This window comes from Crotalus tigris, unplaced genomic scaffold (genome assembly GCF_016545835.1).
Source record: "Crotalus tigris isolate CLP2741 ecotype Arizona unplaced genomic scaffold, ASM1654583v1 scf7180000017987.690289119674:8195010, whole genome shotgun sequence".
NCBI classification, from domain to species: domain Eukaryota; kingdom Metazoa; phylum Chordata; class Lepidosauria; order Squamata; family Viperidae; genus Crotalus; species Crotalus tigris.
In genome coordinates, this window is record NW_024096758.1 from 7469615 (window position 1) to 7578953 (window position 109339).

The 109339-nt window shown below is 40.6% G+C and overlaps 1 protein-coding gene across 9 annotated transcripts; it reads left to right on the forward strand.

Annotated features, from left to right (window-relative positions):
• Positions 1 to 7290: 7290 nt before the first annotated feature.
• TSPOAP1 (TSPO associated protein 1) lies at positions 7291 to 92663 on the forward strand. 9 transcript variants are annotated; one of them, XM_039346283.1, is made up of 32 exons: positions 7292 to 8453; positions 21430 to 21537; positions 24316 to 24444; positions 25850 to 26026; positions 28704 to 28976; positions 34489 to 34581; positions 36748 to 36831; positions 37432 to 37521; positions 37945 to 38067; positions 39236 to 39340; positions 41247 to 41297; positions 41798 to 41818; positions 44168 to 44375; positions 52270 to 52511; positions 55577 to 55686; positions 57732 to 57841; positions 58349 to 59164; positions 62012 to 62163; positions 63281 to 63817; positions 67975 to 68289; positions 70253 to 70456; positions 74754 to 75884; positions 76591 to 76705; positions 76951 to 77102; positions 79003 to 79171; positions 80062 to 80133; positions 81113 to 81148; positions 83145 to 83248; positions 83776 to 83847; positions 84674 to 84772; positions 84946 to 85019; positions 89485 to 92663. In XM_039346283.1, the coding sequence occupies exons 1-31, from the start codon at positions 8175 to 8177 to the stop codon at positions 84970 to 84972; spliced, it is 6204 nt and encodes a 2067-aa protein (XP_039202217.1). In that variant the 5' UTR covers positions 7292 to 8174; the 3' UTR covers positions 84973 to 85019; positions 89485 to 92663. The 9 variants fall into 9 exon arrangements, with proteins under 9 accessions (XP_039202216.1, XP_039202223.1, XP_039202217.1 ...); XM_039346285.1 differs by having other exon boundaries at positions 84674 to 84745; XM_039346282.1 differs by lacking the exons at positions 84946 to 85019; positions 89485 to 92663 and having other exon boundaries at positions 7291 to 8453; positions 81116 to 81148; positions 84674 to 84930.
• The last annotated feature ends 16676 nt before the right edge of the window (positions 92664 to 109339 follow it).

The following is a 109339-nucleotide window of genomic DNA, read 5'->3' on the forward strand; positions in this document are numbered from 1 at the left end:
TGCAGCATCCAGTCTGGGTCATTTACTGGGACCAGAGGTTTTAGTCTTCCGAGCTTTTGGACTTGTGCTGGAGCCCATTTTCAGGGAACCTCTCTCTTAGCAGAATGAACCAGCCCAACCTGGTCCTTCACGTTCTCCAATGCTGCACTCATGACCATTATAACCGAGTCCATCCACACATTTATTTCACTTGGTATTTGGGGGGCTTCATTCTGCCTCTGAGCTGCCTTCCATATCTTAGAATGCATGACGTCAGAGGGCCTATTTTGCTGCAGAAATTGGTTATAAAAGGGAGGCAAATAATGTTAAGTCTTATTAATACTGTCAGGCATGTGGTAGGAGTTTGACAGACCCAAATTAAGTCCTAGATATTTTTTTTCTCTTGTGCAGTCCAGCCTTTCTCATCTTCTTTCAAATTTGCTGGCACTCCTTTGTATGCTGAATTTTACAGGCATGATTCATCTTGTCTGATGGCTGTTGCTCTGTTGTCAAAATAATGTGCATGTTGTCCTCTTTTTATTAATGCAATCTTTGTATTGAGGATATGAGTGCTCTCCTTTTGACAGCAACAATACTAAATCCATAGCATGTCGCATTTGGGATTAAAATGTGTCTTCCCCCCTCCTCTGAAGTTGCAATAGGACTGAGGTAAGGAAGTGTGACATTTTAAATGCGCCTCTTCTGCCTGTGCATTTGGAAATAGTACTGACCTATTTTAAGTGCAATGTTGAACCACAGGCATTTCTGCTTAGCCTAGTAATATTTGCAGCTTAACTCTTAAGCATTCCCAAGTTGTTGGCTTAAGATCTGAATATTGTCCCTCTGAACATGTGCAAGCCGTTTCCCCTTCCATTGTGGCAAATCTTCATGCATGCTTAAGGGGCTGTGGGAAGGGGAAAGCAGTCCAATATCCAAATAGACAACCAACTGTCTCACCATTTAGCAGATAAAATTTCCATCACTCATCTCCATGTTAAAAGGAAATAAAAAAGGGGCATGCCTGGGGAGGGGGGGGAGTCAAAACAGTCAAGATGGCCACTACACAATTGAAGCCATATCCCCTTTTAATGGCATGTAAAAAGGGATAAGGCTTTAATTATTGGCTTGTGGCTGCCATTTTGAGAGTTTTATTCTATCATCCTTCTGCTCCATGGACATCCTTGAAATATTAAGTTATACCAGTCAGCTGTTAAAAGTTTGTTTATTATTTCCAGCCATTATTACTTTTACAAATAATTCAAGGCAGCAAACATATCCAACACACTTTCCTCCGCCTATGTTCCCCACAACAACTACCACTCTGTTGTTGGGTTGAGAGAACCAGCCCAAAGTCACCCAGTCAGCTTTCATGGCTAAGGCGGGTCTTACAGTCTTCTGGTTTCTAGTCTGATGTCTTAATGTATCGGAGTGGACCTAGGGAAAAAAGTTGATAGGGCATTATTGAAAACTTGGGCATGAGCTATAGCTGATCTCATTTATGCCTGCTTATCCTTTGTGCTTCCTGTTGTTAAGTAGGGAAGAATGATTATCATTCTTCAGGCATCTCCAGAAGTTGCTTCTAAATGGATGGATACGGATATGGCTTTTTAATGTGCATGTATGTTACTGCAAGCACCCTGCATTGTGCAGCCTTTCAATTCATAAATGGTGTGTAGATTTCAATCTGTTGTTAACCAAGCAGGAGGACAATTAGCATTCAAAATTAGGCAGGAGCTGTTGCTGCAAAGCCAAGTCACACATCTGGCAGAGGAGAATCTTCTGTCAGCTTATTGTGGGGAAGACTTGAGCGCTGCCCTCTTAAGAGGAAACATGCTGTTATGGGCATATCACTATTTTTCATCTGAGAGATGTTGGGTCATTATGATTTAGAGGCTGAACGTTCAGATCTCCCATTTAATGTTTTAGTCTTTGGAAATACAGAAATTGCAATGCAAAAAGCAAATCTATTGCTCACAGCTAGAATTTTTAGATGATGCCATCCAAAGCTTCTATAAAAGGCTAAACATACCGTAAGTGAATATTTCAGTTCTCTGGCAATGACCTCAAGTTGGCCTTAAGAAGGAATAAAGGAACTGCAGACAAAGACTGATTTTTATCATTTAACAGGTGAGTTGGAACTTACAATTGTATAGAATAGGTTAGACAAAGCTAAATATTTTTAATGTCACAATCGATAGTGGCCTGGCCTCCTGGTTTTATGAGAGATCCTTCAAGATAGCCTTATAGTTATAAATCCAGTTCAAGTGTAGAATGCAAAACCAAGCTGCTGGAGGATCAGCATGTGAATGAGTAAGGAAATTGGGAAATCACAAGTTGGGCTGAAGTCAAATGCAAGGGATATTTTTGCAACAAGGATGACCTTCACAGATCAGTTTTGCTCCAGCTGCTTTGTCATGCCCAAGTTGCTCCCCTATTATCAGATGTATCTGATCTCACTGCTAGCCTTGATCAAGTCTAGTTATACTTGGCAGGTTAATATGGAGGGCCATTATTTGATTCAACTGATCATCAGTAAAGATGAGGATTCTACAGCTTTCCGTCTTGTGCTTTATGTCTTTAGAAGATGAAGGTGCTTTCAGAACAGGGTAGAAAAGACTCTGCATGATCTAGATCAGATGCTTGGTCCAAGCAAAGATGGTGGGATCTTTTGCTGACTCAGCATAGTTGCTAAAGCTTGCAAGTACTGTATAGTATCTGGCTGTTGAGATGTCTTCTCTTGGTGGTCTTCTTCATTGAAGAATGACTCCTAAGACAGGACCATGAGAGGTTGATAGTCAAGTGAAGTAAGTTAGCCTGAGAAAAAAAGAGAGGTGGGCCAAACTCACTTTGTGAATTCTGTGTCCATTGAAGATTTGAATCTGAATATCACCAGTCCAAATTCAATACCTTACATTAATTACAACACTACATGTGTTGTGTGTAGTGCTGTTAATGCTGTTAACTCATTCAACAATGCCTAATTGGTTCATCAATTAATATGACATTCAGCAACTGTTTTGTTAATAGCCACAATTTAAAGGAAGTAATTTTTTACTATGAGCACCCCCAGGACACCACCTCCTTCAGATCTTCAGCACTTGGCCTCATCTTTTCAACAGCAGAATTCCTCGGTTTGGAGAAATAGCAGCCGTAAGAGACTGGTCAATACACTGGTGAATCACACTATGAGCACCATATAAGGCACAATAAGATCTACTCCCAGTTTCTGGTTACCAGTTTTGAGCCATATTCCTCCAGCCACACCCATGAAGGGAAAACACTATTGTAAGAGTATAAGAAAATAATTAGTAATATTCAGCTGCCAATCAAAGCAGATATCACTGATGCTATAAACAACAGGCTTTGCTCCAGGCAGGACTGCCAGAAACTGATTGGATAACAACTTCAGTCTGCTTCAGGCCTGGATGCAAGAACGATTCTCTATTGCTCCTCCAAAGTGTCACAACATTCCCTGCTTTACAGCTGAACCAAAAGGATTCAATCTATTGGTAAAATTTGGTTAATCCTCAGTAGGATTAGGACTCAACATGGCAGGTGCACTAGCCTCCTCCATAAATGGAGAAAGCTCTCATCGTCGGAATGTAGTTGCGGTGTGGAGTAGTGCCCTCTGAGTACATATCAGAGAAACCCCAGAGACTTTCTGTATGCAATTCCATCATGTATTGACTGTATAAATAGTCTGCCTTTGAATTTGTAAGTAAATAGTTTCATATTTGCTCATTGAGAATGTGATGTGCTTATTAACATTTTTGCCATATGCCAAATAAATAATCCTTCAGACTGCTTCTTGCTCTAGAACAGGGGTTTTAACTTTTTTTGTGTGTGCCCTGGATGCCCCTGAAAGCTTGGTGTAACCATCTCAGAAAAAATGAATTTAAATGGGTAATATGCCATCCCAAAATGCATAGATATAAGCTGTATTAGAAAGGAAACCATACTGATCAAATATGGTTATCAAAATGTTAAAAAACAACAAATATATAGTAATATGTGTATTTTTTTACTCATTTCTTAAATCAATAACAAGACTATACACATTCTTTTAAGGGCATAAGAATTTTAGATAGTGAGATTGATTAAAATTAACAAACATTTTTGGAGTCTGCAGACCATAATCATTTTGCCAACATACATTATTGTATTAAAAGCTAAAGTTCAGTTAGAGGTTAGGAAAAATAAATTGTAATATTTTCAGATCCGTGTTCGCAGATCCCCTAAAAACGATTCACAGACCCCAAGGGGTCCATGGACCCACGATTAAAGTCTTTCACTTTAATTCATCCCCCTTCCAATGGTATGAACTCAGGGTAAACAAAATGTACTGTTTGGAGAGTAGAACTTCCCTTTGATCCTGCTGCTCTAGGGTGGTCTGGCAGTTTTCCAGGAGTTAATCTTCTGAACGGGAAACAATTTGTGGTATACAGGGAGTGGTGCCATTCTGAAACAAACAGGCTTAGGTCTGTAATTTCCTGGATCCATTTTTTTTCCTTTTTTGAGGATGGGAACTACATCAGCTCTTTTCCAGTCCTCTGGTAGTTCCCCTGTGCTCCAGGATCTTTGAAAAATATAGTTCAGTGGTTCCGAGATCACATCTGCCAGTTCCTTGAGAACCTTGGGGTGTAATCCATCTGGTTCTGGCGATTTGAACTCATCTAGGCTCATCATAGGGCAACAGCTTTGAACCAAGGTACTCAAATGGGCTACCTTGCAAAATGCATCCAAAATCTGGGACCCATAATTTCTGTAGAATTGAAATTTGGCAAATTTTATAAAACATTTTGACATAAAATTATCATATAACAGTTTATGACATAACACAGAACACCCTTAAACATTTCCTTTGCTGATGTTTCACTGTGCTATACAGTTCAACATGGCATATTTTCAAGGAGATACTTCTCTGAAGGTATTCCAACTTTTCAAGTGCTTTGAAAACTCTGCCATTATTAAAGGCATTGAGGAATCTGATAAAGAAATATCTCTGAAACAATGACCCAAGGGGTTATGGAGATCCAGTTCTGTCTCTGTCTCTCTCCCTCTCCCTCTCCCTCTCCCTCCCTCCCTCTCTCCCCCCCCTCTCTAACCTATACACCTGATGGACTGTGATCAATAAATATTATAGGCAATATATGTGTGAGTTCTTAAGGTGCTACACTTCTGCCTGGGATATCCTGTAGTTAAGACACATAACCTGAAATGCTCACAATTTTCCCCCAAATGACTCTGAAAATTCTTTCATTCTCAAGGGCTGGGTACACACAACATCCTAAATATTAAACTTGGGTTATCAAAATATAATTGTGTTCTGATCATATTCTATGCCGAAACTATATATATCTTATGATAATGGCCTGGTTCATATCACGTACCACAATAATGACTGTATTCTTATGACACATATATGGAGTTCAATTTCAAATCTAGTGGCTGAATTCACAGAGCGTGTTTTAGGAGACAGCAACTTTCCAGTTTATTGATCAACTGCTACTGGCTGTTCGTACATGACATGGTGTCATGGTTTACTTGAGTAACAAATGGTTAGATTTGCACATTGTAATACATGATAAATTACTGTTTATTAACTATGGTAGCTGGACTCAAACAACCCACTAAGCTAAATCAAAACCCCATTATGGTTTAGCATATATGAATCAAATCAGTATCAAATTTGTACTGTTGTTGAACCCAACTGGAGGACAACAGTATTTTTTTATTTTCCTAGAATTTTCTCGTAAGTGTGGGGTCCACTTAAAAAAAAGGTGGGTTTGGGTTTTTTTTTTTTTTTTTGGATCCACTGAATATGTATCCATTGGTTGCAACAGGAAACGACTGAAGGGCTTTTCACCCAAGTCTGACACCATCATGGGTGAGCCAGAATGACTGGCCCAAAGTCACCCAGCCAGCCTTCATATCTAAGGCATGACTAGAACTCACACTCTCCTAACTTCTAGCCTGGTGCCTTAACCATTTAACCAAACTTGACAACAGATTGGGAAAGGTGAATGCTAAGCAGTGACCTGAATGCTCAATTTAGAAAGGGGCTGTTCATAGGAGAAATCCCAAGGTTCAAATCCTCAAACCTCCAATAAAAAGAAAACAAAGAAACAAAACGCAACCATATTATAGGGGATGGGAGATACCCTCTTGAAAGTTGCCAACAGAGTCAACAATATTATCCAAAATGGATTTGCAGTGTATTTCAGTTTTATTAGATATATATCCTGAAGTTCATATTGATCAAGGCAATGTACATAATCCTCTATTACAGTGGTTCTCTACCTGTGGGTCGGGACCCCATTTGAGGTCGAATGACCATTTCACGAGGGTTGCCAAACAACGCAGTCTGCCATTTTTTTCCCCCTTTTCCTTAGCTGTGCTACTCACTTTTATTCTATTGGCTTTTGAAAGCCAATAGAATAGACTCTCTTGAATAGAGTCTAATTCTATTGGCTTTCAAAAGCCAATAGGAATTGTCCAGACTGTCTCTGCCCTGCTGAACCCGCCAAAAGTCCCATTCTGCAAACGGTGCTGCACCAGTTGAGTAGTCCTCGACTTACGACCAGTTGAGTAGACCCCCGGTTGGGGGTCGCGGCATTAAAAAGGTTGAGAACCACTGCTCTATTATTTTCCTCACAACAGAGCCTGGCCCTAAGAACCTTAAGATATGGCAGCTTATTTTGCTTGTAGGATGAAAACTGTCCTTTTATGGGTTGTGGTTATACTATAGTGTGTGTGTGTGTGTATGTGTGTGTGTGTGTGTGTGTGTGATACTTTCATAACATCCCTTTGTCAAGGGCAGCCAATTGCCTGAGCCAATATTCCGGAGTCGTGAAAACAAATATCTTATAATCAGCTGGTTATACTTGAGATAAAAAATAATTATTGTCTATTAAATTTGTTTGCTGCCCTTCCCCCCCCCCCCCAAGGCAACTCTGGACAGTTTACAATATTAAGCTAATGATTTGCCCCGAAGCTTGTGCCCATCCTGGCCTGCTTTCTCCAATGAATTAAACTGCAGCTGGGTTCATCCGCGGTAGAAAGCTACGTTTTTGTTAATCACGATTCTTGAGTAAAAACTCCAGTTGACTAGGTTCACACTTCCTGCAGATGCAAGATCAAAGCCAACTACATCAGAGGCTACCTTGTGGTGTAAACCACCATCCTCAGAGCTGCATTCACTTCGCTTCACTTTAGCCAAGACCAAAGACCAAGGGCTTAACAAGGGATAAGAGCCCAGCGAAGCGACAGTGGTCTGGGTTGCAAAGGGCTCTCCGAGACCCTGAGATTGGGCAGGGCCGGTCTGGGTAGCAGCCTCCCGCTTGGTCCCCGCCACCAGGCTCCTTCCTCGCCCGGTGGCGGCGCTTTGCTGCAGTCCCGGAACCTGGAATCAATAACCAGCCCGCTCGCCCCCATTCTGCCACCATTTCCATGGAAACCGCCTGAGCCACTTCTTATTGGAGGGCTCGCAAGAACCCGGGCCGGGCGCTCCTGCTCGGCTGCGGCTTCTTGTTCCAAGCCCGAGGAATTTTGCTCCAGCCAGCTGGGAAGCCAAGGCGCCCGGTTTGGCCCCGAAGCCGGCCACGCGGGCGACTGAGCATGAGGCAGCCGTCCGGCCGGACAAAATCTCCGTAGTCCGACAGCACACACGGGAGAACTAAGAGACGGCGGCGACGGCCTGGAGCTCAAGGAGCGAGCGCCGTGGCTGCGCGCAGTGAGCAGCCGAGAGGTGCCGGCAAAAGGCGTCTGGCCGCCGAGGAGCCGCCGCCGGCCAGGGCATAAGCGGGCTGGAGAACTGGACCTTTTGTACAGCTGAACGCCAGGGACGCCGCCGCCGGCGGCGGTGGCGGCGGCTCCTCCTCCTCCTGCTGCCAGACCAGTGACAGCTCAGCAGGCGAAGGACGCGCGAGCCGAGCCCCTCGCGCCGAGGAGCCGCCGCCGCTCCAGGTCCTTCCACTCAGGCGGGGAAGCAGCTGCAGCTCCGCTCTTTCCCCACACGCTGCCTGGGCTGGCGCTGGGATGCCAGCGCGGGTCCCGGAGTCCCGTGGCAGCGACAGCCCGTGCGCCCCCAGCCCCGCCAGCCTCGCTGCGGTAACCGCGCCAGCCGCCGCCGTCGCCGCCGCCTCCTCCAAGCCGAGTCCGAAGGGAACGTCGCCCCCGCTGCTCCGCGCCGAAAGATGAAGAGGCAGGGCTGGGGGAAGCCCAACGCGCAGCTCCTCCAGGATTGGGCGCGGAGCAAGACCGGCGACGGCGCAGCTGAGCGCGGAGGGCACCTCTTGGTGGGAGCTATGCCGGAAAGTGCCGGGAGCCCTGGCGGGGCCGAAGGAACCCAGACAGCCCTGGAGTTGGAAGTCCCGTCTCGGGGAAGCTCTCCGTGCTCGGAGCAAGTGCCCGGGAGCACTGAAGTGTATCCCGCAGAAGGATTAGAAGGCTGTCCGGGGGAGGCACCGGTGCAGGTAAGGAGGTGGGTCGTCTAGTATGTGTTCCGTACAGGAAAGGAACGGTTGGATGTGATTCCCTGAGGAAGAACTTCCATGTTTGAAGACAGTCTATCTCTGAAAGTGTAGGAGGATGCCAGACTTGTGACATTTCAAAAGCAGTTGGTTGTCTGCAGATAGGAACAGGCAGGTTTGTTTCTGCCTGCAGAGTTTCCCTGCCTTCCTGTCTATCTGTGCCAGATAGTCCAGCTGGAGAGAGTCCAGCTCCAGCTGATGGATGACAATGTCTTACAACGTTAAAGGCTGATGGTGGCAGGTAATTTGGACCATCTTTTGAGATGTATGAGATGCAAAAGTTCATTATTTTTTAGATCATAAAGGGTCAGTTCCTTGACTGCCTCCCTATCTCTCAAGAGAATTTATTTTAATTGCAATTACTGAAGCCAAAAATAGGACCTGGAAGCTTTTGGATCTTACTAAGGGTAGGAGGCAAAGGATTGCTGTTGGTTGCTGCTGGAAACAGAATTCTGAGGATGGAGTAGATGGACCTTCCTCTGATCCTGCATAGCTCCTCCTAGGTTGCTCCCACTTTACTCTGGATTTTCTGCCCTTGGTAACCAATGCAAAATTATAACTCTCTTCTTTTTCATGGGGGTAGGGTAGGATGAGGTGTCTTCTTATTACAAATCTGTGACTGCAAGGAAGGATGTGGTAAACCTTATAGGCAGACATTAAGGAGGAACCATATTTCCCACATGGCATACAAGCTGCAGCACCCTTGCCATTTAAAAATCCGATTGGAAGGACCTTCTAAAGCTAGAAGAAACCCCCTTATTTTCTGGAGAAGCTAAAGTATAGCAAAAACGCAGCAGTGTCCATTAACTATTATGGCTACATGCAGCTGATATGTTCAAAAGCAATGTACCAATGGATGGGAAGCAACTGAAGGAAGGAGAATCTGCCTTGATGCCTTGCTGGCAGACCTTTTTGCAAGCACCTAGTGGCTACACTTGGTTGGCTTTGCTAATTTATTTATTAATAATTCCAGCTAGCACATTATCCTTAGGATGGGGTAGGATACAATCCATAAAATAAGGGGGGTAAAACACAGCAATTACCTTACTAACATAATCAAGAGACACAGATGTTGACAAGAATCAACATGGCATTACCAGACTGAGGTTATTAAGTTCCAAATGATAGAGCGAAAAGTCTTTACTTGTCAGAGAAATGTAAGCAAAGTGGCTGTTAGTCCGGTCTCCAAGAAGGGACATTTATTCTGGGGTTCCACAACAGAAGAGGTCCTTTTCTCTGCCCCCACATAATGCACTTTTCCTAACCTTGAGATGCCAAAGAGGAACCACCCTGCAGGTCTTAATTTTCAGCCAGGCATATACTGGGACAGATTCTCCCTCTTAATGTTGGGTTCCTAAACTGTTTAGGGTTTTAAATGTCACTGGGAAAATGTTGGACATCTGTCCGGTAGCATGTGAACCATCAGGGCAGTTGGCTTTGAACTGCTAGTATTATTCAACATGCTAAACCCAAAAGCCAGGCTAATAAAATGCAATTTTTCTGCATTTTCTCTGCTATACTCAAATAAATAAACACATCACATTATGGATTAATGTAATGAATTGAATTCATTCAAAATGCTGAACCCCAATCTATAAGCCCCTCTCCCCGATTTTAGTCTAATTTGTGCAGACTCAGCTATTGAGAAACAAGGAGCTGGATCAGATGAAGAAAGAAACCTTTTGATCTGATGCAGCCAAATTCCTCTTATATTCTTCCTGTGCTAATCATATTTTGCATTTATGTGCTTTTATGTGCTCCACCAGCACAGAAACACCTATGAGTGATCCATTTTAAATGAATGAGATTAGTAAAATGGATAGGGGTGTTTCCATCTACTGCTATCCTCTACTTGCTGAAATGAAGGTGTGTATGTGTGTGGGGGGGATGCCTCAGCTCAACCCACCTCACAGGATTGTTGTTCTGGAGAAAAATAGAAAATATACTATATATTCCACTTTGACTCCTGGAAGAAAGGGAGGATATAAATACAATACTCATTTGATGTGTAGTGTTTGAATATATGTGTATATTGTGAGGACTACTAGATTTTGTTAGACATATATGCAAATCTACCTTCAAAACATGTTCTTTTATTGATTTAGTAAGCTGTTGTTGCTATACCCATATTACAGAAGGTATGTAGAAGCATCAAGGCTGGGGGAAGAATGGCTAGATGAAATCAGGGCTTCTCTTTAGTCATTATGTCATCCCACTTTTTGGGGTTGTCCCAAGGGGGAGAGGGGGAGGGGGCAGGGGGGATATGTTTGCTTTAAGGTCACTGGAGAAGGAAGAGTGAATTTCAGATTCCCAAATCAGATTTACTGCTTGTCTCCCCAATCAGAAACCACAAAGCAAAACTCAACAGACCCAATGGATCTAAAACAAATTGCACACATCTGTTCTTATACTGCCTTCTTTTGGGAGTGGCTCTACTTCAGGGTCTCAGATACAGGAAGAACTTTCTAAATCCAAGCATCCTGGATTTAGCTCCAATCCTTTTGTAAAAATGAGCATCTGTATCCACCCAAAAATGCAAGATGTTTTGCTATTTATGTGATTTGGGCTGTTCTCGGGAGAGCAAAAGCAACTTTTACATTCCCAAGAAGCTTACTGCATTGGACACTGCTTAATGGGGGAAATAGTCTGGATTCCTTGCAGTTAAAATGTCACACAAAAGAGGCGGGGCCCTTAAGGGATCCCTGCATTGGATCAAAGCACCCTGGTTTTTCATGAGCTCCTTGCCCCTTGATTGTAATCTAGCTCCATGCTTTTGTGTAAATGAAGGCACTTTTTCTAACTGCTGAGAATGCATCCTTGGTCTTCGAGAATGTGGTTACATGCTGGGAGTATCTATGCCAGTTGGGTGTAATTTCTTGATAGGATTTGAGCCCCCAACATGCTCAGTTTTAGAAATCTAGCACAATGAAAAATCTGGGACAAATAAAGCATTTTACTTTGGATTTCTGAAATGACACTTTCTGATCTGTGTTACAATTCATGTCTCTTTCAACATCTAGTTCCTTAGATTTTAGATCAAGTAACATGTTGCATGGTGCTTACCAATTGATCAAGCTGATACCCGACCCATCTCTCACACATGAGAAGCTGTCTGAGAGTTGATCTGGTGAGACCTGGGAAACTGACTTTCTTGGTTACTGTTCCTACCCTGTGGAGCAACATCCCCACCCTCACCCTCAAGACCTATATGGTCCTGAGCCAGCTGACCTTTAAAAAGGCCTTGATGACCTAGTGCAGTGTTTCCCAAACTTGACAATTTTAAGGCATGTGGACTTCAACTCCCAGAATTCCACAGCCAGCGTTGCTGGCTGTGGAATTCTGGGAGTTGAAGTCCTCATGCCTTAAAATTGTCAAGTTTGGGAAACACTGACCTAGTGGTTCATGAAGCACTGTGCCAGGATATTGTGTGAGCCAGTAATTTATTAATATTTATGTGAATTTTGATCATGTGCTACAGCAGGGGTAGGCAACCTTGGCTCTTTTATGATTTGTGGAATTCAACTCCCAGAATTCCTGAGCCAGCTATGCTCAGCTATTCTGGGAGCTGAATTCCACGAGTCATAAAAGAGCCAAGGTTGCCTACCCCTGTGCTATAGGGTCTGTTCTTTTGGGAGGGGGTGGGGGTGTTCTGGATTTTTTTTTTTAAAAAAAATCTTTGCCACTTTTAATGCTGTTAACTACCTTTAGGCATTTGTGAGTGAGTGGGAAGCCATAGCAATAAAATAAAATAAAATAAAATAAAATAAAATCGGATTTCGGTTTTTCACTATATTGTATATTCAAGCTTCAATGAGAGAGGAAAATATTTTCCCAAACTAAGAAGCCATCAGATACTTTTTTTAGCAGCCCGGGAAGAGAGAAGGAATGAAAGAGATACTTAGTGGTGCTTGAGGGCAACAGAAACCCTGTTCTTACAGATGCATTCTAGTCTCTCTTTAAACAAGAGAAGCTCCCTTTGAAGCCATAGACGCTACAATGGAAGATGTTTCTGCAATGGAAAACTGTTCATTGGGATTAGAGAACTGGATGCTAAAGGGGATGGTGGCATTGTGGCTGCATCCATGGGTGTGGGTCAGATCAACTTACTTTGCATTTGGTTTCTCAACTCTGCGCCTGGAAGGTCCAACTCTACAAATTAGAATGCTTTTAGATAGTGAGTAATTTTAATTGCTTCTCTTGATATTTGTTTTTTTTAAAAAAATGTTTACTTATTTGAATCCCACCTTTATTATCTTTACAAATAACTCCAGGCGGCGAACATACCCAACATCCCTTCCTCCTAATTTCCCTAAAACAATAACCCTGAGGTGGGTTGGGCTGAGAGGGTGACTGGTCTAAGCCTACTTGGCTTTCGTTGCTAAGATGGGGCTTGAACTCTTTCGCTTTCTAACCTGATGCCTTAACCTCTAGACCACGGGTGTCAAACTGCTGGCCCGCAGGCTGGTTGCATCATGCAGAGGCCGCACCCACCCCAGCTCCGGCAATGCGAAAAAAGTGATATGTCACGACGCAGTGAGTTTGACACCCGTGCTCTAGATCAAACTGGCTCACCACCTTAATTCTACCTTTATTAATGTTATAGTAACTTGGGGTGACGAACATATTAAATGCTTCTTCCTCCTCCCATTTTTCCCAAAACAACAACCCTGTGACATGGGTTGGGCTGGGAGAATTTTGCTTTCTCCTCTTAAATGCTTTATTTTCTGTTTAAAACATTCTTTTTATTCCCTTTATTCTAAGAGGGAAAAAGTGATGGGAAAATATGGAAGGATTATAAATCCAAGGCAACTTCTGCATTGAAGTTATGGCTTGATTTGTGCAATCTAAGTGGCTACGTTAAAATGTAATTTGTAGTTCTGTGTGTTATGGAAGTCCAGCCACTGTGTTAGCATGTTGTGTGAACCACATGGGAGAATATGGCAAGTTGATTAAGGCTGTTTAGGGTTCTTTATACAACATGCTTAAGTTGGATACTGAAGTATAACATTTTCTACATTTGTACATACCACCAAGCCACAAAACCAAACCAAGAAAACCACAAAGAAGAGGGAGTCAAGCTATTCTCCAAAGCACCTGAAGGCAGGACAAGAAGCAACGGATGGAAACTAATCAAGGAGAGAAGCAATCTAGAATTAAGGAGAAACTTCCTGAGAGTTAGAACAATTAACCAGTGGAACAATCTGCTTCCCGAAGCGGTGAATGCTCCAACACTGGAAGTTTTTAAGAAGAGACTGGACAGCCATCTGTCTGAAATGGTATAGGGTTTCCTGCCTGAGCAGGGGGTTGGACTAGATGACTTCCAAGATCCCTTCCAACTTTATCATCATCATCATCATCATCATCATCATCATCATCATCATCATCATCACTATTACTACTATTATTATTAGTTCAAAAGTAACTGAGTTTAGCATTTTGATGGATGATGTTGCTGGGTGTTTATCTGATATGGTTCAGAGTGTGCCCACTTATGCATGCACATATGTGCCATAGACAAAGGCAGGGTTTGAGAGCTGGAACATAACTCAGGTTGCTGCAGTCAAGTCATTGGATGGACTAAACTGAACAGAACATTTTGATCATGGATCGGCTTTGATGGAGTGGCCCCATCATGAGAAAAACATGATGGGACAAGGCCTTAGCCCCCCCCCCTTCTTCCTGTGTAGGTTCAAAAAGAGACCAGGACAAATGCTAGCTTGGATAAAATTTAAGCTTAATTAGAAAAATGAAATGCTCTGCACGTGTTTACTAATTTTCCTTGTCAAAGTATGAATCCTTGGTAATTTTGGGAGGAGTTATCAGAGTCATACTGAGCCTTTGGAGAAGCCCAGGCTGTGAATATGTGCTGTGTATCACTTTGCCCTTAAAAAATTAAGAAATTTTTTATTCCACCTTTATTATTTTTATAAATAACTTAAGGTGGAAAACATATCTAATATACTCTTTCCTCCTCCTATTTTCCCCACAACACCAATCCTGTGAGGTGGGTTGGCCTGAGAGAAAGGGACTAGCCCAAAGTCACCCAGTTGGCTTTCATGCCTAAGGCAGGACTAGAACTCACAGTCTCACAGGTTTCTAGCCTGGTGCCTTCACCTGAGATCAAACTGGGTCTCTTAATTATTTTCTGTGAGAGAAGGAGGATTAAAGGAGTACTGAAAAACTAAACAGTAAAATAGTAACTTCTTTTTAACTTGCCTTAAGAGGGGCCAGTTTTGAATATAGAGAATCTATTTTCAACTATCATTGGGTATGCAGTAAAGTTGAAGATGGTCCAGCTACCTCTTCTTGTGATCAATCAGGTGGCTTTGAAAAGTTCACAAAGAGTGGTTGAGGGACATATTTTTTTCATATTAATTGCTCATCTTGTTTATGTTTTTACTATTTAAACTGTATTCAGTTCTGGTTGCTGACAGGACCTCCTGGTAAACCTTGTGCTACAAACTCTCTATTGACTTGGCAGCAGGAGAGGCACCTCCAAGAATGGAGCAGTGTCACAGAATAACACCCACAGTTATAACAATGATCTTCTAGCACCCCCATTGTGCTTAATTCTGTGCTTCCACACTGGGATTACATTGCCACCTCCATGTCAAAGATGAACAGCAAAACAGTGTTCTTGAAACCGAAAAAATTATCTATATTAGGTCAAACCAGAAAAAAACACTGTTCCAATAACCAAATTAATTGTATTATGTGAATGCCACCTGCGTATTCAATATGATCTTAGGCAACGAGACAAAAGGAAGTTGAGCTTAATAATTTCACTAATGAGATGTTCAGATACTTAATGACTACATTGTTGATGATCTCAATAATGAAAAAAAGTGAGTTAGCCTTTCAGACTTTGGAAGAACAGTCTATGGACACGGGTTCACCCCTGGAGTTTTAAACCAGTGAGTTTCTCAACCTTAGCTTAAAGCTGCTGAGGTTGAGAAACACTGGCTTAAATAGAGGTTGGATTGTCATCTGTAGGAATGCAATAGTAGTGAATTCCTGCCCTGCTGGGTAAGACGGTGTACGGCTGGTCTCCAAAGTCCTGTCCAAACTGATGTTTGATTATTCTATGATTTCAATAGATGTACGTATCCCTCCCCCCAAAAAATCCAGTATTGCTTGGAGTATGAGCAACCAGTGCTGCAGAGAGAAAAACAATGAACATTGCTCTTACAAAATATGTATTGAAACTAAACTCCCATACACATCAGTTAGTTAGTATGGCCAAACCTTGACTGGGAATTACACACCTGGAAGGATGTGAGAGGCCCATTTGTTGCTTTCTCAGTAACTTCTGTTTACTTGCTTTGGGGCAGTGCCAGATTCCAAACCGGCAGAACTTTGGAACAGATCCAATAAGACTTTTCATATGAGTAAATGTTATTGAACTATAGCCTCTCCTTAATATTATGACTCTGATTTTGATTTATGTAGAAGAGAGGAACTTACAGATCTTTAATATAGGAGTGAGCCTGTGGTCCAACTCAATATCCATTGATATATTTCTTCTCTTACAGTATTTAATAATCTTTTTACAATATAGTATCATTTGATCAGTACAGCAATTTGTGATTATTGATTCCACAGATTGATACAGGACTAGACAATCTCTTTTTCCCCACATTTTCCCAGACATATATATGCATGCCAATAGTGAGGGATGGTCCCAGCTCAACAGCAAAGGGGAGATGAGATTGAAGGTTCGGGAAAGGAGTTGCAGGATCGAATCTGGGTTAGTCACTGGGACCAAAAGTTTAGTCTTCCGAGTTTTCGGACGCGTGCTGGAGCCCATCCTCAGGGGACTTCTCTGTATGCTTTGGGCTGTTCTGTATTTATGTGGTGCATGTTGTATGTAATTGTTCCCTATGCTGCCAAGCCTTTGCCTCCTGAGTACTTGATAAGCTGGTGGTAAATCAGCACTCCTGTTGATTGACCAGGCTATTTCCAAGCTTCAATCACTTCCCTGGCTGTTTTTATGCTTGCTTGTCCAACAATCTTAGTAGCTGCAAAATTGAAGGTATGTCCTTGTTTATTTCAATATGAGGCTACCAATGAGTTTGGGTCTCCTTGTCTGACTGCTAGCTTGTCTTCTTGCAATCTGGTGGTTACTTCCTCCCTGTCTGTCCTACATAGTCACAGGGGCAATACAAGTGGGGGATCTGGTGGATTACATTGGAAGTATCTCCCACCTCCAAGCAATCTTTACAGTGCACAATTTGGCCTCTTATGATAGCCTCTGGCCACAGAACAGCCCAAAGCACACAAGAAATTTCCTGAGGATGGACTCTAGCATGACCTTTGCATATCGGTGAAGAGATGAAAAAAAGGAAAGACTTGGGGAAATGTTTTAGACTCCCAGGTCCCAGGTGAGGAGCTAGATGGGGAGACCTCAGGGAGCAGATAGAGAAATCTTGTGGGTCAGGCTTACCTCAACCCTCCATAAATCTGAAGGTAAGGGTGAAGGATTTATAATTCATCATTTGCATCTGCCACAGACCCGTCATACGGTAAAGAAGGCTGCTCCGTTATGTGCACCAGATTTTTTAGTCTTAATATGTCAGCTTGAATCATTCTCTTTGGGATGTCACCACTTTCCAGAATCAAATGACCTGTCCTCTCAGAGAAGCCAATTACTTTTCATTCTGTGAGATTCAACCTTGAATGCATAGCAGTTTTTTAAAGTCCTGGTTGATTTGAAAGGAACATTCGTTGCTCATTCAAAAAGAATTCAAACAGACGGGTGGCTAAGGGAGGATTGAAAGTGCAACTGGCTGCTTTAAATGCACCAGGCTTTGCTGGAACAGCATAGATTTAATTATATCTGAGTTCTCCAAAGATCTTGCAAGGGGTAATTCCTGCTAGGCTGCAAAATGATAGTATTTGGTATGCTGCTGAATCATGGAGAGATTGCCTAGGGCAGAGGAGCACAAGCCAGAGCCTGAGGGCTGTATATGACCTCCAAGAAGCTTATGTATACCTTTTGCCCCACATGTATCCCTAGCCTAGATCCTCCTTTTCTTTATTCATTCTATGCCTCCTAGTGATAGGATAAAAATCATACATGTCAATGAATATTATAGATCTATTTAAATAACAAGCATAAACTGGCCATTGAATTAATTAATGCATTCTCATAATATAAGGAATCATAACTTAATATGTTGGCTGGACTTCCATAAGATGCTAAGCTATAAATAAAACTAGCTGATTAGCAGCAAGCAAGCTTAGAATGCTCTGAGAATACACTTGCTCAGTCTTGATCTGACCTGGTTTTTATTTATTTAGCATATGGCATATCATACATGGATTAGCAGTATAAATGAACATTTCAACTAGATTAGCAGAACCCAATAAAATATAAATGTCAAAATGATCTATGTTCAAATATCAACGTCTAGGCCAATGATGGCGAACCTTTTAGAGACCAAGTGCCCAAACTGCAATCCCAAACCCATTTATGCATCGTCGAGTGCCGGATGGGTGTGGCCCATTGGGTGGGCATGTCCCATTGGGTGGGCGTGGCTTGGGTGGGCGTGGCTGCAGTGGTAACGGCAGACTGGGTGGGACTAAAAAGTTCAATCAATTCCAACTTTGCAAGATCTTTTTTTTCCCCGCAAGAAGTTGAAATTGCTGATTGAATCTTTTTTTTTTTTTTTTGCACACGGTGGTGGATGCCTAAAGCGAAAAGGTTTTATAAAACCCAGCTGAAGGCCTAGGACTGGGGCGATGGTGCGCGTGCCCAGAGAGAAGGCTCTGAGTGCCGCCTCTGGCACCCATGCCATAGGTTCACCACCACTGGTCTAGGCCATCTAACCATTGAAGCGCAGCACTGTTTATATTAAAAATGTCAGATTCTGGACCAGTATATGCCCTCAGCTTACAGCCAGTCATGATGTGATTTACAGGTTGACTTGGGACTCTGCAATCACACTGTAGGGAGGATACTATGCCCCATTTATATAGAGAGTCCCAGCAGACACCATGGGACATGTGAATCCTATTCAGTATTGTCCATTGCTGATGTGATAGTTCAAAGCCTGCCACCTTTTTTGTGGGGTCAATTTATAGGTTTTCCTATGACTGGGCATCCAGCGACCCATTTGGCTTTCCATTGGGAATTGATGTTAAAGTTGTTGGGCAGATGTTGTGCAAGTGCCAGTCGGGGTTTCCTGAATTTGAATCTTCTTGCTGATAAATGAGGAATGTCAACATGCACCAGTAGGAGGGACCTGGTAAAATCCCATGTGTAAGGATGGTGGTGCAACATCCCATTTAAGAGCTAGCTGCTCTACAGCTGTCAATCTCCTTAACCTGCTTGCTGGGACATTATAAGAGATAAAGTCCTACATCCCCGCAGGCAACAGACTGAGAAAATGTTGCTTCATTTATACTTCCAAAAATGAAGGGAAAATGCTGTTACTCTGAGTTTTTGAATATTTCACACATACTTTGTGCTCAAACATGGGAATAGGATTTAATGAATTCAGTATGGGGATGACTGCTGCTTTCTTCTAAAAGGCTGACATGAGGTTGCTATTTCTCAGGGAAAGATACTCAGCACATGCCCCAAAGGGTTGCTTTATATAACAGCAAAAGAAAAAATTAAAATATGATTCTTCCACATTGGGGAGACTTATCACCCTTTACAGTATTAGGAAGAACACATCTCAGATTTTTTTAAAATTTCTCTTTTGATTTTTATATTTATTTTATTTACTGAGCCCGGCAGCTGTAAGACTGGGAAGGAAGGACAAAAAGCTCTTTGGGAATATATTTTGTAGATGCCTGGAAGTTATTGCATAGCTTCAATGAGTCTGACATCATCAGTGAAGGCTCAGAGGTGTGGAGACACAGCTAAATTAACTACTGTCGCTTTGGGTGTGAGCCAAAAGTTCCCAAATCCCTCTTTCCTTAAACAAACAGTCAGGGAAAAAAGCCACAGGATGTTTGAATTTGAATTTGAAAAAGGATTTGTCTATTACTCAAAAGACATGGTAACCAGTAATATAATGATGCGGAAAATCAAGAGCAAGGGAGACAGCATTTGTAAGAATTGCATTTTCCATTGCATGTGGCTGATATTGAGAGTGTATATGTATACGTATATGTATATGTATATGTATATGTATATGTATATGTATATGTATATGTAGGTCTTTGGTTATTTGGGTTTTCTCCTGCGTCAAATTGGAAGTGTCTTGGCGACTTTTCGACGAAGTCCCATTTGTCATCTTCAGGCTGGTGTTTTCAGCTTCATGCTTCTAGGAGCAATGTGTGATCGTAGCTGTTTCTTCCTTTTAACTGCCAGTGGGGGTATGAACTGATTGGATGGGAGCTTGGCTGTGTTCTGATTGGGTGGAGGTGTATTCTGATTGGTTAGGGGCTTGGCTGTGCTCTGATTGGATGGGGGGTTGGATATGCTCTGATTGGATGGGGGAGTGTTCTGCTTGGGTGGGGGCTTTGTTGTGCTCGGGTTAGTCTGAGTTGCAGGGGGATTTAAGATGGTGAGCTGCATTGCTGTTGTTTGGCTTCGCGTTCGTGGTCGTGCCTCATCTTCATGGCGGGTATCAGTTTGCTTCATGTATGGATTGGAGGGGTTTAAAGTGGCTAATGATGCAGCTGTGGTCTGGCTTCTGGTTTGTGGTCGTGCATCATCATCGGTGTGGGTTTGGGTTTGCTTTTTGCGTGGATGTATGGTGGTGACATCCTGTGTGGTTTTCCTGAGTGTGGGTCTGGTGTCATTCTTTGTGTTAGGGACTCATTTGTCAATAAGGGCGGGTTTCCAAATGGCTGGTAGGTGGGAGGTATCATCTCGTTTATTCATGCTGTGTGGGCGTTTTTCTATCTCAATGGCTTCCCTGATTATTCTGTTATTAAAGTGTTCAATTTTGGCGATAGTTCTGGTCTTTTTAAAGTCAATATCATGTCCTGTGGCTTTAAGGTGTCGGACCAGGGAAGAAGTTGGTTCCTCTTTTTTGACTGAGTTCTTATGTTCTTCAATGTGTGCATTTATTGTTCTGTTGGTTTGTCCGATGTATGTGATGGAACAAGTGGTGCATGGGATTTCATAAACTCCTTGATTTTCTAACTCAGCTAAGACTAACCCAAGCACAACAAAGCCCTCACCCAAACAGAACATTCCCCCATCCAATCAGAGCACAGCCAACCCCCCATCCAATCAGAGCACAGCCAAGCCCCTAACCAATCAGAACACACCTCCACCCAATCAGAACATAGCTAAGCTCCCATCCAATCAGTTCATACCCCCACTGGCAGTTAAAAGAAAGAAACAGCTACGATCACACATTGCTCCTAGAAGCACGAAGCTGAAAACACCAGCCTGAAGATGACGAATGGGACTTCGTCGAAACATCGCCAAGATACTTCCAATTTGACGTGGGAGAAAACCCAAATAACCAAAGACCTACATACAAACACCCGCGAAAACCTCAGAAAACGTATATGTATATGTACACACACAAACACACACAAATATATATATATACACACACATATCTGTATGTATATATATATGTATATGTATACACACACATATATACTATATATATACATTCAGATATATATATATATCTGGGAGATATATATATCTAGGAGAAAACCTACCAGGATGACATTGACACAGTGGTGTATGTTGTTATTTTCTCATGATAACTGTTAAGAATTTGGTTCCATTCTACACAACTTGTACATATAGCCCTCTCCATCCAATCAAGATGAATTGGTGTTCAAGCATTTAAATGTTGGGAGCTATTGTTAACACATCTAGAGAAAAATAGAATAAGAAAACCTTCCTGGAGTGTAATTAGTAAAGAATGAGTTAATAATAATCTCCCTTTTTCCTCCTTTTTCTGTATTTCCTTTAACTCCTCCTTCTGCTTTACAGTATGGTGTGAGTTATCCCTGTATTCTGCGTCAAAACCAAGTGCTTCTGACAGCCCTAGAGGAGTTGCAGATACGTTGTGCCAGCCTGAAGAAGGAAAACAATCTTCTGGTAAGAGGCATGCAAGAGTTGTATGCATGGTACCCAAATGTTGTTTAGTCAAGCATGATTGAACAGTCTCTGGTTACCTAGATGTTGTTGGGCTTCAACTCCTATCATCACTGGTGATTGAAATTGAAGCACAACACTATCTGGAGATCTATAAGCTGACAATCCTGAGTTATTGTATTGGGCATCAAAGATGGCTTGTATAATTCCAAAGATGTTCCTTTGCAATGACATTTGAGGGCATAAAAAAGGGTATTTGAAACTCTGGGTTCCAAATGATGCAGACCAATGCTTTCAGCACAGGGCTGAACAAACTGTTTTGGCACTTGAAATAGAATATCTAAGCCATGCTCCACTTCTGCTAATTAAAACAGGGTAGCAAGCTTTTGTCCTGCCAAAGTTCCACTGAGTGAAAGGGCAAGATTTCCATAGCTTTATAATTGCAGTTAGAATTCCTTGCTGGCTGCTGCCCCTTGGTTCAGATTGTTCTCCCGTTTTTCCGTGAATCTTAAAAACATTTTGAAAGTATTGCCTTAAGAGGCTAATGAACTTTGGGTTGTAAGGAGCTGTCTCATCTTAAGCCAGGCTGTTGAAGTTGGAAGGCTGGACCAATATGCTGATTGGAATGATGGGAACCAGGCTACAAAATGTAGATGGGGCCAGGATGAAGAAATGGATGAGGCCAACCAAACAAGGATGCTCTACCATTAATTAAATACAATCAATTAAGCAGTATTTTTGGAAGGGTTTTGGGAATTGCTCCTAAGACTTAAGATGAGCAGATGAGGGCTTGGGGCTTTACATCTATATGCCTGCTCTATCGAGTGCAAAATTATCTAACCTGGTGCCCCTCCAGATGTCTCTACTGCAACAGTTGCAATCCCACATATCTGGAGGACATCACAATGGACAAGGTTGCTGCTGTCAGTTTGACTTGAAAAGTTTCTCCAGGATCTCAGAAAGCTCTTTTGCAGTTTTGTGCTTGCTAGTTTTCCAGGAATTTTTGCAAACCTTTGTGTACCACTATGGGCCACTCACTGCTTTCGGAATGCAGGAATACATAATATCATCCTCCATCCAACTCTCAGTCTATTGCAAGTGCATCCCAATTGCAATTCAAAACTGCTGCTTTTTGAACTGAGATGCCTTAAGCTCTTCAGAGTAGATGGTCTACATTGCTTTGTTCAGGTCTAGTAGTTCCAGCTCTGATTGGTTGCAGTGCCTGATATGTCTCTTTTCCCTCCAGTGCTTAGTTGCTACCCATTTCAAACTAGGCTGTTAGTAGTGTTCTCTGCTGGTCAGCTGTTGGTTTGTTTATTTTTAATAATCTTGCAGTTGTTCCAAAATGACCTATTAAGTCAATGAACCATCCTCCACTCTAGAGGCTCATGCTCCATTCAACCTTTACATCGGTGTATCTCCCAGTTTTAACCCTTTCAGTTTCTGCTCAGGCTGGGTGAAGCATGCTACCTTGTTTTCTCAATCCCTACCCAGATTTATAGCCTCACAAAGGAAAGGAAAGAAAAAAGGGAAGGGTCTGTATGAATGTCAAAGGAGATAATGTGAGAAAATGGTAGAGGCAGGGGTGAAGAAATCGATGTATATAAATATCTGAGAAAACAAAGGCAGGGTACAGGGACTGTTGAGGAGGGAACAATCCCAAAAAGAAAAGGGTAGACCAGTTTAAGCCAGTTAGTAAGGCTTCTGCTTGGATGGGAAGGACAAGAAGCATAGGAACAGCCAATCTGTTCAGTCCAGACTGAGCACCTGCACAGCTCTTTGATCAATCTCAAGATGCCTTAGGAACTGCCTCATCCCAATTACATTGACCCATCCCACTGGTCGAGCAGGAAGGATGTACTGTATATCCCATCAGTCAAGGAATTTCAACTGGCAGGATCTAGCACAGTGGTTCTCAATCTTTCTAATGCTGTGACCCCATAATACAGTTCCCCATGTTGTGGTGACCCCCAGCCACTAATACATCACCGGGTGCCAGGGGCGTGGCCAAAGAAAAGGGGGAAAAAGTGGCGGACAGCCTTGTTTGGCGACCCCCGTGAAATGGTCGTTCGACCCCAAATGGGGTCCCGACCCACAGGTTGAGAACCACTGATCTAGCAGGAGGGCCTTCTGTGCTGTTGCTCCCTCACTTTGGAACACCTTACCCTTAGAGGTGAGGCAAGCCCCCACCTTTCTGGCTTTCTGGAAATGTATAAAGACCTAGCATGGGATTTAAGAGTATGATGCAACCCTGGGGATGGCTTGAGAATACTCCTCCTGCCTTTTCAACCTTTTAGCCTTCTGAATTTTTAACGTTGAATTTCACTTTTACCTTGTAGGTTTTAACTTTGTGCTTAATTCTGTTTTTAATCTGTGCTTTTATTCAAGTGTTAATATTGTTTTATTATGTTATATATGGTGCAAAGTCACCTAGGTGGGATGGGCAGTGTAGAAATTTAATAAATAACTAAAAAAATCTGGAGTGGAATTTCTGAAGTTGCTTTAAGCTTAATAAACAGCAGGGAGATTTTAAATTTTAATTCAAAATGCAACATCCAAGTTTTTTTTTTTCCAATTAGATTGCGTTCATCTCAGGTTATGACTCATGTTCTAACTTAAGCAATCATCGGTGGACCATACCATACGTTGGGGGAGAAAATGGTGGTTATAATGCCCTCCTTGCTGAATGAATGTATTTCCCCAAAATGGATCCCCCTCCAAAACTAAAACTGCATCAAAAAGAGCAGTTTAGATCTTTCTCTCTTATTTTCTGTTTCCCAGCGTAAGACCTGCTTCCCGGAGACTCAGGAGAAGGTGAGGCATTTGAAAAGGAAGAACGCAGAGCTGGCAGTCATTGCGAAACGTCTGGAGGAGAGAGCCAGGAAGCTGCAAGAGGCCAACCTCAGAGTGGTAAGTGACCCAACCCTGGGTGGCAGACAAGCCCAGTCACGCTGCCCATATTGTTGGGCTTGGGTACTTCACAAAGGTGATAAAAGTCAGAGTTTACTACAGCCTTTTTGATATTAAAAAGTAAAGTTTTTCAAAAGCAATGAATGCTTTTTCTTGATTATCAGAATTATGAAGCCCTACATTAAGTCTGTTACCAGAAAAGCACTGAAAGCCCCCCCAGAGGGAGAGGTGATTGGGAAAATATTGGAATGTGCAGAAATGAATAGACTAACAATGACAATTAAAGATAAGACAGAGTCAGACTACTATGAAATTTGGGGAACTTTTTATGATTGGCTGAAAAAAGAATACAGTTAAAAGATAGTTAACATCAATTTAGATGGAAGAAGAAGGAGCAGATAAGGAGGGAGACCCAGGCGACACAGTATTGAATAACTGCAGGCTGTATAAATGTTTATAGAAGTATATACCGAGAAGGTTAGATAAATAGAAGTATTAATCTTATTGTATATAATACAGATAGGGAAATTTGGAGAGAGGAGTTGCTCGGATATCACCCCTGAATTGTATCTGAAGAGGGATGAAGAAAGGAGAGGAGAGAGAAAAGAGTAAAGGAGGGGAGAAGGAAGGTTGGAGGAAGAGGAAAGGGGAGGAGAGTGGTGAAGGATAGGAGAGGAAGAAGAGGGAAGTAGGGAAGAGAAGAAAGGGAGAAAGAAGGTAAAGGAGTGTGGATGCGGTGAAAGGGGAAATGGGCAAGCAACACCAAAGTTATGTGTATGTATTTATTTCATTTTGTTAAAAGTATCTGTATGTGAGTGTGGAGGGAATGTATGTTAATATCTGATAAGTATTACGGTATATGTATGGGGGAGAGTTTGGAAAAATAAAAAATTATTAAAAAAAAAGTCTGTTACCAGAGACTGGAATTCTGATCTCTTGTTCAACCATTATAATTACTAATTGATTTAGAGTTCTCAGTCTTTCATCCTCTTTCACCTTTCACCTACATATACCCCCATATGGTCATTCCCCAAATGTATTGTCATTTTTGTATGGAAGAATACAATTCCTGCTTTGCAAGAAAATTCCAGTTTAATCCCTGGTGTGGCCAAAGGTGGTTAGGAAAATCCCAACTAGAAACCTTAGAGAAGAAATAAACTGTAACTCCCATCAACCTTAGTTAGCATGATGGCATGATGGGAATTGCAGTCCATTGACATCTGGTGGGCCTTACTTTGTGTGCCCTTATCTTAGAAATAGGTTTCTAATCAAGTTAGATAGAATGAAGCCAGACAGAGTAATGGTCTGACTCTTTGACTCCTAAATCAGTTTATCTTCTTAGTCATTTATTTATTTGTCCCAAAGATTGGCCTGTTAGACAACTGTCAGTCTTTTCTTGTTGTAGGTGAATGCACCAATAAATGTGAAGAGCTCCTGTGCAGGATTGTGCAAAAGAGCACTGGCACGCCAACGGGCTACAGATCTCCAAGAACAAGCCAATGCACTCCTGATGAAAGACAAACAGATCAATGCTCTGCAGAGGGAATGTCAAGAACTTCAAGCTAAAATCATGGGTGGAAAGGTGAATGTTTACCACTGAATACACTCAGGCTGATGTTGTCCAGATGTGGTAAACCTCCATCCATTGTGAGTGAGCACTAGGATTTGGATCCAGGCCCATCTGGACCAGGATTGTCACATTTTTCTGTCTCTGCTCTTACACTTCCAAGTGTGTCAGTACAGAAAAGTAGCAAATGGAGCTTTTCTTCTTTATCATCATGCTCAGAAAAGCCCCATGGTTTTTGTTACTGTGACCAGAAAACCATCTTCAGTCAGGGCACTGGCTGAGTATCTCTCTGATATCAAAGAAATAATAATAATAACAATAACAACAATAATAGTAATAATAATAATAATAAAAGTTGGATGGGATCTTGGAGGTCATCTAGTCTAACCCCCTGCTCAGGCAGGAAACCCTATACCATTTCAGACAAATGGCTGTCCAGTCTCTTCTTAAGAACTTCCAGTGTTGGAGCATTCACAAGTTCTGGAGGCAGGTTGTTCCACTGATTAATTGTTCTAACTGTCAGGAAATTTCTGTTAGTTCTAGGTTGCTTCTCTCTTTGGTTAGTTTCCATGCATTGCTTCTTGTCCTGCCTTCAGGTGCTTTGGAGAATAGCTTGACTCCTTCTTCTTTGTGGCAGACCCTGAGATATTGGAACACTGCTATCATGTCACCCTTCGTCTTCTATTCATTAAACTAGATATACTCAATTCCAGCAACCATTCTTTATATGTTTTAGCTTCCGGTCCCTTGATCATCTTTGTTGCTCTTCTCTGTACTCTTTCTAGAGTCTCAACATCTTTTTTACATCATGGTGACCAAAACTGGATGCAGTATTCCAAGTGTGGCCTTACCAAGGCATTGTAAAGTGGTATCAACACTTCACGTGATCTTGATTCTATCCCCCTGTTAATGCAGCCCAGCACTGTGTTGGCTTTTTTGGCAGCTGCAGCACATTGCTGGCTCATATCTAAGTGATTGTCCACTAGGACTCCAAGATCCCTCTCACAGTTTCTACTATTGAGCAAGGTACCACCTATACTATACATGTACATTTGGGTTTTCTTGCCTAAATGTAGAACCTTACTTTTTTCACCATTGAATTTCATTTTGTTAGATAGCACCCAATGTTCAAGTCTGTCCAAGATCCTCCTGTAACTTAAGCCTATCTTCTGGAGTGTTGGCTATTCCTGCCAGCTTGGTGTCGTCTGCAAATTTGATGAGTTCCCCATCTATCCCCTCATCCAAACCATTGATGAAGGTGTTGAAGAGCCCTGGGCCCAGAACAGAGCCCTGGGACACCCCACTACACACTTCCCTCCATGTAGATGCAGTTCCTTTGAGGACCACATGCTGAGTACGGCTGGTCAGCCAGTGATGAATCCACCTGGTGGTGATGCTGTCTAACCCACATTTTTCTATCTTATCAAGTAGTAGGTTGTGATCTACTTCATCAAATGCCTTACTGAAGTCCAAGTAAATTATATCCACAGCATTCCTCTGGTCCACCACTTTTGTCACCTGGACAAAGAATGCAATAAGATTTGTCTGGCATGATTTAATATTCCAACTTTTAAGGGAGATTTTTTTTTTCCAGATACGGAATACTGCTACATCATTCCCTGAGGAAAGTGAACTTTTAGTTTGGGAAAAACGTATTTTAGGATAAAGAAAAATATTCACTGCCAATAGGCAGTGCAGTTGTGGAGGAGGAGCTAAGTAGGAGGAACAATTAAGTGCCAGTATGGATAATTATGAATAAGTGTCCATAAGCCAAACAAAAGATTGGGAAACAAGGTTTGTAAGAATGACTGAAAGAAGATGCTGTTAAAATGTAAAAGGTGGGGAAAATCTTATCAAGAATTAAAGGGAGTAGGACTTCATGATCTGGACCAGTATTTCTCAATCTTGGCAACTTTAAGACAGGTGGACTTCAACAGGCTGGCAAGGGGAATTCTAGGAGTTGAAGTCCACCTGTTTTAAAGTTGCCAAGGACAGATGTTTGAAACTGAAGGTGAGGATGTAGGGACCTAAGAGGTAGGAAGATCAAAGAGATAGAGTGAGGCCCAGGTCACTGGTTGGTTTGAATGAGACAGTTTAACTGTATGCTGCAGGTTTTCATGTCTGCTAATTTTTCTTTTCAGACTATTAGAATGTTATGAAATGTGCCTGAAATCTGAAATACGTCTTTTTTCACTATTAATATTATTATGGATGCTGTATTAATCAGTTAAGTAACTCAGATTTCACATTGCTGCTCTTCAGAGTTATTGGGCTTCACCTCTCATAATCTCCAGCCAGCACAGTTAAAAGGAGTCAAAGTCTCACAATTCTGAAAAGCAACAGCTTGGTGAAATCTGGATTAGTTTTGTCATTAAAAAAGCATTTTTGGTTGATAACAGAGGTTTATCAACATAGGTATTTTCTTTTTAAAAGCTTTTGTTCAAGTGCAGCCAACAAGTGTTATCTGAGAAGAGGGATTCTATCTTCTATGTGGAAGGAAGATGAATCGCTCTTCCAAGATGTTGCTTGAAGACACAATGGCATAGACATTTACTATCTAAGAGGAAACAAACAGTAGTTGGTCATTTGCTGTGTAATGTATTTCTCATATGCAAATATAAGCAGTTTTCTCTGGTTAATAAGTCACTCAGGATTTATTTAATCTGGTAAGTGATAATTTCTGTTTTTCTAGGAAGGTCCTCCATGTCTGCCTCTTCTAGATTTCCAGCATTTACTCCAAGAATCTCAGAAGGAAGTGCTGCGGTTACAGAGACAGATTGCTGTGAAGAATTTTAAGGCAGCCCTGGAGCCTGGTGGTCAAGGATCAGGAGACATTTCTTTAGCCTTTGCAATGAACTTGGGGCTCAACACGTCAGCCAGAACTACCTGTTCAAATGGTTTTTCTCTTACAAGGGTATCACAGCCATGGGAAGAGCTGTGCATAGCAGTGGAGGAGACCAACCAGGTAAATTTTTTGAACTCCTTCCAGTTTATAAATATGCATCTTGTCTACCTTCTAATTATCCACATGCTGCACAATCTAGAACAAAATCCACCATTCTTAGAATACCAGATTCCTGAGTCCATCTAACATGAGATACAAGGTTTGCTGTTTTACTATTCCATTGGTCCACTGCAATTCTGAGATAGTGAAGACACTTCTGGAAGTGGGGTATATTTGAGAAAAGAACTGCAGCTCTTTTAAATGACAATTAAACATGTCATTCCCTTATGTAATGCTCTGCATTTCCTGGTGTTTTTTTTTATCTGCTGCTTGATTCATTCAGGTTGAAAGCAAAGAAAAAGAATCAAGTGAGGCTTAAAAGCATCGCCATAAACATTATATTTATTTGTTCATTTATTTAAAACATTTTATCCTACTGTTCAACTAAAAAGACCACCAGTGTGGTTTACGTATATTAGTATCCCAAAAATATCACATATACATTCTATATCCACAGAACATGCCTAACCAGCTACAGAATTATTCCATTTTTCTGGGTGCTCACAATGCTTTTCCTCATTAGCAAATCTAGTGAGCTGGGTTCACACAATGCTTTGGATCATTAAACAATACTCAGTAATAGCACTAAATTTGGTTTGTTGTATAGATGTAGCTGCTAGGCTTTTATCTGATGAGGTTAAATATGCTGAGTGAACACAGACCAACAAAGGGAGAGGGGAGAGATCAAGCACAGGTACAAGTTCTTAAAACGAACAACTGTTATCATGCCTACTTGGAATGAAAAGAGATTGGATAACATGATGGAATGTCCACCAGATAGATAACCTTTGGAGAGCCAAAGGTTCTTTGCAGTTGCTAACAGGGGTGAAGAGCCCCCAGCATCAAGAGGGCAGTTGAAGGGTCGCAACACAAGCCTCATTTCTTTTGTACATGTGTCAATATCACATGCATGCCCCATCCATCATTGCTGATCCTGATCTTCCTTTCCTACCCTCCAGCCCCAGCAGATGCTGCTGTGAATAGCCCCACATCTCTGTTGTTCCTCTATTCTTTGTCCAGATGGAACAACTTAAAAACAGGTTCTCAGAATGCTGCTGAAGGAGGAGGAAGAGAAGCCAGTAGCGCAGCTCCGGGCCTAGGTGGAGTTGGGCTATTTGGACAAGAAGACAGCTGAGCTCTTCCTGGGTGTATTAGATAGCATTTGTTTACTAATACATCTTTTGTAGGCTTCCTGAGCAAATGGTGCTACTTCATGTCTACATAAGCTCTCTGTTCAGATAATGTGGGAAGATGAAATGGACTAAAAAGGCTGAAATGAACAAAAACTGCAGAGCATTTCTTCTGATTTTGACCCGTGTTTTTAACAGACTTTATAGCACTACAAAGAGTGCTTGAATTTCTATGGAAAGCATACAGTGCAACCCCCAACATCATTTGCAATTGAAGAACTTCAAGGAAAGGGAAGTGGCACAAGATCACAAATGAGATTTATATCTTGATCAGACCTGGTAGTGCTTGAAAGATCAAAGGCTAAGGCTGTGGGGTGTACTAGGAAGTGGGGAAAATGTCCCAGAAGAAGTGTGGCAAATCATGCACTGTTGCCAAGGGAACTACACAGATGTGAATCTCACCAAAGTTGAGCTGAACTCGGAGAGTTTTTATTTTAGCATGTGGCCAGGATTGTTGGGAGATAAGCTTTTTGATTCCAATAACAGGCTCAGCGCATTGAGCCTGTTTCTCATGTGCTGCTGCATTTCTCTCATCACTAGACCATATTGTTGCCTCTTTCCCCTGCCCTATTGACCCATTAAATTATAGTGCCAATAGGTATAATACTCTGATTGACAGCTGCACAGATCAGGAATTCCCGACTTAATCTCATCCCAGCTATAAATACTTAGGTATATCATGGCAAGTCACTGTTCTCATCTTTCTTCCTATTCTGTTTCTTACATGCAAAATAAATAAATAAATAAATAAAAATACAAACATACTTTTATCACACTTGAACCTTCCTTGAAGATGTTGACTGTATGGAGAACGGGAGAGATTTTGAACTGCACCGTGTTTGCACCTCTTCCGGATCCTAGTTCAGATCCTGGAAGTTTGGATGGTCAAGTCTGGGAGTTCCCACTATTCACTCAAGGGGTCCTTCCTCGGGCCGCAGCTTGGAACTTTTCCCTGCCCCGTGTCGAGCTGCGGATATTCCTCCCTCTTCCGGACGGCACAGTGGTTCAGCCCACCGGACAATCCACCGGGCTGGAACTGTGCCAGCTCGGAACTGTCCCTGGTGCTGAAGCGGAAGGCACTGCGGGCCGGCTGAAAAGCGCTTGCTTTTGTACAGGCCGCGTCGCCTTTGGGGTGGCAAAGGATCTAGGTGGAGGCAAGTTTGACTGAAAAGAGGATCGGGAGGTTGAACCAGCTTTCCTGACGTTGCATTGGTGAGAAACCTAATGTTGTGTTGCCTGCTTTGAGGAGAGAGGCTCCATATCAGAGTTCCATAAATTTTGCCAAGAGGGGTAGATTTTAATGCCCTATTGAGTGCATTACTAAGTATTCTTGAATATGTATACAATTCTTGTTCTTTAAAAGTGCAAATCATCTTAGGAATTTGGAGGTTGGAGAGAGTATATTTTAGGAACATTATCTCCAAATAATGTAAAGATGGTAGAATAAAACTCTACATCTGAGAAGCTTGTTAGTAAGGGCTTTGGCTTCTTCCTCTATCAGTTCCCTAACAGAGCCTGATTTATTTTTTTTTAGTAATTTTTTTTCTAGAGCAGAGAAATGGCCAATCTATTTCACCTTGTAGGCAGATTACTTTTCCTAGGGCAGTTCCTGAAAGCTCCAGTGAAACCATCCTGCATTTATGGACAGTGAAAGGTGGATTTTGAAGAACCATTTCAATCCAAAGTAGAAATACTGGCCCATATCTTGTTTCACACATGACAGTTTCCATTTGCTCATTCAGTGTTACAGTGGAAAGAGCCACCTCCTGATCAGAACATAAGCCTTCCATCTATTCAGGAGCTTCTATAATTTGCTCGTTTATTTTTTTTTAAAAAAACATCAAATTTAGAGCCCATCCAACTTGCAGAACGACTCAAAATGTCTCAGTTCCAGGAAACCTTAACTGTTTCAACTCAGGATGAGACAGTTTCCTGGATTACAGAGTCAGATTTTAATGTACAGAAAACATATAATATTGGACAAATTTTCCTCCCACAATTCTTCAGGTACTGCCAGATTAGTAAGGATTACAGTCACTAACATTAATGTATACTTAGAACAGCCAGCTATGTTAGACTACATCTCCTATAATCCCCAGTTAGCACTAGCTTTGATTTTCCTGGCTGGGGATGATAGGAGATGAATCCCACTCCTTAAAAGGTACTAGGATAGGAAAAAGAGTCTTAAAATCTCTGAATCTTCTTGCTCATTACTCATGATTCACAGATTGAAGCTGAGAAGTGATATTCTGGGTTACTATCAGTATTTTCTGATATTAGTGGCTTGAGTGTTGATTGAAATCAAGCTCTTGAGACACCTATAGTAGTACTTTAGCTTTTATCTGGTTTTAATAAAAAGTAATAATTAATATAGAGGGAGCTTAGATTGTCAATATATTTTTATCAATTTTTGATTTTTCAGAATTGGAATTATATATATCTCCCAATTCTGAAAAATAAATGTGTGGGTGTGGATGTGCACACACTTCCATTCAGTTGTGTCCTCTTCTGGGAGACTGATGGACAAGTCCCTGCAGTTTTTCAAAAGCAGCTTGCCATTGCTTCCTTTTTAAGGCTGAGAGAAAGTGACTGGCCCAAGCTCACCCAGCTGTCTTTGTGCCTAAGGTGGGAGTAGAACTCAAGGTCGCCCAGCTTCTATATATCTGCCCAGAATGCTTCTTTGAAAGAGATGGGCAATTTAGAAATATGATTGATAAATAAATATACAAACAAACAAACAAACAAATAAATAAGAAATATATGCATAGCCACAAGACCAGGTTATTTGAAGGACCATCTTTTCCCAGTCACATTTATCTGACTCACCAGGGCATAGAGGCAGGGAATGTTGCAGGTCCCCTCTCCTAAGGAAGTACATCTGGCAGGACCCAGAAGAATGGCCTTTCCATGGTGGTTTTCTCCCTTTGGAAAATTATCCCCTTGGAGAGTAGATTGCCTTCCACTTTGACACTCTTTCACAAGGCCTCAAAGACCTGATTTTGCCAATGGACCTGCAGAATCCCAAGTGGGATGGAGTCCATAAAGAGACTTATCTGATTGATTGTTATTGCCGGGTGGGGGTGGGGGGGTGGAAGGTTATTGTTGTATATTGGGTTTTTATTTTTATAAACCACCTAGAGTCACAGAGAGTGAGTGGGCAACCATATACATTTTCTTAAACAAATAAATAAAATAAATAATTAGAATGGTGCTATATGATATCAAAGGACTGAGATGATCATATATTTTTATATAATTTTTAATATACATTTATTTTTTATATGAGGAGAAGGTGTGGTATTGTCTGGGGGTGGAGTTAAGAGAGGAATCAGCCTAGAGACATTATGTCTAAGTTCCATTCCTTTTGAATTCCGTTAACTCTTATCTAGCACCCAATTAGTTCTGACAGTTGACTAGATTCTTGTATATAGACATGAATAATAAATCAGCTTAACTGGAACCTAACATCTGGTCCTGATTCTTCACACCTAACAGACATGAAATTTGAATCTGGACTTACTGATTACTAACTCTCTCTTGTGTGTAAAAATATAAGGAGCTCTTTATTAGATGCCATTTACAAGGTGAATTCACTCATCCCAGCATACCATAAGCAGTTGTGATGGAAGGTGGACACCCAGGAGGGATGGGATACATTCCAAAGAAGTAAGAGATCTCAGTCTGAATGTTATATGTAAGAGAAAAAAGGTGAAGAAAGCATTTCCTTGGTAGTTTACAGAGTATATTGTAGATGAAGATAGTAGCGTCCACAGTCTGACAAGATTTTTGTCTATAGATGTGAAAACAATAAAGAACTCAGCTGGGAAGAATCACTACTTTGTGATTCTTGGTTTTGGCCTGACAGCAGTGCTGTGTTCTGGATGCCATGCCTAAACAAATCATATGATGGTTTAATGTGATAGTCTGGTCCACATAATTTGCACAGATAAACAGCCTGGTTTTCATGGTGTGCTGAATAACAAAGCCAGCAAATCTTATTTTAGCCTGGTTTAAATCCAGTCATATGGAAGTTCACATTCCTACCTAACCTCAGAGGTGACATTCTACACCCAGAGCAGTTCACAGAGCAAAAAGATTTGCAGGAGAGAAGGTTGGCCTTAAGACTGGATGTTGTAAACCACCCAGAGTCACTTAGATGAGATGGGCAGAGTAAAAATTTCATAAATAAATTTAGTCAACTTGCTAACTCCTACCAGTAAAGGATGACAAAATAAACAGATAATTTGCTTTTTAATTTTGCCTGAAATTTGTCTGTTTTGCAGTCAGAGACAGGAGTGTTTCCTTTTGCAAGAGTGCAAGATAGAGAAGAAACTTTGTTTTCTGCCCCTGAGGTCAAAGAGCAAGTGAAGCATTTGGTGAGTTTTTTTTTTTTAAAAAAACAATCTTTAGCACAGCATATGACAACATCTAGTACAGCTTAGCAAATCTTAAAAGGCTAAGGAGGGTGCTCTAGTTAGTTCTTGGATAGGGCACTAACAGAAATCCTAGAACTATTGACTAGACTGGGGCGCTGAATAACATTTCCAAAACACAATGGCAAAAATTACTTTATCATCTGTTCACACGTCAGGGGAGTCTTGAACTTTACCTTGTGGAAACATTATCCTCAAAAGTAACTACAGATAGTCCTCGACTTAGAACAGTTCATTTAGTGACCCTCTGAAGTTACAATGTCACTGAAAAAAGTAACTTATGACCATTTTTCATACTTATGACCATTGCAGCATCCCACGGTCACGTGATCAAAATTCAGGTGCTTGGCAACTGACTCATATTTATGACTGTTGCAGGGTCCCGGGGTCACATGATCATCCTTTGCAACCTTCTGACAGGCAAAGTCAATGGGGAAGTCAGATTCACTTAACAACTGTGTTACTAATTTAACAACTGCAGTGATTCACGCAACAAAGGTGCCAAGGAAGGTCCTAAAATGGGGCAAAATTCACTTAACAAATGTCTCAGCAGAAGAATTTTGGGCTCAATTGTGGTCATAGGTCGAGGACTACCTGTACCTCAACCTACGACTACAATTGAGCCCCAAATTTCTGTTGCTAAGTAAGACAGCTGTTAAGTGAGTTTTGCCCCATTTTAAGACCTTTCTTACCATAGTTGCTAAGTGAATTACACACACATTTTACTAAAATTTAAAACACCAAAGTTCTCTTGTGGAAGGGGGTCCTGGGAGAAAGGATGCCACTAAGAAAAAAGTCCATGCTCTGTGTTGCCAGTGAGGCTGAGAACCGTCTTGGAGAAATGCTTCTTTAAGCATCTTCTTTCTTTCAATGGTCTCCACAAAAGATGGAAGGGTGGTATTTTCTAATAATGCTGTTCCGGTGTAGTACTAGTAGTAGTAGTAGTAGTAGTAGTAGTAGTAGTAGTAGTAATAATAATAATAATAATAATAATAATAATAATAATAATAATAATAATAATAATAAAGTTGGAAGAGTCATCTAGTCCAACTCCCTGCTCAGGCAGGAAACCCTATACCATTTCAGACAGATGGCTGTCCAGTCTCTTCTTAAAAACTTCCAGTGTTGGAGCATTCACAACTTCTGGAGGCAGGTTGTTCCACTGGTTAATTGTTCTAACTGTCAGGAAGTTTCTCCTTAGTTCTAGGTTGCTTCTCTCTTTGGTTAGTTTCCATCCGTTGCTTCTTGTCTTGCCTTCAGGTGCTTTGGAGAATAGCTTAATTCCCTCTTCTTTGTGGCAGCCCCTGAGATATTGGAATACTGCTATCATGTCCCCCCTCGTCCTTCTCTTCATTAAACTAGATATACCCAATTCCAGCAACCATTCCTTATATGTTTTAGCCTACCCCTGGTCTAGTGCACGGGTCTGCAACCTTGACAACTTTAAGACTTGTAGACTTCAGCTCCCAGTATTCCTCAGCCAGCTATATCCACAAGTCTTAAAATTGTCAAAGTTGCAGACCCCTGGTTTAGTGGCAAAATACAGGTAGTCCTCAACTTACAACAGCTCATTTAGTGACCATTCAAAATTACAATGGCATTGAAAAAAAGTGACTTATGACTGTTTTTCACACTTACGACCATCGTAGCATCCCCGTGGTCAAAATTCAGATACCTGGCAACTGACTCATATTTATGACGGTTGCAGTCTCCCGGGGTCATGTGATCACCTTTTACAAATTTTTTTTGACAAGCAAAGTCAATGGGGAAGCCAGATTCACTTAACAACAGTGTTAGTAACTTAACAACTGCAGTGATCCACTTAACACACGTGGCAGGAAAGGTCGTAAAATGGGGCAAAATTCACTTATCACATTCCTCACTTAGCAGCAGAGGTTTTGGGCTTAATTGTGGTCATAAGTCGAGGACTACTTGTATGCTTTTACGATATAGTTCTCTGGAAAAGAAGACCCGAGAGTGTCCAGCTGCTAAATCTAGGCCAGTTGAGGCTTCAGCATCCCTGATATTTAGGCCGTCTCCTTTGAAAGAGGGAAGGGTTGTTTGGTCATTTGCTTTTCAGTTTGACTGTCTCCTTTCCTCTTCTGATAGGAGTCTGAGCTCACAAAGAAGAGGAAGCAATGTGAACTTCTGGAGCATGAAGTAAAAAAGAAGCACAAGAGATGTGCAGAGCTTGTAAGTGAGTCCACACACCCCCATTGTTGGCACTGTGCTGCTTGCTTCCCTGCAGACTCCTACACTCAACAGACAGAAGAAGGATGCTACAAATTACCTAGGAATGGAAGGTTCAATAGCAATAATTAGCTAATAATAGCAAATCACCGATGCAGTAATACAGCAAGAACAAGGGATTACAAAGAGCAGCAATAATTGATACAAAGGCTAGCAATTTTTTCCCCCAAAGTTACACATTAAGTACAGTGTCTACTGGGTATGGAGGGGAAATCTAGAGACTCAAGATGGTAAAAGTGCATTCTCAAATGGCATCCTTCTTCTTTCCAACAGCCTTTGCTAGGTAGCAGCATGAAGTATTTCTGGTAGGAAGGACAGCTATTGATTATTTCAACAATCTTTTCCATTTTTTTTTGCAAAATGCCCTTTTTAAACCACGTTATCGTATTTTTATATATAATATGCACAAATATTATTCTGAAACTGCATTTTCTTTGACTGAGAACTGCATATTTATACCAGGTTGCACTTTTTTAAAGAATCCTTTCTGAACTCATCTGTCATAGTGGGGAGAAAATCCGTGCTTGTCTTTTCCCCACACAGGAGATCGAACTGCAGGAAGTGCGGAGTGATAATGCCCGACTCTCTGAGGAGAACGCCGTGTTACAGGGGCAAGTTGAGTGGACAGAGAAGGTAATCATGAGATATTCTCTTATGTCCCCCCCCATCTAAAGTAGAGTAAGTTGGTGACTATAGATTATGGCTTTGGTGTCCTCAAGGTCTTCCTTAGAGATAAATATTATTTCAGTGTAAAACAAGTTCATCTTTCTGATGCGTTGGATGTGGAATCAGATATCAGTACACCAATGCATACATTTCTGTAGAAAGATCCAATACCATTTGTATGTATGATCTTGCTTACAGTTCCATCAAATTCATTTTGTACGCAATAGATTAACCAGACTAAAGCAGAAAGGATTGTAATGCTCCTTGTGTCAGAACTACTCCTCCTCCTCCCCCTTCCTCCTTCCCCTTCCTCCTCCTCCTCCTCCTCCTCCTCCTCCCCCCTTCCTCCTCCTTCCTCTGAGGGCTAACCAATGGTTTCTCCTATCGCAGGTTGAGTCTGAAAATGCTGACTTAAGGCTGCAGGTTTCTGTAGTGACTGAGGAACGGGATTTGGCTCTTCAGAAAACCCAGGAACTCCAGGACAGGCTGGAGAGTCTCGGGCAGGCACTTAAGGTTTGTAGCAAAGGGCTGTCCCAGAGCAGCTACCTTCTACTGATATCCTTTGTTTTGGAAAATTGACAAGCAGAAATGGCAAATTTGGAATAAGATTGAAATGGACTCCAGGCTTTCTGATTAAAAGCTGATTTTGAGGATGTGGATAAATGCAAATGTCACTTCTTTATTTGTGTTATTCATACTCCTATGATGAATCAAGAGCTTGGAATCATGAACTGGCATCAACCTGAGACAATTGATAAAATAACTAAGGAAAATCTTAGGAATGCTTGACAGACTGTCCATTTTATGGCATAGGCTCAGCACAGCCCTCAGATGCTAATTAGCACTATTTGCTGTAAACTGCTAATGAAATTCAATAATTAAGACAGTGAGCTACAAGTCGGAAATAATTCTCCAGTTATGGTAAAGGTAAAGATGCTCTTAATTTATGCTTACCTCCTGGGGACTCTACATATGAAATCATATTATTCCTTGACAACAGATCTAAAAGAGAGAAAAACCACAAATGGTCCAGAACTATCTGCAGTTCCAAAACTTCGGGGTAACTACTAGCATGACAAGGAGAAAATGATGCTGTCATTTACATTTAAATACACATTTAATCAAATTAAACGACAATTTTGACCCTCTTCTGCCATTTCTTCCAAAACATCTTTTAGACATAGTCTATCCATTAAAGCATTGAAGCAAATATCATTATTAAAGATATTTGAAAGAGCCGAGGTGGCGCAGCAGTCAGAGTGCAGTACTGCAGGCCACTTTAGCTGACTGTGTTCAGCAGGTCAGCGGTTCAAATCTCACCGGCTCAAGGTTGACTCAGCCTTACATCCTTCCGGGGTAGGTAAAATGAGGACCCAGATTGTTGGGGGCAATGTAAATATATATATATACATTGCTTACTGGTGTACACCGCTTAGAGAGTGCTTGCACTTAAAGTGGTATATAAGTCTCATAAATAAATAAATAAATAAATAAATTAACATGATATTATTGATCAGAAGTTATCATCAACTAGGTTCTATGAATGTCCTGATTTGCATAGCTCAGAATGAAAGAAGGGTCTGGGTGAGAATCACTTGACTTTCTTATGTTTAGAATCTATTTACTTGTTAAAATGTATTACCTGCCCCAATGGAATCTTCGTGATCTTCTTACTTTCCAGCACATGAGAGATGTTGCAGAACGAAGGCAGCAGCTGGAACATCAGCACGAGAAGGCCTTGCAGGCCTTGCAGAAGAAAAAAGATGAAGTCCGACAGCTGCAGCAGGTGACTTCTGTCAACAGGAGGCTTCTTTCTTCCAGGTTTATTCACACAAGCCTGATTCTTCCATCAACCGAAGGCTCACATGTGAATGTGTAAACAGACCCCATTGGCAAGAACTGACTTGTTTCAGAGGTTAAGGAAAAATTCTAATGGTGGGGTTTGTAACCTGATGGGTCATTCAGCCCATAGTAATGCCTGGTGATGCATTAATGTGAGCAGATGCAATCTGCCGAAAGATGGGGAAATACCTCCCTATCATTGGGCAAGGTGAAGTTACTTATGTTTTACCAACAAACAATTTGATTCTACCCTATTGATACTTAACACATTTTATTTATTGGTTCATTCATTTACTTAATCTGTCCCCACCTCAATTAGCAGGATGGTCAACCAATTTTGGTCAACATACTACAAAAAAGATGTTGAGACTTTGGAAAATGTTGGGAGAAGAGCAACTAAAATGATCAAAGGTCTGGAGACTAAAACATATGAAGAACAGCTGCAGGATTTGGGTTTGGCTAATCTGAAGAAAAGAAGAAATAGGGGTGACATAATTGCAGTATTCCAGTATTTGAGAGGCTGCCACATTCCAGTATTTGAGGTGTCAAATTATTCTCCAAAGCACCAGAGGGCAGGACAAGAAACAATGGTTGAAAACTGATCAAAGAGAGAAGCAATCTGGAATTAAGGAGAAACTTCCTAACAGTGAGGACAATTAACCAGTGGAACAGCTTGCCTTCAGAAATCGTGGGCGCTCCATCACTGGAGGTTTTTAAGAAGAGACTAGACAGTCACTTGTCTGAAATGGTATAAGAGGTTCTCCTGCTTGAGTAGGGGGCTGAACTAGAAGACCTCCAAGGTCCCTTCCAGCTCTATTCTATTCTATTCTATTCTATTCTATTCTATTCTATTCTATTCTATTCTATTCTATTCTATTCTATTCTATTCTTAGTTTAATGAAAAGAATGACTAGGGGTGACATGATAGCAGTGTTCCAATATTTGAGGGGCTGTCACAAAGAAGAAGAAGCCAATCTATTCTCCAAAGTACCTGAAGGCAAGACAAGAAGCAATTAATGGAACATAATCAAGGAGAGAAGCAACCTGGAACTAAGGAGAAATTTCCTGACAATTAGAGCAATTAATCAGTGGAATGACTTGCCTCCAGAAGTTTTAGGTATTCCAACACTGAAGGTTTTAAAAAAAGAGATTGGATAATCATTTGTCCGAAATAGTATAGGATTCCCTGCCTGAGCAGGGGGTTGGACTAGAAGACCTCCAAGGTCCCTTCCAACTCTTTTGTTCTATTAAACAGTCTGCAAATGACATACAATTGTATAATAAAATATCTGTAGTGAGAAAAAGTAAAATTCTAATAAGTGCATCAAAGAATACAAAACCGTCTTCCATTCATTGGCATCATCTCAATTGCTATAAGCCTTCTGAAATATCTATCTTTAATAGAATCCAGATGAGCCATAATGTGGAGGCCAATTCAATATCAACTGGGGGGGGGCTGTTCCATGACTGGGGTTCAATGGTGGCAAATACCTCTACTTCCTCTCATCTTGTATCATTTATCAACCTAAGTAGTGTCTCACTGGATTAAATTCCACATATACAGAATACCAAGATCTTGTTGGTCATACAAAGCATTTTTTAAAAGAATAGACCAAATTTACCCATTACAATATAGCTTGATTATGGTTTACATGATTATGTATATTCACATGTTATAAATCATGGATTAAGATAAACCTAATCAGTACACCAAATGCTAATACATTATGGCTAGGCAGAATTTGTAAATTCAATCAAGTCTACAAGCATATCACCCATTTCTATGTTAGTGAAGATAAATATTCCTGGGATAGTCAGTCCCCTTAACTTTTCTTTTCTCTTGGATTTAGGCTCAGGCTGAAGCTAGGAAAGAACACGAGGGAGCAGTGCAGCTTTTAGAGGTAAGGAGAGGAGAAAATAAAAGAAGGGGAGATAAAAACCAAGAAAAAAACCCATTTAAGATACAGTAAGGTATAATTTAGTTTATTTAAAATAAACAAGAAAATTTCACATCAAACTGAAACACTGCCAGCTCTATTTGGAGTATGTACTTATCTTTAAAGAAAAAGACCTGATTAAATTTGTCACCATGGAAAATACTAAGAGATTTCCCATTGCAGTTCATTGGTCAGAAGGCAATGCCTCATCTGGTAATGGACTGTGAGAATAACCTTGGAAGACAGGAGAAAGAGGGTCTGAGATATTTCCTATCTGAGTATCACCTAGGCTACAGCTCTTTCTCCTGTCTCCCAAGGTTAATCTCACAATCCATTACACTTCCAGATGTGGATTTTCAATTGATTTATCCAGTCCTGCAATCAATCACCCGATTTGTACTTAAGGATGATGGTGATGTGCAGTTAACAACTTTTTCTTCTTCTGCTGTTTCTTGTCTTGTCAGAATTCCTTGGATTCTATGCAGGTACTAATGGTCTCAGATGTGCCAAAAATGTCTGGTTTTCCCCTCTTTCCTCCAACAACTCTTGATTGTTTCAGTGGCATTTGGAACAGAGAAACACTATGTTTTATACATATTATGTAGAGTATCCAATGAAAGAATTGGAGAAAAACCAAAATGCATTTGAGAAGCAGTAATGTATATTTCTCGTTTCCAAACTTACACAAAATTGTTGCATCTGTATTAGCCCTGCAGAACAAGAGCAAGGTTTCAATTGCACAAGGCTGTTCTTTCTGTCGAATGTCAGAAAGGAAGGGAAGAAATGTCCAACTTCACAACATCCAAGCAGTAATGGGAGTGTGGGAAAATATGTAAATTTGACACTGTTAATGTGTCCTTCACTATAGATACTCCTTGACTTATAACCACAATTGAGACCAGAATGTCATTGCTAAGCAAGGCAGTTGTTTAGTGAGTTACGCTCGATTTTATGACCTTTTTCTGACACAGTTACTAAGTAAATCACTGCAGTTGTTAAATGAATCATGTGGTTGTCAAGCAAATCTCACTTCCCCCACTAATTTTGCTTGTTGGTGATTACATCACCCTGGGACATTGCAATCATCATAAATATATGCCAGTGGCAAGTGCCCAAATTTGGGGATTTGAACTCCGGTCACCCATTCCCATTTAATACACTAATTAAAACTGATTATAAATTGCTGATTCTTCATACCTTGCTCTTCTTTGTTACTGGGCTATCGTCTTTCCATCTTAAGCATTAAGCTTCACCTGTGGGATTTCTCCAGTCTGAAGGGACTCTTACTAAAAAGTTAGCTAACAACTAACTTTGAAGTCAGAAAATGGTTTTGTCTCCTGTTTCACTTGTCTTTTGGTTGTAGATAGTTCCCCCCCCCCCACACACTAATCCTTAAACTGAGTTCATGTACTTTTCTTATACTGTATCCATTAATTAGCTAGAAATATTTGGCTGGAAGAAGATTCCTTGCCCTTGTTCTTTGTGGCATACAGAGGAGAAGATGGTGTGCATGCATTGTTCTGTAGAATAACTAGATAATGTAGATGTGATTAACATAGAAACGTGGTGGTGGTGGTGGGGAAATGTATGATGGCAAAGATAACTCCTGTGTCTTCTATTCATTGTCATTAATAACATGTTCAATCTGCAATTGGGCTCTTATGTTTCGTAATCATAAAAGCAATAATCCACCCAACCTCTTTTTACTAATGTTCTTACATTCTTTCAGAGGCTTTTGCAGAAAGGAAAGAAAAACTAGGGTGGTTTTTTTTTCATTCTAGTTTCTTTGCAGTCACAATTGTTTTCCCTCTGTCAGGGTTCTAACATTTCACACTGTTTCCTCTTGTGATCATCTGCGATGGCTGATCTTTGCACGTGTAGGTTTATCCCACAGTTCAGCACAGGGCTGTCTTTTAAAACTGATCCCTTTATCCTCCCAAAAAATTACTGGAAGCTTTCCTCTATCAAAGGTAGTGCTGAAAAATTTTACAAAACCAATTACAAAATATGTAATAAAAATACAGTATGTAGTGGGCAGAGTGAGAAAACAGCACCTTCTAAAATTTATGTTGCTTATGCCTTATCCCAAAAGGAAGGTATTCCCTATCAGAAAAGGTGCCAATCTGATTTCCTGAGGATGCAAATTCCAAAATTTAGATCGGGTCACAGAGAAAATCTTTTGATATGTCTCACCCTTTCCACTTCTGCCACTGCTGGGAAACAGAGGTCTCTCCATTGATCTTAACAAGCAGGCAAACTCATATAGAAGGGAATAGTTGCTGAGATACCACCAACACTACTGAGTCCCAAAACAAACAGGAAACTAATGCGTGCATTTGCAGAACCATGTTATATAATTTTGCTATGCTGGGCCAAGTAGATGCATCATGAAATTAAATTTTTCAAAGATCTAGGACCCACTGGCTGGGAAATGATCATGTAATCCACCTAAAATGGAATACCCAGGAACAATGAATGAATGAATGAATGAATGAATGAATGAATGAATGAATGAATCAATCAATCAATCAATCAATCAATGTCCTTGGGTTAACTCTAAGCCAACTTCTTCCAACATGGCAGCTTCCAGTCATGTTATTGCAACTTTCATAGCCAGAACTGAGTAATGCTGAGAATTCTGGTTGAAGCCCACTTGAGGTACGGGGGGGTGGGCGTACTTTTTGTCAGGGGGCCATAGTGAACTTAAACTAATTAGTGTGTGTCAGTGGATACTAACCTGCAACATAGACCATCTTCTTCTGCTCCATTAAAATCCCTTTATGTTCCTAAGATCTGCCTTCAGCTGTAGCTAATGTTTTTTCTTTGCGATGCAGGCCCGTGTGAGAGAGTTGGAAAACCAATGTCGCAGCCACACAGAACAGTTTAACTTCCTCTCTCAGGAACTCAGTCGATTTCGCCTCCAAACTGGGAAATTAGGTCTTCCATCCACATCCTCCTTCTGTTCGTCCCTGGTGACTTCAGAGATTGTCTTTGCTACTTGCCAGAATTCTCCACAGTTCTCCGATGGCTTCAAGCAGAAAGGTGACAGTATAGAAGAGAACCCTTGCATGTTTCTTTGAGGTTCTTGTTGACAACAGAATAATTCAGAAAGGGAAGCAACAAGTCATCTAAATATTTTCAACTACACACAGGCAGTACTTGACTTACAACCATTCATTTAGTGACTGTTTGAAGTTACTAATGGCTTATGACCATTTTTCACACTTATGACTGTTGCAGCATCCCCATGGTCACATGATCAAAATTTAGATGCCTGGCAACTGGCTCATATTTATGATGGTTGCAGTGTCCCAGGGTCACGTGACCACTATTTGCAAAGTCAATGGGGAAGCCAGATTCACTTAACAACCGTGTTAGTAACTTAATGGCAGTGATTCACTTAACAACTATGGAAGAAAGGTCGTAAATGGGTCAAAAATCGCAATAAGTATTTCACTTAGCAACAGAAATTTTGGGTTCAGTTGTGGTCATAAGTTGAGGAGTACCTGTATTTTATATGGTGACTGATGTAATGCTTGCTTTTCTCATCCTGGTGTCTTCTAAATGTGTTGGATTGTGATTCTCAGGATGTCTTATCAACAAGTCACTGCTGGCTTGGAATCCTGGGAGTTATAGTCAGAATCAGCTGATGGGTGCCATACTAGGGAAGGATGTTTTAATTATTTTAGAATGATCTCAGTCATAACCTGAAGTAGAAGCTGTAGCTCATACTGAACCATGGTGTTATAGACAAAAGATCCTCCATTCAATCCACAACTTCTCTAAATAGATTCAAGAAAAGATCTTGCCTAAATACTGCTGGTCAGTTTAGATGATACAGTTTAGATCAGGGGTAGGCAACCTTGGCTCTTTTATGACTCGTGGACTTCAACTCCCAGAATTCCTGAAGTTCCCGAGTCATAAAAGAGCCAAGGTTGTCTACCTCTGGTTTAGATGATACAGAACTAGAATGACCAGTGATCCAATTATGGCCACCAGCTTTGCCTTGGCAAACCATCAGCATATTTTCAGTGCTCTGCAGTGCTCTGCAGTGCTCCATGACTGTCCTGAATCAGACACTGTTCCCTTCCAAGCAGCCAGAGGGAGAATAATAAAAATTTGCAGACTGGATACCCCCTCCCCCTCCCTGTTCTTTCTTCAGCATGTTTGCTTTTTTTGTGGCAAGGAACAAAATAGGGGAAAACTCCTGCAAGTTACTGCTGAAATTGCAGCAAAAGTATCCCTCAGAGCAGCCAGAAAGCAATTAACAAATTAAAAAACAAAACAGGGATGAGCCATGATGCAACTTGGAAAAATCAAAGAGCCCAGGAGTTCCTCCCAAAACAGCACAGGTGTCAAACTCGCCATGTCATGTGATGTGTTGCGACATATCATGACTCTTTTTGCATTGCCAGTGTTGCGTCCTTCGCGAAATGGCAAGACACGAGAAGCAGTTGTAGTTCTCAAGACTTCTTTATTCTTAGTTCAGTTGGAAGACGCCGGCAACGGCCAAAACTCTTGGCTTCTTATATAGGCCATTCCCGGGTCAATCTGCAACTTTTGGCGCACCAGCACTTGCGCATGCGCACAAGTACTGGCGACAGCCTGTCTGGTCCCGGGTAACTTGCACCTGTCCGGGACCATTTGCAATGCCCCGAGCCTGCTTGCACAGGCTCAGGACATAACACCCCTTCCCCCCGGGTTAAAACTATTAACCATGCCATAGTAACACATAACCCATTGCGAGTGTAGTGCCATATTACCCAATGCCAGGTATTACTTTTGCTTCCATTAGTCTAAGTGTTCTGTTCCCTCTGTTAACTCTGTTTTGCCAATAGAGTTACAAAATCTTCTAAATACTTAGGAGATTTCCTGGCTCTCTGTGACCTCCTAACTTCTGGGTACCTGCCAAGTACCCCTTGACTGAGGGGTGATGCGTGCCTGTCCCCCTTGTTTTGCCTTGGTGGTTCCCAAGGACTGTGCTCCAATGCCTGGCCTGCTTGCTTCCCCACCGGGCTCGTCAGGCCAGGGCTTCTTTCTTTGTTTAACCTGGTTGTCCTGCCTTGCTGCAGGCTCTCTGGCCCCTCTAAGTGACTGTCACTGTTGGGCGATTCTGTAGAACCTCCAAGGTCCGTCCAAGATCTGTCAGGAGGTTGTCTGTCCCCTGGTTCCCGTTCTGTCCCCAGGCTTGTGGGGGTTTCAGTACTGTCCCAAAACTCAGTTGTCCCCTGAGTGAAGTCAGAGGTGTTGTAGTCGGGATTTGGTTCCTCGACCACCTCCCTGTATGTTTGCCCCCTTCTAGGGACAGGGGTAGTGTCGGGCCAACTAGAAGGAGTGTGTGCCAGCTCTCTTGCGGGAAATGGTTTATTGGGATGCTCCCGGGTATCCTCCCTGACTGGAGTACTGTGTGATGTGGGTGAGTAGTGATTATGCCCCCGGGGTGACTCCCTGGCTGGAGTAGGCGTTGATGCCTGGTATCTAGTTGGGCTCCTTGAATTCCTGTTTGGAGCACTCGCGGAATCTTGAGATGAGCCGTTTGTGGCTTCCTCATTGATAATGGGCAGCAGCCCATGCCCTTCCCCTTGCCCAAAGGGGTCCCCCTCCCCCCGGAAAAGACCCAGGAGTCTCAGCGGGAAGGTCCCGTCTAGGGCGAAGTTGGTCGATGTGTCGACGCAGGACACGACCATTGTCCAGGGACACCTCGTAAGACAGAGGACCTGTGACCCTGGATATAGAAGCGGGGACCCATGAATGACCAGGACCGTAATTACGAGTCCAAACCGGGGCACCCACAAGGAGTTGTCTAGGTGCCCTGGGGCGTGTGTAAGAAGAAGGCAGTCTATCCGGATGCAACCGGTCAAGCTTGGTAGTCAGTTTGCGCCCCCAACGAAGTTCAGCTGGGCTCCTCCCCGTAGAAGTGGACGGTGTAGTGCGATAAGAAAGGAGGAAGTCAGCCAACCTGTGATGCCAGTCTTCGTAGGTAATTTTCTTCAAGGCGTCCTTGGTGATGCGAACCATGCGTTCAGCCATGGAAAGGTGCAGAGGTGGTATGACGAATCATGTTAGCCTGTAAGAAAGCTTGGAATTCGGAAGAAGTGAATTGAGGGCCATTGTCAGACACGAGGACATCTGGAAGCCCGTGTGCAGCAAAAATCCCCCTCAGTACTTGAATAGTATTTGCAGCAGTGGTGGAAGATACAGGTACAACCTCAAGCCATTTTGAATGGCTGTCAACTAGGACCAAGAAGAATTGACCCTGAAAGGACCCAGCGTAGTCAATGTGCACCCTAGACCATGGAGACTGTGTTTCCTCCCATCTATGTACAGGAGCTTGTGGCATTTCGGGGCGCGAGCGTTGGCAAAGGTGGCATGCGTGCACCTTAGCTTCAATGTCACTATCTAACCCAGGCCACCACAAATGGCTGCGCGCGAGTGCCTTCATGCGTACAATGCCAGGATGACCCTTGTGGAGGGAACCTAAGACCCTAGTCCTCATTGAGGTAGGAATGACAACTCTGCTTCCCCAAAGCAGACAACCCTGGAAGGTGGACAACTCGTTCCTTTTAGACCAGAAACTCTGAAACTCAGTGCCAGGACAACTCTCTGGCCATCCAGATAAAACCCAAGAAAGGACACGTGAAAGTGTGTGATCTGTGCCTGATTCAGCGGCTACATCTCTGGCATTCAAAGGAGACTCGGGCAAGGCCTGAATGGAGAGAAGATTGATAGCTGGAGCAGGGTCAGCTTCTATTACCGGCAGGGGTAACCTACTGAGGCCATCAGCATGGCCCATTTCCTTCCCATGGTTATGAAGTAGGGAGAAATCATAGGCAGAAAGAAAGATAGACCATCTTAGCATTCTGGGGGAGATGATTTGGGGAGTTTGCTTACGTGTGGTAAACAGTCCCAACAAAGGCTTATGGTCAGTGAAGACCGTGAAATGCCTGCCATATAAAAAAATCATGGAATTTTTTAATTCCAGCAACCACAGCTAAAGCCTCCCTGTCTATTTGAGCATAATTACGCTCAGCAGCAGACAAGGTTCTGGAGTAATATGCAACAGGAACCTGAGTTCCATCTGCCCTGAGGTGGCTTAGTACAGCTCCTACCCCATAAGGAGAAGCATCACAAGCGATGCACACAGGAAGGGATTCATTGAAATGTGCGAGTACACTGTTAGAAGTGAGTAAGGCCTTGACCTCATTGAAACTTGCCTCATGTTTTTGTGACCACTGCCACACTGCCTGTTTGTCTAATAGCCTGTGAAGAGGCTCAGCTACACTAGCCTTATGTGGAAGAAAGGAATTGTAGAAATTCAGAAGGCCCAGGAAAGCCTGTAGTTTGGCCTTAGACTTTGGCCTGGGAGCATGCATAATAGCTTTCAGTTTGGATTCAGCAGGGTGAATCCCAGTAGCATCAATTTTGAATCCCAAAAAATCAGTAGAAGGCACCCCAATTTTACATTTGTCCTTCTTAAGCTTGAGGCCCGTTTTCCTGAACCTTAACAGGACAGCTCTTAATCTCTCAGCTAAATTGTGTGTAGAATCTCCTGCAATTAAGACATCATCAAAATAGGGGCAAACCCCTGGTATACCCCGTAGTGTGTTTTCCATTACGCTTTGGAAAATTCCAGGAGTGACATTTACTCCAAATTGTAGCCTCTTCACCTTGAAGGCCCCTCTGTGGGTCACAATGGTCTGCGCTACAGCAGTATCATCATCAACAGGCAGCTGTTGATATGCCTGAGCTAGGTCAAGCTTTGCAAAAACGTGCCCCCCCTTGAGGGAGGCCAGAATATGACTGACCACAGGAACAGGATAGGCATGTTGCTGCAATGCCTTATTCAGAGTGCATTTGTAATCAGCACAGATGCGAATGTCCCCATTTGCCTTGAGAGGCGTGACAATGGGGGTTTCCCAGGGACTGGAGTCAACAGGTTCTAGAATTCCTTGCTGAATCAGTTTGTCCAACTCAGTGTCAATTTTACTTTTTAAAGCAAAAGGGACCCTTCTTGCTTTAATTCTAATGGGAGTGACAGTGGGGTCTAGTTTTAATGACACAGGGGGTCCTTTGTATGTGCCCAGCTGGGGGCTGAAGACATCTGTAAATTCTTTGCAGACTTCTTGTAGGTCAAGTGTTTGCAGACTATTGAGCCCTGTGACGTGTATTCCCAAGGTCTCAAACCAATCGAGTCCTATGAGACTCTTTCGTTCACCCCCTACTACTATTAAATCTAGTGGACCTTCAAAATCCTTATACTGTACGTTAAGGGTGGCCTCCCCCTCAACACACATTCTGGAGTTTTGAAAGTCTGTTAACACAATGTCAGAAGGCCTCAGCTTAGCCTGAGTTCCACAAATCTTCCTAAACGTTTGCATGGAAATGATTGAAAGTGCAGACCCTGTATCCAGTTCCATAGCCAATGGAACCTCTTGTAGCTTCACCTTAAGTGACAGCTTTTTCTTAATGGGCTTGTGTGTGCCTGTCCTATAGATGCTTCTTCGCGAAGCGCAAAACCCCACCCTGTTTTGGCTGGGAACCCTGGTACCTTTCAGGCGCAATTCTTCCTGAGGTTGTACCTTCTGACGGCCCAGGCACACAGCTGCAATGTGTCCTTGTTTTCCGCACGCCCTGCAGATAGCGGAGCGGAACTTGCAGTTGGTTCTCTTGTGGCGACCTCCACAACTGAGGCACTTGGGGAGAGCTGAAGAGCTTCCTTTTTGTTTCCCTTCCTTTGTGGGGTGGAGACGGTCCACTTCCTCGTCAGGATCCTCCTCAGAGTTCCTTTGGACTTCTTCCTGGTGCACGGACGCAGCATCTGGACTGTTTCTGATCGGCCGCATGTTCTTGATGGCGCCGCCCGCTGCTTCTTCTGCGGTGACCTCTCTCAAGGCATCTTGGAATGACAAGTCCTCCTTGGCGAAAAGTCTCTGTTGTAACTCTCTATGCTTTAGACCGCATACAAATCTGTCCCTCAGTCGTTCTTCGAGGTCTTTGAACTCGCAATGTTTGGCGGCTTTCCTCAACGCGGCGATGTACTCCTTGGCCGATTCTCCGGGTCGTTGATCCCTCTGCTCGAAGGTGTGGCACCACGTGATGACGGACATCTTGGGCTGGAAGTGCTCCTTCAGTAGCTTTTTTAGATCTGCGTAGCTGACAGACTCTAGAGGGACAGGTGCTGCAAGGTTCTCAGCGATTTCGAATGCGTCTTGACCGCAAACGCACAGCAGGGTGGCAGCCTTTAAACTATCTTCCCGTACTTGATTTACCTTGAGGTAGTTTTCCACCCTGGCTACGTAGGACTCCCACCTCTCTGGCTGTGAGACGTCGAATTCCGAAAGCCTTCCAATTTTTGCTATTTTGTAGAAGGAAGGGTCTATCTGCCAGCCTACCCCCGAATGCACGCTGGATTGGTGGGTAGCTGCCGAGTCAACGCCGTTCCTGCCACTCAGGACTCACTTGGGTAAGCTTCCACCTTTTCGATTGATGTAAGGCATCCCACCTTCGTCGCCAGTGTTGCGTCCTTCGCGAAATGGCAAGACACGAGAAGCAGTTGTAGTTCTCAAGATTTCTTTATTCTTAGTTCAGCTTACAGTTGGAAGACGCCGGCAACGCCCAAAACTCTTGGCCTCTTATATAGGCCATTCCCGGGTCAATCTGCAACTTTTGGCACGCCAGCACTTGCGCATGCACACAAGTACTGGTGACAGCCTGTCTGGTCCCGGGCAACTTGCACCTGTTTAGGACCGTTTGCAATGCCTCGAGCCTGCTTGCATAGGCTCAGGACATAACAGCCGGTAATGGAGTGGGTGTGGTTTTGGTATGATGAAACCGGCCCGTGGGCCGGCAGTTTGACACCCCTGAATACAGAATCACTGCCCAGCAGCTGTGAAATGAGTGATTGATTGATTAAATTTATTTGCCACCCATCTCGTATCCAACAACTCAGGCAGCTTGAATGAAACTCAGCAAAGTTGTCTTTACTTCCTGTGTACCAGAACAGCAGCTGAAGCAATTAATTTCAGAATGAAACGCTCTAGAAGTCCTATAGCATAATGGGGTTATGCAAGGCTGGCACTGAAGTTGCTTTGGCAGAAATTTTTGGGTAAAAAAATATTCACAGTAACAAATAGTTTTCTTCTATGTGAGAACTGCAGCAACACAAGAGGCTGCCCCCATTTAAAGGGAACTGTTTCCTTATGAACCAAGTTTGGCTAAGGCTGTTTTTCTCAGCCTGATGGAGACTGATTGGGAAAAGGGACAACCCAGGTCATTGGTGGTGTGCCTTACGTTGCTTCGTCCTGGCAGAGGGTGTGATTAGTTCCCTCTCCAGCATTGGAACATCTCCACCCAGTGGAAGCTGCTTGGAAGGAAAAACACCCAAAACTGTGACTCATTCAGACATGGAACAGGAGACCTTTGCTAAAGGCATTTCATATGGACTCAAGAGGAGCTTTAAATAGCTTTATTTGTTTCTTGTTCCATCCTGAAAGTTTTCTCTGTGTTTACCCCATGCTGGTAATTTCTCACTTAAGCACTGCAGTATTTTAAAGGTCATGAATTTGACTTCTGCCTTTCTTAGTAGCTATGAGGCCCTTGGATTGTTTATAAAGGATTGTCTAGGTAAATTGGAGAGTCTACAGTTTTTCAAAACATTCAGCCTCTGTGTCTATGCAGTAGACTTAAATCCATGCAGTAAATTTAAAATTTTCTGAGAAAAAGACTAAAATTGCTTCTTTCTTTTAGGTTGTCTGTACATGTGTGTTGGGGGGGGGGGAGAAAGAAAAGTGGTTCAGATTTTATGTTTCAAAAAGGGAAAGTTGGTGTTGTGTGTCAGCTTTGTGGTTCCTTTCTGTAGTTAAACCTGAATGTTGTATGACCTCTATGGTTTTGTTTGTCCTCCCTGTCTAGTGTGATATACAATGTTTGGTTTCAGATCCAGAAATTGTCCCTGTATCTCCATGGAGAAGTAGAAAAGTTCAAAATGAAGATGTGGAAAGGTTCTCTCCAGTGACAGTTCGGTTCATGGATCCTGTGGTGTCTCCTGTGGCGCGAAGTCCAGATACAAGCAGTCCTCCAGTTGCCTCAAAAAAATCAATCACGAAGTTGGAAGCCCAGTCCAGCTCTTCCAGATCTGAGTCCATGCACAACAGTCCCAAATCTTGCCCCACTCCTGAGGTCAGTAATGGATATATGAAGAGATTGACAGCTTTTGATTTCTGAACATAGAGATGGTTGGGCCATCTCTCAACCCTTTCACAATACAAAGCACATATGAGAGTGATCTGTGCTGTTTTGACCATTTGCAAACCTATATCCTATATCCCAGTAAATAAGCCCAGATACTGTAAGTGAATAAGAGTAAACCTAGCCAAAAATAATTAGCAACAAGCTCTAACTTTCTGTTGTCTTCTGAACAGGTTAGAGGGAAAAATCTTCCTTCTCTTCTGAAGGGGATGAATTGACATAAAAAAAAATGCCAAGCATTTGGAAGTATTTTCCCCATTGTCAGTGGTTTGTCCTTTTGCACTTTTACTCAAAGAGATAGTGACTAGATCTGTGTCTCTCATCTTGGTCACTTTAAGATGAGTGGACTTGAACTCCTAGAATTCTGAGAATTGAAGTTCACACATCTTGAAGTGCCCAGGATTGAGAAACACTGGTCTAAACAAATATATGTTGGCCTCAATTTTTGAACTTACTGGAGCCCGATATGTCTGTGGTAAATCATGACGATTGTAAGTTGAGGCACCCATGTGATTGATCTGATTTTATGACCTTTTTTGCAGTGGTTGTCAGTGCCATGGTCATTAAGCAAGTCAATCACTATTGGCATTTTTTGCTGGAAATATCATAAATCAGGCTGTGTCACACCAGGATGCTGCAACCTGTTGTAAAGGTGAACCAATTGCCAAGTGCCTGAAATGTGGTTATGTAACCACAAGGGTCACACTGCTATCAGAACTCCAGAACCAGGTCACCAATACTTTTTGGGGTGGTGCTGGTGAGGGTTTTGTCATAAGGTCGAACAATCACTAAGTGACCAGTTGTTAAGTAAGGACTACCTCTAAGGTCCTCTTCTTTTGCAAGACATGCAAAGCCCCAGTGCTTAATTGTTCCTCTCCCTGCTCCTCCCCCATGGCTCATCTATTTTAGAGAGAACATCTGCTAGGAAACAGAATTTCCCCATCCATGGAAACAGCAGAGTTGCAAGCTCTGATCACGATGATCACTGGGGACTCAACTTGCACCAAAATCAGGAGTGTTCGTTCAGCTAGTAACATTATTAACCAAGTGCTTGTTTCTCTAGAAAGGGAAAATAATTAAGGGTGCAGTGACTAAACAAATAAACAATAAAGGTCCAACTGGAATATTATGAAAGTTGCATTAAACTGGAGAAAATATGGCAGCGAATCGAATAAAATTAAAATAAAAACAAAAAGTCTAATTAAAAAGCAAGTTTAAAAATTTACAGCCTAATTGAAACACATTTTTTTTTTTTTTTAAAAAAAAGTATCATCCAACTCACCAGCAAATCTCCAGAAAAGAGGTGTTTGAATAAGAAAGATTTTGCTCACTGGTGGAAAAATATCAGAAATGAAATCAGCCTGATTTAGTAAAAGGGATGGGGTGTTTCTGGAAATGAGGTAGAGCAGGGGTCTTCAAACTTGGTCCTTTTATGACTTGTAGATTTCAACTCCCAGAATTCCTCAGCCAGCATGCCTGGCTGAAGAATTCTGGGAGTTGAAGTCCACAAGTCATAAAAGGGCCAAGTTTGAAGACCCCTGAGGTAGAAGCTTGCGTACAATTAGGCCAATGGCTAGATGTTAACCTATTTTGGTTCAATGGGTCAAGAGACATGCAATTCTGTCAAGTCTCAGCTACCCTTTTGGTTCCAGAATGGAACCAGAGCTTCAGCAGCACCATGCAACAAAGCCCTCAGAATATCCCCCATTTCCTTCTAGAACCCATTAGGGTCTATCAGTCGTTGGTGGACCACTCAAATGTGTCCAGCCTCCCTGCAGAGGGGGAGGGCTATAGGGAATCTCAAAGGCCCTATCTATCTATCTATCTATCTATCTATCTATCTATCTATCTATCTATCTATCATATTTAAGAACCGCCCATCTCCCTTACAAAGGGATTCTCGGCAGTGTGCAAATAAAATATTAAAAAATATTAAAAGCATAAAAACAGTATATAAAATTTAATAATAAATTTAAATTTAAAAGAGGTAAGGAATATTAAATTGGTGGTGGTGGTGTAATAGTTAGAATGCAGTATTGCAGATTAAATCTGCTGACTGCCAGCAGTTTGATTCTCACAGGCCCAAGTCCATCCTTCCGAGATCGGTAAAATGAGGACCCAGATTACTGGGGGAAATATGCTGACTCTGTAAACTGTTTAGAGAGGGCTGCAAAGCAATGCCCCCCAACCTTTTTGACACCTGGGACCAGTTCCGTAGAGAAAGGTTTTTCTGTGGACTGAACGAGGCATACAGTAGCTTTGCATGCTGCCTGCATCCTGAGGGTGGGGCTTTGTTTGTTTGCACGGACCAGTTGCTGGCATGCCACGGACTGGTGCCAGTCCATGGACCGGGGGTTGGAGACCCCTGCTGTAAAGCACTATGAAGTGGTATTGCTATTGCTATTAAAAATAATTAAAAGGTGGGGTGAGGGCATTTAGGCCAGTAGACAGCCCCAAGGCTGCATGGTCCTCTGTGCATCCCAAGTAAAGTTGCAAAGCTGTGTTTTCACGCTTTTCTAGAAGGCCAGGAGAACCGGGGCCCATCTCACCTCTGTGGGGGAAAGTGTTCCACAGGACGGAGGCAATGGCAGAGAAAGCTCTTTTCCTGGATGCTGCCAGTCAGAATTCTTTAACTGATGGGGTCTGCAATATACCTTCCCTGCCTGATTGAGTGGGACGGGCTGATGTAAAGGGATAAAGATAGTTTGGTAGGAAACCAGGCCCCACGCTATGTAGGGCTTTAAAGGTCATAAGCAATATCTTGAAGTGAACTGAATTGGAATGTGCTAAATTTGGTTCCTGAATTAGACTGTATTCTAGATTTGCATAATACACTGAGCTGTAAAATAACCAACTGGATTGAGTTTTTACAGCATGCTGAATCATTAAAACAAATAGTTCAAGGTTAAAATGAAGTTTGCTGTTAAACCTTTAGTTGCCTTAATTAAGCATCTTCTGCAAATACAGCTATTTCATCATTTTCTACATGTCCTTAGGTGGATACAGCCAGTGAAATGGAAGAATTGGACACTGACAGCATCTCATTGGTACCTGAGCAGGAGAACCATGATCCAGTAAAACTTCAGGTCTTCTTGGCTCGATATAGGTAGGGTTGTACAAAGGATCCAACTGTGACATTAAATGTTAAGAATACAAATGATTTGTAACAAATATTAGATTTTATATGATGTAACGGGAGAATTATTGTATCTAGAGACTGATGGAGTTGTGTTTGGTAAGGCAGGCAATGAACAGTTGCAAGTTATGTATGGAAAGAGAAATATAAGATTAACTATATGAATTCGTGCATCTTGATAGAATGTCTAATATGTTAATTAAGAACTGTGTGTGACAAAACATGTACAGGGTCATGCTTGGACCAACTACAAAAATGAGCATCTAATATGAAATGATGTTATACTGTATATTGAGGTGGCTTAGTCATATCAAGAGAATGAAGAGTGAATTGCAAAATAAATATATGAAGAAAGAGAAGAATGGGGATGATGTAAGAGCTGATGGAATTGATGAAATCCTCAAAAACAGAAAGATGGATAGGTTTACAAGAAAAAAAGCAATGTATGGAAATAATGGAGATAAGAATGGTTTTCAAAATAGAACAGTATAGGGATGTGATGTGAATGTTATAATATAGATGTAGTTACCTAGGCTTCCTTTCCTTTTCTCTTATCTCCTCTCTTTAACCTCTTATTTATTCTTTCTTTTTATCTGCTTTATGTGTAATGTTTTACCCTTAAAGAGGTTAGCCTGGGGGAAGGGATATGCATGCATGGTTTTTCTCAAGGTTTTCCTATTCACCAGGTTTATTTCAAAGCAGGAATGAATGTCATCCAGATCATATTGGTCAATGATTTAGAGAATGTCGTCCATTCAGTTCAAAATATCATTCAGTTTACCTTCTAATGACAGCTGGGGTATTTGATCTGCAGATACTTATTGGCAGACTTCAGCCTGCATTGTAGAAATTGAAATATGTAGGAGATTAGCAGATAAGATGTATTCTCATGCAGCAGAGAATAGCTGCTCTTTTTCATTCTTCACTTAGATTTTTTTTTTTTTGTCTTGTTTTGAGCTGGAGCACTGTGGCCACTCTGTGAATAATAAATAGGGATGACAGACCAGAAAATGCTTCAGAGGAAAGCTCTTTAACTCACAAGATATTTATAGGAATTTGGGTTAGGTATTAATCTGGCAATCATAAGGTGGTCAATTTTTTGGAAATCTAATCTTCTTTCTGAAGTGTAGCTAGTGTGTTTGGAATTCTCCTTTTGTCCCCATGTTCATTTTCACATTTTATGCAAAACTTTCCATGCACAGTTTGTCTTATATTTCTCCTCTTTTGCAGCATCAAAATTCTCATCAGTAACATAGCACAAAAAAGCAGGCTAGATTCCTAACATGTAACCTTTTTATCAGTGCACAAACACATATACAGTATTTCCATTATTAAATCCTGCACAAAAATAATCTTAGGCAGCCATAGATGTAAGTCCACCAAGTCTGTTTTTTTAATTTAGGTGCAGCATTTTTTAGTATATAGCTGTACAGAAATAATTGTGAAAGAAGGAAAAAAAGGAGAAAATTGTGAAAGGAGAAAAAGTACAAATAAGTTGCAATGGAACTATAAAGCAATCTGCACAAACTCTCATTTTTGAAGTTAATGTTAGATAGTCCCTTAATTTAAAATGAACATTACAAGAGAGACCCAACTGGACCGTCTTTGTTTTTGCTTGAAGATGTTTTGCTTCTTATCCAATTCTTATTCAGTTCTTCTTCAGTTCTTCAAGCAAAAACAAAGAAAGCCTAGTTGCCTTTTGAAAAAGCACCTTTGGGACAACCATGACGGTCCTAGACGATTGAGAATCTTCATAGACAATTACAAAAGAGACTGCATAGAATGAAAAATCCAAAGCAAAAACGGGAACATAGAAAATCCAAAGTAATACTATAGGATCTATGGAAAAGACTCTTCATCTTTGGTTTTGGATTTTGCATGTCCTCTTTGCCTTTGCTAGTATACCTTTGCAGACAGTTTCCCTGCCATCGTCATTTAAGAAGCCAATTCAGATGGTGGCCAATTTCCTTTTTGGCCTGTTAGACTTCAAAATGTTCTCCTTACATTCATTTCAGTTACAATCCTTTTGATGGCCCCAATGAGAATCCTGAGGCTGAATTACCACTTACGGCTGGCGAGTATATTTATGTTTATGGAGAAATGGATGAAGATGGCTTTTTTGAAGGTATGCTGTAAGATGCATGAAAAAATGGAGTTGTAAAAGAGACGCAGTATAGAACAACTCATCAAAATAGTCTTGCCTATGGGAGTGGGCAGCTTTAATAAATTTAAAGTATTGTTAATATTATTACTACTAAGAAAAGACCTGGGAGAAATTGTAGTCCAACTACAGTCACGGAAACCACGGGATAACTTTAGGCCTGTCACTCTCAGCCCAATGGTATTTACCAATCATATATTCTTAATATTTCTATATGCTGGGCTGCCATTTGTAGCTGTTCTTGGGCAGCCAGAAACATAAGAACTTAAAATCTGGTTAAAGATCCAGTCTTCCTGTTATTCCAATCATAAACAATATCTTGCAGAGGGGAGCTTTTATCCAAATCAGGAGAAATGTTTTGGAAATATGTTTTAAGTGGTCTGAGTTAGAAACAGGACCCTGGGGGGTTAGAGTGATTTTATCTAAGGCCACAGGTCTTCTGATCTCTCAAGTTGTTAACTTCATCTTCAGGGGAGCTGATGGATGGCCGAAGAGGCCTTGTCCCTTCCAACTTTGTGGAGCGACTTGCAGATGATGACCTGGTTACTTTCTTGCCTCAGGAACTCCATGATCTCTCCCAAAGCTCCCCGCTTGAGCGGAGTTTTCTCAGCATAAGTGTCAGCAGCGGAGAGAGAAGTGATTATTCATCAGAGGAGCTCAATGCCAGCACATTGAGGCTAGAAGGGGACCAAGGAGAAGGAGGTATTTCCATTGTAGTGCCTTATCCCAGAAAGGTGACCCTAATCAAACAGTTTGCCTCTAGCCTCTTGGTGACGTGGGATCCACCACTGGTGCCTAGTGGAAGCTGCTTGGATGTCCAGAGCTACAATGTCTATGTGGACACTGAACTCCGGGAAAATGTGAAGGCCAGTTCCCAGATGAAGGCCATGATTGACAAACTGGACTTGAAAACAAAAGCCTATCGTATCTCCATACAAAGTATTTCAGAGAAAGGGAGCTCAGACAGACTGCAGTGCACGTTCCTGGTGGGGTGTGGTTTTGTCTTAGCTCCAAGTCACCTCCAAGTGCGGAATGTCAAGGCCACTTCCGTGGAGCTCTCCTGGATGTCAAGCAACAGCAATTTCCCACATACCATATACCTCAATGGGGGAGCATGTGATATAGTGAAGGCTGGAATATATTGGTACACTTTTCGCAACCTGAACCCAAACACTTCCTACATTGCCACAGTGGAAGTCCAGCCTCAACAAACTTTCTGGAAACCATTCCCAGAGGTGGAAGAGCAGGGCTTGTCCACAGAGATCCAGTTCACTACATCTTCAGCAGGTAAGTATAGCTTTTAGAGATTCTGGAGAATTGGACGTAGTGTTCTAAATGTGGCCTCACTAATGCAGTATAAAGTGGTATTATCACTGTTCAGTGGTTCTGAAATTACATCTGCCAGCTCTTCTTCAGAACCTTGGGATGTAATCCATCTGGTCCTGGCCATTTGAAGTCGTCTAGATTGGATAGATGTTCTCTTATCAGTTTCTTGCCTGTTTTGATTTGCATTCCTGCTTTGTCTCCCATGGTATCATTTTGGTAGGTTGGACTATTTTTTCCTTTTGCATGAAGACAGATGCAAAGAAGGATTAAGCAGTTCTGCTTTCTCCCTGCCGCTTATCACTTTCTTACCATCTTCTTCCATTAGTGGATTGACCATTTTCTTGACTTTCTTTTTGTTCCTTTCTTATTGGAACAAACTTTTTTTAAAACATTGGCCATTTGTTGCAATCCTTAGTTCATTCTGAGTCTTAGCCTTCCTGACTCAGTCCTTGCAGATTTGGGCTATTTGCTGGTTTTCTGCTCTCTTGGTCCTCTTGCTGGTTATGTCCCTCTTTCCATTTTTTTTACATTTGTCCTTTTTGTTGCTTGGTTTTTCAGAGAGCTCTTTGTGCAACCATGCTGGTTTCATCTGGAATCTCTTGTTTTTTCCCTCTGTGATATTGTTTTTTGTTTGGGCCTTTATTATGAATACAGGTAGTCCTCAACTTACATCAGTTCATTTAGACACTGTTCAAAGTTACAATGGCACTGAAAAAAGTGACTTATGACTGTTTTTCACATTTACGACCTCTAAAGCATCCCATGATCATTTGATCAAAATTCAGATACTTGGCAACTGACTCATATTTATGACGGTTGCAGTGTCAGGGTCACGTGATTGCCTTTTATGATCTTCTGACAAGCAAAGAATGGGGAAGCCAGATTTACTTAACAACCAGTTTACTAACTTATCAACTGCAGTGATTCACTTAACAACTGTGGCAAGGAAAGTTGTAAAGTGGGGCACAACTCAATAAATGTCTCACTTAACAACAAAATATTTGGGCTCAATTGTGGTCATAAGTCAAGGACTACCTGTATTATGAATCAAATTATGAATCAAAAACAAGTGGAATTGTTAGTCTCATTTATCCTTTTGCTCAACTGAGTGGCAATGCTCAGTTGACTTTGACTGATCTAGGAAGCTAAGGAAGGTTGACTCTGATTAATAATGGGAAGTCCAACATTACAGGACTGGGAGAAGAATGTGGAAGAAGGCAGTAGGAAACTACTTCCTAATCATACAAAAAAAAAATCCTGTATGGATGTAGCAAATGCAGTTCACCAGAAGTCAAGCTTCTTGAAGGTGATTAATTATTTTTGACCCTGAACAATAAAACAGCACAAAGTAGAAAATGAGACATGATAAATCTCTTGATGCAGCCTCTGAAATGCCACAATTTGCAGCAAATGTACTGTATGTATGCCAGTAACAATGTTCCTGATGCTATTATTACTCATCTAATGTTTAAAGGAAGGGAGTCAGTTTGGTGTAGTGGTTAAGATAACAGGCTAGAAAGTAGGAGACTGAGTTCTAGTCTTGGCTTAAGCACAAAGCCAACTGGGTGACCTTGGGCCAGGCACACTGTCTCAGCTCTAGAAAAAAGGCAGTGGCAAACCACTTCTGAAAATCTTGGCCGAGAAAACTGCAGGGACTTGTTCACAAATCATCAGGAGTCAACACTGACTTGAAGGAATAACAACAATACAATTCAAAAGGAGGGGACCCATAAAAACACCCCATTGATGACCTCAGTTTTGTGTTATTCATAGATCAAGCAGTTGAATTGCTGGCTTTTTTGCAAAACTGCTTGTTGCTAAATTTCTGGATGTAACTACAGCCCTGTTTGTAGTTTCTGCTATAAGGTTACTGCGGATCAAACCTTGAACATGTTTCTCATGTTTGTGCTGGACCAGCCAGTCAGCTTAAGAACTGTATGTTAGAACGTTCAGCATTTAAAGGGTTAAATGCTGTTTCCTTAAGCGATGGCTTATGGGTAATGTAGTTTTAGCTGTTAGTTAATCCTATAGTTCATCTAGTCAGTGGGAAGAGCTTGTGTTTATGACCAGACATCCTGTTACCTGCGAGGTTTTGTCTACTTGCCTGCTTAAGTTCTAGCCATGTGGCTGGGCTGAGATCTCTAACAACATGTAAGGTTTACACGCAGAAGAGAGAAAATCCATTGTTCATTTACCTGTGAAATGAGTCCATATTATTTCCTACATTCTGGAAGAACTTCTACATAACCATGAGTTAATGTTTTGAGGATACCCAGAATAAAAGTAATCCTTGTTTGACTTATTCCACTGAGTTATCTGTCTGTCTCAAGCGGAATCTAGCAGGCTATTCTGCGTGAGGCAGAATAATGTTCATTGCTTAGAAGTACTGATTCCTGCTATACAGGTAGTACTTGTAATGAGCAAGTGATTGGAGGAAGATATTTTATTAGATGGAAATACTTTGTTTAAAGCTCTAAAAACTGCTTCGAGGGCTGAAGTCCATTGCTTAAAAGACTTTACTGAAAACATTCATATTTCCATCCTTTCAGTTTCAGTTTTCCCTCCTTCCACATGGACCTCTGTTTGAGCAGGGGGCTGGACTAGAGGATTTCCAAGGTCCCTTCCAATTCTGTTATTCTGTTATTTTGTTAGTCTGTTACTCCTTTGGGCTCTCTGAGAGGTATTTTTTTCCTTAGTCCTTCAGTCTTAGGGACCTTAGGTCAAGCTTCCTATCATTTTTTGGGGGCCAAATCGATTTTACCATTCTTCTGTTTTTGCAGAAGAAATAGCCAATTACTTTTTCTTCAGGGTCTCCAGATGCTCCGCTGGATGTCCGAGTGGATCCTGGCCCCACATCTGGTATTCTGGTCATCAGCTGGTTGCCAGTCACCATTGATGCTGAAGGATCATCCAACGGAGTGCGTGTCACTGGCTATGCAGTGTATGCTGATGGACAAAAGGTACCAAGTTGTTTTGGGCGTGGCTGGAAGAAAATTAGGACATTATCATTTTGACCCATGATAAGACATCAACACTGAACACGGAGGAATAGAATCTAATAGTAGAAGGATTTTCTCCAGAACTCAGTTTGATATTCTTTTTATGTTATAAGATTTGAAACATTTATCATCCCACCTTACATTTCAATCCATCATTCTTTATCTATTATTAGATTTTATTTTGAATATAGGCACTCTTTAACTTAACAACCACAACTGGAACCAAAACTTCCATTGCTAAGCAAGGCAGTTGTTAAATGAGTCATCACATGACCATGACTGCTTTTATGGCCTTTTCCCCCACAGTCATTAAGCGAATCACACGGTTGTTAAGTGAATCAGGCTGCCCCAATTGACTTTGTCATAAGCTGTCTGGGAAGGTCACAAATGACAATCAATAAATCAGCCAATCAGAATCAATCAATCAATCAGAATAGAGCTGGAAGGGATCACATGACCCTGGGATCCTACAACCATCATAATACATGCTAATATCCATGCCTGTATTGCAATTGTGACTGTGGGGATGCTGGCAATTATTGTGTGAGGACTGGTTGTAAGTCACTTTTTTCAGTAGAATCATAACCTCAAGCGGTCACTAAATGAATGGTTGTAAGTCCAAGGACTATCTGTAAAGTTCTTCGTTGTACATTTTTTTAGCACACAGGGTAGACAGCTCTGATGGTTTGTCTTATACACTAATGCTTTATTAAAAGGCTCACTGTGTGGCTTAAAGAACTTCGTATTATTGCTCTTTGGGGTAAGAGAAATTATGTAAAGTGCAAAACACACAGAGAAATTGCAGGGGATTAAAAAAGAAAAAAAACTTTAAATTTAATTTATACCAATACCATTGACTCTATCTCTCCAAACCTCTGTCCTTATAAATTATCCTTCTTTTCATTGCATATGCCCATTTATACGTTGCCATACTACTGTCTTCCATTTTTCTACTTAGAGAGACCCCCTCGCTTATTCAGGACTAAGAATAAACAATCCTATCTTCCTTTTTTTTGCAGAAGGTACCCCAACCTTTATCTATCTTCCTACTTATTAAAGTTAATTACTCTTATTTCAGGTGATGGAAGTTACCTCCCCAACAGCTGGTAGTGTCCTGATTGAAATTTCCCAGCTGCAGATCCTCCAGCTCTGTCAGGAAGTGACTGTAAGAACTGTGTCTCTTTATGGAGAATCAGTGGATTCTGTGCCAGCTCAGATCCCCTTCACATTGTTGAAAGAAGTAGACCACTCTTCTGCATCTCAACTGCACTGTCACCCCTCCCGGCTTCTGGGTGGGGAAGCACAGGCTCTTCTTGTCACACAAATTTCTCAGGTTCCAGGGAAAGAACTGCCTTCTGCCACTAAGAACTCAGTTGCCAAACTCACCTTGCAGCCCACTATTACCAGTGAAAAATCTGGGGATCATGTGCATTCAGAGACATCCTCAAACATCAAGGCTCCCTTGACACCAGTGGTGCAGGCTGTGTCACCAGAACTCGGAACTCTTCCAAGAGAAGAAGAGAATTATCTTCTGCCCCCTGCAGGCAGTGTGGTGAAGGAAGATCTGGCTGTGCTCAGGAAGGCTACTAAGGAGGAATCTGGAGAAGACAACCAGGTAACTGTGAAATTCCTTCCTTCCTGATAGATAGGTAGAAGTTGGGGAACGGGGAGGAATCCATGAACACTCTTTCTGGCAATGGTATGCCATAATAGCTACTGTACTACCAGTGATGGATATAAAGCATTGGATTTTGAAAGGGAAGAGCTGAGTTTGAATTTTTTTTTAACCATGAAGTTGACATGGAATCTTGGGGCAGTCATTAGCTCAGTTCATATATTGCACTAAGCCACAGTTTCATCATGATTTGTCTTAACCCATGTAAACCATAATTTACAAATCAGCAAAACATGATTTAGAAGTCAGTATCTGATTTCACAAGGCAAGGGATTATTTTTTTTAGCTGTTTTTATATTTTTTTCCCCTAGTTTTGTATGCCATCCTCTCTGTTGGAGTTGGGTGACCAATACGTTTAAATAAATAATAATAAACCCGAACATAGTTTAGAGTCATGTGTGAATCCAGCTTTTTTCAACTAACCAATTGTCAGCCCCACTAGATAGACCAGACCAGGAAACGAGATCCATAGGATGGCTCAAACTACTTGTATTAAGGTCAGCTATAATAATGAAACCTTGCAAATTTGATTGGGCTGTATCTCCTCCATTTCTTATATTCCAGTGAACCAGGTAGGTGTCTGCCTAAACTGCCTCTAAATATTACTTCATTTGTCAGGATTTTTAAAAAAATGTTTCCGCACCCTTTGCCTATATAACAGTTCTTGCATGTTTTGTATTGAACAGAGCAATAAAGCTATGTAATAATAATAATAATAATAATAGTAAAGTTGGAAGGGACCTTGGAGGTCATCTAGTCCAACCCCCTGCTCGGGCAGGAAACCCTACACCATTTCGGACAAGTGGCTGTCCAGTCTCTTCTTAAAAACTTCCAGTGTTGGAGCATTTACTGCTTCTGGAGGCAAGGTGTTCCACTGATTAATTGTTCTCACTGTCAGGAAGTTTCTCCTTAGTTCTAGGTTGCTTCTCTCCTTGATTAGTTTCCACCCGTTGCTTCTTGTCCTGCCTTCAGGTGCTTTGGAGAATAGCTTAGTTCCCTCTTCTTTATGGCAGCCCCTGAGATATTGGAACACTGCTATCATGTCCCCCCTTGTCCTTCTCTTCGTTAAACTAGACATACCCAATTCTAGCAACCGTTCCTTATATGTTTTAGCCTCCAGTCCCCTAATCATCTTTGTTGCTCTTCTCTGTACTCTTTCTAGAGTCTCAACATCTTTTTTACATCGTGGTGACCAAAACTGGATGCAGTATTCCAAGTGTGGCCTTACCAAGGCATTAAAGAGTGGTATTAATACTTCACGTGATCTTGATTCTATCCCTCTGTTAATGCAGCCTAGCACTGTGTTGGCCTTTTTGGCAGCTGCAGCACACTGCTGGCTCATATTTAAGTGATTGTCTACTAGGACTCCGAGGTCCCTCTCACAGTTACTACTATTGAGCATGGTGCCACCTATGCTGTACTTGTGCATTTGGTTTTTCTTGCCTAAATGTAGAACCTTGCTTTTTTCACCATTGAATTTCATTTTGTTAGTTAGTGCCCAGTGTTCAAGTCTGTCCAGATCCTTCTGTATCTGAAGCCTGTCTTCTGGAGTGTTGGCTATTCCTGCCAGCTTGGTGTCGTCTGCAAATTTGATGAGTTCCCCATCTATCCCTTCATCCAAGTCAGTGATGAAGATGTTGAAGAGTACTGGGCCCAGAACAGAGCCCTGGGGCACCCCACTACACACTTCCCTCCATATAGATGCAGTTCCATTGAGGACCACTTGCTGAGTACGGCCGGTCAGCCAGCTACGGATCCATCTGGTGGTGGTTCTGTCTACCCCACATTTTTCTATCTTGTCAAGTAGTAGGTTGTGATCTACTTTATCAAATGCCTTACTGAAGTCCAAGTAAATTATGTCTACAGCATTCCTCTGATCCACTAATTTTGTCACTTGGTCAAAGAATGCAATAAGATTTGTCTGGCATGATCTATTTTTGACAAACCCATGTTGGCTTTTAGTAATGACTTTGTTTGCCTCTAGGTGTTCGTTGATTCGTTGTTTGATTATCTTTTCCAGGATCTTCCCAGGTATTGAGGTCAGGCTGATAGGTCTGTAATTTCCTGGATCCATTTTTTTTCCTTTTTTGAGGATGGGAACTACATCAGCTCTTTTCCAGTCCTCTGGTAGTTCCCCTGTGTTCCAGGATCTTTGAAAAATATAGTTCAGTGGCTCCGATATCACATCTGCCAGTTCCTTGAGAACTCTGGGGTGTAATCCATCTGGTCCTGGCGATTTGAACTCATCTAGGCTGGATAGGTGCTCCCTAACCATTTTCTTGCCTATCTTAACTTGTGTTTCTGTTTTGTTTTTTATGGCACTATTTTTGATAGGTTGGTCTGTTTTTTCCCTTTGTGTAAAGACAGATGCAAAACACGAGTTAAATAGTTCTGCTTTCTCCCTGTTGTTTGTCACCTTCTTGCCACTTCCACCCACTAATGGACCAATCGTTTCCTTCACTTTTTTCTTGTTTTTTACATGTTGAAAGAAGCTTTTTTTGTTATTTTTGACTTTGGTCGCAAGCCTTAGTTCATTTTGAGCCTTGGCTTTCTTCACTTCATCTTTGCAGGCTCGGGCTATTTGCTGATATTCTGACTTAGTTATGTTCCCCTCTTTCCACTTTCTATACTTGTCCTTTTTATCTTTCAATTTGTCAGAGAGTTCTTTATGCAGCCATGCTGGTTTCTTTTGAGAGCTGTTATTTTTCCTCTTTGTTGGTATTGTGCTAGACTGTGCTTTTATTATCTCATTTTTCAAAATTTCCCAAGCTTCTTGAGTTGTTTTCCCCTTGAGGATTCTCATCCATGGAATCCTTCCCAAGCCCTCTCTAAGTTTATTGAAATTAGCTCTCTTGAAGTCCAAGACTCTAGTTTGACTGTGTTCTATTGGTTGTGCTTCTATAATGTTGAATTCTAATATTGCATGATCACTTCCTCCCAGGGTTCCTATGGCTTCAACACCGTCTATCATTTCATCTCTGTTAGTGAGAATTAGATCCAAGATGGCTAATCCCCTAGTTCCCTTCTCTACTTTTTGGGAGACAAAGTTGTCTGCTAGGTTTGCCAGGAACCTGTTTGATCTTCCACTTGGTGCGGAGTTTGTCTCCCAGTTGATGTCAGGGTAGTTAAAGTCCCCCATTACTATTGTGATGTGCTTCCTACATACCTTAGTTAGCTGACTGGCAAAAAGTTCATCTATTTCCTCTGTTTGGTTGGGTGGTCTGTAGTATACACCTATGGCAATGTCATTTCCCCCCCCCTTTTATATTGACCCAAATGCATTCAAGACAGTTTTTATCATTGTTGTACTCTATTTCTGTGGAGATGTAGTTATTTCTTATATAGAGAGCAACTCCACCTCCTCTTTTATTTGGTCTGTTTCTTTTAAATAATTTAAATCCCTCTAGCTGTGTGTTCCATGTGTGAGTTTCATCCCACCATGTTTCCGTAATGGCAACAATATCGTATCTGCCCTCATTAACCTGAATTTCTAGTTCACCCTGTTTGCTGTTCATACTCTGTGCATTGGTGTAAAAACATTTGAGTCCTTTGTGGGTGGCCCTGTGTTTCGTTTCTACATAACCTGTGTGGTGCCTGAGTTCCCCTATTGTCTTACCACCTATTTGGTTAGTGCACTTTATGTGGCACTCGCTATTAGAGGCTTCATTTTGATTGATAGCAAGGTTGGTATTCTTGTCCACACACACATCTATGCTATGTATCTTGTTCCACCAATACCTATTTAAGCCACAATCCATAATGTATATCATGAAGTAACAGTGATCAGTTTAGCTTCTTCAGCAAAATTACAATTAAGCAAATGACACACAAAAGTCTGTGAGTATGAATCTTAGGGGATTTTTAGATACAATTGCGTTTCCATTTTCATTCATACTGTGTTTTCCTCTAATAACCAAGCAATAGTGTAGTATCAATTTTTACCAACCCCCTAGATATTTTCTCAGAACTTTATAGGAATCTCCCTCTCTCCCTCTCCCCCTCTCTCTACTTCCTAATTAGAAAAAGAACATAACTGCTTATTTCACATTTAATATATAATATCTCTCTTCTTTTCTGCTGCGACAATGTACTCCCAGGAATTGCTGCTTACTGTGACAAAACTGGAGCCACACGTTTCAGACAACAGTGCTAATAGCCTAGAGACCTGTGAAAGCTGCTCTGCAGAACAGGGGACAAATCTCCCATCAGAAAGAGAGCCAGACAACAATCAGAGCTCCCTGGAACCAAAGATACTAACCACGGACATACAAGAAGAAGACGGCACCAGGGAGATGGGCCAAAATGAAGGACAAACTCCAGAATCTTTAGTTGAGTCTTCAGGGAAGATGAAGCTGTTGAAAGAAGGCTCCAGAGATGACTCCTCTCAGCTGATGCCCAAGATCAGAAGAGAGGTCTGTATTCATTGATCAAAGGCCTATTTGGTTTAGAAAACCTAATGATCCATAACTTCACACAAACCGCAAAGCCCTTTGGTCTTCAAGCAAGGGAGTGAATGTGCAGACATAATTGTTGTTTATATTAACAGTTTGTAATATTTCCTTTCTGATGCCTGCTAAAAACCAAATCAGCCAGGATTTAAGAAGTGCCTTTTTCTGACTTCTGGGAAAACTTTTGGCTAAAAGACAAAATACAATTGTTTTAAATAATACATTCCAAAACATCAAAGGATACGTAGAGGCTATGCTGAAAACAAGTCAAAATGCGGTCAAAACTCTATTGTGCTATTACGGCTACCATAATAATAATAATGATAAAGTTGGAAGGGACCTTGGAGGTCATCTAGTCCAACCCCCTGCTTAGGCAGGAAATCCTATACCATTTCAGACAAATGGCTGTCCAGTCTCTTCTTAAAAACTTCCAGTGTTGGAGCATTCACCACTTCTGGAGGCAGGCTGTTCCACTGGTTAATTGTTCTAAGTGTCAGGAAGTTCTAGGTCGCTTCTCTTCTTGATTAGTTTTAAGGTGACCAATTGTCCTCCTTTAGGGAGGACAGTCCTCCTTTTGTAAGTTCTGTCCTCCCTCAAAAAGTGTCCTCCTTCATGTCCTCCTTTTCGATATTTGAAGACTAATCTGCAGGGCTTTTTTTCCCCCTCATAGAACGCTTAGAACGGCGTTCCGGCACCTTTTTTGATGGTTTTTTTTTCAACTTTTGCATCAGCTGTGCTACTCCCACTATTGGCTTTCGAAAGCCAATAGGAACTGCTGCTGAGTGCGCCAAAACACCTGGCTAGCAAACTTTGCACATGCAAGTTGTCTGTATTATTGTTGCAATGAATACAATGTTTCTTTTATTTATGATATTTTTTTCTTCAATTTATTTGTGTCCTCCTTTTCATTGTAAAAAAGTTGGTCACCTTATTAGTTTCCATCCGTTGCTTCTTGTCCTGCCTTCAGGCGCCTTGGAAAATAGCTTGACTCCCCCTTCTTTGTGGCAGCCCCAGAGATATTAGAACACTGCTATCATGTCCCCCCTCGTCCTTCTCTTCATTAAACTAGACATACCCAATTCCAGCAACCATTCCTTATATGCTTTAGCCTCCAGACCCCTAATCATCATTGTTGCTCTTCTCTGTACTCTTTCTAGAGTCTCAACATCTTTTTTACATCGTGGTGACCAAAACTGGATGCAGTATTCCAAGTGTGGCCTTACCAAGGCATTGTAAAGTGGTATTAACACTTCACGTGATCTTGATTCTATCCCTCTGTTGATGCAGCCCAGCACTGTGTTGGCCTTTTTGGCATCTGCAGCACACTGCTGGCTCATATTTAAGTGATTGTCCACTAGGACTCCGAGGTCCCTCTCACAGTTACTACTATTGAGCAAGGTACCCCCTATACTATACCTGTATATTTGGTTTTTCTTGCCTAAATGTAGAACCTTGCTTTTTTTTTTCACCATTGAATTTCATTTTTTTAGATAGTGCCCAGTGTTCAAGTCTGTCCAGATCCTCCTGTATCCTAAGCCTGTCTTCTGGAGTGTTGGCTATTCCTGCCAGCTTGGTATCGTCTGCAAATTTGATGATTTCCCCATCATCAAATTTGCAGACGACACCAAGCTGGCAGGAATAGCCAACACTCCAGAAGACAGGCTTAGGATACAGGAGGATCTGGACAGACTTGAACACTGGGCGCTATCTTGCCTTTTTTTTTTTTTTACCATGCCTTGCAGATACCTTCAAAAACATCCAGATCAGTTTTAAAATTAACATCACCCGAAGTATAAATAAAATTTCATATTTGAAGAGATATATTCAGTATGAAAATGGTGATTTAGGAATGGGTTCAGTTAGTTATTCCAATTATACAACATTCTGTTTTTTTTACTAATAAGCCTTTACTTTTGAATTTCTCTAGCAAGGAGAGAAAAGGTCAGATCCAGGAAACCGACCACTAAATCTTCTAACTGACCACAATCGTGGTTCTGACCTTTCTGATATTACGGAGGAAGAGGAGGAAGAGGATGAGAGGGAGGAGGAAGAAGAAAAGCCAGTTCCTGGTAGGCCAGGGGAGATGAAACGGAATCCAAGTGAATATTGCAGCAGAGAAAATGGAGACAAGGTATTCTTATTTCTGTTGTCTTTATGAAGCCCTTAAAGAGGAGTTGCAGATTTGCTCAACCCCTTCAAACATTTTCTTGTGATTATTTGCTTATTCCTGATACTCCCCAAACCCAGAACACCTCCAAAAATTGCTGCAAATATTAACCTGATAATATTTAATATAGAAAAGGGGGGATAAAATGAAGAAACACAGGGAGCAGTTTTATTAACTATATTTTATTAACTGAATTAAAATAACATACTTTTAAATTAACAATAACATTTTGTTTTTGTCCTGGCCCTATAGATCTCTGCCTGAAAAGAGTGCATGTATTCTTCTGTACATTTGTATGGACTTTTTTTAAATTGCATCAGTCAAGGCAGCTTTCAAAGTTCTCAAAAAGCATTCATGAAGTTCCCTAAAATCTCCTTCCTTCAGACTGTATTTCAGCCTTCCTCAAACTGATGCCTTCTAGATATGCCCAGATTGCAGCTTTCACTTATCTCAACCATCATGGCCTCAGCATATCTGGAGGACACCAAAATGTAGAATGCTTAATCAAGTATACTCTTCACAGTAGCTACAACCAGATGTCTTTAGAAAATCCACAAGTAGTGCAAAAGCATTATAAACCATATTACCTATATTGTACTCAGAGATAAGCAGTTCCATTTAGCTCTCACAATTATTTTCTACTGCTAATACCATCCTTGATTTAATCACCTTTTAAATTTGTCAGATATAATATCCAGTACCATAGCTGATGGAGATTAATTCTACAAATTAATAACTTAAGGTTCAAGTTTTAAAGGTTTTAAAGGGTTACTTGAGCCTAGAACCAGTCAGCTAACTCTAAGGAGAGTAAATTTAGGCCAAAATAGGCTGTTATTCCAGGTTTAAATTAACTCCCCCTACTTAGTTATTCCTCAACCTAGCAAAGAGTAGGATTACTAGATCTGAATCACAACAATCTAGAGCAGTGGTTCTCAACCTTTTTAATGCCGCGACCCCCAACTGGTCATAAGTCGAGGACTAAACCAGTCATAAATCGAGGATTAAACCGGTCGTAAGTCAAGGGCTACACGACCGGTCGTAAGTTGAGGACTTTCCCTGTCCAGGAGCGGTACAAATGCGTGGTGCCGCCCCCTGCGCTGGCCGAGGCGTAGCTGGCAAGTGGCAGAGACAGAGCAGGCCGACCACCGGCTGGGCCACCAGCTGGCCCAGCCCAAGAGAGGTAAGGCACCCGCCGGAAAAGGGGAAAAAAATGGCGGACAGCCTTGCTTGGTGACCACTTGAAATGGTCGATCGACCCCAAATGGGGTCGCGACCCATAGGTTGAGAACCGCTGATCTAGAGCAGTGGTTCTTAACCTTTTTGAACAAATCACCCCCTTGAGCCAATGAGGAAGTTGTCATCGCCCTCCTCCCCCAACATAACCTCTCAATCACAACATAGGAAATAATTCTTCGATTTATACAAACACTTTTTTATTTTCTTTAAAATTGTCATCAGGACATATCGATGCAAATAATTTATTTCCAGTCTTTTTCCCATATCTCCCATATTCTGGCCAATGGAGCACCACTGTATGGGTAGAGGCTGCTGCACAATGCAATAAGCGATGCATATTCACATATGTATGTGTTGAGTCCTCAGTTAATGGCAATGACGGCGCGAGACATTCTGTGGTTTCAGGAACTCTTTATTGGTCTTCAGTAGCCCCCGTTATAGCTCTGAGCAGAACAAACCTCTCAGCCTCTCTTAAAGACGATCCCCGGGCCAAAAAGCAACATTTAGGCACACTGCACACCTCACACATGCGTGCGAGCGCTGGCGCCAACTAGTCTGGTCCCGGGCAGCTTGCAACTGCCTGGGACCATTGCAACGTCCCGAGCCTGCCTTTGCAGGCTCAAGACACAACAGTATGGCATTCTGTACTCTAGATAGCTGGAGGAACATTTGGAAACACAATTCAATCCACTAATAGCGAGCGATCTGATGTTTTGGTACGACAGATATACAGCGATTCACTGTACAAAAAAGTCTCAAAAGTGTCCCCAAAACTTCTTGCTCCATCGCCCCCATATCTCCCCCTTTTCGTTCCATCGCCATCCTGAAAAATGAAATCGTCCCCTGGGGGGCAATATCGCCCAGGTTAAGAACCACTGATCTAGAGGGCCATCAAATGGCAGCAAAGAAAATATCTATTTTCCTACTATCTAGAGGTCATCAGTAGCTCAGTTTATCCTCCTTTTTATATATATAGTTTTCTAAGAAATTGGAGAGGAGCAGCCAAAAAAGTACTATGGAAGCTGGAAGCACAGAAAATGAATTTCCCAAGCTCCAGCACTGGCTCCAGCAACCAAATCATACTTATTTCTGTCTGCCTGTAACTAGACAAGGAGCCAAGGCTTGAAGAAATGTTATGATTTAAATCTTGAGTTAAGTCTTGGTGGTCCGTGGCCCCAAAAGGTTTTTTAAAGTGGGTCTGTGGTGAAGAAAAGGTTGAAAACCACTGACCTAGGGCATTAGGCACTTCCCAGAAAAAGTAGTTGGGGCCATGTATTCCAACAGTGGTGATTTTTGGCCTAGGTATTGTGACTATGTGCTGCCAAAACTGGCTCACCATCCATCCACTACACATACGTTCCTAAGAAAGACTGGTCTGTCCTTAAGATGATTTAGATTTAGAGATTCTTTTACTGGAAAAGAAATTCTATCAGAAGATCCAAGTGTGGACTGAACAGAAAATCCAATGGACACCAGCATCCATGCCTATATAAAAGGCTTCAGGTATACATTTCTGGTGGTGCTTATTTTAGGAAACTGGCCCTTTCATCTGTGTATCTTGCAGCAGTCCTGGTACCATTCCTATAATCGAATCCTACTCTTCGTCGCTGTCTTCAAATGACTGCCATTTATGCAGAAACCCCTTTAGTAGATTACCTTGATTATTGAAGGAAACATTGAGCAAGGATTCACCAGGTTCACTTTTTTGCAGAAATGTGTATGGAATTCAATGGATTCCATCAACTACTGCAGATTGGAGAAATCCTAAATTCAGGGTCTACTCCTTAACACAGAGATTTTAAAAAGCAGGCAGATGCATTGCAGGCCTCTGTGTTTAGAGCCTGAAATTTCTGCTATGACTGGACCTATAGTTTCTGTTCGATGAAAGCTTCTTAGTGCTATCAGTCAAAAGACATTTTCAGGCAAACAAAAAGACATCACCATGGACCTTTCAATGCTCTTGGTGATAGCTCCAACTTAACTTTCCAGTCCTAAGTCATACTGATTTCATTTTTCAGAATCAGTTGCAAGCAACATTTGGTTTAGTCACTTTTTCACAAGGGGAATTTTTAAAAAAGAATTTCTTGAAGATGTAAAATAAAATGACACATGTAAATGAAAATGACCTAGTTTTGTACTTTTGATGATGGTGGAAAACCATGACTGGATGGATTTTCCCTACATCTAGAAGAGACAGAGCAGTAGAACACTGATTTCATGATCCTTGAAAGGAGTTGACCAGGCAAATGCCATTATGAAAAAAGCTATAAAAAGCCAAACAACAGGAAACAATAGGTGTCTTTTTCGCATGTGCTAAGTTCATCAGAACATTAAAAAATTTCTCTTACAACCTCTAAATGCTTTGGACTATACTGCCTATAATTCCCAACCAGCTATTGTCAGCATGACTAGTTCCTAATACATGTGGAAGTTATGTAGGTGGGAAAAACTACCCTACATCCTTCCGTAGGAGGAAGAATGGTATATAAATGATAGTATTCATGATAATCATAATATAGATGGAAGTAGCCATGTGATATATAATACACCAAGAGATACTCCAGTTCCAGCTGTAGAGCTGGAACTTCAACAATTTATTTGCCTGTGTCCATTTTCCACACTTCTTTCTATGTAGAGGAATGGCTTTTTTAGCTTTGCAACATGGGTCTTGGCAATGGATTCTAGTAGGATCCAAACACTGAAAGAACCCCGCTGGAGCCAGATGAAAATAGATTTATCAAAACTGGAATCTTGCTTTCAGTAGGGAAGCCCACACTCATGAAATAAAAACCTATGCGTTAGCAATGTTTGAAGGGTTGTTCTGCCTCTGAGTATGGCTCTTCCATTTAATTACCTTCATTCATTCCACTGATTGACTTTTCACTTTGTGAATTTGTCTAGTCCTTATTTAATGCCATCTACAGGAGTGATGGTAAGTGTTGTTTACCCAACTTTTAATGCCTAATTCCTCTTTCTCTCTTTGCTTCTTTCTTGATGGTCTGGTTTCTGGGGGTCTGGAGTACAGTTGGATCTTGGTGATACTGACAGTGATGAAGAAATCTTGGAACGGATTCTGGAAATGCCATTGCAAAAAAATTGCAGCAAGGCTCTGTTTAGTATTCCTGAAGTGACTGAAGAGGAGGAGGAGCAAGAACAGGAAGATGATGATGATGAAGGCTGGGAACCAGTCCTAAAGCAACCTATTTCCATCCCTCTGGAAAAGAAGACCATGGAGAGCTTCCAGAGTAGGCTTCCTAATCATACCAGAAGAATGCAAGGCCTGGTCTGTTCTTGGTCTAAAAGAAACCACAATCTTTCAGAGCTGATCTTACCTGAAAAGACCCTTCTACAGAAGTATAGAGGGGGGTGTATGAATGAAACATCCAGTTGCTCTGTAAGATGGGATGGTGAAGATATGACCTATCAGTGGGATGATCGAAAGAAAACATCAAGATCTCCACTTTTGGAATGGAGAAGATCCAGTCATTGCAAGGAGAGGACCCGTGTTCCACCCCAGGGACATAGGAAGCAAAAAGGAGATATCCGAGAGCCTAGTGTTTCTATGCGGAGCAATTCCTACTACACTGGAGGTGGTCTTTACAGAGCGCAGAGCCTCACAGAGAATTTGGATGTTATCACCAGCCTTGAGGTGGAGGATGACTTGAAGCTGTGCAGCTGGGCAAGACAAAGGCCTGATCAAGTTCCTCCAAGGAGAATGATGCCCCAAGAGAAAAGGGAGATAGCTGTTCAAGGCCTCCCCCGCTGCCTCAGCCCAGAGAATTTGGAGATTGACATTGAGTATGATTCAAATGAGGAAGAGGATTTAACCATCACTTCCACACCAGTGAGCCTGTTGAGTTCAGATGGGAGGGCTGATGGATCACCAACAGATTGTGAGGAGGAATGGAGTGATTGCTCCAGCCAGTCAGGATCAGTCCAATCCAGTGGGCGACGAGAACTGAAGCGATCCAGTAGTTGGGAGGGAGAGAGCACGGATTGGAGCATATCCCCCAGCCATTCACCTGGGCATTGTGGATGGAGGAAGAAGGTCAATGTTGCCCCAGAAGAATGGAACAGGACTCGGGAGAAAAGTCCCTCTGTCTTGGGAGTCAAGCCAGAGCAGGCTTGGAAGGAGGGCCCACTTGTGCAAACATGGGTCTGTGAGACGCTTCCTTCATCAGCTGGCATTGTTAAAGCAGCTTGCCACAATTCTGACTGTGCTTTTGACCCTTTGCTCCTGTGCTTGCTTGCATTCTGCTTATCGTGTTGAGCGCTTTACAAAATAGAGGCTTCTGTTTTTATTTGAAACTTACAGCCCATTTGTGTGATACTCTTTATTGGCTTTTCTCATATTTTGCTTTGGGATTGGCTACCAATCAGACATCACTGGCTGAAAATATCCAATGCAGTATTCGTCTTCCCCACTGATTTTTAGGGATAGTCTGCAAATTTAGCTATCCTTTATTATAAATCCTAAATCTCATATTTTTTTTATTTGGAAAACCTTCCAGAAAAAGGCTGCCATCTGATCAGTTTGGTCTAGGAATAATTTATATCAGTGTAGCCTTGATTGATAAGATCTAGTGGTCCACAAGATATAGAAAACTCAAAGGAAATGAGAATTTCTCAATTTCATGGCAGATACCAGATCTCACAATGAATGGGGAATATTTATTATGGCGTCAAAATGACAAAACTGAGTCTATGGAATTTGCTTTGCTTTTGGTCAGAGTTTTCTGAAAACACTTGCAGAAGAGGAATGCTGCATTCTGGCCCTTTGCATTTTGTGCTTTTGCTGCAGGATGTAGCCAAAATGTCAGTGAATAAACACAGGATTGATTCTGTCAAGGGTTCTCTTTTAGGTGACAGGTAGTCCCAGGTTGTTGGACTCAACATCTTACCAGTCCCCTGTCCAGAGAAGCAGAAGATCTGCGAGAAAAAGTCAAGGAGGGACCGCACCTCTCGGTGGAACTATTGGTGAGCTGGTTGCAGTTTCCATTAGGGCTGTTTTAAAGTGGGGGGGGGGATTTCAATAAGATTTGAACAAGGATGACTCCAAAGGCTCCAAGGATGGCTCATTACAAGATCAGGTCCATGAAGGAGTTAAAATCATAGTATAAAGCCCATCCTTCCAAATTCGCAGGTGTAACACCAAGGGCTAGGAATTCTGTCCTGATAGACAGGCTCAGTCCAGTTGTGGTTTGCTTTTGTGTCCTGGTTAGGAACTTGGAGGAGTCCTTCCCTTGAATCAGCAGATGACAAAGGCTCAGCACGACTGTTTGTGGCTCTTTTTGACTATGACCCTGTTTCGATGTCCCCTAATCGGGATACTGCTGAAGAGGAGCTCCCATTTCAAGAGGGCCAGATTCTGAAGGTACGAGCAACACCAAGAAGAGACAGAGTGCCAGGGCTCAATTCTCACATAGTAGGTGAATCCAGAAGTCTCTGATTTATTAAAAAAAAAAGTTTACGGCTTGACAGAATGCATGATTGTGGCCAATGGTTCTGCTGCAAAATCCTCTGCTCAGAAATAATTTTATTGGAATAATTACAAATAACTGAAGAAGCCTTGCATCGCTCCAAGATTGTTCATCAAACTTAGAGGCACAAAGCGCTAGAGAATACCTGAAAAAGTGAGCCTCAGTTTATTTTTCATATTATCTGCCTTTATTTTTTACACCAGAGAGGGCAGGGGGTGGGTGGGAGAGATACCTACTGAGTCTATCCCCCCCCACACACACCAACAATCTTGAGGTGTACATGGTTTTCTTTCCTGTTGTTTCTCCTATCACAGGCCACTTAGCCCAATTGTGGCTTTATTCTCAAAACAGATGAGATTGGAAGAATTGTCCTCTTAAGGTTTTCAGCAGATGTCATTAAAGGAGGAAATGATGGTGGTGATTGCTGGATCTTTCTGGGCTGAATCAGAAGATTTGAAAAGAGGCTGTCATTTCATATTTCCAGTGCAGTTATAGGCAGTGTTTGACTCATGACCACAACTGAGACCAGAGTTTTGGTTGTAAGTTGTTGTAGCCTTTAAGCGGGTCACCGTGTGATCTGATTCAATTTTTTGATCATTTTTATGACAGTCTGAGTCAGTATGGTCTCTTTAAGTAAATTATGTGGTAATTAAATGAACCATGTGGTTGTTAAGCAAATGCAACATATTTAGTACTGAGGAATGGCAAAAGATGTTGTGAATCGCAATCGTGTGACCTTGGGACACTGCAACTGGTGTGATCAACTCGTCATGCAGCCAAAGTGTGATCATGTGACCATGGGGATGGGGTGGTGGTGGTCATAACATTGAGGATAGATGATAAGTAGCTTGTTTAAAGTTTGTCATAATGCTGAAAGCTTGTTAAGCGACCAAGGACTATGTGAAGCGTGCTCTGTGGAACTGCGTAAGATCTCTTATTAAATGGAGCATTGTGAATGCATCCAACCAAACACAGAGGCAGCCTGTCTTACAATTTTCCTTGCCCGTGCTGTGGGGAGGGCATAGGTTGTTTCATCTCCATGAGGATATTTGGAAAAGATGCAAATATCATCATGGAGACGCTACACACCTGAGACACTACATGTCCTCTACATGACCTGTTTTCCTTGTTACCTTCTGGGAGGAAGCTTCATGGTATCCGAAGCAGAACATCTTGATTCAGTCCCAGTGCTCATAGTAAAAAATGACAATAAAGTTTATCCTATCTTATCTTGCCTTGCCTTTAAGAAATGTTAGTATAATTTTCCCAGTGTCACCACATGAAGCATCATGGCTGAGTAGAAATTTGAATCTTGATGCCCCTTTTCTAAGCCTTAGTCCACTGCTAATCACTACTTCATACTGGCTGTGCAAAATGCCCAACGTTTTATTGGTTTATAAAAAATTCCCACATATCATCTTCAGCTCATAACAACCTCTAGCTTTGATTTCTTATTTTCTCCTGGTTGTCACATTGAGCTCCGTATCATGACCCTGACATTTCTGTTCTTGTGGTTGATGGATAATTGGAATTGGAATGAACTATTCTGTGCCTTTGTTTATCCCAATGTTTCTCAATCTTGGTGTCTTGAAGATGTGTAGACTTCAACTTCCAGAATTCTGGCAGTTGAAGTCCACACATCTTCAAGTTGCCAAGGCTGAGGAACATTGGGATATCCCATTATTGCAAATCTCTTGGAGATAAATTTAGCAATGGGTTGAAAGAAGTAAATGGACATAAGCAAATATTCTTTTGGCATTGTTGTAATTGATTGTCTGCCTCCCCCTTTCACAGATCTATGGCCACAAAGATGCAGATGGTTTCTACAGAGGGGAATGTGCAGGAAGAACAGGGTTCATACCCTGCAACATGGTGTCTGAGCTTCGGGTGGACAATGACAGTGCAAGAAAACAGCTGTTAGAAGAAGGCCACATCGCTACTGATATGCTGACGGAAAGTCTAGGTACTCTGTCCAAATTTATTTATCTTCTTGAACTTTGCCAGGCCAGGGTTGGGAACATTTTTGAATGGGAAATCTTGCTGGTTGCTATGTTCAGTAGAAAAAGTAATGGATGAGGTTATGACATATCCCTTTCTGATACATATGCAAAGCTATCCACAAAATATCTCACGTTTATCCATTTCACTGTGATTTGTCAGGGAAAACTTGGGTTAGCAAGGATCTTGCTCAAAGAAATGTCAGTATGATGATTGAACAGTTGGGCCTTGGTGAACTAGACATTCTCTCGGATCTATATGATTAAAAGTGTAGATTATTCTATAGCAGTAGTCAAAGGTTGCATATAATTCATGGATTATAAGTGTCCACTTACCTGTTAAAGAATGTATAGTTAATTCATTTGAGTTCTGTTGTTTCTCTGCCTCAAAGGTGCCCACATAATGAATTAAATACTGAACAATAAAATGCCAGGACAATTTTTAGATTGTTAGAAGAAGAAAATTCTATGTACAACATGGTGGAATCAGACAGCAAAATAACAGATTCTGCTTACATTTGGGAATAACGTTGTAGGGCTTTTCAGCTCAGCATCTTCCATTGTACCGGCTTTGCACCATGTGCTCCTGCCAGTTAGCTGAACGATATAATATTCCAAAATCTGGGGAGAAGTTTCAGGCACTTAGTGATAGCAGGAACATTTATATGCTTTGGGCACTTTGATGGTTCATTTTTTTTGAGAAATAGTCATGGATAGCGATGGATCTCCCAATCCATTGTCTACATCATACTAATCCAGAAATAAGCCTAACAGGAGAATGTGGGTTGTAGAGAATAATTTACCAAGTTATTGACTTGTATTGCTTGTTAATTTAATTTGTTTTGTTTAATTGCAGGGAATGGTGCACTTTCCCCACCTCCACTGCACCCATCAAATCGTCCTTCAAAGCCTCGACGATCTAAGAAAGGTCAGTGCCATGTTTTGTGATAGAAGCTGCTGATATCTTGTAGCCATCCTCTCATCAACAGGATTGTCTTTCTTTTGTATAATTTGTATTTATTTATAATATTTATTAAAGATTTGCAAAGAGATAAAAGATGAACAAGAAATAATCTAAAGTAAAATTAAAGAAAAGAAAAAGAAGAAATAATGTGAAGTGAGAAAGTAAGCAAAGTATGGAAATAAATACAAACAGAAAAAAAGAAAAGAAAAATCACTTCCTTCAGGCAGACACAAACTTATCCTTTCTTTGCTCTCATTAGCTTTACATCATAATTTTTTCTTTCTCATATTCTACCTTTTAAATCAGTAAATCCATAAATCATGTGCTCATTTTTTTCATTTTCAGAAAAAAGTCCATAAAAGGTTTCCAATCTTCAATGATAGTACTTATTGGATGACCAGTATGGTGGCCTAGTGGTGAAGATGCTCACCTCCAGCAGATGTTTCTCTCCTAGCGCAAGGGTAGGCAAACTTGGCTCTTTTATGACTCGTGGACTTCAACTCCCAGAATTCTTGAGCCAGCATGGCTGGCTCAGGAATTCTGGGAGTTGAAGTCCACGAGTCATAAAAGAGCCAAGGTTGCCTACCCCTGCCCTAGGGCATAAAGAAAAAATACCTGCTGCAAACTCTGCATGGTATCAGGAAAAGCATCTGGCTAATAAACACTCAGCTCCATCTAGTCATCCCAATTCTACCCCAAATTAAGGGATTACAGGGTCATAAAAGGGACTAATAAAAGTACTTGTTGTCTTAAACAGGATTATCTTTTATGCGAGTTCTGCATATCCATAAGTTGGCTGGAACTGTATATTTTCATAGGATTTGCATTTAGCCAGATCATTCCACCACTTTCCAAAATAAATGTTCTTCTTCTTGGCAACTGCTTTGCTTAAGACACACTGGCAAACAAACATAGCTCACTCGTAATATCTTTTGTCCCCCAGAAGCAGTCAGGGTGGAAGATCAGGTTCCTGATTTAGGTAAGTGTTTAACTTGATACTCCTAGGTGATTGGTTGCTGCAAGGAGATTTATGCTAGCTTTCCCAAAATATAAGGCATCATTTGTGCCTTACAAAAAGAAAGGTATCTCATCTCAATCTTCACTACAGCCAGTGGTGGGATTCAGCTAGTTTGCACCACTTCGGCAGAACCGGTAGCTAATTTTTTGTTTCCCAGGCCCACAATGGACTTCTGGAAGTGGCATCCACACAGAGAACCGGTTGTTCACATATTTGAATCCCACCCTGGCTATAGCGATAAAAGGGCATAAAAATGTCTCTGTGATTGTAAAATGGTAGAACGATGCTTCTACGTTTCATAGACTCTTATGACCTAGGCTGTCAAGTTTATCCTCCTGCTCAGAGCAGAAATCCAAACTAAAACATCTCTGTCAAATAGCTGTTTAGCCTCCTCTTGAATATATAGGTAGTCCTCGACGTATGACCATAATTGGACCCAAAATTTATGTTGCAAAGTGAGACATTTGTTAAGTGAATTTTCCCCCATTTTATGACTTTTCTTGCCACAGTTGTTAAGTGAATCATTCAGTTGTTAATAACTTGGTTGTTAAGTGAATCTGGCTTCTCCATTGATTTTGTTTATCAGGCGGCTGCAAAAGGTGTTCACATGATCCGGGGACACTGCAACTGTCATAAATATGAACTAGCTGCCAAGCATCCAAATTTTGGTCATGTGACCATGAGGATGCTGCAGTGGTCATAATGTGAAAAATGATTATAAGTCACTTTTTTCAGTGACCTTGCAACTTTGAACGGTCACTAAATGAACTGTCCTATCTATTTTTAGTAAAAAAGAACCCCTTTCCTGTCTGGGTAATTGGTTCAGCTGTCAAAATGTCCTTATTGTTAGAAAGTCGTTTTTTAAAAAATATTTAATCAGAACCTGCATTCTTGTGCCTAAGTTCATTATTCTATGTCCTGATCTCTAGAATGAAAGACACCACATTCTGTTATTTTATGTGACAGTTTTTGGTTAGATGATTCCCTTGAGTTATTTGTTTCTCAAGGTTAAACACATTCAATACGGAGAACAAAACTTAGTTTCTGTTCCTGCAATCATCCTCACTGCTTTCTTTGAACCTGCTCTGAATCTTATTTAAAACGTGGCACAAGAGTCAACGTGGGCTGTGACTAATGCATAATTGATTGACTGATTATGTGCCATCAAGTTGTTGTTGACTCAGTAACCACAAGATTTTCTCAGTGATGATCAATCCTTAAGCTGATCCTTCAGATCTTGTAACAGTGCATCCATCAACCCCATAACTAAGTTTATTTATCTGGCTGTTGGTCATTATCTTCTTTTTCCTTCGCCCTTAGCCAGCATTCTCCAGAGAACTAGGTCTTTACATAATATGTCTGAAAGTACAGAATTACTTCCTATGTTTTGAAAAAGTTGCTTCTGTTGAAGAAGGCTAAAACTGAATCCCCCTCATAGTCATGCTACTACTTCATATTCCCACTTCCTGTCTGGAGCATTTGGTTTTTGTTTCCTGTCTGACTAGGAAATGACCCTTAGTAGAATTTGAAGGCATAGAATCTATACTGTCACAGTCTCAGAATCCATAGTAGAGAAACTGGATTTTCAGCAGCCAAAATCAAGCCTCTATAGACCACTAAGACCCCCTCTTTTAACTAGAAAATCCAGAATAAATTATGAAGTGCATTTTGAAATTTATAGCATAAATGATGTAAAAACATTTCATATAAATTTTGTCAATGTTTTGAACATGTGTCTAATTTATGTCTGTCAGAAAAAGGTTTTTTTTTCTTGGTAGAAGATTGTATCAGCTCTTGGATATGGAAGATCATAGGTTCATGACTAGGTTCCAATGAACAGATAAAAACTTTGTTGTATATTAAGAGAGACTCTGCTTTAAAGGAACAAATGAAGTTTTTTTAATTAATGCAACTTCCCATTCTGATCTGCTAGTTTGACATTTCATTTCTGGTATAGAAGCACCTGGAAAGCAAAATCCAAGTTCTGAGGACCCTGTAAGAACAATGGTGGCCATTTTTGACTACAATCCCCAAGAGAATTCTCCTAACTCAGACACTGAGGTGAGCAGAGGCGGCTCTTTTTTTTTAACCTTTGCAGTACTATTAGAAGTAGAGGTATGAACTGCTTAGCTTTGTGTATCGTTTAAGGAATTGCCATGGGCCCAATAAATCCTGGAGATTGCCTTGTTCCTTTCTGGGTTTGCAAAATTGCTAGTTTCAGGGCCTAAACTGAAAATGAAAGTAATCCCTTCCTTCTCAATTGGGTCTGTACTGATTTTCTTCTATCATGAATTGAAAGAAAAAAGAAAAACAGAAGAAAGGCAAAAGTAATAATATAAAGAAAGAATATAGAATTGCTCTCAGTGATGAGATAGGTGGTGTATAAATTATATATATATGTGTGTGTGTGTGTATGCCAGAGAAACTTCCAACCTTCATAACAAGTAAAAACAAATTCAATAACTCTTTACCCTCTCTAAAATTACAAAATCTCCTCACCCTATATCACATATCTTATGTATAAGCAAATCCATAAACTGTAATCTTTTCAGTGATTTTCTACTATTATTCTCAATGTTTTCATCTAGGTTGAACTCAGATTTTGTGCTGGGGACGTTGTGACTGTGCTCAGTTCCATGGATGATGATGGGTTTTATTATGTAAGTATCATGTCATCATTTTAATTCACATGGTTTAAACAGTGAAATAGCTGGTAAATCAGAGGGCTGCCTTGCTATGGATGGAACTGGCAGTGTCATTATTTTTATTTTAAGAGCTCATGGGATATATATACTATATACTACCTAAAGTCTTGTGTCTGTTTGATGGTAACCTTCAGTTGGCTGAAATGGTTCATCACAGAGCAACAATTTTTGAATCAATGTACTTCAAACAGGTTTATTTACAGAATGTATCTAAAATCTGAAACCCATGACTCCTATGAGTCTGAAATTTGGCCATTTCAATGCTGTCATGCTGCTGTACCACTGCACAGCCACAGTCAACCTCATCATGTAATTGTCATTTCCAATGCTCCCTGCCAGCTTCCTGCAAAGAAAGCCAATGGGAAAGCCGGTAGCAAATTCAAAGTCATTCCCACAGGTGCTTTTTGCCCTCTCTTTGAGTAAGACAATATTTCTGAAATGATGATCCAACAGGTCACAGGTTGCCTGGCTGAATTGTACAATATTTATTGCCTTCCAGAAAGTATTGCTGATATCAGCAGAAGTGAGGGATCTGTGTGTTCCAGTTTGGAAATGAAAGCCTCTGCTTTTCTTCTGAAAGGACTCCTGATCTTTTAACAAGTACATAGAGTAATAGGTAGAGATCCAAGATATGAGATATATCACTAGTCCATTACTTTACTTGTGAATATAACATGCACAAGAGCTTGATGGTAGGAAAAAAGTAGGGTTATCCCTTTCTCTGTGTGGTTTTGAATCATCAAGAGATTTCCAACCAAACATTTCCTTTCTTTGTCTGCAGGGGGAGGTAAATGGACAGAAAGGTCTTGTTCCATCTAATTTCCTGGAAGCTTTACCATCAGACAGAGCACAGGCAAGTGAGCCAAGCCTTGGAAAGCAGGTGAGGGAGACATGTTGCCTGATTGGGACTCAGATGTGAAAATGCGTTTTTATCACAGAACTGGGATGCCAGCAAATGGGTGTCTCTTCCTCCATCCATGTATTCCACCAGCCCACATACTGAGCTATCTTTGTTTCATTTATCTATTCTTGTATGCTCCTGGCATTCCACAGCGAGTGAGAAAAAGAAGAATCCAGTGATGCATGTGAAAATGTCAGAGGAAGAGATAAAGGAAGAGAGAAATCACGTAAGTCCCAGATCAAATACTTTCAGAAGTATTTTTGCAGTTAGTAAATCTTTTATAACTCTGGACATTTTGGTTCAGGATGGGAGCAGAAACAAAATTTTCTTTCCTGTTCTGCCAGTCAAGATGCCTACTTTGAACAGATGCTTAAGAATGTCAATAGAATAGAATAGAATAGAATAGACCTTGGAGGTCTTCTAGTCCAGCCCCCTGTACTATTTCAGACAAGTGACTGTCTTGTCTCTTCTTAAAAATCTCCATTGATGGAGCACCCACAATTTCTGAAAGCAAGCTGTTCCACTGGTTAATTGTCCTCACTGTTAGGAAGTTTCTCCTTAATTCCAGGTTGCTTCTCTCTTTGGTCAGTTTCCAACCATTGTTTCTTGTCTTGCCCTCTGGTGCTTTGGAGAATAGTTTGACACCCTCTTCTTTGTGACAGCCCCTCAAACACTGGAATACTTCTATACGTCACCCTGGTTTCTTCTTTTCTTTAAACTAGCCAAACCCAAGTCCTCCAGCCATTCTTCATATGTTTTAGTTTCCAGGCCTTTGATCATTTTAGATCTTTTGAATCTCCCCTCTGTTATTGCCATCCAGCAGAGCTAGTGTTTGCCTACAGCTGGTGTGAACTTGATATTTATATCAAGTTGTCAGCCATAATTATCATTTTCAATGCTCCCTGCCAATTTCCTACAAAGAAAGTCAATAGGGATGCTGGTAGGAAGTTGGAAGTCACTCCCACTGCTTTTTTACTCTTGGTTTAGGTAAGGAAATTAGAATAGAATAGAATGATATTGGAAAAATAAAGTTCATAAATATTTCCAAAATCGTTATGTAAGAAATGCATTGTTAACAACATGGGAAAAATAAAAAGTAAAATATATTTAAAAATTCCAGGGTGGTTGTCAACAATGGAAGCATTTGTACACCCAAATTTAGTGGACTTTGAAAAAAATCTGGACATATAGAGATATTCTAAACTTTGAAGGAAATTTAAAATCTAAACAAGAAATGGAAAATCAGGGTATCAACTTAACATGGTGGACACATTGACAAATGCAAACTAGATATGTTAAAGATGTTAAAATGTATGGATTTTATAAGGAACAAACTGTGTTTGATAAAACATTGTTGACTTTGGATGAAAAATGAATTAAGAAAATGTATAAATTTTTATTAACTTTAGAAATGGAAAGTGAACAAGTCAAAGAAACATTGATAAGATGGGCAAAATTTTTTGGTTATAATATATAATTAGAAAAATGGCAAAATGTATGGGAAAGAAACTATAAATTGACAATGTCAACTTCCTATAAAGAAAACTTATATAAAATTTTTTATAGATGTCACTTGCCACCAGCAAGATTAGCAAAAATGTTTAAAAATATGTCAGATAGATGTTGGAAATGTAAACTCAAGTTATCATGTTTGGTGGGCATGTGATAAAGTAAAGAATTATTGGAAAAAGATATATACTTGGCTAGAAAACGTGTTAGGAGAACATGTTGATTTCAAACCTGAACTTTTTTTATTAGGTATAATGCCAGAAAGCCTAACAAACAAAGCTTATATTTGACTTTGCTTGTCACAACAGCGGCAAGAATTATATTTGCGCAACAATGGAAAAATGAAGGAATACCATCAGATGAAGAAATAATTAAAAAAATACTAGAATGCGCAGAGGTGGACAGATTGACTATGAGACTGAAAGAAAAGGAAGAAATGGACTACTATCAAAGCTGGGACTTATTTTACCATTGGCTAGAGTAAAGAATAAAGGATTAGGAATTAAATATGTATTAGCATGTAAACTCAGCCAGCACATTGGTTGAAAAAATTACTATTGTTAGGTATGGGAAAAAAAATAAAAAACTTCTATGCAGAAAGAATAGAAATAGAAATAGAAATAGAAATAGAATAGAATAGAATAGAATAGAATAGAATAGAATAGAATAGAATAGAATAGAATAGAACTGGAAGGGACCTTGGAGGTCTTCTAGTCCAGCTCCCTGCTCAAGCAGGAGAACCCACACCATATTGGATCATAGGTTGCCTAGGTGAATTCTACAATAATTATTGCCTTCTAGAAAGTATAAGAAAGGCTGAGCGCCAAAGAATTGAGGACTTTGAACTATGGTGCTGGAAAAGACTCCTGCGAGTCCCCTGGACTGCAAGGCGATCACACTGGTCAGTCCTAGAGGAGATCAACCATAATTTCTCTTTAGAAGGCCAGATCCTGAAGTTGAAACTCAAATACTTTTGCCACCTAATGAGAAGGAAGGATTCACTGGAGAAGAGCCTAATGCTGCGAAAGATTGAGGGCAATAGAAGAAGGGGATGACAGAGAATGAGGTGACTGGATGGAGTCACTGAAGCAGTAGGCGTGAGCTTAAATGGACTCCAGAAGATGGTAGAGGACAGGAAGGCCTGGAGGAACGTTGTCCATGGAGTCGCAATGGGTCGGACACAACTTTGCAACTAATAACAACAACAACAACAGAAAGTATCAATGATGTCAGCAAAAAACAGGAATTTGAGTGTTCCAATTTGTAAAGGGAGTATCTGCTTTTCTTCAGAAAGAACTCCTGTTCCTTTGACAAGTACATGCAGTAATGGGCAGAAACCCCTCTGCATAGAGCATTTGTGCTATTCCCAGATCCATTTTGTACCCATGTGGTCACCTGTCATAACCTTCATTCTGTAGTGCAAAACCACTGTAGTGCTGTTGTTGCAAAACCAAATCTTCTGTAATATGTTTCCTGGAGTTGCTAGGTGAACAATTTCATATTGGATGGAATTGCATGTTCATTCCATCCTGGGCTCTCTCTACTTCAAATGGCAACTAAGCAATCAAACCACCCTATTCCTTATCTTTAGATTTAATGAAGAGATTGCTTGATAGCTCTTACTTGCAGAATAAATTAGTTCCCATTTGCAGTAATCATTCCTATAATGATGGCACACAGAGATTAAACAACACCTACATATCATTCAAAAGAGACACTCAAAATGCCATAAAGGAAACAAAAAAACCAAAACACCTTATCACCAGCAATCAGCATGCAGATAAGTAGAATGAACACCAACAGTCAAGTAGTAAACAATATCCCAATCAAGGAACTACCAACTCAGACACACAAGATAACAGTAAACAACAGCCTAATTAAGGAACTACCAAGCATACTCCCACCAATATTGACAGAGCAAGCCCACTAGTATATAAACAGAGTGCAATTGTTCCACCTATTTATAAATCCCTGAACAAATGGGTAGCACTTGCAAATAGCATATATAAAGGGAGCCAAGTCTGATGTTTGTTATGGACCAGTTTCTGCATTTTCTCATTGATCAACTCTTAACAATTGCTCTAAGAAGTGAGCTGGCTTAAACAATTGCTAGAGATTTGGTGATTGAACATAGTAGTGATGTGTCATAAGCAACTTTGTTAGGAGTGAACTTGCAAAGAGACAGTCAACTCAAGGTCTCACTCTCTGCATGCATTTTATTTATTATTAAATATTTTAAAGCAATATGTGAAAGACAGATGAGCGGTGCAATTGCATAGAAGTGCAGATGATTACCTCACACTCAGGAGGTTGAGAGACCAATCCTAGGCAGCGACAGATGTTTTTCTATCAGGGTGCAAAGAGAAAATATCTGCTGCAAACTTCACATAGGCATCAGGGAGGGCGTCCAGCCAGTAAACACTCAGCTCCATTCAGTCACCCAAACTCCACCCCAATAAAAGAGATTACAGGGTCATAAAAAGAAAAAATATGTGAGAGATAAAATATAGGTAAAAAGAATACAAAAGTCATATAGAAGTAGCAAAACATAGAACAGTAAACAAAGGATCTTAAAACATCACATAGAGCAGGCATGTCAAACTCGTGACATCCTGTGATGTCGCGCAATGTATCGGGACTTTTTTCCCATTGCTGGCAATGGAGTGGGCATGGTTTTGACGCGACGCATCCGGCCCACAGACCGGCAGTTTGACATGCCTGATGTAGAATGTAATTTTCCAATATATCATTATGAATTATAACATACACTGTATCATTTTTAAAAAGCTAGCAACCACTAGTAAACTTTAAGTCAAGTGTACATATTAAGAACCGACATCAATATGATATAAACCCCTGATTGACAATATGTATAATAAATGTAATCAATTCTGAAAATAGATTCAAATCAGATTTTTCCATGAAGCATAGGCTCTGTACATACACACACACACACACACACACACACACAAACAATCTAAATTTGAATTTGAATGAAATGCAAACCCAAGTATTGTTATAATCCAGCAGTGGTTTTTAGTTAAAACTGAAATGGATATCAGTTTTATTTGTAAAGTTTGACAATATTTTGGATATTGAATTATTTATTGTTGAGGTAAGGACACAGTGTGAGATACATGCAATGTTTTGTTTCTCATATTCACTTTCTTTTTATTTCACAGTGGTATCCAGTAGATCATCTGATATACCTTCGATTTTTGCTTAGCACCTGGACCGTCCACTGCCTCAGAGTCTCAAGGTTGGGAGTCTCTTGGGCCTCTCAACCCTGACACCTGCCCTTCGGAGTAAGAAGAAGAGCATATTTCTGAAGGGGGAGGGGGAATTCACCCCAGGTCAAGCAAGAAGAATGGTGCTGAGTTCAGCTGCCAAAGAATGTTGCAGTAAAAAAAGGAATGAATCATGATGGAATCCACAATGGCTTTTATTTCCATGGATTGTAAGATGTGTCAAGTGGTTTGGGAAGCAAGTATGAGCTCGAGAAAGGGGGTTCTGTAGAGACATGTTACTCACAATCACCTCTCCAGCGTGTGGTATTGGCTGTAATGTAGTTCAGTGGATGTTCTCTTTTTATCTTTCTGCCAGAAAGTATCTCCCTAGTTTTGGAAATCAAAGCTGCTTTCTTAGGTCTTTTCTCTCAGCATATCACTTCTCTCAATTCAGAACTTTCTTTTATCGTCTCTCCTCAACCTGTTGCCAGTGGACATTTTTTCCCCCTGGGAATTGTCTTTCCCAGAAAGAATCAGTCAGGGTTCTAATTTGGGTGGGGATGGCTGAAGGTGGTTGAATAGATATTACCCAGGAGTTCCTGCCTGAGTCTTTGTGTTTGCCAGTGGAAAATTTACACAACTGTCTTCATGTGGATTCTTGTTTCGATACAGCAAGTTCTCTTTTTGTGGTATCTAATGCTAAACTGGACATCTTGCGCATTTCTGTCCCTGAGTAGAAATCAGGGCATTTACCATTTGATGATAAGTTAAGGACCTATTGATTGCCTTGAGGTACATAACATTGTATAGGACCACCTGATAAATAATTTACTGTAATACCGCTAATCATTCCTTAGACATCAAATGTGACCAGTAAGGAAGTACTGTAGTGCATATTACCAGACATGTCACAGGAAGGAAAAATCACAGAATTGTGTCTTACTTGTTTTGGCCATATCATGTGGGGGAATTCACTGCAGAAAACAATTATGTTTGGAATAGTTGGTGATAAAAGGAAGCCAAGCCACCAAAGAACATGGTGGCTGGACACCATCAAAGCTGGCACCAGCCAGAGCATAGAAAAACTCAAAGAGGTTGTGCAAGATTGGAAGAGGTGGAGAGGCCTGGCCCATAGAATCGTCAAGATTTGGGCACAGTTGAATGGATAACATCATCATCATCATCACCATCGCTAATCAGCTGGTGGAATTTTACTTATTTATTTTTACCTTTCTCACAGTTTTTCCTGGATTGCATTCAAACAGTCTGACGCCTCTGAATATAAAATCTCATTAACATGTTGCATCATGCAACTGTGCTCCTACAAAGTACTATGTATGAGGTAAACATCACTTCTGCTCCAGATATGTCCTGGGAGCTCCCACAATGCCAGCTGAGATCTGAGGGCAGCATCTCATAAGCCTCCAAATTATCTAGCTACTCAAGATCTTCCAGGAAGGAGATATTTCCCCCCCTACCCTACACCCCTGTTTTCAATCTTTGCTTTTTCATTAGGGAGGCTTTGAAATGCCCACTGTCTTTTGATCCACAGATTGTTACCGACTAAAGGCAAGAGGATCAGAAAGCCAGGCTTATCCTCAGTTAGGGACTACTCACATCTCCAAATAGTTGTAACATGTCTAGACTCTAGATCATAACATTTATCTGTTACATCGGAAAAAAATTCCCCAAAATGCTACCATCTTGTAAGGTATGGAGATAATATTTAGATAGATTTCTGGCTATAGATCTGTAGAATGAATGCAGCTCAAAAAGAGTTTAGAACTGCTAAACTCTTAGCGGCCCATTTAGAACTGCTAGATATGCAAGTAAGCTTTGTGTTCTCCATAGTTATCTACACTCAGATTATAAAGATAATAACTCTCCTTGGCTATTGCCTTCAGCTGTTGGCATTCACAGGTACACTACATCTGAAAGGGAGAGGTTTCATTTCATCTGACCTCAAAGGATCTCTATTTCTGTTCCATGAAGTTTCCCCTTTAACACCATCTAAGCCTGTGAGCATTAACACATTGTGTAATATAAATTATGTATTTTGAGAAGGTCTCTGTCCTGAATTTATAGCCTATCAACAATATTGTTGGATCACAATGCTGGTATTTTGAGTTTGGAAGAAAAGACTGTTTCAAGCTTTGCTAATTCGCCAACTTCCAAATTTATTGGGACTACAGCTTCCATTCCCAACTTTGAACATTGTGGGTAAAAATCCTAAAACTTGTAATCCCAGCAACTCTGAAAAGTATCTATTTTATGGAAAGCTGCCCTTTCTCTTCTATTCCCACTGTATAATTTATAATCCTAGAGTTTCTGCTTCACAGTTGTCTAGAACAATTCTATCACTGCCTATTATTGACATTGAGACTGCCAGTTGACCTTGACTTAGCTTAAATGGATCATCTGTTGGGTTGCATTTACTTCATTTCATAAGAGATGTTCAACTCACCCTTAGCTTATGCCCAAGACTATATCAAAATGCAGATTGTACTGTATTATGGAAACTTTCTTTAAAATAGCTCAGAATGACATCCTGATTTTTTTCTTAGTAGAAGACTTCTTTGACTGGATCAAAGTTGGGCCCAAAATTGGTACCATGTTCTTGTGAAGTGAAATTCTGTGGGAAATGTCCACTGCTGAAGAAACAGAGAGAGGAAGGGGGGGGGGGGAGAGAGAATGGCTAAGTTGGATTAAGTTGATATGTACAAGTATGAGAGTTTATCCTTTGTCCCTGATTACTGGCATTCTAAACTAAGAAGGCAGCCCAGACTCAATCAGAATCCTTCTCCTGTGGTCTGCCTTTTGTAAGATTTCCAGCTGCTGAACTAAGCAGTTCTAATGGTGAGGATCAGTGGGCACCGTGCCAGCCCATGTGCCTATCCTGTGGGAAGGGGCACCCCTTATTTAGAGGTGAACCCTATTTCATGACTGAGAGATTTATGTGTGTGTGTTTTAATAAATGTGTCCCCCTTTCTTGCAGGCGATGTACCTCTGCATGTTCGTTGGGAGAAGGGATCCTTTTGTTCAGTATGGGTTATTGAATGGGGATGTTGGATGAGCTATGTTTTTATTTTAAAAACATAATTTATTATATTAAAGTCTATTTTCACACAAAAAAAATCAAGTGTTCCTTTTGGAATTGTTTTTCTTTTCTGAAGGGGTTGATGGGGGCTGAATGCAACAAATCAGTTACCCTGATGGTGGTGATAGATGTACATTTTGCCTTTCCTGTAGGATGGATCTCCAACCCTGGCAACTTTATGACTTGTGGATTTCAACTCCCAGAACTGAGGAATTCTGAGAGTTGAGGTACACAAGTCGTAAAGTTGCCAAGGTTGGAGACACCTGTCTGGGAGATCAGGAAGTCTATGTAGCACTTCCTTCTCCAGCTGTTTCCTATAATCATCACCACGGTGCACAGTAGTGCAAAAGGGAAACATTAGGCTCAAGTCATCCCAATGAGCTTTCATAGCTAAGTGTAGATTTGAACTAGGGAGTCCTGTTCTTACCCAATCATTATAGCACATTGCCATTTTTCAGGGCATGTTGGGGTGTTAAATAATGTTCTGCATCCTAGGGAGAAAGACCATGTTATGTTAAATGAAGTTCTCAACCAAAGCTGGCTGAGGAATTCTGGGAGTTGAAGTCCACAAGTCTTAAAGTTGCAAAATTTGAAGACCTTTGTTTTAATACTTTCTTCTCCCACATGACTTATCCTTTAAGTTCCTGCAAGCTATCTATTTTCAGTATAGATTCAAAATGTTGCACAATTTTTCTCCAAATTTATCTTGGACTCTCCCATTATTAACATTCAGAGGAGTGTAATTTGCAGCTTCCAGTAATACATAAACTCCCATTTTCATGCACATCTGTAACAACCTAGATAATATCAAATTCATACCACACCCTGCCAGCTGGGCTATTTCTGAACTTCCAACTCACAGGAACTCTATAAACCAGTTACCTAATCCAGGTGATAAAGTGCAGGTAGTCCTCGACTTATAACAGTTCTTTTAATGACTGTTTGAAGTTACAATGGCACTGAAAAGAGTGGCCCCCAAGCCACAGCCGAGCAAGACAACTGCCTGCCCACCCAGCCATGCTCTTCCTGCTTTCTGAAATTTTCATTGTTGTGAGCATTTCTGTTGAGGATTGGCAGCGGGGGTGAGGTGGGAGGGTGTTTGGTTTTTATTTGCTCCATCTGCTGGGTGGTTGCAGCAGGTTTTGGTCACTTCACATGACCCTGGGACACTGTGACTGTCATAAATATGAATCAGTTGCCAAGCATCTGAATGTAACTCACAAGACCCTGAAGATGCTGCAACATTCCAGTTGATCGGCTCTTCTTCTGGGCTCAACGGAAGCGCCAGGATCAGCGCCGAGCTCCAGCTGGAGCCTGGCGCTGATCCTGGCGCTTCCGCTGAGCCCTGACAGCCCTGCAGAGCCAGGCATCTCTCGCTTAGGCTTGTGTGGTGCTGCCACTGGTTCAGCTCATTACCCTTCCCCGCTACTACTTTTCTAGGATATTTGCGTACCACCTGCCAGGTGCCAATGTACTACTGGCTGAAAAGCCCTGAAATAGACTACTGCCTTGGGCAGGGGGTTGGACTAGAAGACCTCCAAGATCCCTTCCAATCCTATGATTCTATCTTCTATGTGCAGGACTGCCTGTCCCCAGTTATTTATGTCCATGTCACAAGGTCTGAGTGGACATGCTCCAGGTCCCTTCTCTGGAAGAGAAGAGTGCCATCTAATGGGACCCAATTATATGTGCTTTCTCAATCACAGCCTACCTTATGGAACCGTATCTCCCCTAAGATGCAGATGACCTTGTTAATTTTCTGGAAAGCCTTGGCTTTTTCCACATGCGCAGCCTCACATGTATGGATTTCATTAGTTTTAGGATCCTCAGTTTTGTTGCAATGCTGGTTTTTTAAAATTTATTTCTTAAAATCAATTTTTATATTGTAAGCCACTCAGAATCACCACACTGAGATTGGTGGCTATATAAATTCTATAAACAAGCATTTTATTCACAGATCACTTGTTTGAGCACTAATGGTTCCAAATTCATTTTCGCCACATCTCAGATGCAATTGGGAAATAACCCTGCTTGAAATTCTGGAGATCTGTGGATGGGTTAGATGAACTTAAGAGTCAATTTGGGAGTGATTAAAAAGATCAGCATTTGAAGTAATTACAACACATTTCCTTTAAAAGCAACGGTTAATATGGCCAAGTAAGAAACTGCTGCTTCAGTTAAAAATGCTGCAATGCAACTTCCCCCCTCTACACAAGAGGAGTTTTGACCACAATAAATGTGTCACAAAACCTTTGAGGCATTGATTCTCAACCCATCTCTGAGTTTGCACAATCCATTGAAATTGATTTAAAAATTATCTGTTTTAGAGATTTGTAAAATACATTTGATACATTAACTAAATCTGCCAGGTTCATATAAAGTATTTAACTACACAAAAAAGTACACAATTGCCAACCATGACATGCTATATGAATGTAGCTATTAGACTCAAGTTGTCCTTCAGTACGTGCATGTATTTCTGAGTTTAGTGAGATGCAGGCAATAGTTTTTAAATTAAAGATTCTTGTTTGCAAACCCAGAAAATTAGTAAATTCAGAATTAAGATTAATGTGTTACACAATACAACAGAAGGCATGGCATAGAATAGAAGGCAATTGTTGAATTTTGGACAATGCGCCCAAATTGATCAATATTATCATTACCATTAGCAAGGAAGACTGCAAGTAGCACAGGGACAACTAAGGTTAGTAACTAAGGTGTCATCTGTCATCACCCCACTATTAACATCACCCTTTGGATCACTACTCCAGACCTACTCTGACGGTAGCCTCTGCTTTTCTTTTTTCTAATTTCTAATTGCTATTCAACTGGTGTTTTCTGATTCCTGTTGACATAAGCAGCCCTGTCTGGTCTGTCTGTAGTAATGTATTTCCTCGTAGGTACAGTCATGCCCCACTTCAGTTGGCTAGTGAAGGCCCCTCTCTCCCAGTCATTGCAGCTGTCTTCCCCAATGACTTCACCTTTCGCTGCTGGGCTGCCTACCACCCTTCAGAAGGAATTTTTTTCCACATAAAGCCTCTCTCCATTTTGCTCTGTGAAGCAAATATCAATTCTGAATTACCTGAAACACCAGGTAACAAAGGCACAGTGGGTTCTATACAGGTAGTTCTTGATTTACAACCAAAACTGACCCCATAATTACAGCCATAAGTTGTTGCGGTTGTAAGTTGAGGCATCATGTGACCAGATTCAAAGTTACAACCATTTTTACAATGCTCCTTAAGTGAACCCTGCAGTTATTAAGAAATATGATACTTGCTTAGTGAATCCATTTTCTCTAATGGGTGTTTCTTTTTTTTGCCAGAAATCAGAAGTAAATGTTGGAAACCGGCAAAGCATATTGCAAATTGTGGTTATGTAACTGTAGGATGCTGCAAATGGCCATAAAGATAAATTGGTTGCCAAATGCCCAAAATGCAGTTACATGACCGTGGGATGTATATAATGTTTGGTTGGCATAATTCTAAAAATAGGTTGTAAGTAGCTCTGGGGAGATCTGTCATAACTTCAAAGGTCATTAAGCAATTGTTATAAATAGAAAACTACCAGTATGGGAAAGATACTAGCATACTAGTAGGTAGCTCAAGAATTTCAGCCTGTGTGAATAGAGAAAGTGATAATCCTCCCCCTGGAACATCATCCCTCCAGAAATTAGACTGGCCCCCACTCTGACACTCTTTCGGAAGGCCCTGAAGATGTAGTTCTGCCAGCAGGCCTGAGGAACCCAGAGTGGGGTGGAGGACATTAAATGGCTGTTATGAGTGTGTGTTGTTACCAGAGTGGGTAGTGGGGGGTTATTTTTTATTTCTTTTATATTGTTTTTTTATTTCCTGTAAGCCACCTTGAGTCGCCATGAGCAATATTAAATTTTCCAAATAAACAAACAAACAACTAACTAAATAAATAAATGCTTTCACCTGCTTCTTCTTGTTTGTGTCCTATGGAGGAATAGTCCATGTAATTGTCATGAAGCACTGCCAATTCTCCTATATTATACTCCATAGGGTATTTCTGGACCCTGTTACCACTTTCTGTCAGTATTCCCTCAGGATTTAAGGTATCTGGAAGCTGCGGAGAAATTAACAAAGTTCTGCCAGTTTCCTCTTCTAACCCAAGTGCCCAAATACCAGTAAAGCTGCCCATTAAATTTCTGCAAAACTGGTTAACCTCCATACAAAAATAGCTCTGTGAAGCAAATATCAAACAGTTAGAACATGCTGCTGGGAAATTCTGGGAGTTGAAGTCTATACAACTTAAAGATGTTGAAGTTTAGAAACACAGAGTTAGGATGAATGACAATTGGGAACTGGGAACTTGACTCCCATCTTTTACCCCACTAACCAACCAATAGATTAGGTCAGGGCTTTTCAACTAGTGGTACGGGTACCACCTGTGGTACATTGGCACCTGGCAGGTGGTATGCGACCATCCTAGAAAAGTGGTAGCAGGGGAGGGGAATGAGCTGAACCGGTGGCAGCACCGCACAAGCCTAAGCAAGAGATGGCTGGCTCTGCAGGGCTGTCAGGGCTCAGCGGAAGCGCCAGGATCAGCACCAGGCTCCAGCTGGAGCTCAGTGCTGATCTTGGCGCTTACACTGAGCCCAGAAGAAGCACCGATCAGCTGGAATGTTGCAGCATTTCCAGGGTCTTGTGATTTACATTCAGATGTTTGGCAACTGATTCATATTTATGACGGTCACAGTGTCCCAGGGTCATGTGAAGTGACCAAAACCTGCTGCAACTACCCAGCAGACGGGGCGAATAAAAACCAAACACCCCCCCACCCCTGCTGCCAATCCTCAATAGAAATGCTCACAATAATGAAAATCTCGGACAGCAGGAAGAGCGCGGCCAGGCGGGCAGGCAGTTGTCTTGCTCGGCTGTGGCTTGGGGGCCACTCTTTTCAGTGCCATTGTAACTTCAAACAGTCACTAAACGAACTGTTATAAGTCAAGGACTACCTGCACTTTATCACTTTTTTCCTTTTGTTTTTGTTTTTGGGTCATCAAGTTTTTGACACCTTGCTAGGTGACTGGTGGTACTCGGATGTTGCCATATCCTAAAAGTGGTACAATGGGTGAAAAGGTTGAAAAGCCCTGGTCTATTCCACTCCAGACAAGTGATTGTCTAATCTTTACTTGATAGAGCTTCCATAGGCTATTCCATTGACTAATTGTTCTCACTGTCAGGAAGTTTCAGGTTGGCTTTCTCTCTGACTAGCTTCCACCCATTGCTTCTTGTCCTGCCCTTAGGTGCTCTGGAGAATAAATTGACACTCTTCTCAAGTATTTGAAGATGGCTATCATATCACCTCCAATCCTTCTCCTCATTAGGCTAAATACACCTAGTTCCCTTAGCTGTTCGTCGTACAGTTTAGCCTCCAGACTCTTTATTAGTTGTTTTTTGCACTTTTTCAAGGGCCTCAGCATCTTTTTTGTATCGTGGTGACCAGAAATGGACATAGTATTCCAGGTGTGGCCTTGCTAATGCAGTATGAAACAGTTCTATCACTTCTCTTATTCCTGATGCCATCTCTCTGTTCAGTAGCTTAGTACTGCATTGGATTTTTTGGCAGCTACCGCACTCTCTTGGTTCAAATTTAAGCAGTGGTCCATCATAATCTGGCCCTATGCCATCTAGAGCTTTTCTGTGACCACTAGCATCTCAATTAGGTCCAGATATGACCCTCATCTGAATAGTGAACTTTGCACCCACTTCCTACTACATCATTAATCCAGAGATGGACAATACTTTTATGGCAACAACATCAGAAGAGGAGGCAGGGAAGTATATTTGGTTTCTACCCATCCATTGGACAACCCATTCTGGGGGACTGACTTTGTCATTGTTTTAATTAAAATAGATGCATTAAGATTACTGCCTGTTTTATTTATTTTTTGTTATAAAAAAAAGAAAAATGGCTCCGCTATTCAACAATTTGCTACCAATTTGCTCTATCAATGAACTTTCATGCAATAGAAAAAGCACGTGCTGCAAGGCCTTGCATGATTTCATCAACACCTTTTTGGGACTCTGGGTGATGTCTGTCCCCTGCACTGATCCCTTCAGTTCAGGGTTATTTGCTTTGATTGGCTCTTTAAGATTGATTCCATTCAAAATCCTTTCTCTGGAAACTGATTTACAAATTCAGTTGCTGGCAATTGTCCCAGGACTTAGAGTAAAGTGGATGCTAAGTCCTTGTAAGTTATCTGTTATGTTTGTTTTCTTCTGCACATACTTGATCTAAGACTCTAAGTCAGGGGTCTGCAACCTTGACAACTTTAAAACTTGTGGACATCAGCTCCCAGAATTCCCCAGCCAGCTATTTTTCTCAACCTTAACTTTAAGATGAATGGATCTCAACTCCCAAAGTTCCCCAGCCAGCCATGTATACACTTTCCCAGTAACTGTTGTAATGATGTGTTTGTTAAAAAAAAAAATCTGAAGTTTTTTTGAAAGAAAGTATTCTACTGCATAAGAATTGTCATTATTTTGGAGTTGATATTAAAATTGCTAAAATTAAGAAACATTGCTCCATACAAATGTAAAAGCACAGGAAGAATATTAAGTCCTACTTTGCTATTTCAAAAAAATTTGTTTCCTTAATTTAAATCTATTTGCAAATACCTTTTCATTGACTTAGACCAGTGATGGCAAACCTTTTAGAGACTGGGTGCCCAAAAACCACCCCTGCCCCCCATCTTGCCCCTGCTATGCCCCCACCCCACCTCCATCCCCCCCGCTCCGTCCCTACCCCGTCCACCAACAGGGTCACTCACCACCTCCACAGCCTGCCACAGATCGCCCAGGTGGCCCACGAGTACCATGGTGGCCATGCCCTCTGCCCACACCCCGCAGCATCAATTACATACGATGGGGCGTGAGAGTGGAGTCTTGTCCCCGCTGCCCGGCTGCCATGACATTGGCTATGCTGCTTCACGGGGCCACTCTCAGGGGCGACTCTCCTCAAGGGGGGCTGCTGGTGAGGAGGGGACCATGGGGGGAGGCAAGGCTGGGGCAATGGTGTGCGTGCCCACAGAGAGGGCTCTGAGTGCCGCCACTGGCACACATGCCATAGGTTCGCTACCACTGACTTAGACTGTGGAAAAGAAAAGTTATAGTTCTAAACTTGAAATGGGGAATTCTGGGAATTGAAGTCCACTATCTTAAAGTTGCTAAGGTCGAGAAACACGGATATAGAGCAGACTAGAAAATGGGAGCAAATTAAATTCTTTCTGAGAAACATGACATGTTTTCTGTACATAAAGAGCCATGTATGTATTGCTCACATAGATTTCCTGAACATTACAGGTGGCAGTTGAGCTAAAAAAAATTCTAATAATTTAAAACTGGATATCCCCAAACCAATCTGCAACACAAGGAAAGGTTAAGGGCAGAATGATGAGAAACAGTAAAAAGGGTGAGGAAATATATAATCTGGGCCATGGAGCTCAGGCTCCAACAATGCTTTAGGATCTCTTTATATGGCATAGCTGGAATCTCCTTTGGCACATAAGTGACAACCAGGTCCTGCTACCAAGGATAATCTCAGGATATGGTCAGGAAGGTCCAGATGGTAGCCCTGAGTGCTCCACCTTTTTTAAAAATATGTGTCTCGCCCTTTTTTTTAATGTGTTAAAAAAAACCCCACCAATATCTGCCAGTCAGTCACTCTAGCTGGTCACGCTGAGATCTCTGACTTGCTAAAAACTAGTATTAGTAACTGCCTGAGGCAGCTCTCGGCTTGCGAAAATCCTCCATCAACGCACTTTCATGCAATAGAAATAGCATTTGCTATTGCATGATCTGGTTTGATGGAGAAATAACATTTTTGTTCCTGGTTTGGATTGTGCCATCTTTTTAAAACAATTTCACTGAATTACTTAGAAAGCAGAAAAAGAATTACTTAGAAAGGTGATTGCCTGCCTCTGCTGCCTCATGTCACAGGAAGAGTCTGCAGCAATCCGGTTACAAATTCTTGCTCAGCCTCATTTCTGTCCAGCTACAGGTGATCCTCGACTTACAACCACAAGTGAGCCCAAATTTCTGTTGCCAAGTGACACATTTGTTAAGTGAGTTTTGCCCCATTTTACGACCTTTCTTGCCACAGTTATTAAGTGAATCACTGCAGTTGTTAAGTTAGTAAGACCGTTATAAAGTGAATTGCAAAGGTCACAAAAGGGGACCACATGATGCCAGAACATTGCAATTGTCATAAACATGAATCAGTTGCCAAGCATCTTGGAAAGGGACTTGCATCGTACATGTAATCCCGGGGGAATTAGGAGTTACTATCCAAAGACCCCTGAGGAAGCGCCCAGAGAGAAAGCGAAGTAAAAGGTCCCAGCAGAATAAGGATATGCCCCATCCATTGGAGTCAAGGATGCAATATAATTTGTGGGTCCAATTGGCTAAACTAGCCAACACAACTGATTTTTGCCTTTCTGAAGCATATGACATGGAGAATCTGCTGTCCACATGTTTAATACCAGTATGTGTTCCTGTCACAGCAGCCAAGGAGTTCAGTCACCATGAGTTTAAAGAACATAGGCTATGAAACAATGTACAGCTGGGGTCACATTTCCAAGTTTCTACCCACTGATGCTTTAGCTTTACATACTCCTAATGTAGCCATTCCAGAAGACTTACAATGTGCACATATCACGGGGTGTGAGCAGAATACACCTTCACCTCATTGCCTGAAAGTGAGCCAAGAAAAGCTAAATTGCACATCTTTCCAAACAGTGTCTTTTGGGTATGCAAACATATGGTTACCTAAAGGGTGGTTCTTCACATGTGGGAATTCCAGAGACAAGAGTATAACAACATACATACATCAGACCCAAGTGTTATGGAATGAAACTTATCTGCATAGATGAGATAAGTCTCATCAGGGGGGAATAAAGTGGTACCTGGAAAAATACTGATGGTCCGACAAAGAATATGGGTAAAAAGCAGATGGCCCACCAAAGAATGTGTATGAAAGGGAGGTTTGTTTTGCTTACAAGACAACTCTTAAATTTAGGATGGCCAGACATCCTGTTCCCAGCTCTGCACATGATATATTACTAACTGCTTGTCACATGGTATATCTAAATTGCTTAACACTTGATATATTGCTGATTGCTAAAAACATTCCAATGTAAACGAGGAGCTATTGATTATAGATCTGTCTAGTAGTTTTTCTATGTTAGAATAAGGACCTATAGAATGTAATGTGACCTGAAAATAACCCCCGCCAGAAGGGTTATAAAAATGGTCATCAATGTACAATCTGGGTTCAGATTCTTTAGCCATGATGGCTCTCTGAACCTGCGCAATAAACTTCCCTTTCCTGGAAAGAGCTGACTCAAGTCTCTGAATTCTACAACAATCTGAATTTTCATCACGTGACCACGGAGATGCTGCAATGGTCGTAAGTGTGAAAAGCAGTCATAAGTCACTTTTTTAATGCCATTATAACTTCTTTTTAAAAAAATATATTTTATTAGGTTTTACAAGGATAAGGAAAGGGTGGGATCAATATGGGTATTGGGTAGGGTTCGGGAGTGGGATTAGGGTAAGCGTAGGTACAAAAATGGGGTTGCCCCCAACAGTTATTCCATGTTTTAGCAAGCAGACTGTCATCTAGATACAAATATTAAATAACAGTAATTAATGTAATGGTAAATAGCTACAGTATAATCAATGAAAATAGCAGTAATCAGTAACTATCATTCATCCTATTAAACTTCACAATCCTTTCTTGCTAGATCGTGTTGCTAACCATTGATAAAATTTTCCCATGTTTTAAAATAAACTGAGTCCTCTTTCTCTTTGATCTCTAAGGTTAATCTGTCCATTTCTGCACATTCTAAAATTTTTGTAATTATAATCTTGTCAGATGGTAAATTTTCATTTTTCCAGAATTGGGCAAATGCTATTCTCACAGCTGTCAATACAGGTAATATTAAATATTCATTCTCTTTTCCATAATTAAGTCCTAGCATTCCCAACAAAAACAGTTCTGGCTTAAATTCTATCTGTATTTTAGTCATCTTTTCCAGCCATATATGGATCTTAAACCAAAACTTCTAGGACATACCCACCAGATATGATAGTAGGTACCTGGTTTTTGTTTACATTTCCAACAATTATTTGATACATTTTTAAACATTTTCACTAATCTAACTGGTGTCATATGCCATCTATAAAACATTTTATATAAATTTTCTTTGTATGAGGCTGCTTTAGGAAGTTTGATGTTTCTGTCCCAAAGCTTTTGCCAGTCTTCTAAATCTATAGAATATTCAAAGTTTTTTGCCAAACTATCATTGTTTCTTTTTCCAAACCATCATTGTTCTTCTTCCATCTTCCAGTTTAGGAGGAATTTATAGAGTTTCTTAATCAAATTTTCATCTGTTTTCAAAAGTATTTTATCAAGTTGTATCTGTTCTTTATAAAATCCCATTGATTTTGCATCTTTTTCATTTCTTGTTTGAATTTGCAAATAAGGCCACTATGCTAAGTCAATACCTTGTTGTTCAAGGTCTTGCCTGTCTTTAAGTTTTCCGTCCTTATCCAAAATGTCTTTATAGGTAACAAGTCTATCATAGTTAATTAAATTTGGGTAAGCAAACGCTTCCATTGTTGAAAGCCACTCAAGTATTTTAGTATAATTTTTTTGTTTAATTTTCTCCTATTCTAGCAAAAGTACATTCCTTATAACATGGTTTTGGAAATATTTGTGTACTTTATTTTTCCCATACCACAGAAAAGCATGCCAACCCAGTTGTAAGTCATGTCCCTCTAAATAGAGAAGTCTTTTATTTCTCAAAGTTATCTATTCTTTAAGCCAAAGCAAAATGGCTGCTTGGTAATAGAGTCTCCAGTCCAGGAGTCCAAATTGTCCACTATCTTTAGCTTCTTGTAACATTTTAATTTTAATTTGTGCTTTTTTCCCTTGCCATATAAATCTCAATATTGTTACATTTAAGTCATCAAAAAAATTATTTCCCAGTTTTACAGGACTGTTAGAAAGAGTAGCTTCGGTAGAATATCCATCTTCACTGTTGCTATTCTTCCTAACAATGACAGTTGAAGATTTTTCCACTTTTCCAGATCTATTTTGATTTGTTTCAATAATCTTTCATAATTATCTTCTTTTAATGTTGTATATTTTGATGTTAAGTGGATACCTAGGTATTTGACTTTTTTGACTATTTGGAGATTTGTCTTTTTTACAAATTGGGTTTTCTGTTTATCTGTTAGGTTTTTTTTGTTAATACCTTAGTCTTTTTCCTGTTTATTTTCAAACTGGCCACTTCTCAAAATTTCTCTATTTTTTGCAGAAGTTTAGTAGATGTTTCTAGTGGCTCCTCCAAAATGAAAACCAGGTCATCTGCAAAAGCTTGTAGTTTATATTTCTAATCTTTTATCTCCAATCCTTTGATTTCCATATCCTACCTAATATTTCTAGCCAAAACTTCCAATGTAAGGATGAATAGCAGGGGAGATAATGGACATCCCTGCCTTGTGCCTTTTTTAATATCAAAACTTTCTGTATAGTCTCCATTTAAAAGTATCCTTGCTGATTGTTTATTATAAATTGCTTGAATTGCATTTATGAAATTTTTGCCGAAATCCATTTCCGCCAACTGTTGGAACATAAATTGCCAGTTTAAGTTGTCAAAAGCTTTTTGTGCATCAAGAAATATCAGTGCCATCTGTTTCCCTGGGTGATTTTTGTAGTATTCCAAAACATTTAAAATAATCCTTAAATTGTTCTTTATCTGTCTTTTAAGCAAAAAGCCATTTTGGTCTGTGTGGATAAATTCAGTCAAAAATTTCTTCATTCTTTCTGCCATTATTGAAGCAAATATTTTATAGTTCACATTTAATAACGATATTGGTCTATAGTTTTTTATTTGTGTGGAGTCAGTATCTTCTTTAGGTATTAGGGTGATATTAGCTTCAGTCCACGAGTCTGGTATTTTTATCTCTGAGAAAATGTCATTGCACAGTTCCTTCAAAATTGGACTTAATGTATTTTGTAGAGCTACATAAAATTCTGCAGGAAGTCCATCAGGACCCGGAGTCTTATCCTTCTTTTGCCTTTTTATAGCTTCTGTAATCTCCATCATTGATATTTTCTCGTTTAATATATTTTGAATGTTCTCTGGGACTTTTGGGAGGTCAGTTCCTTTTAAATAATACTGTATTCCCTTTTTGGAAACCACCTCTGCCTTATAGAGTGTCTTGTAATAAGCCTTAGTAATTTTTTTCATTGTGTCATTGTGGAAGTGTAGCTCGCCTTTTCAGTCTTGTAGCTTATTTATCATTCTTTTTTCTTTTTCTTTCTTCAGTCTATATGCTAACCATCTTCCCAGTTTATTAGCATTTTCAAAAAAGTTCTGTTAGATCGTTTAATCTGCTGTGCCATTATATCCATCTCAGTTAGGTTTAATTTATGTTTTATTAATTCCATTTGTGTCTTCAAAATCTTTTTTTGTGGGTCAATTCGTAACTCAGATTCTAATTTATTAAGTTCTTCTTTCAACTGTAGCTGTAATTGTTTCCTTTCTTTGTTCTTTTTAGCAACATAAGTTATGGCCAAACCTCTAAAATATGCTTTGGCCATATCCCACACACTTTGGAGGGAGGTTTCTTCTTTCTTATTTATTTTAAAAAAATCCATTTCCTTTGTTGCTAATTGTAGGAATTCTTTTTCTTTCAGGATAGATTTATTCATTTTAATTTTTTCCTAGTTCCTTTTCAGGTCATTTTAATTGGATTGTTGTCTGCCCAAATATTAGTTTCTATTTCAACCTTGTATTATAGTTTTCAAGTCATAAGATGTCCATATCATATCAATTTTTGACCAAGATTTGTGCCTATTTGAATAGAACGTATATTGTGATTTTCCTGGGTTCATCTCTCTCCATATATCTTGAATGGACAGTTCTTCTTTCATTTTTAAAATGAAGGTATTTTCCCCCTTTCCCTCTTGTTTATTGCTTTTATAATCCTGAGTTGCATCAACTATTGCATTAAAGTCTCCCAGTATACAAAGGTTTTGGTAGTTTAAGTCCATTATTTTATTATGTAATTGATGATAAAACTGGTCTTGCTTATCATTGGGTAGTGCAATCATCAGTATCTGTTTTTGATTCAACGTAATTTCAACCATTAATATTCTCCCTTCTTCATCTGCATAAACTTGTTTTGGGGTTCATCTTTTCTTTTATATAAAGAGCTATATCTCTTTTCTTTTGAAGTGCCAGGGAAAAGTAAAACTTACCCAATTTTGGTTGTTCGAAGATTCTAGAATGTTGTCTTTTGATATGTGTCTCTTGGAGACAAGTTATGTCCATTTTTAACTTTTGTAGTCTAGTAAAGGTTTTTCTCCTCTTTGGGGGAAATTCAAACCATTTATATTTATTAAAAAAATTCCAACCTCCTTCATGACTTCAATTATATCTGGACCTCAGTCTACTAGGGGAGCTTATCTGCCTCTGGTCTCTCGGTCTTGCTCCTTCCTCTGGATGGGTCTTTTTAAGTTCTTCCTCTTCCACTTGTTTAGGCACTCCTACAACGCTCATTTCCTCTTGTTTCTTGGGTTCGGGCTTGCCTTTTTCCAAAATGACACTGTGATTGTTGAAAAATTCCACTGCTTTGAGTGGAGTATCCAATCTGTATCTTTTCGAATCCCAGAAAATTAATAACCCTTCTGGAACCAACCATCTGAAATTCACTCCTTTGTCGAACAATTTCCTTGTTAAGAATTGGTAAGCTCTTCGGACTTCTCTTATCCTTCTAGGAATTTGTTTAAGCACTACTAACTCTTTTTCTTTGTATTTTAGTGGTTGGTCTCTTATTATTCTCAAAATCTCATTTCGTGTAGATCTTTTGAGGAATCTTTTTTTTTTTTTTTTATTGAAATTTTTCAAAAGTTTTACAAATAAAAATCCACCCCCCCCTCCCCAACCACCCCACCCCCCCCCGACTTCCCAGAACTGAATATAGGATTATTTAACAAATATTTTAAAAATAACATTTGCAATTTATAAAATAATTAATAATAATAATAAAAATCACAATAATAATATATATAATAATAATATAGATAACATAAACTTTAAAATGAATAATATATACTAAAAAAGAAAAAAAAAAAATAAAAAGAGAAAAGAGAGAGAGAAAGAAGAAAGAAGAAAGTAGACGAAGAATAAAGCATATATATATATATATAAAAAAAATATATGAATAATAATACATAAAAAATGTATATATATAAAAAAGAAAAAGAAGAAAGAAAGAAAGAAAAAACAATCATTACAAATTATAAAAAGGCTAAATAATATTTTTCCATATCCAAATTATGTTGTATAAAATTTATCCATTTTTCCCATACCGCAAAAAATTTTTCTTGAGATTGCTCCTTTAAGAAAGCCGAAATCTTTGCCATTTCTGCCAAATACGAAACTTTATGAAACCATTCTTGTAAAGTAGGCAAAGATTCCTTCTTCCAATATTGTCCTATTAACAACCTAGCGGCTGTAATCAAATTTAACATCAATATAACCTCCTTAGCATCACAGTCAATAACAATACCTAGTAAAAATAATTGCGGAGTAAATTTTACCCTCCTTTTAAAAATTCTTTGAATATTCCACCATATCTTAATCCAAAAAGCTTTTATATGCTTACACGTCCACCAAATATGGTAATAGGTAGCATCCAAATATCCACATCTCCAGCATTTCGGCTGTAGATTAGGGTACATAATGGACATTTTCTTTGGGTCAAGGTGCCATCTATAAAACATCTTATAAAAATTCTCTCTTAAATTTTGCGCTTGTGTGAATTTAACATTTCTTATCCAAATAAGTTCCCAAGTATCCATTGAAATCGTTTCACCAATATTCTGTGCCCATTTAATCATACAATCTTTAACTAGTTCAAGTTCTGAATCTAATTCCACTAAAACCCCATAAACTCTCTTAATATGGGTTGGCCTTTGATCTCTTACTTGTTTTAAAAAAATTTCATCTTCTCTAAGCCAGCCCATTTTACAATCCATCTTCCATCTATCCACTATTTGTCTATATTGGAACCATGAATAAGTTAAGTTTTCATGTGTTAATTCTTCCAAAGATTTTAACTGCCAGTCTTGGCCATCCCATCTTAATAACTGTACGTAAGAGACCTTGTCCATATTTACCCCTTTCCTTATACCTTCTATGGCATGCCGAGGTATAGCCCATAATGGTATTTTGAAGTCACTTTTATAATACTTTCTCCACACTCTTAGCAAAGAGTTTCTTATAATGTGAGACTTAAAAACCCAATCCACTTTTTTATTAAATATTAAATAGGCATGCCATCCAAAAAATAGGTCCCAACCTTCCAAATGAAGTATTTCTGTATTTGTTAAATTCACCCAGTCGCTAATCAATGTCAATACTACAGCATCATAATACAATTTCATATTTGGTACCTTGAGTCCACCTCTCTCACGAAAATCTTGCATTATTTTAAGTTTCACCCTTGGTTTTTTCCCTGCCCAAACAAATTTATTAATACCTTTTTGCCATTCATCTAAATTACGTTCGTTCTTTAAGATAGGTAACATTTGGAACAAAAAAATAAACTTTGGCAGGACATTCATTTTAATAACTGCAATTCTGCCCATAAGGGATAACTGTAAATTATTCCAGTTTTTTAAATCCTTCTGTACCTCCATCCACAGCTTTTCATAATTATTTTTATACAATTTTACATTAGAAGCAGATAATGTAACCCCCAAATATTTTACCTTATCAACAATTTCAAAGTCTGTTAAGTTAACTAAAGCCTGTTTATCACCATTAGTCATGTTTTTAGCTAATATTTTGGTCTTATTATTATTAATTTTAAAGCCAGAAACACGTCCATATTGTTGAATCAATTGTAATAATTTCACCACCGAAGAAACAGGTTGAGACAAAGTAACAACCAAGTCATCTGCAAAGGCTCTTAATTTATATTCTTTTTTATTAATTTCTATTCCTTTTATTTCTTGAGACTCCCGAATTTTAATCAACAAAATTTCCAGTGTTAAAACAAACAATAACGGAGACAACGGGCATCCCTGTCTTGTTCCTTTTTCTATTACAAAAGCCTCTGACAAACCCCCATTTACAATAATTTGAGCAGTCTGTTTTTGATATATATTGGATAATACTTGTAATATATTTTGTCCAAAATTCATCTCCTTGATTAAACACAGCATAAACTGCCAATTCACTTGATCAAAGGCTTTTTCAGCATCCAAAAATATCAGGCCTGCAGAGACTTGGTTATTCTTTTCTAAATACTCTAATAAATTAATAATTTGTCTAACGTTATTCTTCATATACCTTCCAGTTATAAAACCCGATTGATCCCTATGTATAAACTACTGCAAGATCCCCATAAGCCTGTTAGCTAAAATTTTTGCAAAAATTTTATAATCCACGTTTAAAAGAGATATAGGCCTATAATTTTTAGGCAAAGTAAGATCTTGACTATCTTTTGGAATCAATGATATAAATGCATTACGCCAGGATGGAGGGATCTCTAACCCCTGTAATAAATTATTAAACAGTTCACACAACGGTTGAGTCATCTCTTCTACTAAAGCTTTATAATAAATAGATGTCAACCCATCCGTACCCGGCGCTTTGCCCAATTT

Bases quoted from the DNA above. Each gene is read 5' to 3' on its own strand.
- TSPOAP1 (XM_039346281.1), top strand. From the start codon at position 8,175: ATGAAGAGGCAGGGCTGGGGGAAGCCCAACGCGCAGCTCCTCCAGGAT. The intron at 38,068-39,235 runs GTTTGTAGCAAA...CTTACTTTCCAG, and splicing joins GTCTCGGGCAGGCACTTAAG to CACATGAGAGATGTTGCAGA. The intron at 79,172-80,061 runs GTACTCTGTCCA...GTTTAATTGCAG, and splicing joins TATGCTGACGGAAAGTCTAG to GGAATGGTGCACTTTCCCCA.